Source organism: Atractosteus spatula, chromosome 7 (genome assembly GCF_055471065.1).
Source record: "Atractosteus spatula isolate fAtrSpa1 chromosome 7, fAtrSpa1.hap1, whole genome shotgun sequence".
Taxonomy (NCBI): domain Eukaryota; kingdom Metazoa; phylum Chordata; class Actinopteri; order Semionotiformes; family Lepisosteidae; genus Atractosteus; species Atractosteus spatula.
In genome coordinates this window covers 6,495,462-6,634,620 of record NC_142712.1, presented here as the reverse complement: position 1 = coordinate 6,634,620, position 139,159 = coordinate 6,495,462, and the positions used below count along the sequence as shown (strand labels likewise).

The 139,159-nt window shown below is 45.9% G+C and overlaps 8 protein-coding genes across 14 annotated transcripts in view; 5 read left to right on the top strand and 3 right to left on the bottom strand.

Annotated features, from left to right (window-relative positions):
- The window catches only part of LOC148830320 (uncharacterized), a 30,317-nt gene extending 9,467 nt beyond the window's left edge, over positions 1–20,850 (bottom strand). Inside the window, exons 1-21 of one of the 3 annotated variants that reach the window (XM_088920608.1) lie at positions 20,700–20,850; positions 15,066–18,128; positions 14,308–14,568; positions 13,920–14,032; positions 13,605–13,821; positions 13,002–13,139; positions 10,683–12,431; positions 9,389–9,649; positions 9,001–9,113; positions 8,686–8,902; positions 8,072–8,209; positions 6,347–7,747; positions 5,298–5,558; positions 4,910–5,022; positions 4,595–4,811; positions 3,970–4,107; positions 2,257–3,642; positions 1,211–1,471; positions 823–935; positions 508–724; positions 1–20 (exon numbers count right to left, since the gene is read on the bottom strand). The exon at positions 1–20 is cut by the window's left edge and continues 118 nt beyond it. In XM_088920608.1, the coding sequence (XP_088776734.1) occupies positions 1–20; positions 508–724; positions 823–935; positions 1,211–1,471; positions 2,257–3,642; positions 3,970–4,107; positions 4,595–4,811; positions 4,910–5,022; positions 5,298–5,558; positions 6,347–7,747; positions 8,072–8,209; positions 8,686–8,902; positions 9,001–9,113; positions 9,389–9,649; positions 10,683–12,431; positions 13,002–13,139; positions 13,605–13,821; positions 13,920–14,032; positions 14,308–14,568; positions 15,066–18,128; positions 20,700–20,748 (10,446 nt within the window). In that variant the 5' untranslated portion in view covers positions 20,749–20,850. The remainder of the gene's footprint in view (positions 21–507; positions 725–822; positions 936–1,210; positions 1,472–2,256; positions 3,643–3,969; positions 4,108–4,594; positions 4,812–4,909; positions 5,023–5,297; positions 5,559–6,346; positions 7,748–8,071; positions 8,210–8,685; positions 8,903–9,000; positions 9,114–9,388; positions 9,650–10,682; positions 12,432–13,001; positions 13,140–13,604; positions 13,822–13,919; positions 14,033–14,307; positions 14,569–15,065; positions 18,129–20,699) is intronic. The other 2 variants (XM_088920610.1, XM_088920609.1) reach the window with 2 other exon arrangements.
- Positions 20,851–24,712: 3,862 nt separating this feature from the next.
- umodl1 (uromodulin-like 1) lies at positions 24,713–48,119 on the bottom strand. The gene is made up of 19 exons (XM_088921801.1): positions 48,044–48,119; positions 47,191–47,433; positions 45,705–45,866; positions 44,858–44,970; positions 44,032–44,218; positions 41,947–42,087; positions 40,735–41,397; positions 39,760–40,020; positions 39,267–39,379; positions 37,804–38,023; positions 37,285–37,422; positions 36,248–36,385; positions 35,782–35,919; positions 31,168–31,481; positions 30,253–30,398; positions 28,884–29,120; positions 28,058–28,217; positions 26,498–26,582; positions 24,713–25,633 (listed from the first exon to the last, which is right to left on the bottom strand). The coding sequence occupies exons 1-19, from the start codon at positions 48,117–48,119 to the stop codon at positions 25,446–25,448; spliced, it is 3,723 nt and encodes a 1,240-aa protein (XP_088777927.1). The 3' UTR covers positions 24,713–25,445.
- A 4,640-nt stretch (positions 48,120–52,759) lies between these two features.
- zbtb21 (zinc finger and BTB domain containing 21) lies at positions 52,760–61,460 on the top strand. 2 transcript variants are annotated; one of them, XM_088922212.1, is made up of 2 exons: positions 52,760–52,846; positions 57,313–61,460. In XM_088922212.1, the coding sequence occupies exons 1-2, from the start codon at positions 52,811–52,813 to the stop codon at positions 60,427–60,429; spliced, it is 3,153 nt and encodes a 1,050-aa protein (XP_088778338.1). In that variant the 5' UTR covers positions 52,760–52,810; the 3' UTR covers positions 60,430–61,460. The 2 variants fall into 2 exon arrangements, with proteins under 2 accessions (XP_088778338.1, XP_088778339.1); XM_088922213.1 differs by lacking the exon at positions 52,760–52,846 and adding an exon at positions 52,906–52,947 and having other exon boundaries at positions 57,125–61,460.
- Positions 61,461–65,068: 3,608 nt separating this feature from the next.
- Positions 65,069–69,862, bottom strand: atg101 (autophagy related 101). Its single transcript, XM_088921073.1, has 2 exons — positions 68,478–69,862; positions 65,069–67,969 (listed from the first exon to the last, which is right to left on the bottom strand). Exons 1-2 carry the CDS (start codon positions 68,727–68,729, stop codon positions 67,565–67,567), a joined length of 657 nt encoding a protein of 218 aa, XP_088777199.1. The 5' UTR covers positions 68,730–69,862; the 3' UTR covers positions 65,069–67,564.
- A 265-nt stretch (positions 69,863–70,127) lies between these two features.
- On the top strand, positions 70,128–92,501 carry c2cd2 (C2 calcium dependent domain containing 2). Of its 2 annotated transcripts, XM_088921071.1 has the most exons (15): positions 70,128–70,354; positions 70,707–71,011; positions 72,316–72,411; positions 74,340–74,459; positions 77,998–78,099; positions 79,600–79,719; positions 80,153–80,276; positions 81,577–81,685; positions 82,084–82,148; positions 82,280–82,395; positions 83,359–83,527; positions 83,958–84,068; positions 85,075–85,202; positions 86,587–86,869; positions 88,387–92,501. In XM_088921071.1, exons 2-15 carry the CDS (start codon positions 70,736–70,738, stop codon positions 88,605–88,607), a joined length of 2,040 nt encoding a protein of 679 aa, XP_088777197.1. In that variant the 5' UTR covers positions 70,128–70,354; positions 70,707–70,735; the 3' UTR covers positions 88,608–92,501. The 2 variants fall into 2 exon arrangements, with proteins under 2 accessions (XP_088777197.1, XP_088777198.1); XM_088921072.1 differs by lacking the exon at positions 74,340–74,459 and having other exon boundaries at positions 70,142–70,354.
- A 1,033-nt stretch (positions 92,502–93,534) lies between these two features.
- Positions 93,535–113,054, top strand: prdm15 (PR domain containing 15). Of its 2 annotated transcripts, XM_088922389.1 has the most exons (26): positions 93,535–93,582; positions 94,624–94,670; positions 94,972–95,065; positions 96,870–97,023; positions 97,351–97,503; positions 97,780–97,882; positions 98,543–98,650; positions 99,076–99,168; positions 99,646–99,867; positions 100,059–100,227; positions 100,634–100,755; positions 101,384–101,478; positions 101,716–101,803; positions 102,301–102,468; positions 102,631–102,725; positions 103,297–103,428; positions 103,880–104,023; positions 104,194–104,357; positions 104,737–104,816; positions 105,741–105,860; positions 106,473–106,604; positions 107,531–107,614; positions 108,567–108,742; positions 109,034–109,114; positions 109,318–109,521; positions 110,463–113,054. In XM_088922389.1, the coding sequence occupies exons 2-26, from the start codon at positions 94,640–94,642 to the stop codon at positions 110,979–110,981; spliced, it is 3,531 nt and encodes a 1,176-aa protein (XP_088778515.1). In that variant the 5' UTR covers positions 93,535–93,582; positions 94,624–94,639; the 3' UTR covers positions 110,982–113,054. The 2 variants fall into 2 exon arrangements, with proteins under 2 accessions (XP_088778515.1, XP_088778516.1); XM_088922390.1 differs by lacking the exon at positions 99,076–99,168.
- A 1,195-nt stretch (positions 113,055–114,249) lies between these two features.
- On the top strand, positions 114,250–122,977 carry LOC148830314 (histone H4 transcription factor). Of its 2 annotated transcripts, none has more exons than XM_088922292.1 (10): positions 114,250–114,362; positions 115,679–115,842; positions 116,471–116,697; positions 116,804–116,915; positions 117,304–117,456; positions 117,914–117,988; positions 118,538–118,658; positions 119,270–119,408; positions 120,448–120,572; positions 121,243–122,977. In XM_088922292.1, exons 2-10 carry the CDS (start codon positions 115,692–115,694, stop codon positions 121,613–121,615), a joined length of 1,476 nt encoding a protein of 491 aa, XP_088778418.1. In that variant the 5' UTR covers positions 114,250–114,362; positions 115,679–115,691; the 3' UTR covers positions 121,616–122,977. The 2 variants fall into 2 exon arrangements, with proteins under 2 accessions (XP_088778418.1, XP_088778419.1); XM_088922293.1 differs by lacking the exon at positions 114,250–114,362 and adding an exon at positions 114,627–114,774.
- Positions 122,978–125,236: 2,259 nt separating this feature from the next.
- ripk4 (receptor-interacting serine-threonine kinase 4) overlaps positions 125,237–139,159 on the top strand; it is a 15,375-nt gene continuing 1,452 nt past the window's right edge. Inside the window, exons 1-8 of the mRNA XM_088920122.1 lie at positions 125,237–125,560; positions 129,931–130,222; positions 131,583–131,731; positions 133,584–133,633; positions 135,648–135,806; positions 136,456–136,565; positions 136,916–137,150; positions 137,777–139,159. The exon at positions 137,777–139,159 is cut by the window's right edge and continues 1,452 nt beyond it. Coding sequence (XP_088776248.1) covers positions 125,373–125,560; positions 129,931–130,222; positions 131,583–131,731; positions 133,584–133,633; positions 135,648–135,806; positions 136,456–136,565; positions 136,916–137,150; positions 137,777–139,038 — 2,445 coding nt within the window. The 5' untranslated portion in view covers positions 125,237–125,372 and the 3' untranslated portion in view covers positions 139,039–139,159. The remainder of the gene's footprint in view (positions 125,561–129,930; positions 130,223–131,582; positions 131,732–133,583; positions 133,634–135,647; positions 135,807–136,455; positions 136,566–136,915; positions 137,151–137,776) is intronic.

Genomic DNA, 139,159 nt, shown 5'->3' with positions numbered 1-139,159 from the left:
ATCCTTACAAGCATCCGCCTCTGAAATATAGTAGGAGCCAATCATGAACAGATAAAACAATTACTTCATACAGCAGCATCAGATCACAGTCTTTATTCTGCTTTTCTTCTGTGTTCTGTTACTACACAATCCATCAACTGACTGTTCCCATCAAATGTCAAGTAAGAGAACAAACCTGCCATAGAGAACAGAATGAAATAAAGTGCAATAGCCATGTTTCCACAGACTTAGATGGCTACATTTGTGAATTATTTCATTGCCGTGGCTATCTTATGGTATTCATTGCAGCAAAATGTCAATGAGTCATTGAATAGTTTCCTGTATCTCTCTTAAATATCTTTATGCATCCTTGCGTTAAAGATCAGTAACTTCAGTTACTGTTTCTAATTAACGTATTATTTTTCTCCTGTTCTTTGCTCATTAAAACATGCCTTGCAAATAGTACATTGTAGGACTGAATGAGTAACTAACTTCTCAGTTACCGATTGTTATTGAAGGCAGACATACCTGTCACAGATGTTTGGTTAAGATCAACTCCAAGTGCCGAACTGTTAAGAGCTTCGATGAAAGTTTTCTGAATGACGGTGGCGTCCAGTGAGACATTGGAGTTTGTAACAATGTCAAAATCAACAATCACACTCCCTTGGCGAATGCTCTTTATCACCACCATCATTTGTTTTGACTCAATGAGACTCTGGAAGTTTGCTGGAAGATTCTTTTCAATCTAGAAAGAGTGGAAGAAAGATTGGGAATAAGTCTTGCTCAGTGGACTTCACAGAGTTATACACTGCATAGTTGGAATGTATGAGACGAATTGCTTACCTCTTGTGTGAAGTTTGCAGCAAATTCTATATATTGTGGACTAGAAGTGTTCTTATATGCAGACACAAAGTTAACAGTTGTAATCCGGGTCACTGCAGTGTAAACTTTTGCAGCTACATGGAGAAAAACAACAAATTCTTTGATTACAAAATGGTATAGGAGAATGCAATGATTTTACTGTATAGAGCAAAGTACAATACTTCTATGGACCAATGTGCTTTTCTGTATGAATTGTGAGTAAATCTTAATCAGTATGTAAACTGCAATATAAAAATTAAGCATTAAAATTAAAATGAATTAAATTATTTCATACTAAAGTTAAACGTAAATATATCTAAGGAGGTCTAATTTCTTTAAAAAACTGAATATACATAATTATGATACTTACCAGTTGTAATTATTTTTAAAAGCACTTTCGTCTCATGGCATGAAGTCATTTCTATGACTACAGTGTACTTCACTCCAGGATTCAGATTTGTAAATTCTGTGCTGGTTATATTCACGTTTCTTTCAATGATATTGTGGCCATTTTCTGATTTCAGCTTCACTTTGTATGACATCTGGGCAATGAGATTTATTCCACTCCAGCTCACTCTTATTGTGGTGCTGGTGACTTCCTCAAGCTTGATGAAAGTCACTTCACTACTTTCTACAACACAACAAACAACATGTGAATGAACAAAAGATCAAAGAAAGAAACTATACACAATAAGTTATGTGGATACAATATAAATGCAGTGTGTAGTTGGGATGCTGTATTTTTTAAGATATTGCCATAAAGGGAAGAGTAGCTATGACATACATGAAAATTTTGCACGAACACAGTACAAAATTTTCAATTTATCTTCTAATTAAAATAAATCTTAAACATCAAACAGTTTTCAAATAACAAATATAAGTAAAAAGACAGAAAGATTGCTTTGACTAAGCACATTTTATTCATTTTATAAGTCTGATATGAGAGAGGAACAGTGGTGCAGTGGTTAGCATTAATTGCAGCCCTGGGGCCCCAGGTTCAATTCCGGACCTGGGGCTTCTATCTGTGTGGAGTTTGTATGTTCTCCCTGTGTTTGTGAGGGGTTCCTCCAGGTGCTCAGGTTTGTGCTCGGCCATAGGTGTGAATGTGTTCATGTCTGTGTTTGTGTCTGTGTGTGCCCATCCAGGGCTATCCTGCCTTGTGCCTGTTGCATGCTGGGATAGGCTTTAGCTCCCCCCCCCATCTATGAAATGGAAGAAGTGGTTAGAAAATGGATGGATGTATTTTATGATTGCAATGGACACAGCACATCCTTTAACTGCATTGAATCAAGCTGTCTAAATGTTCTTGTGATTCTCCAATCATACACAACCTTTGGTAGAAGGCAAAGGCCTCAGCCCTTTACTGTAGATGCTTAGTATGAATACTATGATGCTTCTTCAATGAGACTTACTTACCACAGGTGGTAGTAGGAGCAGCAGTACGAGGAGAAGTCAAGGTACTTGTTGAGGTTGGAGACAACACGCTGCTTATTAGGACTGAAGTTTTCCCGGTTGTACTGGAGGATGATGACATTCCTGTTGTGTTAAAGGAGGTACTTGCCGGTTGTGACAGTGTTGCTCCAGTTGTGGAGGCTGAGGAAAATGTTGCGGGCCCAGGTGACATTGAAACAGGCACTTTGGTAGTCACTCCAATATTTGTTGATGCTGTAACTCCAGTTGTACCTGAATAAGCTGATGACGAAATCACTGCTGTTATGTTTTCAACTGTAGATGCTTCTGGTGAACTTGAAGTTGTGCTGCTTTGTGCAGAAGACAGACTTGAAGTTGATGTGCCTGTTACCATTGTTGTTTTTGCTGTTGCAGGGGATGTCGGAGAATCTGTAGCTGGTGATGGAGTGGTGGTTGGTGTTGATGTTGTTGATGACATTTGTATTATTGTACCACTCGGCATGGAACCACTGAGAGTAGCTGACGTTCCACTTGCTGGTGAGGAGGATCTACTTGTTGCCTCTGATGCAGATGATGATGCTTCAATTTTTGTTGTTGCTGGTCCTGCTGATGTGGGCATTATGAGTGATGTTGAGGTTGATACAAATGAGCTTTCTGGTGTGCCAGGACCTGGAGATTTTGAAGACTCTGTAGTTAATGATACACTGGTGGCTGGAGTTGTCAGAGATTGTGCCATTGTACCTGATGCTGATGTAACTGTTACAGGAGCAAAGCTCACCTCAGTTGTCATCGTCTCTAGTGTGGTGGTGGAGGAGGACATTTGTAAAGTTGTGGCACCTGCAGTAGGAGCAGTGGATGATGTTCTAGGTCCAGTTGTAGGTAAAGATGAGGTGCTGGTTCTTGCTGCAGTGTGGGATGGAGTCATACTTTCAGCTGTGTAAAGTCCTGTTGATGTGGCTGATGTCACTGGTTCTGATGTTGTGGATGTTGTTGATGTCCCTGGGGTGATTCTGGATGCCACTGAAACAGTGGTGGTTGACTGGGGGAGAGTTGTACTCTCATCTACTAAGGGAGAAGAAGAGGCTGAGGCACTTGTTGAGGCTGAAGATGACACATTGCTGGTTTGGTTTGAGAACGTGTCTGTTGTACTGGAGGATGATGTCATTCCTGTTGTACCAATGGCAGTGGTCTCTGATGTTGGCAGTTCTATTCCAGGTGTGGAGGCAGAGGAATGTGATGTGACTCCAGATGATGTGGAAACAGGAGTAGTGATAACTTCATTAGCTGGTGATGTTGTACTTGAATAGGTTGTTGAAGGCACTGACATTTCTGGTGAAGCTGTATTTCCTGTCGTAGATGTTTGTGGTGTACCTGCAGGAGTCTCACAACAAGCTATAAAAAAGGGGATTGATTTTATAAGAACTGCAACATATAAATAACACTTTATTCATATAATTAATTTAAAACAATAATTATTTTCCTTCTCTCAAGGTATGGAGATGTTCTAAAACACAACAGTTATAGAATATTTTTTTTGACAATTAAGGTTGTCAAAATAACAACCCTAAATGATGCTGCCTCTGTCAAACAGATTTATATTCATGAATTGCTGCTCTGAGTATAAGATTGTTTGTTGACAGCGACCACAGTAAACTGCTGTTAATCCATTAGTCAGTTATAAGGCTGCCATTATGAACAGTTCTAGAAGCACTTTCTTACCTTTACAGTCCCTCCCAGCAACACTGGGGCTGAGGTCTGTAAATCCTGACTTGCAAGCACAGGTATAGGTGCCATTGTATGCAGTGCAGGTGGCGTTCTCTGAGCAGGAACTGCTGCCATCCTTACAAGCATCCGCCTCTGAAATATAGTAGGAGCCAATCATGAACAGATAAAACAATTACTTCATGCAGCAGCATCAGATCACAGTCTTTATTCTGCTTTTCTTCTGTGTTCTGTTACAACACAATCCATCAACTGACTGTTCCCATCAAATGTCAAGTAAGAGAACAAACCTGCCATAGAGAACAGAATGAAATAAAGTGAAATAGCCATGTTTCCACAGACTTAGATGGCTACATTTGTGAATTATTTCATTGCCGTGGCTATCTTATGGTATTCATTGCAGCAAAATGTCAATGAGTCATTGAATAGTTTCCTGTATCTCTCTTAAATATCTTTATGCATCCTTGCGTTAAAGATCAGTAACTTCAGTTACTGTTTCTAATTAACATATTATTTTTCTCCTGTTCTTTGCTCATTAAAACATGCCTTGCAAATAGTACATTGTAGGACTGAATGAGTAACTAACTTCTCAGTTACCGATTGTTATTGAAGGCAGACATACCTGTCACAGATGTTTGGTTAAGATCAACTCCAAGTGCCGAACTGTTAAGAGCTTCGATGAAAGTTTGCTGAATGACGGTGGCGTCCAGTGAGACATTGGAGTTTGTAACAATGTCAAAATCAACAATCACGCTCCCTTGGCGAATGCTCTTTATCACCACCATCATTTGTTTTGACTCAATGAGACTCTGGAAGTTTGCTGGAAGATTCTTTTCAATCTAGAAAGAGTGGAAGAAAGATTGGGAATAAGTCTTGCTCAGTGGACTTCACAGAGTTATACACTGCATAGTTGGAATGTATGAGACGAATTGCTTACCTCTCGTGTGAAGTTTGCAGCAAATTCTATATATTGTGGACTAGAAGTGTTCTTATATGCAGACACAAAGTTAACAGTTGTAATCCGGGTCACTGCAGTGTAAACATTTGCAGCTACATGGAGAAAAACAACAAATTCTTTGATTACAAAATGGTATAGGAGAATGCAATGATTTTACTGTATAGAGCAAAGTACAATACTTCTATGGACCAATGTGCTTTTCTGTGTGAACTGTGAGTAAATCTTAATCAGTATGTAAACTGCAATATACAAATTAAGCATTAAGATTTAAATTAATTAAATTATTTCAAACTAAAGATAAACGTAAATGTATCTAACGGGGTATAATTTCTTTAAAAAACTGAATATACATAATTATGATACTTACCAGTCGTAATTATTTTTGAAAGCACTTTCTTCTCATGGCATGAAGTCATTTCTATGACTACAGTGTACTTCACTCCAGGATCCAGATTTGTAAATTCTGTGCTGGTTATATTCATGTTTCTTTCAATGTTATTGTCGCCATTTTCTGATTTCAGCTTCACTTTGTATGACATCTGGGCAATGAGATTAATTCCACTCCAGCTCACTCTTATTGTGGTGCTGGTGACTTCCTCAAGCTTGATGAAAGTCACTTCACTACTTTCTACAACACAACAAACAACATGTGAATGAACAAAAGATCAAAGAAAGAAACTATACACAATAAGTTATGTGGATACAATATAAATGCAGTGTGTAGTTGGGATGCTGTATTTTTTAAGATATTGCCATAAAGGGAAGAGTAGCTATGACATACATGAAAATTTTGCAAGAACACAGTACAAAATTTTACAATTTATCTTCTAATAAAAATAAATCTTAAACATCAAACATTTTTCAAAGAACTAATATAAGTAAAAAGACAGAAAGATTGCTTTGACTAAGCACATTTTATTCATTTTATAAGTCTGTTATGAGACAGGAACAGTGGCGCAGTGGTTAGCATTAATTGCAGCCCTGGGGCTCCAGGTTCAATTCCGGACCTGGGGCTTCTATCTGCTTGGAGTTTGTATGTTCTCCCTGTGTTTGTGAGGGGTTCCTCCAGGTGCTCAGGTTTGTGCTCAGCCCTAGGTGTGAGTGTGTTAATGTCTGTGTTCATGTCTGTGTGTGCCCATCCAGGGCTATCCTGCCTTGTGCCTGTTGCATGCTGGGATAGGCTTTAGCTCCCCCCCCCCCATCTATGAAATGGAAGAAGTGGTTAGAAAATGGATGGATGTATTTTATGATTGCAATGGACACAGCACATCCTTTAACTGCATTGAACCAAGCTGTCTAAATGTTCTTGTGATTCTCCAATCATACACAACCTTTGGTAGAAGGCAAAGGCCTCAGCCCTTTACTGTAAATGCTTAGTATGATTACTATGATGCTTCTTCAATGAGACTAACTTACCACAGGTGGTAGTATGAGCAGCAGTACGAGGAGAAGTCAAGGTACTTGTTGAGGTTGGAGACGACACGCTGCTTATTAGGACTGAAGTTTTCCCAGTTGTACTGGAGGTTGATGACATTCCTGTTGTGTTAAAGGAGGTACTTGCCGGTTGTGACAGTGTTGCTCCAGATGGGGAGGCTGAGGAAGATGTTGCGGGCCCAGGTGACATTGAAACGGGCACTTTGGTAGTCACTCCAATATTTGTTGATGTTGTAACTCCAGTTGTACCTGAATAAGCTGATGACGAAATCACTGCTGTTATGTTTTCAACTGTAGATGCTTCTGGTGAACTTGAAGTTGTGCTGCTTTGTGCAGAAGACAGACTTGAAGTTGATGTGCCTGTTACCATTGTTGTTTTTGCTGTTGCAGGGGATGTCGGAGAATCTGTAGCTGATGATGGAGTGGTGGTTGGTGTTGATGTTGTTGATGACATTTGTATTATTGTACCACTCGGCATGGAACCACTGAGAGTAGCTGATGTTCCACTTGCTGGTGAGGAGGATCTACTTGTTGCTTCTGATGCAGATGATGATGCTTCAATTTTTGTTGTTGCTGGTCCTGCTGACGTGGGCATTACAAGTGATGTTGAGGTTGATACAAAAGAGCTTTCTGGTGTGCCAGGACCTGGAGATTTTGAAGACTCTGTAGTTAATGATACACTGGTGGCTGGAGTTGTCAGAGATTGTGCCATTGTACCTGATGCTGATGTAACTGTTACAGGAGCAAAGCTCACCTCAGTTGTCATCGTCTCTAGTGTGGTGGTGGTGGAGGACATTTGTAAAGTTGTGGCACCTGCAGTAGGAGCAGTGGATGATGTTCTAGGTCCAGTTGTAGGTAAAGATGAGGTGCTGGTTCTTGCTGCAGTGTGGGATGGAGTCATACTTTCAGCTGTGTAAAGTCCTGTTGATGTGGCTGATGTCACTGGTTCTGATGTTGATACTGCTGACGTTCCGGATGTTGTTGATGTCCCTGGGGTGATTCTGGATGCCACTGAAACAGTGGTGGTTGACTGGGGGAGAGTTGTACTTTCATCTACTAAGGGAGAAGAAGAGGCTGAGGCACTTGTTGAGGCTGAAGATGACACATTGCTGGTTTGGTTTGAGAACGTGTCTGTTGTACTGGAGGATGATGTCATTCCTGTTGTACCAATGGCAGCGGTCTCTGATGTTGGCAGTACTGTTCCAGGTGTGGAGGAAGAGGAATGTAATGTGACTCCAGATGATGTGGAAACAGGAGTAGTGATAACTTCATTAGCTGGTGATGTTGTACTTGAATAGGTTGTTGAAGGCACTGACATTTCTGGTGAAGCTGTATTTCCTGTCGTAGATGTTTGTGGTGTACCTGCAGGAGTTTCACAACAAGCTATAAAAAAGGGGAATGATTTTATAATAACTGCAACATATAAATAACACTTTAATCATATAATTAATTAAAAAAATATATTTTCCTTCTCTCAAGGCATGGAAATATTCTAAAAGACAACAGTTATAGAATAGTTTTTTTAACAATTAAGGTTGTCAAAATAACAACCCTAAATGATGCTGTCTCTGTCAAACAGATTTATATTCATGAATTGCTGCTCTGAGTATAAGATTGTTTGTTGACAGCGACCACTGTGAACTGCTGTTAATCCATTAGTCAGTTGTAAGGCTGCCATTATGAACAGTTCTAGAAGCAATTTCTTACCTTTACAGTCCCTCCCAGGAACATTGAGGCTTAGGTCTGTAAATCCTGACTTGCAAGTACAGGTATAGGTGCCATTGTATGCAGTGCAGGTGGCGTTCTCTGAGCAGGAACTGCTCCCATCCTTACAAGCATCCACCTCTGAAATATAGTAGGTGCCATTCATCAATAGATGGTTGATAAAACAAATACTTCACACAACAGCATCAGGTCACATCAGCATCAGTCTGCGTTGTGCCTTTCTTCTGTTTTCAGTGAATGTAAATCCTATATATCTGACTCAAATGTTCACAAGAGATCAAAACAATCATAAAGAACAGTATGTCTAACTGAAAAAGCCATATGTCCTCAGACTGACAGTGATGCATTTGTGAATCGTTCCATTGCTATGTCTCCATTTGGTGAGGAACACAGCAATTGGTCATTGAATTGAGCTCTATCTCTGTGTTTAGTATTCTAATACGTCCTTATTTTTAAGCTTAGTTACTTTTTGTTTGTAAATGTTACTCTTCTCCTGTTCCTTGTCCATTGTAACATATCTTACAAATTATGCATTGAAAGACTGAATTAGTCACATCTAATTCTCAGGTACCTATTGTTAATGAAGGCAGACATACCTGTCACAGATGTTTGGTTAAGATCAACTCCAAGTGCCGAACTGTTAAGAGCTTCGATGAAAGTTTGCTGAATGACGGTGGTGTCCAGTGAGACATTGGAGTTTGTAACAATGTCAAAATCAACAATCACGCTCCCTTGGCGAATGCTCTTTATCACCACCATCATTTGTTTTGACTCAATGAGACTCTGGAAGTTTGCTGGAAGATTCTTTTCAATCTAGAAAGAGTGGAAGAAAGATTGGGAATAAGTCTTGCTCAGTGGACTTCACAGAGTTATACACTGCATAGTTGGAATGTATGAGACAAATTGCTTACCTCTCGTGTGAAGTTTGCAGCAAATTCTATATATTGTGGACTAGAAGTGTTCTTATATGCAGACACAAAGTTAACAGTTGTAATCCGGGTCACTGCAGTGTAAACTTTTGCAGCTACATGGAGAAAAACAACAAATTCTTTGATTACAAAATGGTATAGGAGAATGCAATGATTTTACTGTATAGAGCAAAGTACAATACTTCTATGGACCAATGTGCTTTTCTGTGTGAACTGTGAGTAAATCTTAATCAGTATGTAAACTGCAATATAAAAATTAAGCATTAAAATTAAAATGAATTAAATTATTTCATACTAAAGATAAATGTAAATATATCTAAGGAGGTCTAATTTCTTTAAAAAACTGAATATGCATTATTATGATACTTACCAGTCGTAATTATTTTTGAAAGCAATTTATTCTCATGGCATGAAGTCATTTCTATGACTACAGTGTACTTCACTCCAGGATTCAGATTTGTAAATTCTGTGCTGGTTATATTCACGTTTCTTTCAATGATATTGTGGCCATTTTCTGATTTCAGCTTCACACTGTATGAGATCTGGGCAATGAGATTAATTCCACTCCAGCTCACTCTTATTGTGGTGCTGGTGACTTCCTCAAGCTTGATGAAAGTCACTTCACTACTTTCTACAACACAACAAACAACAATGAAAATAGGAACAGGTTGAACGCAATGAATCGTGTAAGCAAGATAAAAACACAAAGGGCAGTTTGGATATTGTCATTTTCTGTGACATTGTCATTTAGAGACTTTTTGGAAATGTTTATGATGCTGTGGAATTTCTGAATTTCCTGTCATAGGAAAAAAAACATTAAACCAATATCTTAAACTGATATCCCTTTAAATAGCTTTCATGCAGAAAAATACTATATATGTTTTTGGACAAAACACATTTTATTAAATGCATATTGTAACAGTGCAGGAGTGGGAGGAGCTGCGGTGGACACCGGTAAATTTGACTCCCTGACTGAGGGGGCACAGGCACCAGTGCGAGGTTAGCGAAAGCCGAAAAAAAAAGGAAAAAAGGAACATGTGCCGCTTCCCACAGCGGCGTCCAGGCTGGACTGTCCCTATTTAACAGGGCCCAGCCTGGGAACAAGAACCGCTTGAGGCCGCGGTCCACCGGACTGGACTTTCCCGAACTAACAGGGTCCGGTCTGGGGGGAAGGAGCGCGAGGCCAAAAATAAAAAGAACAAACCCTGACCCGGTGGAGATACGGTACACAGCGGGACAGGAGAAAAACGGCAGCCTCACGCTCTCGTCACAGGCCCCTCCGGATTGTGGTGGAAGGTGCTCCCCTTGAGGGGGTACTGCTCGGCCCCCTGGGAGGTGTGCAGTGTGTTTTTAAAGAGCCCTGACGGCTGCAGCTCCTCCTTAATCAGCCAGGGCAGCTGTGGTTGCTAAGGCAACGCGTTGCCCTTTATCCAGGGCTCTGCCTCCACACTGAACACGCTCCCGCGTAATGGCCACAATTTATCTTTTAGGACTGCAATGACCATGGTACAGCAGATAGTTTAACTGCATTGAATCAAGCTGTCTAAACATTCCTTTCCTTCTCAAATGACATACATGTTCTGGTGGAAGGGAAGTGCTTTGGCTCATTTTTTTATAAATGTTTAGTTTGATTACTTGATGCTTCTTTAGTGAGACTTACTTACCACAGGTGGTAGTAGGAGCAGCAGTACGAGGAGAAGTCAAGGTACTTGTTGAGGTTGGAGACGACACGCTGCTTATTAGGACCGAAGTTTTCCCGGTTGTACTGGAGGATGATGACATTCCTGTTGTGTTAAAGGAGGTACCTGCCGGTTGTGACAGTGTTGTTTCAGATGTGGAGGCTGAGGAAAATGTTGTGGGCCCAGGTGACGTTGAAACAGGCACTTTGGTAGTCACTCCAATATTTGTTGATGTTGTAACTCCAGTTGTACCTGATGTACCTGATACTGATGCTGACGCAAAGCTCACCTCAGTTGTAATCGTCTCCAGTGTGGTGGAGGAGGAGGACATTTGTAAAGTTGTGGCACCTGCAGTAGGAGCAGTGGATGATGTTCTAGGTCCAGTTGTTGGTAAAGATGAGGTGCTGGTTCCTTCTGCAGTGTGGGATGGAGTCATACTTTCGGCTGTGTAAAGTCCTGTTGATGTGGCTGATGTCACTGGTTCTGATGTTGATACTGCTGAGCTTGCGGATGTTGTTGATGTCCCTGGGGTGGTATCTGGTACTGTGCTTCTGGGTGGTGCCAACACAGTGGAGGCTGATTCTGGGAAAGGTGAACTTTCAGCTGAGGCAGACGAAGGAGCTGTGGTAACTATTGAGGCTGGGAATGACACACTGCTTGCTAAGTCTGAGGTCAGGCCTGCTGTGCTAGAAAATGATACTATTCCTGCTGTATTGAAGTGAGTGGTTTCAGACACTTGTAATGTTGTTCCACTTGTGGAGACTGAGTTATGTATTGTGGGCCCAGGTGATGTTGAAACAGGCTCATTTGTTTTGAATACTCCATTTACCGATGTTGTTACTCTTGTTGTACCTGAAAAGGCTGTTGAAGGCAAAGATGTTTCCACTGCAGTTATACTTCTACCTGTAGATGCTGCTGGTGCACTTGTAGTAATGCTAGTTAATGCACAGAACAGAACTGGAGTCGTTGTGCCTGATGTGGTTGTTGTCTTTGCTGTTACACTTCTTGTCATAGAAGTCATCAATGATGCTGAGGTCGATACTGATGGGCTTTCTGATGTTAATGGAGATTTTTTGGTTGTTCCGGTCGCCGATGTAATAGTTACAGGAGCAAAGCTTACCTCTGTTGTTATTGTCTCTAGTGTGGCAGAGGAAGAAGACATTTGTAAAGTTGTGGCACCTGCAATAGGGGCTCTGGATAGTGTTGCATTTCCAGTTGTATATAAAGATAGGAAACTGGTTCCTGCTGCAGTGTGGGATAGAGTCATACTTTCAGCTGTGTAAAGTCCTGTTGATGTGGCTGATGTCACTGGTTCTGATGTTGCGGATGTTGTTGATGTCCCTGGGGTGATTCTGGATGCCACTGAAACAGTGGTGGTTGACTGGGGGAGAGCTGTACTTTCATCTACTAAGGGAGAAGAAGAGGCTGAGGCACTTGTTGAGGCTGAAGATGACACATTGCTGGTTTGGTTTGAGAACGTGTCTGTTGTACTGGAGGATGATGTCATTCCTGTTGTACCAATGGCAGCGGTCTCTGATGTTGGCAGTACTGGTCCAGGTGTGGAGGAAGAGGAATGTAATGTGACTCCAGATGATGTGGAAACAGGAGTAGTGATAACTTCATTAGCTGGTGATGTTGTACTTGAATAGGTTGTTGAAGGCACTGACATTTCTGGTGAAGCTGTATTTCCTGTCGTAGATGTTTGTGGTGTACCTGCAGGAGTTTCACAACAAGCTATAAAAAGGGGAATGATTTTATAATAACTGCAACATATAAATAACACTTTAATCATATACTTAATTAAAAAAATATATTTTCCTTCTCTCAAGGCATGGAAATATTCTAAAAGACAACAGTTATAGAATAGTTTTTTTTGACAATTTCTGACATTTCTGGTGAAGCTCTATTTTCTCTTGTAGATGTATGTGATGTACTTGCAGGAGTTTCACAACAAGCTATATTAAAGGGGATTGAGTTTATAATAACCACAACAATTAAAAAACATGTTAATCAGATAATAAATTGATTAAATACATTATTTCCTTTTCTTAATGTATGAAAATATCTCAAAAGATAACTCATTTGAGATTTAATTGCAACATTATTTAATTGAGAAGGTTATCAAACCAACAATGCCAAACAATGCTGTCTCTGTCAAACAGATTTGTATTCATGCGGTCGTGTGTTGAGTATAAGAGTTTTTTCATATTTGGAAATGTTGACAGTGACCACTGTGAACATCTGTTCATCCATTAGCATAAGCATAAGGCTGCCATTATGACAGTTCTAGAAGCACTTTCTTACCTTTACAGTCCCTCCCAGGAACACTGGGGCTTAGGTCTGTAAATCCTGACTTGCAAGCACAGGTATAGGTGCCATTGTATGCAGTGCAGGTGGCGTTCTCTGAGCAGGAACTGCTGCCATCCTTACAAGCATCTGCCTCTGAAATATAGTAGGAGCCAATCATGAACAGATAAAACAATTACTTCATGCAGCAGCATCAGGTCACAGTCTTTATTCTGCTTTTCTTCTGTGTTCTGTTACTGTACAATCCAATATATCTGACTCAAGAGATCAAAACAATCATAAAGAACAGTATGTACTGTATAACTGAAAAAGCCATATGTCCTCAGACTGACAGTGATGCATTTGTGAATTTTTGCATTGCTATGTCTGCATTTGGTCTTTATTGCAGGAACACAGCAATAAGTCATTAAATTGAGATCTATATCTGTGTTATTCTTATATATCCTTGTTTTAAAGCTCATTTACTTTTTGTTTGTAATTAATATGTTACTTTTCTCCTGCTCTTTGTCCGTTGTAACACGCCTTGCAAATTTTGCATTAAAGCACTAAATTAATCACATCCAATTCTCAGTTACTGTTTGTTAATGAAGGCAGACATACCTGTCACATTTATATCATTAGGGTCAACTCCAAGTGCCGAACTGTTAAGAGCTTTGATGAAAGTTTTCTGAATGACGGTGGTGTCCAGTGAGACGTTGGAGTTTGTAACAATGTCAAAATCAACAATCACACTCCCTTTGCGAATGCTCTTTACCACCACCATCATTCGTTTTGACGTAATGAGACTCTGGAAGTCTTCTGGAAGATTCTTTTCAATCTAGAAACAGTGGAAGAAAGATTGGGAATAAGTCTTGCTCAGTGGACTTCACAGAGTTATACACTGCATAGTTGGAATGTATGAGACAAATTGCTTACCTCTCGTGTGAAGTTTGCAGCAAATTCTATATATTGTGGACTAGAAGTGTTCTTATATGCAGACACAAAGTCAACAGTTTTAATCCGGGTCACTGCAGTATAACCTTTTGCAGCTACATGGAGAAAAACAACAAATTATTTGATTACAAAATGGTATAGGAGAATGCAATGATTTTACTGTATAGAGCAAAGTACAATACTTCTATGGACCAATGTGCTTTTCTGTGTGAACTGTGAGTAAATCTTAATCAGTATGTAAACTGCAATACAAAAAATAAGCATTAAAATTAAAATGAATTAAATTATTTCATACTAAAGATAAATGTAAATATATCTAAGGAGGTCTAATTTCTTTAAAAAACTGAATATGCATTATTATAATACTTACCAGTCGTAATTATTTTTGAAAGCACTTTATTCCCATGGCATGAAGTCATTTCTATGACTACAGTGTACTTCACTCCAGGATCCAGATTTGTAAATTCTGTGCTGGTTATATTCACGTTTCTTTCAATGATATTGTGGCCATTTTCTGATTTCAGCTTCACACTGTATGAGATCTGGGCAATGAGATTAATTCCACTCCAGCTCACTCTTATTGTGGTGCTGGTGACTTCCTCAAGCTTGATGAAAGTCACTTCACTACTTTCTACAACACAACAAACAACATGTGAATGAACAAGGAACAGAGAAGCAGGCTGAACACAATGAATCATGTAATCATCAGATTATCAGTAAGTGAAATACAAATACAAAAAGCAATTGTCATTTTCTGTCTTTAAGAGAGATATAGCTATGGCACAGTTTAGCACTATGTTACAATCAAATATTTTCTTGCAATTTTTATACTGCAAAACAAATTCTGTATTAAACCAATATCAAGATACTCTCATATCCCTTTAAATTCCTTCCATTTATAACAAAAAATGAATACCATTTGACACATTGTATTGAATTATTTAAATTATTATTGCATTTATTTCTGATGATTGCAATAACCATGGTATGGATATAGTGTAACTGCATTGAAACATTCCTTTCTTTCTCAAATCATATACAGATTCTGGTGGAAGGGAAGTGCCTTGATCCGTTTGTAAAAAGTGTTTAGAATGATTACTTGATGCTTCTTCAATGAGACTAACTTACCACAAGTGGTACTAGGAGCTGCAGTACGAGGAGTAGACAATGTCGAGGCACTTGTTGAGGTTGGGGACATCACACTGGTTAGGATGTCTGAAGTTGTACCAATTGTGCTGGAGGATAATGACATTACTGCTGTGTTAAAGGAAGTGGTCTCAGATCCTGACAGTGGTTTTCCACTTGTGGAGGCTGAGGAAGGTGCTGTGGGCACTGGTGATGTTGAAACAGGCACATTTGTCCTCCCTGTCCCATTTGTCGATATTGTACCTCCCGTGGCTGCTGAAGTGGATGCGTTGGGCACATCTACCAAAGTTGATCCACTGGCAGAGGTGGCAGAATGTGTTGTGGGCCCAGTCGATGCTAAAACAGGTTGACTTGTAGCCATTTCTCCATTCGGTGATCTTGGACCTGAAGAGGTTGTTGAAGGCACGTTCGTTTCCATTGCAGAGGATGTTGACTCTGTTGTGTAAGTACTTGACAAATGATCTGTTGTGAATGGTTCTGATGTTGTTGCTGCTGAGATTCCTGATGTTTCTGGGTCTTGTGATGTAGGAGACTCTGTAGATACTAGTAGAATAGTGGTGAGTGCTAGTGTAGGAGTTCCCTCTGTTGATGATGCTGTATCTGTTGTTGGCCCAGCTGTGACCCCTGTTGTCATTGTGTCTGGTGTGGTAGATGTGGATGAGGTATCTTGTGTGGAGCCAGACATTTTAGAGTCTGTTGTGTAAGTACTTGACAAATGATCTGCTGTGAGTGGTTCTGATGTTGTTGCTGCTGAGATTCCTGATGTTTCTGGGTCTTGTGATGTAGGAGACTCTGTAGATACTAGTAGAATAGTGGTGAGTGCTAGTGTAGGAGTTCCCTCTGTTGATGATGCTGTATCTGTTGTTGGCCCAGCTGTGACCCCTGTTGTCATTGTGTCTGGTGTGGTAGATGTGGATGAGGTATCTTGTGTGGGGCCAGACATTGTAGAGTCTGTTGTGTAAATACTTGACAAATAATCTGTTGTGAGTGGTTCTGATGTTGTTGCTGCTGAGATTTCTGATGTTCCTGGGTCTTGTGATGTAGGAGAATCTGTAGATACTAGTAGAATAGTGGTGAGTGCTAGTGTAGGAGTTCCCTCTGTTGATGATGCTGTATCTGTTGTTGGCCCAGCTGTGACCCCTGTTGTCATTGTGTCTGGTGTGGTAGATATGGATGAGGTATCTTGTGTGGAGCCAGACATTTTAGAGTCTGTTGTGTAAGTACTTGACAAATGATCTGCTGTGAGTGGTTCTGATGTTGTTGCTGCTGAGATTCCTGATGTTTCTGGGTCTTGTGATGTAAGAGACTCTGTAGACAGTGGTACAATGGTGGTGGGTGCTAGTCTAGGAGTTTCCTCTGTTGATGATGCTGTATCTGTTGTTGGCCCAGCTGTGACCCCTGTTGTCATTGTGTCTGGTGTGGTAGATGTGGATGAAGTATCTTGTGTGGAGCCAGACATTGTAGAGTCTGTTGTGTAAGTACTTGACAAATGATCTGTTGTGGGTGGTTCTGATGTTGCTGCTGCTGAGGTTCCTGATGTTTCTGGGTCTTGTGATGTAGGAGACTCTGTAGACAGTGGTACAATGGTGGTGGGTGCTAGTGTAGGAGTTTCCTCTGTTGATGATGCTGTATCTGTTGTTGGCCCAGCTGTGACCCCTGTTGTCATTGTGTCTGGTGTGGTAGATATGGATGAGATATCTTGTGTGGAGCCAGACATTGTAGAGTCTGTTGTGTAAGTACTTGACAAATGATCTGTTCTGGGTGGTTCTGATGTTGCTGCTGCTGAGGTTCCTGATGTTTCTGGGTCTTGTGATGTAGGAGACTCTGTAGACAGTGGTACAATGGTGGTGAGTGCTAGTGTAGGAGTTTCCTCTGTTGATGATGCTGTATCTGTTGTTGGCCCAGCTGTGACCCCTGTTGTCATTGTGTCTGGTGTGGTAGATATGGATGAGGTATCTTGTGTGGAGCCAGACATTGTAGAGTCTGTTGTGTAAGTACTTGACAAATGATCTGTTGTGGGTGGTTCTGATGTTGCTGCTGCTGAGGTTCCTGATGTTTCTGGGTCTTGTGATGTAGGAGACTCTGTAGACAGTGGTACAATGGTGGTGGGTGCTAGTGTAGGAGTTTTCTCTGTTGATGATGCTGTATCTGTTGTTGGCCCAGCTGTGACCCCTGTTGTCATTGTGTCTGGTGTGGTAGATGTGGATGAGGTATCTTGTGTGGAGCCAGACATTGTAGAGTCTGTTGTGTAAGTACTTGACAAATGATCTGTTGTGGGTGGTTCTGATGTTGCTGCTGCTGAGGTTCCTGATGTTTCTGGGTCTTGTGATGTAGGAGATTCTGTAGACAGTGGTACAATGGTGGTGGGTGCTAGTGTAGGAGTTTCCTCTGTTGATGATGCTGTATCTGTTGTTGGCCCAGCTGTGACCCCTGTTGGCATTGTGTCTGGTGTGGTAGATATGGATGAGGTATCTTGTGTGGAGCCAGACATTGTAGAGTCTGTTGTGTAAGTACTTGACAAATGATCTGTTGTGGGTGGTTCTGATGTTGCTGCTGCTGAGGTTCCTGATGTTTCTGGGTCTTGTGATGTAGGAGACTCTGTAGACAGTGGTACAATGGTGGTGGGTGCTAGTGTAGGAGTTCCCTCTGTTGATGATGCTGGTGTCGTTTCATTTGTGCAAGTACTACAAAATGTTGTCATTGCCGTGGTTGCTGTATTAGAGGGACTGGGTACATCTGTTGGGATTTCGGCTGTGGAAGTATTTGCTAATGGCATGCCAGTTGTTGTTGAAACGGGTGCACTGGTAATCCCTTCTTCATTTGATGAAGTTGTGCCTAAAGCTGTTGTTGAAGGCACAGATGTTTGCATTGCAACTGTGCTCCAGCTAGTCTCTGTTGTTCTTGAAGATGATGCATCTGTTTGAGATATCGGCACTATTGTTGTTGTTTCAGAAGTTAAGTTCATAGCCGTCGTATTTTCAGAGGAGGAATTATTTGTTGTTTGTGATCTTACTCCATTCGAATGTGACAGGAGGATAATCATTACTGTAAGCCAAAAAAAAATGTAATATATGTTAGTTATATTACATACATAAATATATTTTATATCTCCCTTATAGCAAAATGAACTAGATTTGATCATGTTTTTTCTGTTCCATATGTGGTATGTTTGGTTCCCACTACTTTGACTGAAATGATCTGTTTCCTCTTTCTATGCTTTTAAAATAACTATTGGCATTTTCTCCTTCTCGTTTTGTTCATTTTTGTATTTTGCAAAACTGTTGTTTATTAAACCTTCACTTCTGCCCCCTGTATTCTCAAATAGTTTTTTGTTCTTGAAATAAGGAAAGCTTATTTACTACCCAGCCAACAATTATTGATTCAAAGAACTGATACAGTATGAAGTTTTCGTTTATCAAAGACACAAGATTTTAGAGGATTGATCTTACATTCCTCATATTTCAAACTGATTCAGCTATATAAAACATTGGATGTGAATGTTCCAGTTGGTTTTTTTTTTTAAAAAGAGGCTGAAGTATCTTAATTTCTAAGAAATTAACCTTATTGGTTCTCTGGGCTTTCTTTCTTTTTTGGCTTTTCACTTAATAACTAAACAAATCTACAGTATAAGCGTGAAAGCTTGGGTTTTAATGAAAGTGATGAGATTCACATATAACAGAAAATGAGTGTTTGTTATGCCGGAGAAAGGGCATACAGTAGATTCATATAACCAAGACAGCGACAAAACAAGGCTGGTAGATCTTATACCATAGAGGCCTTTTCTCTGCCTTACAAAAAAGGAAATGATATAGACTCAAACAACAAGGACATTCTATGCATGTAAAGTAAAAATAGTGTAGCCAAATTAAACAGAACAAACTAGCTACAGTACCTGCTATAATTAACTACCTGCAATAATCATCAATATGTTGCTTCTGTGTGGTATTAAATGTGTATTTGGTTTATATATAGAATCCCTATGCCCATAGTTTTTAACCACATAGCCTGACTTCACTTAAGTCTCCACATTAAACGACAATAAAACAATCAACCAGTTATCCTCATACATCATACAACTCATACAATGTGTACAATATACTGTCTATAACCCGTTACCTCCAGATTTCAATCATGTGACAAAATCGGTAGAGGTCGCGAACAAAATAAAATAATACTATGTAATAAAATATAATCATATATTCAATCATATATATATATATCAGCTAATAAAATAATTATTAAAAGAATACTTCTTTTTTGCCTAAATGCGCACACAAGTACAGAAAAAACTGACCGACGTGATTCGCGCAACCTGGATCAAAGCGACGGCGACAAGACGCGGCTTTTAAAACCGTCCTCATAAATAACACCAGGAGGAGACAAAGCATCAGCTTCCAAAACTACCAAAAACTGCCTACTTGAATATGACGCACTTCTCACCGCTTGGCAGAATTTGCTCGACTACAGGAATACATTACGATTACACCTGTAGGACAGATGTAATTAAATAACAACATACATTATTACTGTTAAATTGTATTAACTTAGTTTGTACATTCATCGCACAGAACTATTCATTTTTCACTTTTCAACTCGTTCTTCCTTCGATTCCAATGAAAGACACGCGTCTCTTACTTTAATTAATAACCAGTAAATACAATTTACTGAAATTTAGGAAAAGTTATTTATTATTGCGTGGTAAATCAAGCCTGCTGTAAGGTTAAAAACACCATGACTGGAAATAAGGCTTTTACATAATTATAGTAATCAAGACTTTTACTCATAATCGATTGTTCTCTATCATCCCCTTGGGCGAAGTTCCCACACAATGGTCAATGGCAGGTGACCTAAACTTCGTCAAGTATTTCTCTTTGTGATCTGTGAGACAAGCAGGGTAATTATAGGTAGTTTATAAAAATATCGTTGAACGTCGCAAACCACTTTTAAGACGGGTGTCATTTATCCAGTCCCATCAGCAATAGTTGTTGTCGTTCTTTCTGGTTGTGAGATATAAAACGCTATTAATCGCATTGGATTATGATGTTTCGTTCTTGAAGGGAACCCTGAAAGTCACATTCTGTAGAAATTATTCGGTTAATATCTTCTAAATGTTTTTGGAACGATGTTTTAGTCATAAATCGTGTATTGTTTTTTTTTTAGATAGCCTTCTCGTGAAAAAATGAAATAAGACAATAAAGCATCTTTTTTTCCAATAATTAATTCAACTCTTCTCCAAAACAGCTCTAATAATCATATTTTGGTTGTTCCATATTTTTCTGATGTTGACTCACCGAAATCACATTTCATACAAACCCGATTAATAAGTTGTATGTAAAATTGGTTTCGCATCATCATTGGCATCGCATCAACATCAGCAGCTACATTCCGTTGCCTTTCTGATCAAAAGAAATTAAGCGCTTTGACAATAAATACTCAGTGTTAAAAAACGTCTTTTCTCAAATATATGTGTGCGTGTATTTAAAATCTCATCATTAATTGAAGCGCTTTTCAGAAATTCTGATAATGAAATATCGCCACAGGCTGCTCCTTGAACTCCTTCAGAGTCTCTCCGGACGCAATTTCCAGTTAAAATATTAAGTGAAAGCGATGACTTACACAAAATTGGAAAGGCGCTATAAATCCAACCGCGGTCTCCAGTCTTCATGGTTGATGTGGACTCGATCGCCTATCTAGACGCATTGCAGTCTGAATTCCGAGCAGAAGCACGCTCCGTTACATCCCCGTTGAAGAAGAGTTCCCGTTTGGGCCGTAAGGTGAGTCACACCTGAGAGCAGGTTTTGTGAAAGCAGACCCACCCTCATTCAGACAGGTGAGAATACGGACTCCTGCTGCGTCACAGCAAAATCACTGGGTATTGAAAACTGTATGACGGTACACAGCGAATAACTACATTTTTCCGAAGAGCATTTCCAACTACATTAGAAACACGCATCTTTTTTTTCTGTCACAGGTTAATATGTTACTATGTAAAGTATAATATTTAATAATAATAATAATAATATCCCAACAGAACAAATACTGGGTAATTTATTCAGAGGAAGTTCAATTTCCTCGATTTCTAAATTTATCTTAGTGTCCACAGTGCCAATGTTTGCAATTGGACAAAAGTGAAAAGAGATCCCTTTCATGCGCTGTGGGAAACCTACCGTTTTCCCGACGCGTTTTGTACTTTTGTACTTTTTTTTCCTGTTGTAGTGTCGCTGTCGCGTTCGCCAGTGTCCACCTGCTGCTGTTGTCATAGTTCTATTGCTATGAAAGAGAATTCAGATGAGAAAAGGCCGTCCAAAGCACTGAGCTATTTCTCTGGTTCTTCTATAGCCAGTACTGGTTGTACTGGGAACACATCTCATTAAAGAAATCCCCGACAAACGCTGTCGAAAGGGACAGTTAAGAACAACCCACCAGCCTTGACCTGAGTGTATTTGAAAGGTACTGTATTAATGTGCCTCAGGAACCATTTTTTCTGATTAGTGAAGGACCTTAAGCATCCACTTGCCAAGCTCCCCAAGCTGGAATCTAAAAAGAATCTGACGACAAGACGACAAGATATATAATTAGTTATTTTGATTTTAAAAGATTCTAGACTTGGGTGATATTGAAGTGCTTGAATATTCAGGTGCAAATAATAATAATAATAATAATTGCTTACACTTATATAGCGCTTTTCTGGACACTCCATTCAAAGCGCTCAACAACACTCAAATGTTGTCTCTGACTTAATGTCGAACACATAAAAGAATATTCAAGGGGATAATTCGATTTGTCCTCTGGTGCATTCAGTTACAGTATACATTTCAGCTGAATGACCTTTTTATTTTATTTTTACAAGCTGACATAAAATGCATAACCTTGAATATCTGAATACTGTTTGTTTCAGGGGAAACGTCACAATACTACGAACATATGTAAAACAAAGTATACTTGCTGTATATTTTTTTAATTTGTTCTTTTGTGAAGAAAGGTAACTTGTTAGGTTTTGGATACACATTATAAAGCTTCAGGATAATGGTTACCACTTAAACGTGACACCAGTTGATCAGGTGACAGACAGTGGTGGGTTTCTCCCCACAAACTTCTGGGGAATGTAGTTTAGACAAGGATCTCCATCTTGTCTGAATCTGCTGTCTGTACACAGGAAGCAAAAGGCATTCAGCAAATAATATTATTTTTTTCTCAGATTTTATGTTGACTAATCAATCGAAAAAGGGGTGTGAGCCCATTTCTGATTGGTTTCAGATTCTCCACTTCACTTATGCCCTTTAATTTAAGTATTAGACCAAACAAAGAACAGTAAGTCTATAATGTCCTCCCCAAATAAACAAAGGCTTTTAGCCAAAGCCTGAAGAACTGATCTGATCAGCTGGTTGGAAAGAAGATGCAGGAGATATGAGGTTCTTCTGGATTCTATTGCTGTTTGTCAAAAATTGTTGTCTTCATTTCCATTCTTTTGAAATTTTGAAAAGGCTGCTCGCGGTTTTCCTTTGCTTTGATTTTTGTATCATCTGCAAACACGATAGCGAGCATCTGACATGCCTGGAACTGCACTGCGTCACAAACTGGCCTCCTCTAACCCAGCAGTCTCCATCGCCAGTCCTGGGGAGCCCCAGACCGGTTAGTCCTATAGTTTAGAGCCTCCTGTTTTTTAAAGATTGGCAACACCTCTAAGCTATTGAGGACTCAAGCAAGTAATCTGTTCGATTAAGACAACTCCAATCCTTCAAGGATGATCAGATTTTAATCCTAAATTACTCATTTTAACAGATCACCTAATTTAGTTGATTAATTTAATTGATCACAATGGAACTGTTCTATATCTTTGGAAATTGGTGATTTAACCTATAAGATGGGGGCTTTCCAGGACTAAGACTGAAGATCCCCGATCTAACCTCTTCAGTACTGTGCCAAACAGGTAGACTGCAACCATAGAGTCAAACATGTGGCATTTTTCTTGTACTGAGTCCAACAATTCCAATAACATAATGCAATCCAATCAGATGCAATGTTATGAATATTACCGCAAAAGGCCCAGGAAAATGGCCGGCACTCCTCCTTCATGCATATGGTCGTGACTCACTTTTTTGCTCTTGGTTTTTCCAAAACAAGTCTTTGTCTTTGGAAACCAGTTTCAGTTTACTAATTGTCACATGCAAGCAGGTCAAACAATGCTGTTTCCAATACAGGACACTGTTTGTCATACGCACATTGTCTTCACTTGCTGCAGAGGAGTTCCTTGCTGGGGTTATTCTGTTGCATTTCTGATGACACAGGTACATGTCGTCTAAGAGAAGCTCGATTGGTTTGTCACTTGGGTCAGCTGGCTGGCCTTCACCATGGATACAACTGTCATAGCTACTGATTATAGGATTGTTAAATTCTTCAGGGGCCTTCCACCCATCCCATTTCCTGTATCCCTTTCTAAAAACAGTCACAGATAATGATAACATAATGTGCACAGCACAGGAGGGCTTAGTGTGAGACTCTTGCTGATGCTAGTTTTGAGGCTGAGTTTCTAAACTGGTATGTTTAGGTCATTCTCACCTTAGAGACAGCCAGCGGTTAACAATACATGTGTGCAATGGGTTGCTAGTGATTTTTATTATTGTAACAGCTCCTGACCGCTCCTAATGTAGCTTATTTTGAGAAGAAACAGAGGTGGTTATTTAATAATCTTTCATTCATATTGAACAGAACCTTCAAAACCTTCATTGTGTTTTTCACCACAATCTCTAGGATAATGAAGTGTTGTAGTAGCCATTAACCAATTAGATCGAACAAATTCAGAGCAAAATTTGTTACAGATTTGGCTGTTGCCGTTGTTGTTGTTCGAGCAATGGACTGCTGTCCCTTTCTTAATTGTCAGCACAAAAGAGATTGCAGTCCTTACACCTTTAAACAAAAACAGCGTGTTCTCTTTTCTTTTCAATGTAACCAAGATTCACGTATCCGTCTTTTCGTTTAGATTCTCTGAAGTGAAAAAAGAGTAACTATCGAAACATCCTGTTATAAAAAATGTTTGAATTTAAAATTACTATGGCTGTGAGGTATATTTATTTAATTTTATATTGAAGTATAGGATACATTGTTTTAAAAGTGCTACAGTTCAGGCTCTTAGGATTTCCATTTGCTATACAGTGTATTGAAGCTCTTTTTTTTCAGATTTTTTTCTCCAGTACAGCAGAAAAGAGCATCTTCTTTTCTGCGAATCTTTTATTCTTGGTTTTTATGGATTAACAATAATTTCCATGTCTAAGACGTCCGTTGTCAGAAATCAGAAAACAACAGAAAACAACATTTCATTTCTAAATTGTTTCTTTATAAACAAGTGAGTTGGTCCTAATAAATCATTTTTATAAATAAAAATGGTACCCAAGAATTAAATGTATATGAGGATGTTTATTGGGTATTTAGATATAGTGATTTGATTTAACAAGCTTGGCTGAGGGCCACCTGGCCACAGGACAAGGAGACTGAGACTTCTCTTACTTGTCTTTCTTGTATTTTGTATGTAAAATGATTCTGATATATATTCATTCATAACGAATTTGTTGGCAGGCAAAGAGACACATTGCAGATGTACAGATCCCATCATAATAATCAACACTATCTGGTTCTAGATCAATATATCATTTATTTTTGATAGACGATTATACACAAAACCTTTCAATCTTTACAATTAGAATTTTTACACCTACACCAATCAGCACGTTTATCAAATTACAAAGTCGGTAAACTGTATTTTAATAACTGAGCTTACTAAATCACAAGACTAGTTTTCTTATTATTTCACAAATATTCAGAAAAGGCTGGTGAATCAGCCTTATTGTATCATTTGATTTTGAATGTTTATAGAAAAAATAAAGAAAATGTATCTTGGTCTACATATAAATTAAGAATATTTAGACAATTTTAAATTTGATATTAAAAATATGTTTAATTAGCCTTTTAGGCACAAAATAATAATTAACAATGGACAGTAAAGTAATTTACAAAGCTGAGGTCTAAGTTTCATAATGATCAAAATATAAACAGAAGTGGATTAAAATTCCTTCGACTGTTTTGTAAATATACCTCTTTGACTTTAAAGGAGGTCTCCTAAGTCACTTCACAGTTTTATTCTAAAACTACGTTGTTTATAATGTGACTACAACTATCTAAAGAGAATCACAACCTTCAAAAACAATCATCGGCTTCAACATACCTAATTAAACTTCATAATGCAGAATATCAGTTTGGTAATTTGTTGATAGTTTGGTACCAAATGCATGACGTACTGAAGTTAAAACCCTTAGCTATGTCCAGATACTCATGCTGGAATGAATGCTGGAGTTGCAGACAGGTAGGTTAAGTATCAAAGACATGATAGGTGAAGTTCTCCTGATTGGGTTTGAAGCTGAAGTTGTAGTGGCCGATCCGCTTCCTGTAAAATAAGGCCACCACTGTCAGGGTCACAAGGAGCAGAAGACACAGGAGGACCCCCAGGACAATGAATCCTGTCTCCCGGTGGGAGTTCAGCGTCTCCTTGGTCACCGCTTTGGGAAATGAAACAGAAAGATAACTGGTGAGAACAATGCCAGAATCATCTGAGGTAATCACATTCTGTACAGGAACATCAAGGGCTAGGACCCTACACCAATGGGAACACCCGAGATTCATTCATATCAGTTCAGAGTAGCTGCCAATTTTGAAGGTAGTAGTAGTTTTGTTAGGGCTCTTTAGTAAAGCGTGTGACATTACTTGTGAAGCTTGCGTGAGGAGAAGAAAAATTATGATTAGTGGTTGAAGAGACAAGTGAGACACCTGGGAAGTGGAAGGGATAATGAGATTATTTTTGTATTTTTGCAAACTATGCAGTCTAGTGGCTTGAAGTTGGCTTTGTGCTCAAATATATAAATGTACTGCCTGTGTGCCCAGAACATATGAAAGGAACTAACTTTTGTCTAGTCTGCAACTTACATATGATTAATAATCATATATGGATGCGTTGTTGTCTTATCATTCGTTCAGGACATGCCGTAGTAACTTGTTTGTTTTAAGGTATAAAAGATTAATTCTTGTATTGTTCAGGGATTTCGGTGGTTGCAAGCTGTTCTCCCATATGCATATGAAATAAAGAGACTTCTACTACACAGACACCTGGACTTTGTCATTTGTATGACACAACATGGTAGTGCCTCTGTCTGCTCAATTCATTTAAACCAATTCAAATGAAAATCTTTATTCAAATACATTGCCAAAATTCCCAAATTAAAGAGGGATGGGAGAAATAAGGATGAAATGGGTTAGTATGAACCCAAGGCCTTTTTGAGTCATTAACGTTTTTGTCACAAAAAAGTAAAAAAACAACTTGCATTGATCTACACAAGAGCTGGATGGGTTCTTTTAGACCTACTTACCATGTGAAGACCTGTAGATGGGTCCCCAGGAGGCTTGGCCAATTTCAACAGCTTTAATAGACCTCTCTGACCGCTGTTCACAATGCTAAACAGAATTGGTTTAAAATGGATTCGCATTTTATTATTTCATAAAGAAAAGGTTGGATCGTTTACAAAGTTCAGAATCTCTTTCACATTCTACAGAGCTGGTTTCATGCAAATTGTGAGGTCTCGGCCGCAGAGGGGATTAAAAAAATGCATAAAACTAAATATGTGTTCGAGATTGTTCTGTCTTCTGTGGCCTAATCATAATCACCTGCTCACTGTTTAGAAGACAGACTGCTCATCTAGGAAACTAACGATCCTTGACAACCTGTATATATGTATGTATACTAAACATTCCAGTGACAATATTGAAAAGTTGTGCCATGAGTCATCTATCACCTTATATAACTGAACGTACTGGGGTGTCAAATATTCCTGGATTTATGATTCCTCCCAAGGCTTTTGCCAGCACCCGCATCTCAAGACTCTGTTACCCACAGTGGACACAGAAATCTGAATGGATACGCAGTGAAACATCTGAAAATGTGGAATTTAATACTTTGCCAATAATATAATGAATTAAGTAATTGACACCCAGTGACACTATACTGTAAACAAGCGCCGTCTTTCGGATGAGATGTAAAACCGAGGTCCTGACTCTCTGTGGTTATTAAAAATCCCAGGGTGTTTCTCGAAAAGAGTAGGGGTGTAACCCCGGCGTCCTGGCCAAATTTCCCATGCCTCCTAATAATCCCCCTCTATGAATTGGCTACATTACTTTGTTCTCCTCCCCCTCTCCGATGGCAGGCGGAGCGACGCACCGGTTGGAGTATTCTCGGTCGCATTTAATGGCAATGTCAGCTCAAAGATTTGGTTCAAACCACCTAATGGAGACAAGCGGACCCTGCTGATGCGGGATTAACGCTAGGATGAGAGAGAAGTAATTGACACCCAGTGTGTCTATTTACAAGCAATGGAGGTTCTATGTGGCCTATAGGGGCAGGTGACTCTCTTCTCAAAGGCCAGCCTGTCACATTGCCCTCTCCCAGCCTGCGCCTCGTAGCCATTGCCCATTGAAGCGAAGTTCAGACACCTCTAACAAAACCACGAGCCACTCCCCACACTCACTTCCTGTTTCTTCTATGATTGCCTTAAATGCAAACCACAGACTAAAGATCGCCTCAAGGAAACAGCCACTGCCATCAAAGCCCTCACCAACATTTAATTCAAGACGGACACACTGCCTGGCAATAACGTCATCTACATCCAGTACAGTAGTGACCCCTGAACATACCGGGGTACCTCGACATGTCAGAAGCTACAGTATTCATCTTGTGTTGATGCTACAGAACCCGAAATCACGGGCTGCAAGGCGTTTGCTCTAGAGTTGATAAACAAGATCTGTTCAAATCTGGGCAGGCTGTCACGGGAGCCTGGGGTCATTAAAACATATTTTTGAACAACAGTTCCAGAGATGCGCCGCCCCAACTTTTCTTTTAAAATTTCTTAACACTGTCAAAGCAAGCGACTGCTCACCGGTTTGCAGGAGGTTCCTGCAGTCTCGATACAGATCTGGACTTGACAGTGCAGGTAGATGACGCTGTGGTCGACGAAGGAGAATATGCGCAGAGACAGACGGGCTTTAGTGGAATTCCCATTCTCTATTACTGTGGTGTAAGTGTTGGGAATGGGACAGCTGAAAGGAGGAGATAAAGGGATCAATCTTCATTCACTTTCCCTGTTTGTTTCAGATCGTTCTCTAGGATAACACCACTCCAGTCGGGATTCTGAATGGGTGTTTGTTGTTGTGCTAGAAAGTGTGTTACAGTGGCATAATACACAGTTAGAACCCACCATACATCAATTTATGCCCATCCCAGTGGCTTCGTGTTTGATAATAAAAAATCTAAAAGCAAAGGCATTTTGAAACAGCAACAGTCCAGCTTGTCAACTTGAGATGCAATGTCAAAATTTTAAAACTAAACTCACTATTTAATTCAACTTGCTTGTCCGTTAACTGGTTTAGCCTGATTTAGCCAAAGTAGACAGGGACAGAAGGAGTCATCCGTATTGTAGGTTGTACACATTTACTTGTGCCATGCCTTGTGGTCACCCTATATGACTGAATGTACTGGGGTGTCAAACACTGTAAACAGGATCTTATTGGAAGTGGAAGGTAAAACTGCAGTGAACGTTAGTTTTTGGAGCTGTTTTGCTTCTGTGGTAGGTGAGTTGGTACTGCATCTTGCAGCAGCATGGCCTGCAGACTCAAGGTGAATCCCGCCTAGTTTTGCCACCATCAGTGAATGGGTGATCATTTGTGACAGCCTTCCAAAGTCAGACAAAGGAAGAGGAGGCCTACCTGTTTTTCATGAACATGTGAGTTGTAGGGTCAGAGGGGCTGCTGGTGGGGGTAGCCCAGCACTCGTTGAGGATGAGCTTGACCTGGGTCATCGTCAAATTGATTCCCACTTCAATGAAGACTTCATCGTCTGGAGACAGGGAGTAATTTTTGGGGAGCGGAGAAGTTCCATTCAGCAGTTGGATGGTAGCCAAGAAGATCCCTGATCCTTCAATGATATCCTTTATCATGTCAACCCTTTAAGAATAATACATGAAGGAAAACCACAAGTGGCAGGTGCAATCAAACGGTTATTGTAAGAGAAATCTCCTTTCTGTAATGGGGCTCTAAGGCTGCAGTTAAATAAAAAACACATATTGCTCACTACTTGGATAGTTCTGGAAAACGTTAACTGTATTATATATGCAGGATCTGAAAGAGAAGAAATGGTAGTACAAAACTGACATTCGTACTCTACTGAATTATACATTTCTAAAGTTAAAGTATCTGCTGTTTTTTAATTAATATTGTAAATATCAGCATAGCAAAAGTGTTGTAAACAAGTGTAATGTCTTAAAATGATCAAAAAGTCAATAAAGTCTTGAATTTGAACTTTCACAAATAATGAATCCTATCAGCTCTGGGTATGTAACAATGGGACCTTTTTTACAAATAATTGTACAACAGACAATATAGAGCTTATCAGAGCACAGCTGTTTACAGAAATCTAAAAGGGGAATTAAGAGATCTTGTTACACCACCACAAGATCACATCCTAAAAGTGTTCAGATTCCTTACTTTGACATCAGTTTTCAGAATGTCCTGGAGTCTGTCCAAGACGTTAAAAGAAACATAGAAGCCCCAAAATTATAGAGCACAGGGTTTTTTAGTTTTCTCTCCACCTTGACCTCCAGTGACTTAAATTACCTCAATAATTTCTTTAATTGTGTGAAATATAACATTTTGTACCAGCTTCTAGTTCAAGGATAAATGTTTCCTGATCCCAAAAGCCATCGGTATTTTGGGGATCAGGATTAGTGAGGTGATTTGCTGGAGTTTTATCACATACAGTGGATACTCCTTTTCCAGATCTACTGTAGATCATTTTTGTAACTAGAGGCACAGCGTATAGTGTTTTTTTTCCTTGCTAACCATCTCACATAAGTTGGTCACATGACAACAATAATGATAGCTGGCAGGACTTCAGTCACAAAGAACATGATTGTTCTTCACATGAAGGACATGACACAAGATGAACTTGAGCTTCGTTGTATTACTACAGGACGAAGTACATCCTGGACCAGTGGTGCCAATATGTCACCTCATGCTCCTTGGCTGTGAAGGCAGCTTTTTAAGGAAAGTGCCCGGTGGCTGACAGCAGGACTCTTACCCTGTGGGGGTGTAGCCGGTGGAGATGAGCAAACTGTTGCTGTAGGTGCACTTGACTGGGATTTCGATGTAAACCCTGGGGGCAATGGATGAATCCACAGTGCGATTGTTGAGCAGCGTTGTCCAGGCCGTAGTGTGGGTCCGATTCTGAAAGGCAACACGCAATGACATAATTACCTCTCCTGATTACATTCCGTAATGGTGGAGGTCACCGTCATTTGAAACCAGCAGTGAGAACATGTGCTGAAAAAGGTGATGTTCAGTAAGTAATCAGAAAGGGAAGAACAACAAGTAAGAGGCAACAGTTTCTTGCTGCTACGGGTTTGTGCTAATACTTTTATTTCTGAATGAAGGGGTCTCATAATATTTTTACTCATTTATTTTCATTGCAAACCTGTTGTTGGTCAGATATTTTATTTTCGATCAGCATTTTTCATTACATGACCGCTATTTTCCAATATTGTTCACATTAACCACTTTTAATTCTTCTGCTGTTTCTGAGGATGATGCAACAAGGTAGCTGGTGTGTCCATTATGCTGTAGGTCTAGATTACAATAGAGCAACCCTAATGTCATTTTGCTCTAGCCTTGTATAACATGTCTGCATTTTACAACTCAATGCTCCCAAAACAACTTGTGTTTCCATTTCATCGTTCAGTAATCACAATGTGTCATTTTATGTGCTGCATTTTAAATAATTTAAGACTACACTAAGACTGATTTTTATAAGACACTTCTGTCAGATTTTAATGGTATCTACAGTAAATACAGCATTGAATTGATATAATTACCCTACAGAGCCAATCAGGACATTAACACTCCAAACAAGCAGAAATGAGCCTTAATGTACTAGATTTTTTTCCACTTTGTAGAGGAATGCTCATACAAAAGACAAAGAGCTCTCCTGAGCGCTTACATGCAGAAGCTTCGTGTCACAATTATCCCACATGGCTGTGAGCTTCACATGAGTTTCGTTGGTGCTGCTCAGGCCACACTCCGTCACTCCCAAGAACAGGGAGCTCTCGGCGATGGACTTCCAGGCGAGAAAGGCCTTTGCAACCGTGACTGAGATTTCATACAGCCGGCAATCAACAGTGATGGCATTATCCACATCCACCAGAGCCCAGGACGTAGGGTTTGTGTGTGGGAGAGGGGGCGCAGCTGCTGTGGGGGTCTTCGAGGTCTCCGAAATGGAGATGCTGGACGTCACAGTTTTCTCAGTCGCCACAGCTGTGAAGGGACACATGAGGACAATGTAATTTTACAAACATTGCACTGAAGGTTACAATCGGGGCTGCAGAGCTACAGTCCTGCTGGGTTGCTGTGCCAATCAGGTTTAAGTGCAGTTCAGCTTCTTAATGAGACAGGCTGATGTACAGTACATATTGGCTAACTGCAGCAGTTTAACAGCTTTTCCTGGCTCTCAAGGTGTGGCTGATTTGAGGAGACCAACCAAACCTGCTGAACGGCTGCCCTCTGGGACTGGAGCTGAGCACCCCCACTGACCAAATTTAGTTTCATTCTGTCACTAGATTTCATATTGTTTATACTGTAAACCTGTTCACATTAACACTGACGCACGGAAGAACCTGTCCAAATAATATTGTAAACTAAAACATGAAGGAATTAGAATAATAAACATTCTTATGAAAGGAGATAAAACTTCAACCATTCGACACCATGGGCTTGTAGTTCAGTTTTAATGAGTAACAATGTTGTTAATTAAAAAAAAACTATATGTAGTATATCATGTAAACTCTATTCTGTGCACCTATTTCCATTCAACTACTCACACATTACTAAAAATCCCTTTAGGCATGTATGCTGTTTGTCATGTATGTAGATCAGAAGCTATTGTCTAGAAAGAGAAGCAATTATAGACTGCAAAGAGAAGATGTGTTGTGTTTTATCAAAAGCACTATTATATGCAGAATGCAGTCAGCTACAGTATGTCTTTAGACTTAAAATAGCAGAACAGAAAATAAAACCAGTACAATAAAACCACGGTCTTTATGGGCCATCTAATGCTTTTTATTCCCAAAAATAACAAGGCTTAAGATGGGTGAAATATAGGTTCAAATTACTCAGATTACTAAAATCACTTAGCTATCAATCAACCGAATGAGAAAGGTGGGCCTCATCTTGTCTTCCACATTTCTTTAGTTCAGATCTAGAGCAAAACATGAAGGCTGGGCTTGAGGTAAACATGGAATTCTTATTTATACAAAACAAGGCTGCCTGGATATTTTCTGATCAAGACAAAGCTGCTTTTATTCATGCCTGTCTGAGCCGCAATTACTTCCAAAGTACAGCCAGCTTTTGAAGTGATCCTGATTACCTGGGGTTCACTCAGATAATGCCTTTGAATAGGACTCTTTTTAAGACAAGGAAATAAAAGCACAAATGAGGTTCACAAGAAAGTTAATTGTAAACAGGTGTATGTGTGTGTGTACAGTTCCGTATTTGCCATCGATCAAATATGTTAGTTTATTCCACAGGTCGGTCAATTGTCTGGAAACATAATCGTCAAGAAACACATTTTTCCTTATTTACTTTCTCTTTCCAAGTCACTGACACAGTAAAAGTGTAATATACACCTTCCAAACATAAGGTGTGGAATCTGTTCAGAAGGCTCATGGCCTTTTAATGACAGAAATTCTCTCTGGTTGTTACATTTATCCAGCAAGTAATTGAGTAATAAATTGCTATAGTAATGCGAGGTTACAGTGGTATGGACATATCATGAGGAGGGACGTTGAGGAAGTAACAAAGAGGGTAATGGAATTTGAGGTGGAAGGTAACAGGGGAAGAGGCAGGCCTAGAAAGAGATCGATAGATTGTGTGAGAAAAGATATGGAGGTATGTGAAGTGAATGAGGAAGATGTGCTCGACAGAGACAAGTGGAAAAGAGCAACCAAAGCAGCTGACCCCAGGACAGTCTAAGACTAAGGCTGTGAAAAAGAAGAAGAAGAAGAAGAAGAAGAGCTTAGTTAATTTTTTCTACCACCCCCATTGCTCAGTGAAGCAAAAGAAAAAAGGCTTTGCTGTGCTTGTGTTGATATTAGAAATAAAAAAACTGAAAAACAGTTCACGGAATGGGGGCAATTCTGTTTCACTTTCTTCTAGAGTGATAAAAACGCAAGATAATATTCTAAGGACTGAAAATGTCTTATTTAAGAATTGCATAGTTCAGTGAGTAAGAACAGGAATGACCAGTCTTTGCAATCTAACTTTCTTCTTTGCAAAAGTCAACTGCATACAGTATATACCATAACAGCAGTAAAGGCCTCGCACAGTGAAGTTCGACAGCACAAACCCATGCAAGGAAGACAGATGGAAGTATGTGCATGCCAGTGAATGCATCATTATTAGGGGAATGGTTGCTTTAAAGCTATAGCAGTCACGTCTGACACTGGAGAGCTTAAGGATGTGACAGAAACATGATTAGCGAGATAGTATCAAACCCCTAAATCATATAGTCAAAGCATTTAAACAATGTTTAACCAACCACGATGAAAATGTTGCTTTGTCTTTTCTCTCCGTGCTTCGAACGGACTGTGTATTCAGATGCTGATCAGCTTAGTTAGACTGTAATCACAGTATGGATGTTCTGTACAGATGGGAGCTACAATCCTGCAACCAGCTTTACAAGCATTCGCCATCACTTACATATCAGGGGACTGAGGTCTAAAATGAGGCATTAGCTTAGCCCCCAAGTCCTCAATGTGGAACAACATACCACATTTCTAGGCAAATTGAAAAGGCAGAAGACCAGATTTTTAGCCAAGGAGTCTCAAATGAAGGCAGTGCAGTGCTGCTTCCTTTATGGGTAGCCAGCTGTAGGGTGGGAGAATGGAACGAAAGATTGATTTTTGCATGGACACTCCTGCTCGGGCTAACTCAACACAGGTGGCTCAGGCTCATGAGTTGCAGCTGCAGCCGCTGTTGTCATTGGTTTTGCAAGAGGAGGTCATTTTCCACCATATAAGGAAAAATCAGGGCCATGATGCCCTTTTACCCATGGAAAATCAGGGAAGTTTCCTTCCATTACTGTGGCCCTCCTGCAAATGTGTGATAAAAATAATGTAGATTCCGTAACAAGATCTCCAATAGACCAGGGATCTATAAACGGGAAAATGACAAAAACAAGAAGCCTTAAGTGCAGTTTCAGATTACCAAGAAAATAAAAAGGGGGGTGAAGGAGACCGACACAGACTCAGTGGGACAGGTCACAGAAACATTCCACACCAGGAAGCCTGTTTTGTTACCGTGAGATGTTGGCAGGTGGGGTAGCCCCTGCCACTCATGGTTTTCTAAATGGATTACAAACAACAGACACAGGAAGGAACAGGAGCAGAATAACTGAATAGGTCAAAGAGAGTAAATCAAAAAGGAAGGTGTACGGTTTCAGGAAAGTAGACAGTTTTGAGAAGTGGAATATTATGGGAATCTGTTGAGAATATCACAGATATTCTGCATAAAGAATGCAGGCAGAAGAATAAAATGTAAGCAAAACTCTATAGCAATAGCATGCTGATTTAAAAAAACATCCTTAAATTGAAGGAAAAATAGGGTAACAAGAAAAAATATATATATGACAGTATGACAGACATAGTCTTATCAGTAAAAAAGCATCTGGGTGATACAGTCTGGGTATACATTTATGGTTCTACAAGAGATGTTGTTACGGAATACTCAGCTCAGCTTCATCCATTTCAACTCTCTGTTTCTCCCGAAGGCACAAAGTTAAATCACATTCAAAACAAAACACAGTTGTTTTTTTACCAATATTCAAGGTTATGATGGTACTTAGAAAAGTTGACAAAACAACATTCAGAAAGTCCTGCACTGCCCTGGGTGTTTAGGTTCTGCATTGCATTATTCTATGAAGAAGCAACTTTCTTGTTTCACATGCTAACAAAGAATAGTTACGTCTATGATCAAAGGCTGCAGTAGTACTTCTTAGAAAAATATCGAGGCAAATTGCCTTGTAACAATATCATAGAATTTCAAAGAAATCATTCGATTGTTCATATAAAATATGCAGCTGTTCTTTAAAAGTGTTTTAATGTATTGAGACATTGAAAAGGTGAGAAAATAATTTCGCATGTAACCACGGCTAGAAATTCAGGAATTTGTTTATAAAAATGATGATCACATGATGAATCAATTTGTCGATGAACAACTGATAAAAGAAATGTCTGCAGTCTGTATACGAGGGCTATCAAATCCTAAATGGCTGAGAGTCTTCTAACCCCTGTTTACACAACTGGTGCAATTATTTAATGTGCTGTAGAACTGTAATACTTCTAACTACAGGAGGCTTCGCTGTTAATAAACTGTGTGTGTTGAGTGTTCAACTGCACAGGACCTTAAGAAAAATCTTACATATTCCTACATGCAAAAGCGATTAGATCAGCCACTTAATGGACTACTCGGGCTGCAATAAAGCCAGGAGGCAATATCCCCCAGGAAGACGAGACCGAGAGCCCGCGTGCGTGTTGTCACGACCTGGTGGTCGGTGCGGTACCTGCACAGAGCCTGCCAGGCTGGCTCGGGTCTGCGTCAGCGAAGCCGGGTCTGCAGGCGCAGCTGTAGCCCCCCACAGTGTTCTGACAGGCGGCGCTTTGGTGGCACATGTTGTTGCCCGATTCACATTCGTTTACGTCTGTAAGTGTAAGTGGAAATACATTTTATAGGTTAGTCAGTCAAAGCATGCTGGTTGATCACGTGATCGAGGGATCTGAGTACTTCGAGACTCCATCACTACGCGGCACACACAGTTCTCCCATTTCCAACAAGAGAAGCTGCAGCCCCTTCAACTAACAGCCTGCACAGCAGCAGTGGTGGGTGGTTCCAGATTTACATTCCAGTCATTTCCGAGAGCGATTAAACAATGAAGCATCGTGAGAGAACTGCCCTGACCGACTGACGGAGTGCAAAGATAGCAGGTGTGTGCAGAACACATGCGGTGTTTCTAGGATACTGTACAGCACCTGCACAGTGCCGGCCCGGCTGACTGGGGTCTGTGTCGTTGAATCCGGGCTGACAGGAACAGCTGTATCCCCCAACGGTGTTCTGGCAAATTGCATGAGGGCTGCAGGTGTTGCTGCCACTTTCACACTCATTGACATCTAAAAAGACGGATATAACACATTGTTATCGAAACGAATTGTTATCGTTATAGACATTACCTATCTGCCTAGATTATGCATCCTTACTTCCAAGACAGTACCTGCGTGAAGAGCCCGATGAGAAAGTTCTACTTCCTGCACTGCATGCTCAGAGGGCATACCAGCCAATCAACCTATTTCTTAGAGCAGGGGTACTGAGTCTGCAGCCCTTCCAGTCTGATCCAACTCAGTACTTTCAGACAACCAGCTCCTAGGTTGCTGCATTTATCCTGCTAATCGCTAATGGACAAATTAATGAGATGATCACAAAGCGCTGTAATTCAGTGGATTTGGAATAGTCACAGACTGATTCCAGTTCCAAAACTGATGATGCTTTTAGTTACAAAAAGTGTAACTAAACAACTCTGGCACCAAACGCCACCATAACGCCCTACAGGTTGGAAAAAAACATTTACTATTCAGACTGCATTCTTAGTCAAATATCATGAAACCAAAAATAAGTAGAGGAGGCCCTGCTTGCTTTTATCATACAGCAGACAAGCCTCTAGGGACTAAAGGATTGGGCAGCAAATCTGTGCTCTTTCCTGAACGTCCCTGAATTTGTACAGTAAGTGGATTTTTGTTAGAGGAGGAAACCCTGACCTGCACACTCCTGCACTTTGCAAGACTGTGTACTGTATATTATGGTCTACAGTAAATCAGACATTTCCTTAGGACCTGCAACAGTATCTTCTGTTGTCAAACCAGCTGAGCCATCTGTTACGTAACCATATTAATTTGTCAGACAGAATTTTAGGCTAAGATAAGGTGAGCTCCCTTATCACCTGGAAAAAAATGTGAACCCAGCTTGTTTTCTTTTGCTTGTGGCGGGGGGCATGCGTGCCTTCAGGCCAGCCTACCTTCACAGCTGCGCCCAGGCCTCGCAGGGTCGGTATCTGTGAAGGCGCTCCTGCAGGCACAGCTGAAGGACCCCCAGGTGTTCTCACACACGGCGTGAGGAGAGCAGTCCTCGTCCCCTGCCGCACACTCGTCGAAATCTGCCCAGACGCAAACAGCCCGCGTCACACAGGTGGCACAGAGACCGGCCCACCTCTGCTCGGAGGGGGCCGCGGGCAAGCGGCTCACTGCCCCTGAGTTCTCCCTGGCGCTGAGTGCTCCCGTGGAACACCGAGACCCCCGTGTTCCAGGGCATACGCAAAGAATTCCACCCTAGCCTCGTCTATCCCAGCATTCATCCTCGTAAGGTGACGTTACGCATGGAAAAAATCCAAGTTCAAAACTTTTTTTTTTTAATCATAACGAAATAACACCTCTTGGCGACTTAACTTTCTTAAACGCGCAATGTTTAATTTCACGTTGCGCTTTGTCCCGCAAGAAAGACGAGAGGCGGCGTGCAGCCCCGGACTGGTGTAACGTACCCTCGAGGCCCGTGCTGTTGCTGTCGACGTCGTATCGCGAGCTGCTCTTCAGGGAATCCAGGATAGCTGTGGACACGGCGGTCATGTTCTGGGCTAGGTCTGGCGAGAAGAGCACGAGGAAGTCCACCATCACGCTCCCGCTGCTCAGGCGGGTGATGAGAATCCTCACGGCTCCAGACTCCACCAGGGCTTGGATGTCTGGCGGGAGAGACTTACGGATCTGATGGAGGAAAAGGACCGTGAGTGAGCTCTTTCCAGCTGTGGGGCCCAGTACAGTAGAGACCGCACTGTACAACAAGCATTTCCTTAGCTCCAGTGCTGTATAAATGTGCAGCTCTGTTGGTCTTGAGGGTTATGCATTTGAAAAGGAAGGCTTCATCATAATGCGGACAATACAGTGGAGCCTCTTTCTTCACTTCACCTTTCCCAGATTGAGATTTCCAAATTTCTTCATCCATCATTCTCTTCCATTGTCTCAGACCAGGGGGTTCCCAGCCTTTTTTGTCAGCTGAACCCCTTCAACCTTTATTATTCGCCTCAAGTAACCCCCCCCCCCCCGAGATTTTAACTAAATCAAACCTTTCAATAAATGTAGATAGATGCTACAGCAACCCTCTTAACATGTTTGTTTTCACTTTTTCAAATATTGATATTACTACTGTTGTTTTTCTGATTCTTATTATTACATTGTTCTTTTTTAATTGGACTATTTAATTTGACGCTGACGTTTCCATCACAATCTCACTGGTTGGGAACCTTAGACTAATACCTGCTTGTGATATTCTGCTTCGTTTACACTTTAGGCCATGTAAGTTGTACACACACATATACATGCGCCCTAGCCTGAACAGTACAGTACAAACTGGTAGATCTGATATCAGGAAAACCTTTCTTGGCATTTATTACTTTCATTATAGTATAAATACCAAGAGAGTTTAGCGCTGATTCAGCAATGTTCTGTTCAAGGTTAACTGGTTGAACGAATAAGCACTCCTTAAAATAAATTAAACATCTTAATCATATACAAATTAGTGAAAGGAGAAATAGAGGGGCGGCAGGAATTTTCCTGTAATGTTTTTAGACGTGTTAAAAGTGTGCACATTGGGGCACTGCTCCCGTTTTTATCTCTTTGATCAGCTTTTTTCTGTTCATTTAGTCGATGACATCCTAGGGAAAAAAAAGAAGCTGTGGCAGATTCAGGGAACATTTACATGCAGAAGCAATTCCTAGTCTGCATGTAAAATGAACCTAAAAAGAGTCTGAGCTTGGTCAGCGGCTCACCAGCTCTTTAATAAAATATGCAAGAAGTCTAAATGTATGGCCCGACTCCACAAGCCACTGTAATCGAGCTTTCGAAAGGACCTTGATCTCACAGTTTTTTGACAGCCTCCACAAGTACATCATGGGAAGCATACTGTTTAAAGTAAATATTGCGGCATGCAAAACTGCTCGACTACACCCACCTCCATCCAAATATCCCGCGTCAGATTGAAATACTCTCCACTGCTGCTGTTTCGTAAGGCCTCTGTAAACTGCACGTTCGTCAGCCGGGATCTTCCTCTGAGCGCTTTTCCCTCTGTGGACGACCAAAAGTACCACCTGTCATGTCGAAGGCTGCAGATGCATGCGAGTTTAACAAGAAGAACGTCTGCAATATGCGTGCAACACGCAAAAAAGCAGTCCAAGTCCAAGTACGGGCTAACTGTCTGAAAGTCCAGAGAGGTTATAGGAGAGATCAACAGATCAGGACATTTTGAAACACAATTTAAACGCACCGCGACTCATGAAGCAGTGGGCGCAACTTGAAACTATGTGGAAGAGCATTTTTAAAACCAAGAACAGGAGGCGCGTCTTTGCCCAAAGAGTTGTGGGAGTGTTGAACGAGCCACCCAGCCATGTTGTTGAAGCCAAAATCTGGATTGTTTGAAGAAATGGCTGGATTTCAATTTGCCTCACCTGTCTTGACGTCCTGAGAGGTGGCATTGCCTTCCTGTCCGCAGGCCCTGGAGGTGACCCTGACAGTGTAGAGCACGCCAGGATCCAGTCTTGTGGCCTCCCAGCTGAGAAGCTCAGTCTCAGCTCTGCTCAGGCTCTGCGTGCCTCTGAACAGCTGAACCACATAGGCCTGCCTGCCCACGGGAGAATCCACAGACCACCGCGTGTAGAAACTGGAGCCCGTGACATTGAGGACCACCAGGTTTTTAATGAGGGCTGGGTCTGTGGAGGAGAGCAGGAGTAATAGTCAGTCAGGGTGCGTGCCAGTCTCGGCTACCACTCATGCAAAAGTGGACCTAACTTATTCGCAATGTTTCAGCCTTTTTCTTTGAAAGGGTACTTTGTGAAAGAAGATATCCAAGATATCTTATTGGATGTGTTTTTTTAAGGGATTTGATCAATAATTTTGAAATGATTTTACTAGTTTATCAAATTTGCTCACTGATTCGTTTGGAGACCATTTGAATGGGGTGATCTACAGTCACACTTCCTCATGCAGTGATGCAGGAAGATGGCCAAGAAACCTGAGTGACTGAACCCTGTGTGTATCACGCAGAGGGCTGGTATTATCCAGAGTTAGGGGGAATTATCCAACACCGGTGTTTTGATCTCAAGTCAAAAACCCCAAATGCTGGATTGTACATCTTCATGATGGTGAACTGGGCAGACCTCCGGGCAGGGAGAGAGTCGGCGCAGAGTCTGCGCAGACCAGGGCAGTCCTCCAGGGAGTCAGCCCTGCAAGCAGGCACGCTCACACAAGAAGCACATAGCATGCTGCATCCTGATCTCGTCCCGGTTGAGAACATTAGGTAGAAGATCAATGTCACACCAGGACAGTGGGCTTCTTGCAAAGCATTTTCAGTGGGAATGGTGTGGATTTGTGACCAGAGGTCTCGGCAGTAAGGGGTAAGGGCTCGCTGTCCAGAAAGTACTCACGGCAATTGGGGGCCAATGCTGTCTGGGAATCCGTGGTGAGAGGCGCAGTGGTGCTGGGGTACGATGCAGTTGTGGGGTGCTGTAAATGGTATGAGGCCTGCGGAGTAGTTGTGCTCCAGGGTGGCTCCGTTAATGATGTGGAATGAATGACCAAAGACCTGGCACTTGGAGAAATGGTACTTTTCACAGAGTCTGCTTGCGTGCTGGTCGTCAGCAGGGCCTCGGCAGACTTGCCTGAGCCGCCCCCTGCGGCTGTGGAGGTGGGAACCACGGCAGAGCTCAGACTGATGCCTCCAGGGGGTGAAGAAGCAGTGAAGGGGCTGGGTCTGTCTGGAGTCTCTGTGACGTTCCAGAGAGAGTCGGTGCTGCTGGACCGCGACTCCGAGACCGCGGTCAGGTTGGTCCAGGGGCTCTGTGTCGGAAGCACGGGTCTTGAAGTGACCAGCAGCACCGTGGCCCAGTCGCCCTCCAGCTTCTGTTGCGATGTCGCTGGGGATGGTGGATCTGTACTGCTATTATAGTGTGTCTCACTCACAGTGCTGTTTTTTAACAGGGTATCTGTAGCCGAAGCATCAGAAGAATAGTTGTGTGTCCATGACATCGTTGTACTACTTGTGAAGGACGGCGTTGTTTCTTCTGTGGGATCCGCACTATAAGATGGACCTTAACAAACAACACAACACTTCCCTGCATTAGAACATTTTTGCCGCAGATTTAAGATCTACACTGCCTGTAAAGTAAATGTAGCTTGTGCTAAATATTTAATTCTGCATGCAACACAAGCAAAGCAGAACTCTTAGTAAACTGTGCAACCGATCAAGGGGCATTTCCCTGCTTTACAAAAGCTATATGAAATCCAGACCTTGTTTTTTCTATATCAAGCTTCCTATAAAAAAGATTTAATTACAACAATTCTCGTATATCTAGCAGTCAGCTCAGAAGACAGCAACTACAATTTTACATAATTGATTAAATGCAATACCTTCTGTGACAAGAAATTAAATGTAATTCCTTTAAACTCTACCTGCATCTAAATATATTGGGTTCATGTTTTTCTACCAGCTTTGGTCTAATCTTTTTTTATGTGAGATCTTCACAGAATTTGATAACCACACGCACGGAGATGAATCACTGCAAAATTCCAAGCTGTACCCAACATGTCTTAAAGTCAGAATCAGCAAAGCACCAGACACCCCAATGTCCCCCACTTACCTAAGCAAGCTGTGACTGTTCCGTTGGGGCTTGAATCTGTAAGTCCTTCGTGACATGAACAGTTATAGGATCCCTCAGTGTTGAGGCAATATGCAGCTGGGGGACAGCTATAGAGTTCTTCATGGGCACATTCATCTACATCTGTAGGCAGAGACAGCATTTTAGACATGTTTTTTAGTCTAGAGATAATGCAGAGTGCCTTAACAATACTTGGAGTAGGTCTTTCTCTCCTTGCAAACATTCTAAACAAGAAAACCATTTACTTGATCATCTGTATGTTTTGTAGAAGACTACCTTTAACTTGGCAGGCAGGGTAAAAATTGCCCAGCAGGTGAGTACTGCTCGTTTAGTTTTAAGAGAGGAACATGCACCCCACTGTGGAACCCAAAACCGACCTTTCATAGGGAAGACAGTGAAATGGGATTTTCAATCTGATGCATGAGACCAAATATCTGATCTAATACCAAATCTACGAACACTTCACTTCCTCTTCCCACTGGGAAGAATCCCTTTGTCCATTTCCTGAATCCAAATTTTTAGTCCACTGTAAATTTGTATTCAAGCCAGGCCTATTTATCACAGAAAACAGTCCTCCCAACTAAATGAATGATTTAGTTCAATAAACAGTACATTTAATGAATATAACATTTCTTCTGAACAACTCAAGCAGAGAAGGTCAAGATCTCTTACACAGTTTACAAGAAGGGAAGTCTGGTAAAAGCTTCGTTTCCACCTTTTCTTTCAAGGTACTAATTAGCTATTGTGCTGTTGATATTAATAGCAAAAAGCAGACAATAGGTTTTGTTGGTGTCACAGAGACACTGACACGAACTGGATTATCTGGTTAAAATCTGGACTAGCAACCTCACATAATAGAACAATTTGACTTTCCGTTTTGTTTTTTTAAGAAATGGCATCTTTATGTGGATGTGAGGGTCTGAAGAGTTTGAAACCGGCTGTCTGCCCCTGACGGAGCCCCCAGCTGATGGCTTGAGAAAGTGGGCTCTGCGCAGCAGAAGTGCCGTGTCACTGCTTCAGCTCAGGTGATTCTGTTTTTGTATTGTTTACACAATAGTGCTTCTGACATGCAAGCGAATAGTTCCCTGATTTTCCCCGTAAACTGAGACAGTGATGAAAAAGGGGAAATCTGCAGTTCAGAAAGGCAAACGCAAAAACTGAGTGTTTATGTAGTTTCTTCTATGTCGTCAAATTGGGGAAGCAAGAAAAAGGCAAACAGAATAATTTAGGGTATATAGCCAAAGAGGTGGAATTTAAATCAAGGGCAGTCACATTTACAGTTATTTTATGCTTCAATAAAGTTTACAACACATAAGACCCCACTTACAATTGTGTTTGGTTTTTGTCACCATACCACAAAAAATATATTATAACCTTAGAAAGGCCTTAAAGAAGAGAAACAAAAACTCTCTTCATTCTGCGTCTTGGGGAATTGCCATATACAGGCAGGCTAAGTGAGCTAAAGGTCTTCATTCCAGAAACAAAGAGACAGAGTGCATTTAATTCGCATATAAGGGGGTACAGACAGGGACAACCCAGAGAACAGTTTCACATTCAGCAAGGAAACAAGGACAAAAGGTCACAACTGGAAACTGAAAGGGAATTTAACTGGGACAGAGAATAGAACACAGGTCTCTACACAGAGACTTGTGTGTGTCTGGAGCAGGCTGCCCACGTTCTGCACTCTTGAAACACCTGGGTGAAACTTTTGATTCACTTAGCAGATACGCTCCCAGACTGACGCCATACAGGCCCAATGACGTCCCTCTTGGCGACGACTGTGACGGAATGCTACACCCACACACACTTTGCAGGCCAGTGCGCGGCTAGAGATGGCAGCGGAGCAGGAGTGCATCGTGGGTATTACGACGTACTGTACAGCGGTGAGCTCAGCTGATGCGGATATTGACAGAGCGTCTGCAGCTGAGAGGAGCCAGCTGGCCTCTCTGGCTCGTTTGACACGATGGAGCTGAAGGCCTATGTGCTCCCCTTTCAGGATCCTGCTGATGTTGACCGAAAGTTGGCGAAACAGCACCCCCCACTGTCCCATCAGCCCGCGCTCTTCACCTCGCACGTCCACGGCGGACACCTCCTCGATGCGCTGGACGATGAGCTGCAGCCGGGCGGCGAGGTCGCGCACCGAGATGGGCCCGCCTGCTCCGACCAGCAGCTGGGAGGCGGTCAGGAAGGGGCTGGGAGAGTACGAGTGAACATGGTGCACGGAGAGAGCTGGAGATTCCACAGCCCCAGTCACCTGGGGGCAGAAGGAGAAGATCCCAGTCAGGCCCTGACTTGGTTCTCAGGTTCTTTGGCTCTGGGGAGATTGGTGGAGGGGATCACTGCACACTTCGTCAAAAGGCTGAATGACGACCTTTCATCCGTAGATGTTTATGAGCTCCTATACAGACAGGAGAGGCAGGTACCGTATGCACTATAGACCGCAAACCCAATGATTGGGACTCAATGACAGCTCCTTGTGCGATCATAAGGGGTTTAGGTTAATTTGTATTTTGCAAAAAAAAAAACCAAAACCTAAGAAGGTTTAAAGAGGCCAGATCTAGTCCACATTACAGACATTACAGTCCTCACCTAAAAATGCAAGAATGAACTTGCAAGGTGCTGTGACTGGAGCTGAACACCGAGGCATTAACTAGGCCTGGACCTTCATACACAGTCAGGACACTTGCGATACTGAGAGCTGTGAAATGCACTACGATGAGAGGTCGGAAAAACAGTTGGATTTTTTGGGTTCCAAACCTCTTTGGCGAAGTGCAATTCTGTAAAGGCACAACAGTCCTTCCCAACTGCTAGAGCAATGAGGAAGCAAAGACTACCTCACACAGAGTATTGTAGATAAGTAATAACATGGACTTCATTGGCTAGAAAAACTTACTACTGAGTGCAAGAGCCGCGTGTGGTTCAGGAGTCCTCTCTCCTGGCTGTGAAGCTCCTGGTAGTCCATCTTCACTGTGATAGTCACATTCACATACCAGCCTCTTTCTCCAGCTAGAAACAGAACCCTGGCATTATTCTGCACTTTCATTTACAATGCAAGCAGTCAAACAGGACAGTGACCAGCTTAGTTGTCTGATTCGGCCTCTGACCGATGATTTGAAAGTGAAGGGATTAAGAAATGAAGTAGAATTACTCATGAGAAGGACTATAAGACTCCCTGCGTGATCTGGACAGGTGTGTAAGAATCCGAATAGATGGCAAAACAAAAACTGTCTCTGGACTCGAAGACAGACACAGTTTATATTCGCTAGATCTCAAAGTACAGGATAATGTGGAGCTGCAGTTCTGTGTGGAATTTGTTACTTACAGTCAATGCTGGTAAAAAATAATACCAGTAGTACAGAACTGTACAATAAAAAATAGGAATAGTAATGCTTTCAATTTAGTTCCCACAGTCCGGAGAGTTTAATTTCTATCATGTTTTAATCTAATGAATTAATAAATAAAATCATAATACTGATCACTAGCAAATATGTAGTAATATCCCTACGAAGTTAAAACATGTATTTTATGCACAGAAGTTAATGACAATATATGAGTAGTTTAAAATAATATCTATTGTTCCTCTGTACGTACAGCTATTGCAAAACTTTCCAAACACTCTGTGTTGCCCTGGGTAAAACAAACTAATGATAATTGTAGCAGTAGTATAATAGCCCCCTCACACTGCCTGTGTCAGGCCGTCAATACACACTGTGAGTCCAGAAAGGAGCCAGGCCTCTCACCTGCAGCCAGAGGGCTTCTGCACTGTGAGCCACTGTCCGCTGGGCAGCACCTCTGCAAGCCCGGACAGTCAGTGTCCCACTCACAACTCAGGATGGACCCTCCTTCATCCTCCTCAGGGCAGAGGCCTGGTTTTGAGGTGAATTCCTCACTTCTGTTTAAAGCTGTAGGGGCAGATGACAGGGGCGTGAAAAAAAACCAAACGATTTCACTTGTTAACTAACGCCCTGAATGGTTCAACTGACTTAGTCTCCGGGCTGGGTTTTGTTGTTCAACAGCGCCACCTTGTGTTTGTGTTTAGTATTCCAGTTCACTTCTGGTTAACTAATGATGTGGCGCTGGAGCCATTTCTTAAAAGTCTGGAAGCTCTCCCTCCTCAGTACGTTAGGGCTGATTAAAAAACTTACCTTATCCTCTTCCTAGGAACAGAAGCAAAATTAGAAATATTCTCAATATGAGATCAAGAAAAAGCTCTGGTTCATACAAATTTTGTATGTTCTGGTTTGGTCTATTACTCTCTGGTCTACCTTTAAAAACTGCAGTCGGTTTATAATGCACATATATTAACGGGGGTATTGTATTTTACCGGATTGCATTCACCTAGTTCAGCATGAGGGCAATTACCCTGGTAGAATCGATTACATGGACTTTTAGCACTTGTCTACAGAAGAAAATGAATGATTTTTTAATTAAAATAACTATCTGGCCCTGCAGTTAGAGAAAAAGACATCTCTGAAAAACATGCATAAAGCCGAGGATTGTCCACTATTGATCTTTCCCAAGACACTTTCTTTAGAGCCATCGATCTATTTTCTAACCACTTCTTCCGATTCATAGCCGGAGCCTATCCCAGCAAGCACCTGGCACAAGACAGAATATCCCCTGGACAGGAAACTGCTTACTGGGAAGTAACGCTTCCTGGGAGGTAACACTGGGAAATACAATTTTCCTAGAAGTCAATTGACATACCAGTATGGTCTGGGATCCTGGGAGAGAGCTGGAACACCTAGAGGGGACCCACACAGATTGCACCCCAGATCCAAAAGCGCCAACCACTGCACCACCAAAATAATCATTCAAAACAACACTTTCAAGTAACAAAAACAAATGATAAAACCTAAAGTACTATAGATGGTGAGAGAATGGAGCTGATAAGCTAAAAAATGTAGCCAGACAAGTTAACTAGGACCCCTCTATAAAACATTATTATTATTGTTGTAGTTGTTGTTGTTATACAAAACAATAATTTAAAATAATTTTAGTTTAGTTTAGATTTAAAGCATTCTCAGACACTGACCCTAAGTTAAAGAAAGTTGTAGTAGGAAAATGCATAGTAGGTTGTCTGATCCCACACACTGAAACCTATGGAAAGCTCAAAATAGCTTGTGCTGGAATGGAAAATATGGAGCAGAAATACTGCACTGTTACAGAGGTGAATTGAGTAGCTGCTCTTGGGCCAAACAAAACTGTATCCTGTCCAAAACTTACGTAAAGCACAGTAGCTGCCAACTTGCTCGTATCCATCACAGCAGCTGGGGATCTCTTTGGTGACCTTGAGCTGCACAGTGTGATACGCTGTCTTATACCGCGTCTTCTGACATATCCTCCAGGGCAGCCAGCCTCCGCACGACACCCTCTCAGAATAGGAGGCTGAGTAAGCTACTGCTTGACTGGTGCTTTCCGTCACTCTTTGGGAGCACAAGTGATAGCCCGATAAGGACAGATCATACCCTGTAACAAGACGAAGACGTGCTCTGAAACCTTTTTACCAAGCAAGTTACCACCACCGTTTCAAACAAAAAGACACAGAGGCATAACATTGTCCGATTTCACGATATTGCACAGCAATTTACAAGCGGAAAGAGTTGCACATGCTGTGAGGGTGTAGTTCCTGTTTATCAGTAAACTGCTCCCGTCTATTTCAGAACAGGGGCTGTAACAAAGGTGCTAAGAACTTGTACGTGTCCAAAATCTACTGGGTAGTACCAGGTGCATAAAATTACACTGTCAAAGAGCATGCAGCACCCTGAGGGTGATGCTGCAAACGTTCACGACAAGGCGCCATAAATATGAGAAGGAAATACGTTTAAATGGTTTGACTTTCTCAAAATCTTTTTTCATCACACAATACCATAAATAAAGATAAGATAAACACAAAAATATTTGCCCAGTTGAAAACACAGATTGCAAGACCTTTCCCGAACGTCTTCGCCAAACGTTTATTTTGAAAACCGAATTGAATACCCCAAATAAATAGGATGATGATGAACAACTCTGCTCTTCCTGTAGGAAAGCAGGAGCCAAAGCTGTGTTTGAAATTGTGATCGCATCTTTCACCTACCTCCAGAAAAGGTGTTGTGTCCCAGAGTGTTTCCCAAGAAAAGAAAGACGACCCATACAGGTGAGGTTCTGCTCATTGTGATTCATTAGAAGATTAGATTTTGCAGATCACTTGTTTTACGTCAAGAAGGTGCAGGTACTTTTCCCCCTTTCGGTTATCTTTGCCAGATGCTGCCGTGTGTCGGGTGTGTCTGTGTGCTGTGATCCTTCTCTCTGATTCTCTCTGATTCCCCTGAGTCTTCTTCTCTCGTGCTCTTAATATTCCATTGTGTTCCTGCTTTGACTTGGCCACCCCTGAGACACATGCTCTCCAGACTGTGTTTGCCTGCTGGTACAGTAATACGCCTTTCATTTGTCCACGTACCAAGAGGACAGTAGCTTTCAGCAGAGGGTTTGCCTTAAAAGTTTGAACTGATTGGAAGGATAAAACCAAGGTGTAGTCATTTCTGTGCTTTTGCTTGACTGTCTGCTGTCTAGCTGTGAACAGAAGATCCCATTTTCTTTCCTCAAGAATAGGTGAAAATGTGTTTTTCAATAACAAGACATCTGCTAGTTTGTCAGTAAATAAGGTCTCCCTGTCTTAATCACTCTAACTCCTTTTTAATGGTGTTCATGTGTTAGCTAAAATATAAGACTTTTCGGTACAATATTAGGCTGATTTTGTGAAATATGAAATGCACACTCATGTGTAATTATTTATAAATTAATTATAAAGCCTATACATCCTCCCAGGTAGGAAAGGATGTTACATTTTTATCCTTATGACATTACAGAATTAATTTCCTTTAGACCCTACAATCCAACATGTCATGATCTCATATTTTGTCTTCATCAGAATTGGAATGATTAGGCCAGCATGACTCTGAGAATTAGGAAATAGACGATCAGATTACTCAGTACTTGGAATGGCAGGCATCCAGCAGCAATTTCTTAATACTGAAGACTCGTTTCAAACTTTATAACACACTGCTGCTCTCAGCTCCCCAGAAAACTCAAATAATATCAGCCTCGGAATCTGCAAGGCATCAGGGGATCTGTGCTCCTGAGCCGAGCACTCCCTGTAGTTTATCTGTATCTCTTCATCTGCTCACAGCGCCTTGTCAGCAACGCAGATTTATTTCACACCCAGATCCCAAGACATAATGTCACTCAAAACACAAAAACACAAGCAACTATCCAATGCAACATACCTAAGCAATATTGTCCTTCTCTTGTGCTGATGCGTAAAACTTACTCCTTCCTCCAAATCAACCATGATTTGCCAGTTGAATTGAAGGTGAGCTTTATGGAGGCCGGTGGGTGCAAGCCCAGAGTGGAATTAAGACAGGACTCTGGTGTTTATGTCCCAACTCTATCAAAAGTGCTGTGGGGTCTTTAATGTTCTTGTACTTAGATCCTTAGTTTAATGACGTATCTGAAGGACAGCACCTCCTACAGTCAGTGGGGTTATTGGTTTGAAATCGAGGGGGGGGAACAGTGGTTAGCATTCCTGCCTCGCTGTGCTAGGGCTCTGGGTTCAATTCCTGGGTGCTGTCTGTGTGAAGATTGTATGTTCTCCCTGTGTTCGTGTGTGTTTCCTCCAGGTTCTCCAGCTTCCTCCCGCAGTCCGAAGACAAGTTAATTGGCTTCAGGGAAAATTGTCCCTAGGTGTGTGTGTGTGCCCTGTGATGGACTGATGTCCAGTCTGGGTCCAGGGTGCATCCTGCTTTATGCCTGTTGCTTCCTGGGATAGGCTCTGGCTCTCAAGCAACACTGAACTGGAAAAAGTAGTTAGAAAATGGATGGATGGTCTGGAACCTTTGGTCAATAGGGAAGAGCGCCGCCTACTGGCGCTCACCGATAACAGCTATAGCAGCAACCTTTTTGTCTTGGATCTCTTCAATGCCTGATTGACCTGATCCAGGCTTGCCTAACTGCTGAGATCTGACAAGAGCAGGTCTCCAATAGTAACTGCCATGAAGTCTGTACAGTATGTGCTCTGAAAGCACCTGTTTTTTCTGGGAGCAGTGAATTTCGCCAGCAGATGCAGCGCCAAGGTTGTGTTCCTGTTATCTGTAACTGTTACCCATCTTCTATGAAAGGCCTCATTACAGATGTCAGCTGCTGCTTCAAAATTAAATGAGACTTTTCTTTACTCAGTCTACATCGACCCGCAAACCGTGCGCAGGGATAGGAGAAAATGAGATCTGAAAGGAAAAACAAGCAGGGAGAGTTGCCGATTCTCCCAGCTAGGATACGGTAACCATGGATGTGTTTGTTTAGGGCTTTTCAGCGGCAGGCTCCAGCAGTTCCTGCGATTTTGTGAAAGCTGTGGATCTGGCGGGTTCGGTTATCTCGGTTGAATCAGACCCGAAATTCTCCACCAGAATCAGGACCCAGTTGGAGCCAGTGATAAATGCCTTTTGCCCCAACTGTAGTAATATGAAAGCTCAGACTTCAAACTGTTTCTTTCTGTTCGTGATTTGTCTGCTTCTGCTTTGGTAATTTGGCGTCGCAAAAGCAGCACAGAGTCCCTACGGTGCGCCGGGGGCGCTCTCCCGAGGTTTCCCTCGGAGCTAACGAAGCGCCTCACGTGACCGACCCGGCTGGGCCGCACGATCCGTGCTCGCGCGCGTCCTCCGAGGTGCAGGGAGGGGAGACGTTTGCTCTTCGCATCTTTGCAACCCCACTGCAAATAAAGCAAAAGCAGAATTGACCAAAAAAAAAAAAAGAAAAGGGTCTGAGATAAAGTAACTCGGAGAAACGTGTAGCTGTTTTTTTTTAAAAGTGCGCTTCTAAAATAATACTTTCTTCAGGAAATTAAAACAGTCGAGCAGTTCCAGTACCCGCGGAGACGCAGTGTAAGCGTGCCCAGAGGGGGTGGGCAGCCAGTTGACCTTGGACCCCTAGCGGGGTTTTTTTCTCCTTACAGAGGAGTTTTTGGTTCCTCTCCTCCATTGTCTTCTGGCCTTTTCTCTTTCTGGATTGTACTGTCATGCACTGCCACACAGCTCTGTTAAGTGCCCTGGGGTAAGCTTCTTGTGAAAGGCACTATAAAACAATCAATCGAATGAGACGGCACCGTACCCCGTGGATGGATCGCTAGATCCATCGCCCGCCCACGCGTGGTGGAACTGCCAGTGAAGCCAGACACTACAGCTGTGAGCTAGGAAACTGGAGCTCACGGTAAAAGAACGCTAGCAGAACATACAGACTCCACACAGAAGGAGCCCCAGCTCAGACACGACCTCGGGGACCCAGACCTGAAAGGCAGCTGGGCTCACCGCCGTGCCGCACAGAACTGAGGTTGACGTTCCGAATACGGTTTTGTGCCATCGGGCATGTCTGTTTTACTATCTCTGCTAATGTGAGACGCATCTTATTGGGGTTACCAGGACTTCACCCGCGTGTGGAAAACCAGGATGATCCTCAGGCAGCAGCCCCTCGAGGTTTCCACACCGTTAATCTGGGCGCTGTGGTAGAAGCGTTTAGCGTTTAAAAGGGCCCAGATCGCAGATCGTATACAGAATGAGCTCTCCGCCAATGTGCATGGCGTGCAGAACAGCAGTTAGGATTGCCCAATTACTCCAGCCCATCAACAGCACCCTGACAGATGACGCAGCATTACGAAAACCCAGCTGCTCTGTCAACAGCTACACATGGAGACCGTACATGATCTGCGGCTGAGATGCAAACCGTGCTCGTTGGGAGCCGCTCTCTCTCTCTCTCTCTCCTCCCTCCCTCGCTCAGCCCCGGAGGGCCCGCGCGCCCTCGGCGGCGCCATGGTAACGGCCCCTCGGGGTCGCGCGGGCAGGCCTGCAGCGGCTCGCAGCCGCCGCGACAGTTTCTTTGACGTCTCAGCCGCGCTTAGCTTTTTAAAATTAAAATTAATTAATTAATTAATTAATTCCATTAACGTTTTTTTTTTTAAGGAAAAGAAATGAGGACTGCTTAAGGATAGCTGCTGATATATATACACACACATAGATAAATGTAAACCCTGTACTTTGAGGTAAACCCCGTCGTTTACCGTGACCCTAAGCAAAAGTGCCGTAGCGTGACACTATAAAATTAAAAGTAGAAATGCTTTAACGACGAGATGAACTCAAATGCAATTTTAAAAGTTCACATACGCAACAGCAGCATATATTTCAAGTGCTGTCCTATGCTATTTGGATTACCATTGTGTTCCCAGGAGAATTCTACTTTAAAATAAAAACATTTTGCCTTTCGCCTCGTGTTCTGGCGAAAGGCGAAAACAGTCTTCGTCTGCTTTGCCTGAAAATCTGACCCCCCCCCAACCTGCAGAGCGACTGCCACATTTACAAGATGAATCAACGGCGTCAGAAAACTGGCCCGCTTTGCATGTTAAAGCAAAGTCCTACCTTCCAGCCATTCGGTAAAATATCAGAGAAAAAAAAACAGAAACGGGACGTTTTTAATTTACAGTTTCTACGCGAGACTGTAATGCAAGTGTGGCTGTATGGGTTGTCATTTTCAGTTATTAATTAAAACGCTCTTTCCTCCCCCCCAGCCGCAGCTCGGTATAAACTGCACACTGCGCCTTTAAACGGGGGCGGGCGAGCGCGCTCAGCTCAGGCTGTCATAGCCCTGCCGATGAGCTCGCGGGGGCCCGCCCGCCCGCCTCGCGGAGCCTATCAGCGCGCGGCGCACGTGACGAGCGCTCTTCGCGATGACCTCATCCCTGGTGTGGGATGACGTCAAATTCAAGATGGATGGAATCACGACAGCCGCACGCTCGGCGGAATTCTGAGAGAAAGTCTGGTTTATGGACGGCGCGGGGGGCTTGAAACGCGCCGAAAAGGTGAGCTGAAGTCGGAAACGACCCGGCTCCCGGGCCGCAGACGCGGTCGCCCCGTCAGTTTCGGTTTGAGAGGAGCGTCCTTTTCCTGACGTAACTCTGAGGTGATTTCTTTCTCTTTCTCCTCTCAGCGGCAGCTGCAGTCTCCGAGCTGGGAGCGGCGCCTGCGCGCTGGCGGCCCCGGCTGGCAGGAGCCGCTGGCTCGTGCGCCCGCCCGCCCGCACGCACGCACGCGCGCTCGCTCGCTCGCTCTCCGCCTGCCGCCCCCCGGCTCCCAGCGCCCGCACCGAGCGCGCGTTAGCTGGAGCTAAAATAATCTTAAAATAATGCGCGGTTGCATATAACGCAAAGTCTTAAGTAGGCTTAAAAATAGACCAAAAAAAAAACCAGGAAAAAATGCACTTGAGTTTTCGCGACATGTGCGGCGGACTGTACCCGCAAGTTTAACTGGGTGACTAGAAATCGCTGAGTTGATAGCAAGTTCTAACGTCGCTAACAGTTGTGGGGATCCGACGTAGTGTTTTAATTTATGTCTTTTTTTTTAATTCCGTCTTACTGGTTATTACTAACTCTTAATGTTTGCAATGCATTCGCAGTTTATGAAACCTACCACACGTTAAATGTTTCGAACAGTACTCGCTCGGGTGTTTATATTTCCTTACTGCGTGGACTTCAAAAGGGTATTAAGTATTTGAAAACGAAGTATTGCGTTTATTAACTCTGATTTAAATGTCTGTATATTTATGCAAGGTACCGACTTTACAACTTAGACGGTATTTCTCGAGAACAAAAAGTCGGTACTTTCTGGTGAAAACCGTTTCATTTATCGGGCATATGTACTTAACAAAACTGGTAGTTCCGTTATCGTAAAACAAACTGACCTTTAGTCCAACTAATTTCGGTCACATATTCAACCACAAGAAAGTGCAAACTAAAACTACACAGTACAATAGTTTTGCATAGTGTTAAGACACTATAATGATGATGCGCTCCTGTGCAAATGTCTTCAAATGAATTAAATGTTCATGAGTGAACGTGCTTACTGCGTTGCTTACCCTAGTGTGCAGTCTAGTCCGGGCTCTTAGCATTACCCAGTGTTGGGGGTTTGTTGCACAGTTTACTCAGTCCACACTGTGTGCGTGTTCTGCAGTGCGTGTGGATGTGTTCTTCCTTGATATACTGTCATTTGTACTGCTCGTATAAAAGTGCTTCTGTAATGTTCTTTATGTACTGATGTGCGAAAGAATCACAACACTCGGGTCTGATTGGCATAAGCAAATACTTTTAAATATTTATCAGCCAAAATGCACATCAAAGAACGTTTTGATGCATACGTTTTTCAGTATGGCACATGGCACACTCACAAGGAAAGCAGTATAAATAATTTAGCATTGGGTATGATGTCCCTTCAGTGGGCTGCCAGTTGTGAGTTGCAGCCATATCACCCTGCAGTTCACAACTGGCAGCCCACTGGAGCTCAGCAGGCATGAGCCTGGTCAGTACTTGGATGGGAGACCTCCTGGGAAAAACTAAGGTTGCTGCTGGAAGAGGTGTTAGTGAGGCCAGCAGGGGGTGCTCACCCTGTGGTCTGTGTGGGTCCTAATGCCCCAGTATAGTGATGGGGACGTTATACTGTAAAAAGGCGCCGTCCTTCAGATGAGATGTAAAACAGGTCCTGACTCTCTGTGGTCATTCAAAATCCCAGGGCGTTTTTCTCAAAAAGAGGAGGGGTGTAACCCGGGCGTTCCATTAGCCTTTAACAAGCATGGCCTACTAATAATCCCCACCTCTGAACTGGCTTCATCACATCACTGGTGGTGGTGGAGGGGAGTCCCCATTACCTGTAAAGCGCTTTGAGTGGAGTGTCTGGAAAAGCGCTACATAAATGTAAGCAATTATTATTATTCTGTTCCTGTTGAACGCGGCCCTTCCTTCCCGTGGTGACACACGGACCTGACCTGCCTCTGGGCAGACCGCTGTGGGACGTCCCACGCTGCGTCCCTCTTCCTGCGAAGCCTGGGCAGTCGGTACGACACCTGTCGCCGGGCCTGTGACCCGTTGTCAAGGCCAGAATGGTGTTGGCTGGCAAATAACACGCTCCACCACTCTCTCTGTCCTCGGGAGACGATGCTTTCTCAGCTGTTGATACTGGCCCAGGCATCCACCCAGTTTCTAACTGCTTTATCCAGTATAGGGTCATGGGGGGGGGGGGGGAAGTCAGAGTCTATCCCAGCAAGTGACGGGGGCAGGGTACGCCCTGGGTGGGACGCCAGTCCGTCACAGGGCACGCACGCACGCACGCACGCACACACACACACACCAGGACCAGAGTACCCCAGCTGCGTGTTTTTGGACTGGGGGTGGAAACTTGAGCAGCTGGAAGAGACCCAGGTGGAAACGGGGAGAGCGTGTGAACCAGGCCCTAGGCTAGGACTGTTAGCCCTTCATTTGCTCCTCTATGGACAGCATGTTTACTCCATTGTACTTTTTGGACAATCAGTCTGTATAAACCTATGCACATTTTGCACATATTTTTTTGTTTTTACAGCGACTATGATCAGCACATCTTGCACACACCTATGTATTTATTTATTTTTATTTGTTTTGTTTGTCTTTTGTTTTATAACTATTCTGATGTCTGTTTTGCTTGTCTTGGGCTGGACTGCTGTAACACATCAATTTCCCTACAGGATTAATAAAAGTATTATCTATCTAACTCCTGGCCGATGGCACCCCAGGAGTGGAGTTGAACCCAGGGCCCCAGCGCTGTGAGGCAGCAATGCTGACCACTGCGCCGCCGTTCCTCCCTGCCCTGGTTGTGCAAATCATTTTCGTGATCTGATTCTCTCAGACAGGCGGCCTTCGATCACACCGATCATACATTTTGAGCAGCTGTTTCAGCAGTTTCTAAACCGATGTAACTTAATAACATTTAACTCTGCACTCAGTGAGCCTCAAACTACTAACCATCCGGAGTTTTTATGAACTTACGATTTTATGCCACAGAGGAACAACAATAACCATAAACTTTATTTTACATAGCGCCTTTTAAAAGTAACCTCTCAAAGCGCTTTACAGGAAAAGTAAAAAAAAAAAAGTTACAAGAAAATTAACAAAGTCTGGAGAGAACAAAATTTGAGTCTGGATTTGAATGCACAGATCAGCGATATCCCTGGGGAAAGAATTCCAGAGCTTTGGGGTGCAGCAGGAGAAGGCCCTGTCACCCCTAGAGTGTAGGCGAATTTGGGGGATAAACAGGAGACCATGATCAGACGAACAAAGGTTGCAAGGTGGGGGATAGGAAGGTAGTGAGACAGGTGCTGAGGTGCCTAGCCACGCAGAGCTTTATAGGTGAGCATGGGGATTTTGAAGTCGACACAGAACCTGATAGGAAAATACTACACATACAACCAACAAAAATATCTGCTCACTGTTTAAACATGGCATTATATGCCCATTGAGCTATCAATTTAAAACCGAGACTGTTTTGTTCTTATTGTGCATCAGTCTATACATGATAAAACATACACTATTAAAGAAATGAAAGGTCTGTAAAGTCACATCATTACTTGAGACAATGATGTGCATGTGTCAATGTGATTTACTAGCATATTAGAAGTAAATAAGACATTTTTGAAAGCGACGAAAGGCAGTGATGCAGGGTTGCAGGTTTTTTAATCCTCCTTAAACCAAAATTAAAATTTAACAGAAAAAATACAGATTTATAGATGTCACACCCCTACCGCAGAGACTCCAGTCTTGCAGAATTTCACATCCTCTGGTCTTCATTTCAGCTGAGCTTAATTACCTTTTCGAAGCCATAATTCGGCTAAATTGTTCTAATGGTTTTTCTACTCATAAGATTGGGATTGTATTTTATTTATAAAATGCAACAATTCAAAGTCCAACGTTTAGTAGATGAGAAAAGGTCTAAATGTTTCAACTGAGTTCTATTATTAATTATTATTCAATTGAATTAACCTTTATGGGCCCCTATGGAAAATTGTCTTGCATATCAAGAGCTTATAAGCGTATAACACAAGAAACAATAATACAAATACAGCTACAGTACAATACCATGATACAAAACAACGTTTGACAACATCGCTCAATCAGAACTCTTCCTGTATCATGAGATTAGAAAAAAAACAGACCGCTTGTAAAGAGTCTAAAAACAACAATAACATTAAGATCCCCTACCTGCAGGCAATGTATTGATTATTCAGCTATTGAATGCTTTTACGTATAAAGAAAGTAAGTTCTCTCTTTGTCTTCATACAGGAGATCTGGACCTCCCCAGGGTAGGAGAGTATATTCTAAAGAGAGTGGATGATTCGTATTATTAAGGGTTCAGCTCAGACCTGGGCTGGAACGATATCCAGCACGTGTGTGGGCCTCCAGGACCGGGACTGGGAACACCAGCTCTAGTGCCTCTCCTCAACTTCCTGTCTCTCACTTCCCCTTTCCAGGAGCACGGGATGGAGGGTTTGCTCCATTACATTAACCCTGCCCATGCCATCTCGCTGCTGAGCCACCTCAACGAGCAGCGCCTGAAAGGGCACCTCTGCGACGTCGTCCTGATTGTGGGGGACCAGAAGTTCCGGGCGCACAAGAGCGTCCTGGCCGCGAGCAGTGAGTATTTCCAGACCCTGTTTACGCGGAAAGACAGCGAGGCCCGGGGGGCCGTCCAGCTGGATTTCTGCGAGCCGGATGCCTTCGAGAACGTGCTGAATTACATCTACTCCTCTTCCCTCTTCGTGGAGAGGGATGGCTTGGCAGCCGTTCAGGAGCTGGGCTACAGTCTGGGGATCCCCTTCCTGACCAACATTCTGTCCAAGAAGCCCCATGTCTCCTACTCCGGCACCAGGAAAAGGGCGTCCTTCTGCGAGGAGGATGACAACGGGAGCCAGCAAAGAAGTGTCATTGTGTGCCAGAGCCGCGGTGATAAACCCGGCCCCAGTGCCTCCCAAGACAAGGGGCCGAATCCGGCATCGCAGGCTGCTTCCAATCCCTTCCCTCCTGTCAAGCCTAAAGAGGTTTCACCGGGTCAGCCCGCCGGGGGGTCCAGTCAGCCGTGGTCAAAAGACCGCGGCAGTTCCGTAACTTATGAGAAGCCAAGCGACACCTCGAGAAACACGCCATCCACTCTCAGGAAATCCACAGACGCAGCCGAAGGCCCCGACCGCAGGCCCAGCCGGTCAGGCGCCCTCGTTCAGGGAAGGTCGCCGACGAGACCGCAGCTGACCGCTTCTCTTTCCTTCAACGATTCGTGCTTGCAGCAGGGCGGGGAGGCGGGCGGGGACGTCGCTCAGGCGCAGGACCGGGCTCCCACGTGTCTTGCAAAGCAGGGACTCCGCGCGTTACCAGGCAGGGCGGGACAGGAGAGGCAAGGTGTCGACAGAAGCGGCCCGCTGATAAAGAGCCTTCTGCGCAGGTCGTTGTCCATGGACAGCCCCGTGCCCGTCTGTTCCCCAGCGTTCGATCTGAAATCCGCGCACAGCCGAGAGGAAGCTGTTACGAAGCCGGGGTCCGGGACGGCCGCCGCAGCGGAGTCTGTAGAAGGCAAGCGTTTTAAAGACAAGTCCAACGTCGTCCCGCCGCTCAGTCTCCGTTCCGGGATCCTCAGCAGATACAGGGAAGCGGAGGTGGACAAGTCAGAGGTCCGTGTCAAAACGGAGCCCAGCAGCCCGCTCGCCGACCCGTCCGAGATCATCCGGGTCACCGTCGGGGACAACCTGCCGGTGAACTTCAGGGATTTCCACCCCCATGCAAATGACGAGGCACCCAGGGGATTTTCCAAGCATTCTGTCAAGAGGAAATCCCGGCTGGACAGCAGAAGGAATCAGTTTAAAAAGTCCAGGTGCGTGGAGGATCGCGATTTTGGATCGGAGCTCAGCCGCTGCGGCGCGACGCCCCACAATTCAGACACCGACGAGGATGCGGTACCCGCCGAGTCGAGGCAGAACAGAATGTTTAAGTGCTGGAGCTGTTTGAAGATATTTCGCTCCAACACCGGCCTGTACCGCCACGTGAACATGTATCACAACCCCGAGAAGCCCTACTCTTGCGACATTTGCCACAAGCGGTTCCACACGAACTTCAAGGTCTGGACCCACTGTCAGACCCAGCACGGGGTGGTGAAGAACCCGGCTCCCGTTTCCAGCTCCTACTCGGTGCTGGACGAGAAGTTTCAGAGGAAGCTGATCGACATCGTGCGGGAAAGGGAGATAAAGAAAGCCCTGATGGTGAAGCTCAGGCGAAATAAGCCGGGACTCGGAGGTCTGCAGTCCCAGCCGTTCGGCAAGAGGAGCCTCCGGGCCCGGTCCAAGAGCTACGCGTGTGGCTACTGCGGCAAGGTGTTCTGGTTCCAGTCGCAGTACAAGCAGCACTTCAAGACGCACGCTGGGGCGAAACCCGACTCCGAAGGAGGGGAGGGCTTCTCCAGAAAGCAGGACGAGGGGGCTAGCCTGAAGGAGAGCCAAGGCAGGGAGTCGTTCCCCTGCAGGCTCTGCAGCGAGAAGCTCCCCTCCCCGGCGGAACAGGGGGAGCACGAGCGGGAGTGCCGGCACGCTACGGTGTGCTCCTACTGCAGCCTCCGGTTCTCCACGCTGGCGCTCAAGAAGGAGCACGAAGATCACTGCGAGTACAAGAAGCTCACCTGCCTGGAGTGCATGCGTACCTTCAAGTCTTCCTTCAGCATATGGCGGCACCAGGTGGAGGTGCACAACCAGAACACGATGACCATCAAGGAGCAGCTGTCCCTCAGCCTGCAGGAGCACAATGGGGAGGCGCCCGATCCGCTGAGACCCTCGGCCCCGGGATCCGAGCCCAAGAGCGCCGGGAGCTCCAAGGAGGAGGCGGTCTTCAGCGACTCCTCCGAGCCCCCGCAGTTCGACTCGGAGGACTCCTCCTTCCTGCCGGAGGACCTGAGCGTCCCCCAGCGCCTGGAAGAGGTCCGGGTGAAGGAGGAGCCGCCCGAGGAGGCCGCGGTGGACGAGGCGCCCCGGCCCCCCGCCGAGGCCGGCCCCGAGGAGTCCTGCGTGTGGCCCTGCGAGAAGTGCGGCAAGCTCTTCACCGCGCGCAAGCAGCTGGAGCGCCACCAGGAGCTGCTGTGCCACGTCAAGCCCTTCATCTGCCACATCTGCAACAAGGCCTTCCGGACAAATTTCCGCCTCTGGAGCCACTTCCAGTCCCACGTGTCCACCTCGGAGGAGCCGGGAGCCAAGGATCGTAAGCGCCGCCCCCCCTGCGCCTCCCCCTCTCCCCCGCCCGCTACGTCTGCCGCCGGGCCGCCGCCGCCGCCGCCGCCGTCGCCTCCCCCCCCGCCGCGGGCGCCCTCGCCGGCGTCCGCCCCGGGGCCCAGGCCAAAGAGGGCGGAGGGGGAGAGATCCACCCGGGCCCGCTCTTCCAAGGCGGAGACGGCCGAGGAGCCCCTCACCCCTCAGGAATCGGACACCCTCTTTTACCACGCCCCCACGCTCTCCGCCCTCACTTTCAAAAGGCAGTACATGTGCAAGCTCTGCCACCGGACCTTCAAGACCGCTTTCAGCCTCTGGAGCCACGAGCAGAGCCACACAAGCACGTAGCCAGCGGGGGCGCCGAGGCCGTGGAAGTAGCTCGTCCGGCCTTTCCCCCCCGACGGGGAAACTCCAGCAGACGATGTGGGAAGCGTGGGTTTGGTTTTGGCTGTTTGCTGAAATGGCTGGAGTATTGCTGTATCTTGTGTGGCGACAGTTTGCAGAAGTTTTTCAGGAATCCTCCCTGTCGAAACCAGAAAAGGTTGATGCTGCCTGGTAGTCTGTACATTTTGCTACTGCGTATTTTGTTTGGGGGGGGGAACGACAATAAAAGCTCAGATTAAGAGTTTAGAATTTCATCCTTTATAGCAATAAGTGCAAATTTACAACCTCATTTTGGTAAGTTTACAACAGATTTCGCAGGTGTGGGAAGTGCCAGAAGCTGCTTGTAAAAGGTTGCTGAGCTCGCTCAACAGCAGTGCCGCTCCAGCAAGACCATGGTGGGGAAAAGGCACTTGGTCTGGCTTTCTGCACTACATCACAACCTCCGCAGCTGATCTGTTGTAACCTGCCGAAACAGTAACGATGTGCGCGTGTTTATGGATGTACTGCGTCAGAGAAGTAACTACACAACATTCACCGGTGCTGAATGAAACTGCACAGATGAACTGTTCAGCTGCGTCAGATATTGATTTGACAGCCTCTCCCCCAGAAAAAAAAAAATTGTGCTGACCTCTTTTATAATTTAGTGATTTTTTTTTTTAATTGCTGCAGTTTAACTCACACTAAAATCTACCCTCCTCGGATTGTTATAAGGAAACGTGTACCTTCCGTGACCTTCAGCGCACAAGTTGTGTGGAAAGGGTATGGGTGTGCTGTGTTGTGCACAGTCAGGGAGGGATTTGTCTTTTTGGTTTTACACTCGCGTATTGCACAATCTGTTCACACACACGTACACACGCATATATACACATGTACTAGGGGTGCACTGATAAAGGTTTTCTCAGTTGATGTCAGCATAATCCCAATATTAAATAGCACAAGTTTTTAAAGTACTGAAAGAAAGTAAAACTGAGCTTTTGACCAAAATTATAAAAAAACACCAATTGCTTGTACATATTGCATTAGTTTAAGATCATCAAGAAAAAAATGTGACTAAGATGTAATCTGATTAGTCACCAGTGTACATGTGGTTACACACAAATACACTTGGATTATTGGTGACAGGTACATTTTGTGTCACAATGACAGGCACGTAAGATATCGCCATCACTTTATAAAATATTGACAGTACAATATATTATTATGCAGATAAGATGCATTTTGTTTTTATTTCCTGTATTTCTGACTCCTTTTAAAAACAAACATAGTTTGTATACATGTAGTGAAATACTGTGTGTTGTAATTATGACTTTCATTTATAAATTTAAATGGGAAATATGTTCACTGCAACAGGAGAAAAACGAAATACTCGCGCCATTTTTTCTTTAACAAAAAATGCATCCACAAGCAGCGCACTGCAGATCAAAATGACAATTCCAATACATTCTGCAATGATGCACTTTCTTCTGTAAAACATAAAAGCACCGACATTAGGAAGCGGGTGGCTCCTAGCCTGTCTGTATCCAGTAGCGTTCTGTTAAATCTGACTGGGAGCAGGTGAGGGTGGCACAGTGGTGAGCACTGCTGCCTTGCAGAGCAGGGGCCCTGGGTTCAGGTCTGGACCTGGGTAGATGCTGTCTGTGTAGTTTGGATGTTCTTCCCGGGTTCCTCCCACAGTCCAAAACATTCTGGTCCTGGCTGTACCCTGCCTTGTACACATTGCTTGTGGTTAGAAGAGAGATGGAAGCACGTGAGCCCTTCAGATAACTGTTAGTGACAGCTTCTCCTGGTAATTCAGCTGGTGAATAGAAATAAGAAATGATGCCAAGGGCCTCTCCTCAGTCAGAACTGGAAAGCCGGTCTTTTTTTCTAGTCTTGTTGAAGTCTTGATGATTTTCAAGTGTGTGTATGCCGCCATGTTCAGTGGCTGCAAAATGTCTCTTGATGCTGCTCTTTTGGGCCGTGTCTCCGACAACTATAGCCCCATGTACGCCACACCGTAGGCAGTTATTGTCTTCTGTACCGCAGTACGTGCACCAAGCTGAAAATCAAATTACAGTATGCGCAAGGTAAGAAGAGGTATAGCTATCAGCATGCTGTGTATTTTCACCATATAAAATGGTGCTTGTCGCTTGTGTCCATCATGCTGATACATCAGTGCACCCCTGATATGTGTATACATACTTATACATATATTAATGTGTAAAACATTTTTCTTTAATTATCTCTGCTTCTGTGAACGGGAGGCTATCATGTCGGTTGCGTCAACACACTTTGCTAGAGCTGCGTAAAAAAGTATGCGTTGAGAGGATGGTAACGAATGTATCTTGTCGTAGCGGTTCGCCGAGTTTTTTTCCCCGTCTCCCTTCACTCCTTACCTTGCCTTGTTATTTTGCCATTTCAAGCGCCTGTTTTTTTTTCTTTGTCTCTTTAAAATACATTCGCAACACGTGCGAGGATGGGGGGAAAAAAGTAGCATTTGTATTTCCTAGCTGTAAATTGAAGTGCTCTTGTAAAACACAAGTACACGTTGTGTGCAGTTGTGTGAGGAAGCGGTTTTACTTGGCTTATTGAGGCTAAGCAGCCTGAGGCAGTACTGTTTTAGACACGGCGGGCTTTTGGGTGTAGCTAGAGCCATGCTTCTATGATAAAAGAGAACAAATTTTTTAAAGTTCTATTCAGTGGTTCTCTTCTCCTCTAATGTAGGATTATGGGATTTCAAGACTGAGTTCTCTAGCAAATCAGGTTTCTGCAGCTGGAGTACTTTGTATGAGCCTTTATTGTGTAACTCTAATTTTTGCCTGCCCTACAGAAACAGAAATGCCTTTTTAGATGCCAAATAGCCGATACGTTTCTGTCGATAGAGAATTGTTTAAGATGAAAACACATCTAGCCTTTTCATAATGTTTTTCCATAAGCTTTTACTCTAATGAGATTAGGCAGCCTGCCATAGCTCAACCATTATATTTGAACTCAACCCTAAAATCTGCTGTGTATATTTTTTATTAAAAAATGACTTCTTTTTTAAAAAATGGATCCTTAATAGTCGAAGGTTTTCAGGCAGATGTTGCAATAGTTTTGTGTTGTCATTATAATCTCTGCCGAAGTTTGATAAAAATGTATGGTTGGAGTTTTTTTAAACTTGGCTTCTGAAAGTAAATAAGTTTTCTTCAGTTTAACACACGGATTGGGAAATTCACTTTAAGACTAGTAGGCAGTATGGAGAGAATAAAGGATGTGTAAACAGAGGTAGGATGCACTTGTACTTTGTGATGTTTAAACATTTAATCTAATTTCTGTTGGTCTGTTGTTACAGCCTTCCTTCTGAACAGGAATATGGAAGAAAATGTATTTTTTATGAATTTATACAAAAGTATTGCACAAAGGAGATTATACTCTCTTACGGATGTGAAACAGAGGTTGGTGTAATGGGTTATGTTAAGCCTTAGAAAAGGGGTACTGCATCAGTACTCAGGCATACTGTATCAGTATCAGCCTGCCAAGTCCCTCAAGCAACTGAAGCAGTTTTACCACAATAGGGTTTGTGTTTATCAGAAAAAGACTGACCACACTGAGACACGGGGGTCTCAGTCCTTTCTCAAAATTAATTTATTCATCCATCTCATTTGGATTTGAACATCAAGGCAGTCACCTAGATCCACTTTCTGTCTGGATGTGATTCTAATAAACTATGGAAAGTAGAGAACTGCTTCGAAGACACTCTTTTTTTGATTTGTGGTTCATTGCATGCCTGCTGAAAAAAGAAGCGTATGTCCTGCGCGACCAAACTCGTTTGTTTTGCAGGGACCACCAGTGTTCTTGGTATTCATGTACGCAGGTTTCAAGGATTTGACTTTAATTTAATAAGTTAATACTTTAAAAAAAGTTTTTTTTTTTAAAATAAAGGTTTTCTTATGTTTTGTCCTCTGCAACTCGTGTTCAGGAAGAGTGTAAGACATTAAATGCAAACTTCAGTTGTGTTAACAGTGGACTTTTGTTGTATTTTGTAATATATTTTACCATGTTTCTAAAACCAAAACAAAAAAAATGTATTTGGTATTACAGTGGTATCATTGCAATAACTCTGTTGAGTTTTGTAACATGAATCCCAGTTTTGTGGCTTCAGAAACTGCAGCATTTCGTGTTCGTGGTTTTTCTACTGCTTCATACCTTTGGTTTTTGGCTACTGAAATAAAAAGTAAAAATTAAAAAAAACTTGGAAGTGTCTTTTGTTACGTAATTCCATCCACTGAACTTCAGGAAATAAATGTCTGGAAACTCATGTGCATGGAAACATATTCTGCACTGTATTGTGTAAACCATTTAGCATCACAATGAACTGGTATTAACAGCCTATAATGGATGACTGCACACTACATAAACACACCTTTTCAAGCTCAGCACTGTAACATTCCACAGCTCAGTCACATGAACAAAAAATAAAAAACATCTAACTGAAATGCAGTCATCATTTGTTCTAAAAAAAAATCCAGTGTTACTTTATTTCAAAGGCTCCTTTATTTTACCGGGCTTAGTTTTTCCTAAAGAACTTTACAATTTTCACCGACTTATTCAAGGACATGATATTGACAGAGGATAAAATAGAAAAGGTGCATAAAGAGAGTTTATTTAACAGATTCTTCTACAGTACAGGGTGACCCTATTCATTGCCTCTTAGCATTTTAAGACTGATCATGCAACGGAACTTTGTAATTCTTTACAAGAGTCACACTGGCCTGTTACAAAGGGCACTGTGTAAACCAGATGACACAAGCCTTTCAGACTGCAGTGGTCCAGAAAGATCCTAGTGCACGTGTGCAGCTGTCTGGACCAAACAGACACATCTTTTGTTTCGGTACATCGCTGTTGCAACGTTATTTTCCAAGTGAAGCATAGAGCTACTGCTGCTTTTTAAAATATCTACACACAAACTTCACAGTAGCTTGCCGTTGGTGCAAAGTTCTTTTTCTATGACGATTGTAACTTTAAAAATAAATTCATAAACTGTTGCCATTATTGCTGGTCGTCTTACGGCTTGGATACGGAAAATACTGCATTATCTTTCGCCAGATAACCAATTAGAATATATAATTAACTGCCAAGCCGGGTCCCCCTACGTCTCTCTCTAGATTCATGGTAGGACAATGCTTTCAGAAGCATTTCACTTGGCCACCGTGTGCATGTGATGAAATGGAAAGGCTGGATTTTGCCAGCTCTCTCCTAACCCTGCAACAGACACAGCAGAAGGAAAGCTGCAGACTAACATAAAAGCAGTTTTCTGTTCAGACATGCTTATGAAAGAGCCCATGTCGGCCCACATAACCATTTTTCTGAGGATCCGCCCATCCTTGCTTAATTATTGCTTTGTCTTGCGTGTATGATGCAATACAACAGGGTTGAAACTAGCCACTGATCTTCAGACCCCGAGTTCCTCCAGGATGCAGTGCAGTACTGCCATCTGCAGGCAACATTCTCCCTACCGAGGTTCAGTGTTTGCATTAAAAAAAGGGACCTTCAGCTTGTGGACAAAAAAGAAAAAGAACCACCGAGTATATTGAAAGAAAAGGCTTCAACACAGATGTGGCTCATGCATTAATTAAGCAAACAGCATCCCAGCACACAGGGTTGGGTATTAAATGCTGAACAGGATTGGTTGTCTAATTATGGCTAGCTGTCAGCTAGAGGAGACCTCACTGATTTCCCTTTACCAGGAGATTCAGTGACCAAAATTGTGATGTCAGCATGGACCCTCCGAGGGAGAGACATCATCAGCACAGGGCCAACAGAAGCACAATTACAAGACTGCGATATATCAGCACATTGATTTAACATCCAATTAAATGGTATAATTCGTGGGTCAGGGGCTTCTCGGTTCCTAGATCTGAACCCCATCAAGTTTTATTCTGGAACGACGCCTGAACTGGCACCTTCCACCTCCAGCAGTCAGGTGTGAATTGACGGACCTTCTCCTGCAAGAATGGTGCTGCATGCCTCCTGCAGAATTCCCAACGCCGGGAGACTTTGTGCTGTCCTGGTGGCCCAATGCCCTATTAAGCGACTTGACGTTAGCGTTTTCATTGTGTTGTCCACTACCTGTACATAAAACTCAACTCCTTTTGACAGATGTGTTTTTTTTTTGTAACTACTTTCACAACTTGCACAGAAATGACTAAATTTCTGGCCAAGATTCAGGAAACGGATGTCGGAATGCTGTCTGCTCCGATCTGGCTCCCGGGGCGGCTGAGGGAATGGAAATCATGAGCTTTCCATTAGACCTCAAGGTTACAGGGGGAGTGTTTTCACAGATTCGTGGACTGCCACAGCCTTCTCTGAGAAAAACCTCACATAAAGTCTCTAGTTACAGGATACAGTATTAGGATTACAGGAATTTTATTGTTCCATTACAGGACCATTAAAGGTCTAGTGATAAAAACCACAAGCCCAACAACAGATAGGTCTCAAAGTTTAAGGGACTACCCGATAACATTCACACAACCATGACCTTATAAATCTCTGTGCTGACTTCAGACTGAAACCGAAACCTGTAGCAAGTCCAACCTGAAACATTCTGAGCTAATTACTGTGCTGAGTACAGAGTCCACAGTTGTTTAGGATTAAAATATATAATCAAATGTAATAAATCTTAAATATAACACAACACCTAACATCTGGGAATAGCCCGAGGTCGATTACAGCACCTCTGCTACACTCTATATAGTTCACACAATTGCTGGTCATCAAACCGCAGTTCTTTTTCCCCATCCAACTGGGATTCCGAAGATCCTGCTTCCCTGGAGATGGGCCGATATTTTATTTTTCCTCTACTACACACAAACATCACGGCAGACCTGCAGCAACAGGTATTATCGCCTCACTCACACAAGGTTCGGTCTTGACCAGCAGGCTGCTTAAAACACTGCAGCAGGAAAAGGCGCCACCCCCCCCCAAAAAAAAAGCATCCAGTCCAATGGGAAAAAGAACAGGCGTGGCATTCAGGGAGACAGTTTGTGTTGGCGTCACTCTTTGCCAGTTTCGGAGCAGGAGTGCGTAAACGGGGGGGGTATCTTCCGCGAGCTGCCACCCCCCGCGACCCCAGCGCCGGTCACAGCGCCAGCGTGTCCTTAATGAGCCGCCTCATGGTGGTGCTGACCGACGCCCCCAGCGTGTCGGTGATCTGGTAGGTGATCTTGTACAGGTAGGGCTGCACGTCCCTCAGGCTGGTGTCGAACACGTTGTCCACCTCGGACTGCGTGGGCATCTTGGGCAGGTACTCGTGCCGGTTGATCACCTCCACGATGTTGACGACCTTCTCGCCCAGCTTCTCGCCCACCTTCTCGCGGCAGATCTGCCGCTCCTGCTCGCTGGCCAGGCTGACCACGTTGACCTTGACGCTCCACACCTCCCAGGGGATGCACTCGTCCGAGAAGGGCCAGCGCGACTTCTTCTTCTGGTAGAACTCCAGCGAGATCTGGCCCACGCCGTCGCCGCCGGAGTTGCGCAAAGCCTCCTGTTTATCGGCGCAAAAAACAAAAACAATAAGAAAATGAAACAGATCACACTTCGTTGCCAGATGAAACCCTACTCGAAACGGGCGAAACTTGGTCAGCTGCCGATGTGAACGACGAGTTTATGGGGTTTTTTTTTTATATATTTCAATATTTAACTTCATATAGAATTTTTAGACTCTGCACCACAAATCTCTGAACAACAGTACAAGCCACAACGCAGCAAACATGACACTGTCCATGCGTTGTTTTGAACTCCAGTAATCTACAGGATTAGTGTTCCCCTGTCTCTCTCTCAAAAAAAAATATACTCTCACATATACTTTTCCTCGTTCTTAGAGGTAAAAAGACGCTTTTGTCCGATTGGTCACAGTTTTCGTGTGAGATGTCTTGTGCCGGCGGGCTTTGCAGCACTTAAATTGCCTTTAAATCCCACGTGTTCGCTTTATTTTTCGCGGGCAGGTGTGCTTACCGACACCAGGAGTGGACCGAGCCCCCCCTCCACCGTACCTTGAACTCGCCCACCGCCTTCCGGATAGCCCGGTCCAGCTCCTCGGAGGACACCCGCACGAAGGTGAAGTCTATGAAGTCGCAGTCGATGTCCTGGGTGCCCACGGTGCCGATGGAGTAGGTGCCCTCCTTCTTGTAGTGGAACTTGCCGGTGCTGCGGTGCAGGAGGATGGTGTGCAACAGAGCCAGCATGGCCTCCTCCACCTGTCTGCCCTCCACTGACACCTCCAGGACCTCCGAGCGGCAGTTCATGGCGGGGCGGGGCGCTCCTTCGGGGGGAAACGAGCCTCTGGGAGGGAGGGGGGGGAGCCGCTTCGGTTCCGTCCACTTCAGCCCCGCCGGGACGTCACCTTTGTTTCACACCAACACGACAGCCAGCGCTCACCGGTCTCGCTGAAGTCGACTCACCCTTCGCTTACCTTTCAAACGTGGCCTCCTCCTCTGTTGTTGTTTTTTTTTTTTAAGGGTTTGAAGCCGCTGTCGGGTTAAAAGAGCGACAGGCGACGCGATTATCCGCAAGAACCCGACGGCTTCCGCTAACAGAAACGTCGAAGTGTCCCCCCACCACCACCAGTTTTGACGAATTGTAACGCAGCAGCCTCTCTGGAGCAAGAGCAGGGACCTGTAAACAAACAGCGGCCGCGGACGGAAAGCGGAGAGGGTCAAACGTCGTTCCGTGCCTTTGCTCACATAGCGTTTGGGATTCGAGCACACGGTGGGTCCCGGGTCAACATTACTAGGAGGACAGCGAGTGTTAAAATGCACACTTCGCGAAAAACAAAACGGCACTTGTTAAGTCTCCTTTCTGGTGGGGGAAAAAATACAAAGCTTTATCAGTGCCGTGACGAATGACGGTACAGAACAGAAAATGATGAATGCATATTCATCCAACACCACAATAGCGCTTTAAGAAGCCACCTTTAAAGGCGCTATATAAAACAAAGTTTATTATTATTATTATTATTATTATATGCGTGATTTGTTGATGAACGAAGAGAATAGATAACGTTTTTTGTTATCTATTTTTGTTTGTTTTTTTTCCAGCTGAAACTAGCATGTTCAAACTCCCTGTGCTGCGAGACTTATGCCCGTCAGTCATGTCGACCAACTAGTCTCCAGTACAACCAGTGTATTTGCTCGCCACCCGCAGTAGGGGACATTCTCGCCGAAAGGAGACTACGCTCCAAGTTCAGGCTCGGGGCGCTGGCCGCTACACCCATCCCCGATTCTTCCCTCCATCTGTTATTTACAGACACGGAAAGGCAGAAGTTACAGGTCAGTCACAATATTTTATTTTATTTTATTTTATTTTTTTGCGGCCCGGATTCCAATTCCATGTTTTGTGCACGAAACGCGCCTCGCGCTACCCACCTCCCCCCCCCCCGGTGGAACGCGAGCGCAGTCGGCCTTTAAGAAGTCGCGGTGCGCGCCGGGAATGACAGCCCGTGCTCGCTCGCTCGCTCGCTCCCTGGAGCTGCCCGACCTGGATCCCCCCCCCCACCACCACCACCACCACCACCGGGAGCGCCCATTCATGAGAGTCTGAGCTGAGCCTGCGGGGTGGCGGAGCCGGGGAGGGCAGGAGGAAGAGGAGGAGGCGGAGGCGATGCTTGCGGGCCGGTTTTAACATCTTGCGTTTTAGTTTTCGCCGCCTGTCGGAGGAGGAGGTGGAGGTGGTGCAGTCGCCGCAGTCGCCGGTTCGGGACACTGTGCACACTGTGCAGGACGACAGGAGTGGAGCGAGTCGTGTTGCAGCCTGTCTCCGTGTGGTGCGGCGCCCGTCAGGTCTTCTGCGGGATGTAGTTAGTGAGTCGCTGGGCGAAGTGTAGCAGGCCGGAGCGGTGCTCCCCGCGCAGGGCGTCGGAGACGTTTGCAAGGTAGCCCCGTATGCGTGGGCTAATCCTTCTTCTTTTTTTTTAGATGCAGTTCGCCATTGAGCCAAATATATTTGAACGTACTGTAAACTTCAGCTTCCTAAACCGAGCGGGGACGCGCAGGATATTGACAGCTGAAACTTTTCTGTCTTTTTTTTTTCACCCCCGCCGCCGCCGCCGCCACCCGATTGTACGTTTGACTCTCTTCTTTTTAAAAACTAAGAAAAGTCATTTGGTGGTTTCGTGTGTGGTGGGGTAGGAGGGGGGGGGGGGGGGTTGGCGCTTCGGTCTTTTCGCTTCTCAACCGGAATAACGCAGTGAACGACGTGTTGTTGTTGTTTTTTTAACGTTTCAGCGGGGCGCTGCGCTGTATTATGTGGGAAGATGTCGGTGCTGGACGGAGTTCGGGAGCGCCTCTCCCCGGGGGACCTGCAGTGGCTGAGCCTGCTCACGCTGTTCGTCGCCTCGCTGGTGACGGTGCTCGTGTACCTGGTCCAGTACGGCCGGGGCGCCCTGCGGGGCCGGGCCCCGGCCGAGGTTCGGCCCGGCTGCTCGGCCGAAGCGGACCGCCTGCTGCGCTGGGCGCTGGCGCTGCGGGGCTGGAGGTGCGAGTGGCGGAGAGCCTGGACTGAAGCCCTCAACCAAGAGGCTCGGAAGTCCGTGAGTAGCGGGGGAGACTTCTGAGCATGAAACTCTGGGTGGACGGATGGGTACAGAGATGTATTCTCAGACATTCTCGCACCACTTTAGTGATCGGCGGTTCGATAACCGCTCATCATAAATCGTGATCGGCGATGGTCGAAATGCGTTACGGATCTATCCCCCCCCCCCCGGTTTAAGCACCGTGATTTCCTGGATTCTGTTCAGCGCTGTGTTTACTTCTCGATTTGCATAGGGAAAATCTCGTCCACAACCATCCCGATAGGTTTTAAATCAATTTCGGTAGACCGAGAATTGTGTGGGTTTTTTTTTTTTTTTGAACTTCTCGATCTGAACCCCGCTGCAGTCAAAAAGAAAGTCACGGGGATAAAATACTACGTGCTGTGCCCGGCACAATTTCATCAAGGTCATAGAGCAGAAAGAGAAAGTAGAGTTATCAGACTGTGCGGCAGGACGGAGGCGGTGATGTGAAAAACACTGTAATATCGCCACAACCTCAGCTACACCCTGGCGAGTCTGAAGTCTTGTTTTTGTGTGTGTGTGTGTGCGCGGTTCATAATTTCATTTGAACAGTGCACCAGGGCACTTTGTACAGTATGCAAAGGCAGAGAATACTCTTGCAGTGTTACCTGGCTCCTCCTCTTAAGAGTTTATGCATTTAATCCGGCGAAGGACGCGGCCAGGTAACTCACGTCACTTGTGCCTGGGACCTCGTGTCGTGTCGTGTCGTGTCGTGTTGTTGCTGAAATTCAAAGCGTCATTTTACACGTTTGTTGTTGATGCATTTAGTACTCTTGTGCAGTGCATCTGCTGGATAATAGGGCGGGGGGGTATCGCTGTTAAGGCTAGCACCCGGAGAAAATGGTTTGTAGACTAGAAATCGACGCAAAGTCTGTTATGTGACAGTCGAAAGTATTGGAAAATACTATACGGGTCGCTTATTTTAACTCGTCACATCCACTGAGGAACTGTCCGCACCAAATACAAAGGAAGATTTCCCAAGGCCCTCTTACAGTTCTCTAGTATGTACTTCATCATTCATCGTGGTGAAAAGGTGTCCTTTGACCTAGTGGTGACAGTCATGTCATCTAGGGTGTCTTTTGTCGTTGGGCTTGGTAATGCCACATGCCTTTGAACTTCACGTGCTGTTTTGTATTTGTGTTTTGAGCTACAGTATGTTGTAATAGTTTAATAATGAATTTGCTTGCAAGAAATACACTCTGTCGCCTTTTTGTGACAAGTTACAGTTTTGCTCTGTCACGTGACCAAGTGTGTTGGTTTTTTTTTTTACTTTTATGATTCAGGGTCCTTTGCACCTAACATTTGAAGAAGATGGACTTCAGTCCTCAGAGCTGGCAGTCGGCCATGTTTCCAGTTATAAGAAGTCTGGCGAGCACCAGGTAAGACTGTTTAAGACTCTGCGGCATCGCTTGAGGGTTTACAGCCCTTTTGATGTGTTGGCTGAGCTGTTGGGTTCAGTTGGGTGGCAGCCCCTGTGATAAACTGGAGTCACACAGCTTGAAAGATACTATCTCCAGTACGAAGTCTTTACACTCTTAATTTTGGAGGCGGTCATGCAAATGTATTTTCAAAGATTTTACTGTAATAACGTTATGCTGTAAGATTTTATGGTGTTTGCCTTCTCTGTCAGTGGAGTTTTGTCTTAAGTGAAGTATAACAAAACGTGGATGGATTAAGAACTGTGTAGCACTGCTGCTGATTAATGAATTCTGATTGTTTTCGTTTCCCGTTAACAGAGTCTGATGGGTTCTGTAAGCCCTGGTGCTTGCAAACCCCTTTGCTCCTCGCATCCTATTGGAGCACGGCTCACTTTCTAGCAGATCATAGCTCATAGTCAGATGCAGAAACCGTGTCAATGTGGGTGATCCACTCGTAAATCAGGCTTCTGAGGACAAAAGATATTTACAGCCAGTTTTCCTCTGCGTAACTGTTAGCACTGTAATCGGGTAACTGATATTGTTTCGTTTTGTGTTCATCGAAGCAACGTTCTGGCGAGATGTTCCTTTCGGCCATTTAAAAAAAAAAAATAGATCATGCCGACAGTCTCCCTTTTCATGTCATTTTAATTACAGTTGTGCTAGGGTTTCATTTTCCTCTATTTTTGTTATAGCAGTGCGGCACCCCGTTTCTGGGCCATCTGATAAAAGCTATTAGTAGTCTAGATGGCACTTGTGGAAGTTATCTCTCGGCAGCGGAGTATCGCACTGCGTCCAGAGCACATCAGAGCTGCCAGTACAGTCGGCATATCTTATCGATTGCTGTATAAGATTTCTGAACTTTTACATTGCTGGGGTGCGTCAAGCGTTTAGGTTCAGTGGGTCTGTGATGGCATCCTTCTACATGTACCTGCCCTGTTTGGAGCTACTGCAAAATAGGCTCCAATGTGTGCAGGCTAGGCCCGTTTGCAGATCTCATTTTAAAAAAAATAGGACATTTCATATTGATTTTTTTTTTTTGGCCTGGTGACTTAATTGCTTAATAGACCTCCACCACTGGTGGAGGTCCACGACCCATCCCCTTTGCTGTCAAGTGATCTAAATGCTCCACAACATGAAAACATGTGCTTAGTTTCTGCTGGAGATGGGACGTGTAAGGGGATTATGTTATAGCCCCTTGAATTGGCACGCATCAGCAAAAGGAGTAGCAGGAAGTGCTGACTGGGGCTGAAAGCACAGAGCAGATGGCCAGCTGTGCTTCAGTTTTAATGATGGAAACATCATTTTATATAATGCCTTTGAAAGCAGCAATCTCAAAGCAGTTTAAATGATAGTGCATTTCGGGTTTTTTGTGCACGGCCTTGGCAATAGGTTGTCCCCTGCGTGTTTGTGCAGATGAAGTGCAATAAGAGTGAATGTTTTTTTCCTACAGAGCTGTCAGTTCCAGGAAGGAAACTGCTTTTGTTTTTTGTGCTATGTTGTGAACAGGGTTTATATTTACCCGGTGGTGGGTGTTGGTAGCTCCAGTGCAGTACTTACTTGAAAGGTGAAAGTAAAATGACAAGTCGGGCTGAATCTGCTGTATTACTTTGACTGCTCGCACTGCGTTTACTTAAATCACCACCTTTAGAATTGTTCAGTAATTTTATTAATTGAACTAAAGGTAGAGCGTTTTACAGTGTGGCCCACCAGGCAGATCAGGTGCCGGAAGCTTTTCCCAGTGTGCTGGAGCGGGGTGCATCTCTGAGCTCCGTGTGGCCTGGAGACAGGAGGGTCTCGCTTTGGTCTGTGGCTCCGGCGCAGCTGTTGTCTTGCTCTCGACGTGAATTGTTTGCTCAGGGCAGGGAGTGACCCGTGTGCTGCTTCTGCAGAGTGTGCGCTGTGAGCTGCTGGGGGACAGCCTGCAGTTTTCCCTTGGCGTGGCAAAGAGGACAGCTCCACCCTCAGATCCGCAGAACTACAGTGTTAACATCTCCCCCCTCCGACTGCAGGTAAACCCGCTCGCTTGATCTGTGCCTTTACCTTTGAATGCCAGAACTGATCAGCCAGTTAGAGAATGCTGTGCCAGGAGGGCTTGAAAAGCGGCAAACGTTTTTTGTTTCAGTGTACCCCGCTGCAGTTCATAGTGGTTGATAACCCTAGCACGTTTTGTTTAAAATTAATGTTGTTTTTTTTCCAATCCAACTCTTGCATGACTCTCTTTCATGTTTTGGGTTTATAGGAGAGTCCGACCCACAATCCTTGTGAACGTCTGTATTAATAACGCGCTGAAAAACTATTCTCGATCTTCCTCACAGAAAGCTTCTGGAAACAAAAAAGGGTTGTTTTCCCTGAAACATTTCTTAGCTTTAGTCAAGTCTACCATTTGGCACACTTTTGTGTTGTTCCTTGTAATGTTTTTCTACTTCTGCAAAAAAAGAAACACGCTATCTAAGAAGACATCACAAAAGTGAATAATATGGGCTAATAAGAAGACAGAAAGCAGGCATAGTGTGTAGCTAAATTTGAGCTATGCTTTCAGCAAGGGAAATTTCTTTTGAGTGCATATTTGCAAACAAAATACAGTTAAAATTATTTCAGTATGTTAAAGGACATTTCCTTGAAGGCACTGGGGAACGTGTCAGTCAGGTTTCTGTATAAGGACATGTGGAGGGGTCATTCTGAGCCCTTTCAAGATCTGTGCTGGGGTTTTGTGTTGTGTGAGGCCGCCTGTCAGATAATATTACTGCCTCTTAAACATCTCAAACTCCGTACTTAAGGAACGTCACATTCAAACGCGTGTTAACCAATCGAGTTTACAGTTCCAGCAGAAGAGTGGTGAAGACGTGCTGCCTTCCAGCCTGTCGGTTCAATTTATGAACCACAAAAACTAATTGGGGGGGAAGGGGGTTTGCATGTCAGTGAGGAAGCCTTTTAAACAGGAAAACATGAATACTTGGGATTCGCTTACAAGGTCCCCACACAACACCAGAAAGTCCTTCTGGGTACTGAAATTCAATGAAAGGTCAGTGTGGTTTGTGTAGTCTGTCCAACACTATTATTTTCTGTTTTGTTTATGTCAGGATTAGATCCTGATTAAATAAAATTGTCAGTCTAACCACTAGTCATCTGATTGCTGGAAAGCAGCCTTTTGTGTGCAGAGACTGCAGCCCAGTGAAGAGCCAAGGTATACCGTGCATGGACAGCAACAGCCTATGTTTCAGAAAACTGCCGAAGTCCAGAGCGCATAGAACAGTTCTTCGTGACCCACTACAGCAGGCGCGTCCAGCCCTGGTCTGGGAGAGTCACAGTCCAGCAGCGTCCTGTGGGTCACCCTATGGTCATGGGTTTCTGAAACATTAGCCACTCGTTCTTCCCGGTCACTCCAGCCCGTGACTTGCACAAGAATTTTAGATTTTCCTTTGAAATGAAAAATGCCACCAACCTTAAAATTTCAGTGACTCGGAGCCACTGACCCGCTGGAATTAATTAATTTACTTACTTGATCAAAACTCTCCCGTTGCAACCCTTTTGAGACCTTTACAGGCAGACTGGCCGAGTAAAGAGATGGGATTTATGTAGACGCGATAAGCCAGTCCATCTCCGCACTTTTACCGAAGGTAGAGGTGATTTATTGAGTGTGACATGCTTCCATACTCGGTTTGTAGCTGCTAGAGAAATTGGATTAAAAGCTCGGGTCCCTCGTGGAGGAAATGGCCTGGCGCATTATTTAAATCAACCTCAGCTGTGCAGAAATGCCGTCTAACTCTGGGAGGAACAAATTCCTGTGTCTGACGACAGCCTGGCTAGGAGGCCGGCTCTGTTGCTGCACAGAAGACCAGGAGGCGAAGAGAGCAGTCGATGAAGTAGCTCAGTACAGCTGGGCGGGGCCGTGACAACAAGTGCACATGTCCCTCTGGAAAGGCTTTGGAAAGATCGAAATGTTTACCAGAAGAACTTTAAAACATTTTTTTTTTTAAATTTTCGTAGGCAAGTGTGTCCCGGTAAACCTTTGATTTGAACGTCGGTCAGTTCACAGAAACGCTGTACTTGCATGAAGATTGGGGTGTCCTGGGGCCCCGTGCCCTGCTCTAGGCGAACGCGCCGCTCTGGCGATTGAGTCAGAAGGCAGCGCTCGGGGGGGAAGACCAGCAACACAAGGGACTCCCGCACGTCATGTTGCAAAGGTGACGCGCAGGCGGGGGTTGGCAGTGCGCAGGATAGACGAGCGCAGCCAGGGGGGGGCGCTCTGACGCAGGTCTCGAGTGGGTGTTCCACGCCGACTTCCACGCAGGCCGGCGTGTGAGCTCGAGCCAGTCCTTCTTTCCCGGCGGGTTTGCAGCGCTCCTCTTGGTGCGAGGAAGTAGGCGACCGGCCCCCTTCCTCTGATTCTGTTGCTTCCGTGTAGTGTGAACTCGCAGCAGCCTGAGATCACAGGGTTGTCTGGACGACAGTGTGAGCCCAGGTCGGCTGTTCAGAGCCCACGCCTGACCTCCCTGCCTTAGATGGAGTCCCTCTTTTTCTGGATGGCAAGATTGCAGAGGCCTGCGGGATATAAAGACCCGTCCGCACGCGTGTGTATCTGGTCAAGTTATTTCGAGGTATGATGCATCAGACCTGGTGGTTAAGTCTGGTTTAAAGCAGTAAATGATTTTTGTGTGTGTGTTCTTTCAGAAGAGCCTGGCTTCATTCCTCGGGCAGTTGTATTGGTGTGTGAGTGTGTGCATGAGCGCGCAGGAGTGCATTCCTGTGGGTGTGTTTGTTTTAAAAGCTCTTTGCCAATGTAACCGCCTGGCCGCTAGGCTGGACTAGATCCTGCTGAACTCCATGGGAAAAGACTCCAGTGTCACTGGTAAAGACTTCTGGAATGTCCGGAAGTAATTGCATGACGTTCCTCCCCTAACATCCATGGGGTTACTCTGAAATCACTCTTTTGTGCAGTTTCTCGTTCCCGGGAGAATGCGTTCTACCAATTGTTGGGTGTATAATAAGAGATAGAAGCATCAATGTTCAGTTTTTTCAGCTAGCCATATGATTTTTATTAAATCAAGATTATTTTTGTGCAAAAAAAAAAGCGCATCAACATTAACAAAAATGACATTTGAGATTGCTGAGGTTATTCCACATCTTCACGGCAGTGTTAATGCCCTTGGGCATGTTGTCAGGAGTTAAGTGGTAGACATTTTCACATTACAGTGTTTAAAGGTTTTTTGATACCCGTGTTTAGCCAGGTCCAGTTAGTGCGAAAGTGCAGTGCGAAATATGTATAAAAAACAATTTTCATTTTATGTGCAGTATATCTTTCTTAATTATTTTTAAAGGTATGTTTACATATGGTATATTTCTTCTGAATGTAAATAAGAATTCTTTTAAAAAATAATGTAAGAAACTGAACATAGTGCATGGATCTCTGTCTGGAAGTCGGAATTCTCTTCCTGAAATTCCTTCACCACCCATCCTGGGCTTTGCTGGGATAATCATGGGAGCAGGGTGGGCTCTGGTGGAGTGTGTGTGTGTGTGTGATCGGTGTGTGTGTTTGTGCCCCACCAGCTGGAGCTGCAGGTACGGGAGGTTGCCGGGAGTCTGCGAGTCACCTGGGCGCTGTCACACCTGGAGGACTGGGACCTGCAGGTCACTCCCAGCAGCAGACAGGTCTGTCCGTAAGTCACAGAGCGGGTCGCTTGCGGGACAGCAACAGAGCTTGGCCAGGAGCCTTTTCAGAAGCCAAATGAATACCCAGGCCTTTTATACAGCTGCAGACGAGATACGATAAACCTCTATTGTCCCCTGGGGGAGGGTTTTTATGGACACGAAACGCATCTAAATACAGTACATCACAAAACATTACCCATCACATCTATTGCATGTGCATAATTTGTCATAATAGTCATGACATTGCACGTGCTGTACATAGTTTATTACAGTGTAGTCTGTTTCTACTGGCACAGTTGCATTTATCCTTGCCAAATATTTGCTGTTGTCAGTTCTCCTTTTTGCTCAGCTGACGATTGCAGCAGCAACTGCACTAGTTGGTCCCTCTCGGAACAGATATTAAGTGTAGTTTTTGATGTATTAATGCACACTGTCTGAGTATGTATAACTGAGTAGCAAGTGGACGTTGGATTGCTGCTCAAGTAATGATCATCGGCGTTTCGTACAATAACTGCTTCCATCTGAGCGAGTGATTACCACTCACAACATTCCCAGCAGTCCTTCGCTCGAAAAAGAGCCGACGTTTCTCTCGGACCGTCCTGGTGGTCCCACAGATCGTCGGCACAACACCAGTAAATCGAGGTGTTTGCTGGATTTGTAGTAAAAAAGTAAATGGCTGCATTTGATGAACTCTTTCTCAGCTGCTGGGGTGTAATGTTTAACAAGCAACATGCAGTGTCTGTATTTCAGCCACGCAAACCCACTGTGTGTGTGTGTAATGGTGGGCTGAGTTCAGTTGTCGAAGCACGGAGGAGAGCCGCTTGCTTCAGTAACAAAATGTGACACTTCTGACTCATTCAATTATTGAGGGAGGATGTGACTTTACTGCATGTAAAGCTATTCAAATAATATTTTTTTAATTTCTTTAATCAAGTTGCTCTATTTAATCTGTAGCTCACTGTGTCATTTTTTTGTTCCTATTTCACTGGGGATATGAATACACAAAGAGGGACTGTAATAGTTAAATATTTGATTTGGAACCTGTTTCTGGTCCAAACTACTGGAGTCATGTGTGTTGTGGTGTTTTATAATAAACTGGTCATCTCAATTTCCTGTCTTCCTAGCATTGCAGGCTGAAAATTCCCCCTTGACAGGATAATGTAATAGACCTATGGGATGAAAGTAACTCCTAAACATTACTTGAATTTTGTTGAATTTCGTTGAATTGTGTCCCCCTTCCATCTCAGTTTTTTCCTCAGCGTTACTTGACTTGTTTACTTATTCAATTATTTGTTTTAATTATTTGAATTGCTTGTTTGGTACTGCCGCAGAAAATCCTGGAGGCCTGTAATACCCCAGGAGCATGTTGCCATTTACAAGACGCTTCTGGTTGAGGATTTGCGAAGTTTAATTGCATGCAAAGCAAAAGGGTGGATTCAGTCATATTGAGACCAGCTCAACCAGAGTTAGAACCTGTCCGTGCCTGGCTCTCTTACATAGGTGGCTGAGGCGAATGATGCGAGTGTGGCGGCTCTCAGGAGCAGAGTCAGGGAGATCCTGTGTGCTGCCCGCCCCCTTGTGGTCGTGAGCAGCAGGCCTGCTCAGGGCAAAGTTGCACAGGTGAGTGTCTTCGCCTCCGTGTACTCATGACAGTCAGGCCTGCTCAGGCCAGAGGAGCGCCAGTACTGCCTCCAGATCGGAATTGGGCATCCCCGATGTATCTGGTTGAGCTGTGCTGATTGTACGTATTGCAGACGTAAGCTTGTGCACTCCCACAATGTGCCCGGCTTTGCTTGTTGGTGGTAGTAGTAGGATCTTATCAGTAATCGAGCATAAGTTTGAATAGTAAGAGCTATGCCAGTGCTCTAGTCGATGTTGAACTTTGTGTATTTTAGGATGGCAGTGATCTGGAAAATGCTCAGATGTTCTCAGTTCAGCAGTATAAAATTTAGATAGTCTGCAGTACAAATTAAAAAAAACTGGCAGTGAGTGATGGGAGCCCTCCGCGATGAGCGAGACTGTCTGACTTAGTGTTGGCTCTCTGTGTTCCCAGGAAGTGCAGAACAAGGGGGCTGTGACTCAGGTGACCTCTCCCCCGAAGCCTCCACGCGCTCATGACTGGAAACTGCTGGTGAAAAACATCAAAGCCACATGTGAAATGGAGAACAGTGCTGCAGGTCAGTGCTGACCCAGACATTTACACATGAGCCCATGCTTTTACAGTTTACACTGTCGTTTGGTTTTGTGGAGGCAAGCATGGCTGAGCACCATGCAACAAGGCACACCACAGTTAAATGAAACAGTAGTTTTAATTGCATCAGTGGGCTGAAATAATGTTCCTTGGGGGGTATGGTTCAAAAAACGGTCTCTGGGTCTGGGTTTTTGTCATATTTGGGTTGGCCATCCATTTAAATTTAATTTTAGGATTGCATTTAAATTAAGAATTTTTTGTTTATGTATGTGCAAAACGCATATAACAGATCTGCTGTGCTAGAAGAGCTAAGTGGAGGTTGTGGCAAATAGGAATGAATGAATTATTCTTCTGTGTCATTATTTCAGTTCCGTTTCACCTTTTAAATATTACCTTTCAGTCTGTTTAAAATGAACCTCAGTTTCAACAAAATCAGGATGTCGTTTATAATTTGTTTCAAAACTAGAACCATTCAAATGATCATGGATGCAGCAGGTTTCAAAGCCTCCTGTACCTTAAATGTTTTTCATCACTTCAACTTGGAAGTGAAGCATAGAGCCCCCAGGTGTACCTTCCTGTTGCTGAAGCTCTTCAGTCTTTGGTGCAATCGCTGTATTTTTTCAAAGTACCGTTAGTACTCCTGTAGACTGCCTGTTTTTCAGGAGGTTCCTAGAATAGGTAATTGTGAATCACTTTTATGTTGTTCGATAGTTCGGTGACGCACTAATTGCTTTTATGCGTTTATGTAAAGTTCATATTTAATGAGCGTCTTATTATTTCCAGTGATCTGAAGCTGAGAGTGCCCTTTTCATACCGTTTTATTCAAACTATTTTCGGGTGTTTTAACACTCGACTGTACCACTTCCATTGGTGTGTGTATAAAAGGTACTGCTGGTACATTGTTGGAAAAACAATGTTTTGCCGAGTTTCATGAAAAACAAACATGTTCAAATGTATTGTCCCACCATAGTCAGGATTTCCTGGTTCTCTTCATTGTTATACATCACTCAAAGAATTTTCCACATCGGCAAGCAGAAGACTGGACGAGCTGCAGTCTGTATGTCCCTCCACACAATCCTTGTTTTTATTGTTCTCGGATTTGATATATTAATCTGGATTACGTCTATTCTTTTCTGCCAAACGTTTAATCTGTATAATTTGTAAAAAAAAATGACTGCCTTCATGTGGAGACCAAAATGTGATTTTCAGATAAACATTATGAAAGATAGGACTCCATTCTGCACAATGTTATATTGTGTTATTGATTGTTTTTTTTCTTTTTGCAGGCAGCATTAATCCCTACTTTGTGCTGCAGTTGGATGATCCTCCACAGAAATTATCAAGCTCTGTCTTAAAAAGCACTTCCAGTCCCTCATGGGAACAGCCCTTCATCTTGTAAGTGTGGGACACCACAGTCTATCTCGCTGGAGCTGGGTCGCAGTCCTGCTCGTAGCCCTCTCCTGTCTCTTACCACTGCACTACAGCGCTGGGTCTCCTTGCTGGAGAAGTCCGGCCTTCCCATGATGTGTGTGATGTCATAGCACGATAGCACGTACATTCGCAATTCCAGGAGCAGGCAGCAATGAGACCTGTAGCAAGTTAACACAAATTGATGTGCCTGTTATTTCTGGCATGCTTGCTCTTGTCGATTCAGTGTTAGTATTTCCATTCTCTGTCGGAACACTTACTAATTGAGTGAGCTCTCAATCTGAGAGACGCATAGACCTCTGTTTTTATTGTTATGCTCGTGAAATTAGCAAATGGGTTAAGAGGTCTGTATCTTATTCTCGCAGTGAGCTCAGTGGAAGATCAAAAGAATTAAAGATGCAGCTCTTGGACGATGGGAAGCCTCAGGAGAGTAAGTACAGTGCCTTCACTGCTTCCATTCTTGAGCTACTTTCTGAATTTCAGATGAAGACCTTCTCTAAAATAGAAGCTCTGAAATTGTTGACCGCTTTTCAATTCCCTGTTTCTCTTTGTGTGTTGCAGCCTCCTCGCTGGGGCAGGTTTCAGTGCCTTTCGATCTTTTTGAGAAGCATCCTAACGGACAGCATACATTTGCACTTAAGACTCAAGACCGAGTTACCGGGTCACTTTCTGTAGAGGTAAAAAACATGATTATGTATTTGTAGACAACGTGGGTAAGCAATAAAAATGAATGACAGAATGTCAAGATACGTAGTTAGCAGTTCTACTCAAATAAGCCAACTATAGCTGTAAAATGATTAATGATATCATATTTATATTTTTCATTCTTCCATAATAGATCACTATCCAAGCGATCAGTTTGAACAATGTGCATACTGTTAACGTTTATTGCGCTAAAGAATCTTTTTTCTATTTCCTGAGAGCCATAATGAACAGCAACTACAAAACAAACAAAAATAAAACACTTTGAAAATGAGAGCACAAGCTTTCGCCGTGATCATAAACAAAGCACTGCTGTCTCACGGCGTCCTTAACCACAATGCCTATCGCCCGCGCAGAAACGGAACAACTGTTCCCTGGCGCTGAATTCAGATGTTCGCAGAAGGTTCTCGGCCAAAGTCGGTCACTTACGAACTTCCAAGTTTGTATTAGCGAAATTTCATTCTTATAGCGAAGGTACAAATTCTTCATGTTCAGATTATTGAAAATTTGTATACTGCACGTTCTTATACCAGGGTGTGAGTGTAGTTTTGTCCCCCCCCTCAAAGTCAGATTTGACTCCTTTAGGATGCTGACGAGACTGGGTTCCTTTTCCTTTTTGCATTAACCAGATACATTTTGTAAGTTGGGGAAAAAATGCTTTGCCCTTCTAGAGATGACAAGGCAGTTAAAAGATTTGTTGCGAGATTCCTTCTTATGGGCCAGTCGGGATTCTCTTGAGACTCTTCATCTTGTGTTTCACTTCAGCAACCACAGAATTGTGTCCAGCAAAAAAACGGATGTCTTGGAAGCCCTACAAGTCTTTTTCTCATAATGCTGTCAGGTTGTTTTTTTGTGCGTCAGTAAGCCAGATAATATTGATAGAGTAATAGATGAATTGAAGGTTTTGGTTTATTACATAGTGCTTCTCTGATCTCTAGTTCACTTACCTGGAGCCCAATGAAGTCCGAACTTGGCAGGCTCCCACCCCAGCCCCTACTAAGAAAGTAGAAATGGACCGGACTGTCATGCCCTGCGGAACGGTGGTCACTACCATCACTGCAGTGAAGAGCAAACCGGGGAGGTCACCTTCTTCTGTGCTCAACTCAGGTACAGGGCAGATGAGCGTGACCACATTTTCCACACAGCCTTAGTAGCATCACCGCTTCAGTTCCAGAATATCGCAGTCACCCAGTAGAACCAAAATTCATGCACCAACAGGGCGGTTAAATGTTTCTTTCCTGCAAGGTCATCATGGGCCATAAGAGGTCTGGACCAGGTCGTGCTCGGTAAACAGTTCTTTTTACGGACTGCTGGACAGCTGAAGGGTCAGGCTGTTTTCCCCCAGCTGCTTGATAAGACGATCTGATCGCACAGGACCTGAGCGTTTGGTATGAATGGGGATGAAAGACGTTTTGTGCAGTAAACTCTTGAGACTTCTGTGTTGCAGTCAGGCCCAGTTTGTTTGCAAGCAGGTCCGTATTCGGATTAACAGTGAACGGGGTTATGCAAGGTGTCCCTTTGCCTGCGTGTTTTTTAGAATCGCCCACGAAGGGACCGTCCAAAGTCAGACTGTCCGAGAGAAGGGTCTCGGAGCAGCCGTCTCTGTCCGGAGCTACGGTCAGCAAAGCTTTGTCCTCCTCGGATACAGGTGGGTTTTTATTTGGGGAGCGGGGTTGTTGTTGTTTTTGAGTTGGCCTTTTTTAAGATGAAAAGACCTACAGGGGGTTATTTTTTTTTTTAAGTACCGCAGTCTGAATTCCCAGCAGGGTGGCATTGCGTTTTATTAAATAGTAGATCAATCAAAGAATAATCAATGATTTAATCCAGCTCGCAACATTTTCCAGTGGTCATGGCCTATCCAGGGAAGGTGTATTTGCATGCAGATTTTCTTTCTCATTAAACTGGTATGGTACGTATTTTGCTTTAAGGAAGCTGAAGTAACGTGTACCATACAGCACTAATTCTGCAATGCAGTGCTTTGGACATGCATGCGAGACGGGGTTCAGTACAGTGAGCATTGCCACAGATGTGACGTTATCCCCTTGAAACCCAGCGGTGGACAATTTTTTGGGCAGAAGATCCATTGTTTTGCCACTGTCTAGGGAGCAGCGCGGCGATTGTGATCAAATCACAGCAGGAGCAGAGCAGAGCTCCGCATGTTTTTGAAAATCTCTCGGCCCCCATTGTCCCCAGTCTGCCAAATAATTGGTTTATTGTGCTATAAACCTAGCACAGCTAGACACAAGCTCACCATCCGGACATTGTTTTTTTCTGGATTTAGCAGTCCTCGTAAAGACTTTGTCCTCCTCCAGATGATGCTCTGCTGCTGCTGCTGACATGAATAGCTTCAGTCTTTACTTGCTATAGAAAAGGAGCCAAAACTGCACAAAGCAGCCTCTAGCAAAGATACCGCTTTCCCGCTCTGCGTACAACAAGCACTTTCACTTCAGGGCCTTGATCGTGTTTCATGTCTAAAACACTTTCAAGAGAGAGTTAGTTACCTGTGACGCTAATGACTTTTCCAAGCTGAGTTAGAGCCCCCTGCCGTAGCGCTGCAGGCGCAGTAAGTGTGCGATTGGCTTGTTCGCGGCCGCCGGTGCTGTCCGAAGAGGGAGAGCGAGGGTGGCCGACCTGTGACGCTCCTGTGCTTGCAGAGCTCCTGGTGCTGAACGGCACCGACCCGGTGGCAGAGGCCGCCATCCGCCAGCTGCACGACTCGGCCAAGCAGAAACTGAAGTCCCCGGTCAAGAAGAGCACGATCATCATCTCTGGGGTGGCGAAGGTATGGTGTGGTGCGGTGCGGTGCGGTGCTTCTCCGTCACTGCGCGGATGCAGTCATAGTTGTGGAGAAACCATTTCTTGGTTTTGGTTTTGTGCTCTGCCCCCAGTGACGTTCAAAGTTATATTTTTCCCCTTTTGTCTCGTACTTTGTATGTGCTATTCAAGAAGTCTTTATAACGTTCATCACTCTGAGCTTCCAAGCTGTTAATAATAATAAATAGTTCCTTACACTTACATAGCATTTTTGTGGACACTCCACTTAACGCACATTATTGGTAATGGGGAATCCCACTGCCACCACCACCACCGCCAGCAGCCATATCACCCTGCAACTCACAACTGGCAACCCACTGAAGTTAAGCAGGTGTGAGCCTGGTCAGTACCTGGATGGGAGACCTCCTGGGAAAAACTAAGGTTGCTGCTGGAAGAGGTGTTAGTGGTCCTCATGCCTCATGCTCACCCCGCGGTCCATGTGGATCCTAATGTCCCAGTATAGTGATGAGGACACTATACTGTAAATAGGCGCCGTCCTTCGGATGAGACGTAAAACCGAGGTCCTGACTCTCTGTGGTCATTAAAAAACCCAGGACGTTTCTCGAAAAGAGTAGGGGTGTAACCCCGGCGCCCTGGCCAAATTTCCCATTGGCCCTTACCAATCATGGCCTCCTAATAATCCCCATCTCTGAACTGGCTTCACCAATCTGCTCTCCTCCCCACTGAGAGCTGGTGTGTGGGGAGCGTTCTGGCGCACTATGGCTGCTGTCGCATCAACCAGGTGGGGCTGCACATTGGTGGTGGTGGAGGGGAGTCCCCATTACCTGTAAAGCGCTTTGAGTGGAGTGTCCAGAAAAGCGCTATATAAGTGTAAGCAATTATTATTATTATTATTATTACCACCAATGTGCAGCCCCACCTGGATGATGTGACGGCAGCCCCAGTGCACACACTCTCAGTGGGGAGAACAGAGTGATGAAGCCAGTTCATCGATGGGGGATTATTAGGAGGCCATGATTGGTAAAAGGCAGGGGGAAATTTGGCCAGGGTAACACTCCTACTCTTTTCGAGAAACACCCTGGGATTTTTAATGTCTACAGAAAGTCAGGACCTTTGTTTCTACATCTCGTCCGAAGGATGGCGCCTCTTTACAGTATAGTGTCCCCGTTACTATACTGGGGCATTAAGGCCCACACAGACCGCAGGGTGAGCGCCCCCTGCTGGCCTCACTACAACTGTTCTGTTTCAGTCGTGTGACAAACGCAGCCAGCGGGGGTCCGGACTTTACAAGGCATTTTTAATGTTCGTGCTGGCGGCTGGTGTTTTAATGGCGGAGCTGCTTCCCTGTGTGCAGACCCGCTTCTCACACGCCCACCCGCTCGTCCGCACAGGCCCCCCTGTCTCCGGACGACGAGCTGGCGCTCATGGCCGGGTACGCGGCCGCCATGGACGCCTCCATGACCCCGGGCCCCCGGGCCGAGGCGCCGCCGGCCCCCATGCCAGCACCTGCAGGGGGCGCCGTGGAGAAGGCGCAGCCAGACCCCCAGGAGGGCCCCAGCGGGACGCCGCTTCTGAGAGACTGGGAGGGCGAGCTGGCAGAGGACCCTGGCGAGGAGAAGATGTCCAAGATATCGGTCTGTGTGTCTGAGCCTGGCGGCACGAAGAAGGGGAAAGGTAAGGGCTGTGACACGACATTTCAGCTGAAATCCACCTGGGCAGCGCTGCCGGCTCCCACAATAATCGGATGACACTGGATGCATTTAACATGATTTAACGGCTTCACCAGTAGGCGTGAAGACCTGAAGCGCCCATAATCAGCAGTTTGCTTGCCCTGTCTCCAGTAAATAAGAAATTTCGGCTATCCAGAAGACTTTGAAGAGCGATTGTGATTAATGTTTTGTAATGGCCTTGTGCTAGATGCCGTTTTCAGGGCTCTTTAGTCAGCAAGGCAGTAACACCTTAGATGAATAAGGGGCCACCTCAGCCCATCTCATTTTTGAGCGCGACTGGAGAAGTTTCTGCTTCTGTACTGGGAGATTCCTTGCTGGGCGTATCTTTGTTTTCACTGGCTCTTTCATCCTGTCATGCCTGCCACTCTTCCTCCTGACCCCTTCTTACCTTTTTCCCTTTCATTCTTCTCTTTCTGCCATCTTGAGAGGAAACCACTGCTAGCCCGAATTAATTGCCCGGACAGTAAGTGATCAATGAAGCGATATACTGTGTGAGTGGGGGTGCATGGGTAACTATGAAATCTACAATATCAGACGTACGTGGCGTAGTGATATCTTTCTGAAGAAGAAATGTAATGCAGACAAAATAATGTGTTTATGGAAGAAACTGGTGTTTCTGTGAATGAATCTATAGTTATTGATGGTTTTCATCTTCAATTATATGAATGGATTACGGATTAGTTCAGAATGAGTCCCAAAATCCCTCTATACATCGACGCAAGCTGTCAGAACAGAGCTGACAGGTGCTGCTTAGCGGCGAGACTCGTATCCTGGAAACTACACATTCTGTCCCAGAATTATTCCTTATTTTAGCTCCTAAAACATTGATGGGACCCAGTGGTGATTGTACAGAAAGTTTCGGGTTTAAGAAGTCTAGATCATAGCTTTGATGAACTTTGATATTACCTCAAAGTTTGTCGTCATTCTTGTAAAATGAGTTCAGTAGTCTGTCTTCAATCACGGATGTCTTTTTCCGTGAACTAGATTGTTTAGCATACATGGAAGATTGAGAGTATATGGAGGCAGTCCTTTAAACCTTCTTATACAGTAAAGGTCTGATTCTATTTTATGCCCTTGCTCCCATTTTGTGGCAACATTTTGACGTCTCTGGCTTTAAATGCTGTTTTCCCTTGAATCATGTGACACTATAACAGGACGCCCCCCTAATGTATGATCACAATGCATGGATATCCCCAAGTCTGTGCGTGCAATCGCAGCAGTACTCTTGCTGGTAGGTGCACCAGTGAGGTTTTGAGACATGCCAAGTGGATTTATTTCCATCTGTCAGATGCGCTCGCTGACAGCGGTGATGTGTGGCGAGCAAGAGTTGACTATCCCGGACGAGAGAAAAATCGTTCACCAATGTGCGTGGCGTTCAAAAGAGCTCCTTTGGTCCACCGGTTTGTTCTAAAACCTCACTCTTCTTTCTCTTCCTCCTTCACCTTCCTGGCGGCCCCGCAGGTGGGTTCCTGCACAAAAGCGCCAAGCTGTTTTTCCGGCGCCGGCAGCAGCGGAAGGCGCCGGGGATGAGCCAGTCGCACAACGACCTGGTGTACCTGGAGCACCCCGTGGCCGTGGACAAGGAGCGGGGCACCCTGGGCCGCCTGCTCAACAAGAAGCTGCTCCCGAAGGCCCGGAGCAAGAGCCGGGCCAACGGCGCCGCCTTGGACCCGCAGGCGTGAGGGCCGGGCCCCTGGGGGCCTCCTGGGGCCTTGCTGACTGGTGTGCCCTTTCCCTCTGCCGCGGCCAGGGAGGGGAGACCGTTTTAAAATATGCCTTTCACGGAGCGACGGCGGATGCAAATCTAAAATGGACTTTGGATAGATGCAATATATATATATAATATTTCACTAACTATGGCAACAAAAAATGTTTCGCGACAATTTCCTCCTCCTCCTCCTCCCCCTTGTAAGTCTGCGGCCTTCTTGTCTCACTTCACGGAGTTAATGTTCTTCTTTTTTTTTTCTTTCTTCCTCCGTCACCGTTGCTCAGAATCTGTCCTTCCTCTGGCCGCGCCTGAGCCCTCGGGGTTGCTGCGGTTCGCACAGCAGTGCGTGTCCTCCAGGTGCAGCCGTGTTTAAGTACGGCTCCTGGTGAGCAGAGCTTCGCGCGCCTGCTGGTTTCTGTACCGACCGAGCTCCTCTCCTCGTCGAAGCCCAAATCCGTTCCACTGGCAAGCTGCTTGACCGGAGGCGAAGCTTTTAGAGGTTTGAGATTCCTTGTCACTCATGACACAATAGTTTGAAGGCCACGTTCTGCTGTTACAGGAACTGCACGCGTGTCCTAATTGAGCTCATACTAGGGTCAAGGCTTTGACTAAGTAACTGAGCGCTCGGCTGGAATGAGCACCCGCAGGTACAGAACCTGCAAGTCCAGCTCCAGGTGTGGGTTGTTGCACTGCAGGCCATGCGGAATACACTGGAGCCCCTAGCAGGTTCCACAGCACACAAGGGGTGTAAATGGGGAAACTGGTGAGAAGGGAAGTGGTGGTGGGTGTTCCTCTGTGTAGCTGGTTCAGTACAGGGTTTGCAAGCTGCCATTAAGCTGCACAAAGGTATCTTGCTGCATCAGATTTGCCCACACTTTGTGCCTTTTCATTCTGTGTGTTAGATCCCACTGGCACACGTTGACATTTTCATGACCTCTACCAAACAAACACACCTCTGCACCCCTTTTAACTCTCCAGATTTTATTTCTTTGCGTACGCCCGCCCCCCATATAGAGGCAGTAGGAATGCGCGCTCAATGTTTCGACTCAGGATGAACTTCTAATAAAGCATTAAGTGCTCAGAATGGCTTTGTGGTGATCACGGTCACTTTCTGTATACCCTGCTCCTAAAGCTGGTGCTTATTTCTTCTGTTACTGCGACGGACCTGAGCTGCCCAAAACCCAGTCTGAAACTGGGGTGGAGCCGCTGGTCTAATGCTCGGGTGTCCTCAAATTGTCATTCCTTTGTGGATTTTGGGAATTTATGTGCAAGACCTAGGTTTTCACTCGCATGGTAATGGTAAACGGCCCGTCGTGGAAAGTCCTCCCTTTAAAATAATAGCCTCTATATTGGTAAAGGATGCTATAAGGTTGCTAATGCTGGTAAAAGAATGTAAAATAATGATAGGTGACTCTAAATTCTGCTTTTCTGTTTCTGCTGCAAGACCCAAATGTATGTTCAGTTCTGATTCAGAAAAGACCCTGTTTACCAATTTGATTTATTATCAGGTATTAAATAGCTGTTAAGAGACTGTAAGATCACAATGTCTTGAAATTTACCATTGGAAGACTGCAGATCTAACAAAAAAAACGGGTCCTGTGATGTTGATTTTAAGTGGGAGCGAGCAGGTGGTGAGGGGGCGTTTCGGGACTGGGAAGTGGGGCGTTTCGGGACAGGGAAGTGATTTTCTCCGGTTACAGCTCTTTACACATTGGCTGTTTTCTCCTAAGCAGGTTGGACAGTTCGGGATCCTAGATATCCGGCCGTCGGGGCAGGGCTGTGCCGTTTTTAAAATCTGCGGTCTCTTGAAAAAGCGTATATTTTCAGGCTTATCCGCTGGGATCTATTAAGCTGGCTTAGGAAAGCAAACACTCGCGGGCCGTGCTAATCGTTATCGTCTTTGTCCTCAAGTTGGATAACGGAGGGCTGGCATCAACCCCCGTCCTCTAGCTCCAGGTTGGCACAGGACCTGATGGCCGGCCCTTTCGTTTGCTAGAGGCTTCCCAATTCGACCCAGTGGGTTTGAAGCCTTGGAAAGGCTTTGGGGGGAGTTTCAGTTTGATCTGCGGGTTCGGCTCACAGTAGTACCGAGTAAATGAGGCGGTCAGAGGATGCGAACATTCAATCTTAAGATTGTCTTCAAGGTGAGACTCCATGTGTGATTGAGCATATGACCTAAGACACACCTTTGGATCAGATGGGATGCTGGAAGCCCGTTGCAAGAGAGAAAGAGAGAGAGGGGCCTTGTTAGTACTTGGCCTTAAAGTCGTACTTTCAGTGGCTTTCTGTCTCATTGAAGCAAGATGCGACGATTTCACCTGCGCCAAAATTTAAAATATTAAAAAAATCAACTTTAAGGGTTACACAAAAAGGGAGAGAAGTGTTATTTGTTGCCATGCCAGTGATATGCATTTCTTTGTATCCATTCCTGAATTGCTAAATTGTCTCTTTCCCGTCTCGGTGTAACCAACACTACAGTAATTTGAAGGGGTTTGCGGTAAAGAAGCATTAGAAAATAACTTTGAGGGATGTAGTGGAGGTGTTAGCGTTATGAGTTTTCTGCCTTTGTGAATTAATTTCTGTTCGGGATTTTTTATACCCGTGTTCTGTTGTCTGCTGTGCAGTTTGTTTTCATGATAAATAACAAAGCTTTAACCAAATGGAGAGCCTAACTGGGAATTGTACAGCATGGGTAACCAGTACAAACATCATGATGCCATTTTTATTGTTTTTGCTACCAGCTGAATTATTTTCTTAGCAGCTAAGCATTATATAATGATTTGCATCTGTCAAAAGTATATTCATATCCCAGTTGCAGACTACTGTTCTTATTTGTCCTGAATGAGCCTGCTGAGAAAATACTAACAGTTTTAAGACTGAATGCACTGTCGCTCGAGAGGACTGGAGTCTGTCCTGGCTGGGATGGACCGTGCAGAGGTTGCACGCTGATGCCAAACGGAGCGGGCGCAGACTCTGCCTCAGTGGAGAAAGCTGACATTGATGCAAAAACCCTTTAACGGCTCGGCTTGTCCCCTTAGGATGAGAAAGACCCCAAGTGAATCGCTGGCTTTGCGTTCTCCTGCTGGCGGCCCGTTGCAGTTTTGTAGCCCTCCTCTCTTGTAATGGTGTTCAGTTTTCATGATGAGACTGCTGTAGCAATAAAGCCTGACACAGTTTTCATTGTTGGCGTTAAAATATTTATGTAAATGTACAGAATGCATAGGAATCCTTCCTGTTTAACATCACGTGCGCTGTCAGGTTGGGGGTGCAGGGTGTCGGGGGGGGAATTTCTATATACCCTGCCTTTGAGAGAACGGAAGCCAATTATGTTGTCTCTTTATTTACCACCTGAATGTCTCCAGGGCCAAAGAAAAAGTATTATTTAACACATATTATGGGTTAGATAATGCTGTTGTATACCAGACAAAAGACAACTGGGTGGCTCTTTGTATGGAGCCTCTCTGATCTGTATTTTTGTTCTGTGTGACACTAGCTCTCTTGTAAAATTGTCTCCGTTTCTGTAAATACATGGAATTCACTTTTCAGTTTCCAGCTGCAAGCTCACTCTTTTATGGCAATAAATTGAATTTATGAATTGGGAACAGGCACCCCCCCCCCCCCACCCCCTGAGTGAAGGTGAAGGCTGCTTTCACCAGCCAGACTCTTTCTGAGCCTAACACAAGACTACCTGGAAAAAGTAACTACATTTGCATATGTGATGTAAATAAAATCTGCTTAATGTTATTTTCTATTTTTAGCATTTATTCAATTTGTTATGAAGAGTAGAAAAAAATCAATATATGCTATGCAGGGATTATCACTAACATATCAGGATTATAATTTGGAGCAATAAATATTGACAAAGTAACCTGTGTGGAGATTTTTTTGTGTGTGTGCATTTTCTGGTTCCTGTGTGTGTGTTAAAATGCCAGGGAACAGTATGTAGAGGCGATATGTGATAAAGTGACTTCGGCTGTGTATGGGCTATTTTAAAAGGGTGGTTTAAGGAAGTAGTGGAGGCAAGTGTCCTTATATTGGAAAATGTCTTTTCAGTTATCTGAAATGTACTGGACAGTCTGAAAATATCCTCATCTTGAAAGCACCCTTTTTTGTTTATTTCCATTGTCTCCAGTGGTGTGAGCGCTGCATGTGTTTTGATATGTGGCACCTCTAGGATGGCTTTCAGGAATGTTGCGCCTTGTCCTGGGATATCGAGCAGCTGCCTGTTGTGTTCTTCCCATCAAAGGTGTGTAAGGGGATCGGAGGGAATTCAGTCAATCCAACAATGCAGACAAGATGGCTTCGCTTCGTGCCATGGAGTTTCTTTACAGGCATTTTGAAATAATTAAAGCGTGTTTGGTTCACAGTGTTAGGGCACAGGACAATACAGCCCCGTTTGCCCTTCTAGAAGGAAAACAAGGCAGTGCTGTCTCTTCTATTGCAGGACAAGTGCAGTAAGGACACAGGAAACGCCAAAAGATCACATTTCTCACTCTTAAGTGTGTTCCTTTCTGACTTAAGAGGTCAGAGGTGCATTATCTACCTCTCTTTCCAGTTTTCTACATAACAAATCGACATTTGCAAGGCTACTATAAGATTGTATTGTGTATCTCTTTCCATGTCCCCAATATTATGCAATAATAACTGCAGCACCTCTCCTGTCTAATGTTTCATGACAGTTTTTCGAATCTTAGCTGGTAGTACGAACCAGTCCGCATCAACCTGTTCTCTTGTTAAAAGCCTGTGCTGGTATTTTGTGTTGGTAATAACCCTAAACGCTAATATACAGTTCTAGTACAACGCAGTTGCAAGAAAAAGGGAACATGAAAAAAAAGACTACGATTCCCATAACACCCTTCAACTAGCTTGTTTCCGGTCCTGCGCGGTTTCTGGAGCGGATTGGAACCCGGAGTCAGGATTCGGGTAAATTGTGGTCGTTTGGCGAGCAGGTAATAGCTGTATTGCAGACTTGCGTTGTTTTCGCGTGGGATATTTAGGCTAGTCCGTGGCGGACGATGTTTGTAGTGCGCCGGCGGTATGAATTAACTGCCCAGATGGGACCGCCTTGGCCGTATTTGACATTCGTGCGCGCTAGCTCCCGATGCGATTTTCGTCTCCATTCCATCCGCCATGCCGACTGTTCTTTGTCACATTGGCTCTGCCGAGCTGGAGAGCGGGCGTGCTGAGATCAGAGTTAAAACCCGGCTGGAGTTGTGGAATCCGGTGAAATCCCGGATCCCGTCTCGGTCGGATCCTGTTATTTGTGTACATGCGGCGTGTTTGCATGTTCATAGGAGGCACCGTCCCTCCGAGCTTTCCAGTGAATTGGCACCGTCGTGTCAGACTGACCCCGCGCTGCAGCGCAAGATTTGCACGGTGCAGTTCGCTTCCACGGTCCACACGTTTTAGGACAGAGCATCTTTTCTAGCTCCTGTTTTTTTTTTCATCCATTGGTGTATCAAAGCCAAGTTTTTTGTTTTTGTTTTTTTTTTTGTCCCTGAACAATTTTAGGGTCTTTTAACCTTTTAATGTTTTCAAAGCGAACAGCTGCAAAGCTGTGCCAGTCTGTTGCATCAACAATTCAATAATTTTAATAAGGAATTACTGACTGCCCGTTGTACTCCTTATGCAATTAAACTGGTAGAATACAAAGGCATATGGTAAGGAGTTCCTGTGTTGTAGACGTGCGACATGACTTACAAAGAGCATTAGGCATAAGCAATTTCCCCCAGCTGATGCAAAACCACAGAATAGTTATATTAGTTATATAAGTTAATAGTTTTTTTAATGTCACTTTATCGCCTCATATCTGTCTGTGCAGATGTACTCAGAATGAAGTAGCAAGCTCGATCTTCCCAGTAGCTGGTGTCCTGCTTAAATGTAGGAGCCTGCAAGTATCAAACCTGGAATGGCTCAAATTGCTACACAGCTGGGGGGGTGATTTCCATCCCTGTAGTTTTGCATTGGCTAGATGATGTCTTTTCGCTTAGTTTGCAGGTCTGCAGAATGGCAGAGGAGCCGCCAGAGGAGTATGTCTGTAAGTACTGAAAAAATAAATACTTTTGTCCGTGCGCACAGCTAACCCAGCAAGCTTAGAAGAACTGTGTTTTATCTTTATTTTACTGGGTACTCCTTGGTGATTTTAAAACATTCTTTCCAGCCTCGTTTTCTTTCTCTCTATGCTTCGGCTTTTCCGACTTCTTTCTTCGGACTTCTGGCTAATGTCATCTCGGCCTTGGCTTGTCAGACACCCTGCTGTTCGCCTGCGGGCTGTACTGTCTGTCCTTTGAGTTGAAAGCAGTCGCTAGAATCCTGTTGCTTTCCCCGGCCTCTGTCAGGGTGCGATGACTGCGGACAGTACCACGACTCGGAGTGTCCTGAGCTGGGCCCTGTGGTGACCGTCAGGGACTCCTTTGTCTTGAGCCGAGCCAGGTGAGTAGAATTGCTCCTGAGGGTACTGGCCAGTACCGACCCTCTCTCTCGCTGTGCTCCTGAGGGTACTGGCCAGTACCGACCCTCTGTCTCGCTGTGCTCCTGAGGGTACTGCCCAGCCCTGACCCTCTCTCACACTGTCCTGAGAGTACTGCAGCTATATCACTCTACATCACTGGAGCTCAGCCTGGTCAATACCTGGATGGGAGACCTCCTGGGAAAGCTAAGGCTGCTGTTGGAAGAGGTTTCAGTGGGGCCAGTAGGGGGCGCTCACCCTGCAGGCTGTGTGGGTGCTTATGCCCCAGTACAGTGACGGGGACACCATACGGTTAAACAGGCACCGTCCTTCGGATGAGACATAAAGCCGAGGACCTGACTCTCTGTGGTCATAAAAAATCCCAGGGCGTTTCTTGAAAAGAGTAGGGGTCTAAAGAAATACTATAGGTTAATTGCCTGCTGGGAAAAAGTGTGTTTGTCTGCCCTGTGATGGACTTGCATCCCATCCAGGGTGTATCCTGCCTTAATCCCAGTGCTTATTTGGATAGGATCCGGCTCCCGCGCAATCCTGAGTTGGAAAGAGTTGTAAGAAAATGGATGGATGGATTCCTCTCACCACCTTCAGAGACTCTTGTGACCTGTTTGTGCCACAACATCGTGGCTGTAACTGCTGGCGTCACATGAGGGGGAGAGACATTATCAACCTCTCTTTTGTTTTTGCTGTTGTATTGAGGTTCAGGCATGTGATCAGCATCACTTGTATCTTAGGGTAGAACATGCATTCAAGCCAATAAACGAACACAGAGAGACGGGTTCATTCACTTCTTCATGCACACTGTTCAAGAGCGTAGGATGAGCACGGGGCTGAGAGACTTGCACCCGCCTGGGGGAGTGAGACAGTGTCGTTTTAACTTCGTTATGAATCGGGGTAAATACTCCCTTCGGGGAATCACTCTCGTCAGCACAGCTTAACGCGACACGAGGATGGTTTTGCTCATTAAAAATTTTACCTTTGCTACCGTTGGTAGCAAATTGTTTTTCCCTGCAGTCGCTGCCGTGCTCCCGAACTATTGATATGTGAAACGTACCGTGTGTGGCCTGATGGCTTTCCGACAGAGATCGCAGGAGGACCTCCTGAGGGACAGCGCCAGTTGAAAATAACCCGCTGCTTCTTCATGTCCTCCAGGGCCGTGCTGTTCCCCTGCTTTCTTGCTGTGGGACTCTGGCCTTCCCTCTCTTTCAACCTCCCTCCTGCTCCTCTGATTTGTAAACTGCAGGGCGCTGCACTGCATCTTCCTGTCTGCTTCTAATTAGACCCGACACCTGGCGCCGTTCCTCACAGGCAGCTCCAGACGAAGTGTGGGCCTTGTTGTGTGCGCACACGCTCTGCGTTCTTTCAGAAGAACCGCTCCTCTCTTTCCTCTCTTGTGAACCAGGCCCGTCGCGTTTATAGACATTTCATGAAGGATGAGCGTAGACGCTCATGTTGTATTTTCTTCAAGTTCTTTTTTTTTTTCTCAAGTCAGAACCGGCAGACAGCAGAGCAATTTTAAAACGTCCGGGTTAACCGAAAACCGGAAAGCTGGTGTTCAGATTGGCACAGGCCGTCACTTGTGTGCGGTTTAGACAATGTGTGATGTCACTGTCACCCTGTGCACAAAGGGGTATTATAAACTCAGCTATCTGAAACCAAATGGCTGGTCTTTATCAACGACTTATACCACATCAAAGCTCAGTGTCCTGAGGAAGCCTTTGGTTCCGTTTCTGCGGGGCCCAGAACGACTTGCTCTGTTCCCTGCGGCCCCAGGTCCTCCCTGCCGGACAGTCTGGAGATCAGGCAGGCCAGTGAAGGGCAGGAGGGGGTGTTCGCGCTGCAGCTGCTGGTGAAGAGGACGCGGTTTGGGCCCTTCGAGGCCAAGAGAGTGGCCCAGCTGGCCAAGGACGTGCCGTTCCCTCTCAAGGTGGGTCTGCGGCATCTGCACTTCACCTTCGAAAGACAGCAGCGTGCTCGGTGGGAGCGTCTCTGGCAGATTTAAGTGCGACTGCTGCTCTGGACTTGTGTTCCCCGCTATGTCCGTTTTGTATTTTAAGCTCCTGTATTAGATTATTTCTACCTGGACTTCCAACATTTTTCGTAGTGCCCTGTGCTGTGTGCGCACCCCATCTTGTTTCCTGTTGTTTTGGGCGTGTTTCTGGGAGGAAAGGAGAAATGGCCCGGAGGCTGTTTGAGCCCCCCGCTGGGCTCCACGTCCCGCCCCCTTCTCCTCCTAATCGCTGTGCGCCGGCAGGTCTTCCAAAAGGACGGCGCGGTGGCCTGCTTCGACACCGCCAACGAGGACGACTGTAACTGGATGATGCTGGTCCGGCCCGCCTCCGACTACAAGCAGCAGAACCTGAACGCTTACCAGCAGGACGATGAGGTCTACTTCAACACCTCCCAGGTACGGCGTCCCGTCCAGGCCGAGGGCTCGCAGGGAAGTGTCCCAGCCGCGGTCTCACTTGAGAGGAAGGGGGTGCACCGTGGTTCATCTGATGTGCGTGTACAGTAACATAGCAGGTGACAGCTGAGTTTGACTGCAGTGGACCCAGATCCTCTGCACGTCGGTTAGAGGTTTTGACTTAAAACACCCTTTTCCTTAAGGAAAAAAAGCAGCCCCTTCTGCTCCAGGAGGGACAGGAAAGCCTGACCTGTTGCCTGGCCTTGTTTCCCCTGGCAGGATGTTCAGCCTGGATCAGAGCTGAGGGTGTGGTATGGGGCCTTCTATGCCAAGAAGATGGAGAAGCCGGTCCTGAAGCCGCTGATCATATCATCTGCCACAGGTACCTGCGCAACACAGCTGTGTGGGAACGGGCGTGAACTCCCGGTATTCACCGCCTGGCAGCTCAACGCTGTGTGCGGTTTGGAAATTCGTGGCTTTGTTTTCACGCCCTCCCGCTCAGGGAAGTGGGCGCTGTGCAGCTGTGTTTTGTCACTGATGTTTATTTCACGAGGGTTCAAGAGGTCCATGAAGTTCAGCACGGGGGCATCACTGGACATTCAATATGTCCATCCATTTTCTGTCCACAATTCAGGGTCACAGGGGAGCTGGAGTCTATCCCAGCAAGCAACGGGCACAAGGCAGGGTGCACCCTGGACGGGACACCATGGACAGGGCAGACATAGACACGCACACATAATCCCAGAAACCAATTATCCTACCGGTATGTCTTTGGACTGTAGGAGGAAACGGTAGCACCCAGAAGAAACGCACGCAGACACGAGGAGAACATGCAAACTCCACGCAGACAGCACCGCAGGAATTGAAGCCAGGGCCCCAGTGCTGGGAGGCAGCACTGCTAACCCTTTGCCTCCATGCCTCTTGCGTTACATACATGGAACAAAACATGAACGTACTGTAGATAGCAGTGTCCACTGCTTTGATCCGTTTTTATTAAAAACAGAGTGTCCCCCACCTCACCTGCCCTATAATTTTCCTCCAGATGTTGCAACTTCACCCGCGAGGCTGGCTGGGGGTAGCGTGGTGAAGAGTGGGGCCACAGCGTCCCCACCCTGCGGAGAGACCGACCTCCAAGTCTCCCCAGACACAGGTGAGGCAGTGGGGAGGGGAGGCACAGGCGTCTTCTCTCAGCTGCTGTCGGAGAGGCAGCAGCTATTGGGAGCAAAGACGATGAGCTGTATTTTTGGCAGATCAGTTAAATGACAGCTTTTTGGATCATTTTATTATTAAAGGCAGTAAAACTTCCTCTCTCCATCACCTTCTCCTCCTGTGACTTTCTTAACAAATGTGTGGTCGTCGAAATTGTAATTAACGCGGGTTTGCACAGACAGCTGCCCTGTGTTTTTAATTTTCAGCAAGTACACGTTTTGACTTGACTGCAGAGCTTGCTTTACCGAGTGTCTGAAGCTGTTGGACAGAACGTGTTTCGTCTGCGGGGCTGATTCGCTGGGGCAAGGAGACGTGTCCTGCAGCGCAGTGACATGCTCATGCCTGATGCTCTGTTCGTTTCCTCAGCTGCCCAGGGCGGCTCCGCACAGCAGCTGGAGTGTAACCAGTGGACCTGCAAGCTGTGCTCGGCTGTGTTCCTGGAGCCGCATCTTCTCACAGGTGAAGGGCTCTCCAGAACAGTTCAAAGGCCCATCCCCAGAAAAGAACATTATCTTTATCCCAGTCAATTCACCAGTCAGAAATCACTGCACTTTTTACTGCAATTACTACCTCGCAGGTATTCTCAAAGCACATGGTTCTACATACAGGTGTATGCAGAATTCTTGGGCGGCTCCCCTGGTCAAACTGCATGTTTCACTGAGTGCCTAAGGGCAAAGAAGTTAAGGGTGCCCAAACGTTTGCACATGCCACTTTCACTGTTTTATTTCTTTTTCAATCTGTTAAATTCAACAAATAAATAGTCATTGTGTATTAAAATGTGCAGAAATGTCAGTAGGGACTGCTTTGAGACATCTATGCAGCGGTGAAGACCTTTTCATTTGGGCTCTTATCAGTGAACCAAGCTTCAAGGCAGAAATCGGCTCCGGCCTACTGCTCCATTTTTTTTTTCCCGTTTTGTTCTTCTCTTGGCTTCAGAGCATCTGCTGAGTCACCTGCAGGAGGTCAAAGTGGTGCCCCAGCCCTCGGGGGACCCCACTGTCCAGCAGGAAGAGAAAGGGGCGCCACCCGACCCCCTGCTGCTCCCCGAGGTCACCCCCGCCCCTTCGGACCCCAGGAAAAAGCAAGCACGCGTACGGAAGCCCAAAATGCCCAAAATAGGCCCCACGCCGCTCCAGTCGCAGGCGAACGTGAGCAGAGGTCAGTGGGTGAATTTTGTGACGTTGTTATGCGTGACTGCAAGTCGGCTTCAGGAAAAAAAAAATGGAATTTTTATTCTTTTCTTAATCCTGGGCAATAGCAGAGCTCCTTTATGTTTTGTCATCTCTATCATTTAATCGCGCCTTGACCTTTCAGAGGTGTAAGAGGTGTTGCTCTGTCTGTTTTCAAAGCCTGCGGCCTTGCAGCGGTCCCGCCGGCCGTCCCCATCGAGCAGGTCCTCAGTGCCATGCCTCCGGACGTCGGGCTGGCGCTCCTCCAGGCTCCGGACATCGTGATTGGCGAGGACGGCGTGCCCGGCAAGCTGCAGAGGATGACCCGCACCCTGCTGCCCACTGGGAAGTAAGAGCTCCCGAAGCCTCCGAGCCGCGGCCTTCCGGGTCAATGAGACAGGTCGTCCTGGGCGAGAGAGAGAATTCCCCTGTCTTCCACACCCCGCCACACTGCTGCAGCGTCAGGAAATCCAGACACAACGCAGGAAGTGACATCACTTGGTCCAGCGGTAGTCTATCCCTGCGGTGGTATCTCGCAGTCTGATCAGTCTCATCCACACGCGAGGGGCTTTCGGCTCATCCGGGCTGCATTGGCGCAAGCCATGAAAGTGTTTGCCTTCGTAGCGCTCCTTTTGATAAACAGAAAAGCCTGAATAAAAACTCCTATTTACCACGCGTCCCAGTTCTGCCTTGTACAGGATAGTAGGAACTCGCCTGCGAGAGGCAATCACCGAGTCTCTCTTCTCCTGACGCAGGCCTGGCATCCGGAAGAGATTCATGAGGCAAGGAGGGGACCACAAGCGAGTCTATCAGTGCAGCCTATGCAACAAGGTCTTCCAGAACAGCAGCAACCTCAACCGGCACATTCGTTCCCACGGTAACGCGGCCTACTCCACCCTGCCTCCTCCTCACTGCCACTTCCTTCAGACTCTTTTATGCCCGACTGCGACTCAAATATTTTGTAATTATATGTGGAGCCAGGGAACAGAATGAACAGGCTGGGGAACGGAGAGGTCAGGAGGGGTTACAGGAAGTGACAAGGGACTGGAGACAGACTGGGGGAGAGTATGGTAAATACAGCCTTAGGTAAGAACCAGTGTTTTGATATGCATCCGTGGAGCTACTTGGAACCAGTGGAGGGAAAAGCCCCAGTGTGTAGGCACCGTAGAGTGCTTTCTCTGAGCTTTGAAGATTTGAACAGGTAAATGGAGGATGTATTATTGTCTGATACATCATGTTATTGGTGTTACAGTTGCACGTTTTTCTTGGAACTAAATTACTCTGTAGGTTATTGACTGTGTATTGAAAAGGATTTGTTACCTAAACTGGGTACCTAATACAGCCAACAGCCATGTAGAGCTTTTGTGATGAACTTTTGTGATTTGCGATTCATCATCCAGCTGTTTGCGTTTTTGAGTATTACGTGTCGCTTGTCCTGGACACGGGTTTAACCCGGATACTGATGTGGACTGGCCGGTGTTTTCTTTTCTTTCCCTTCCTGCAAGGCGACAAACTTTTCAAATGTGACGAATGCGACAAGATGTTCAGCCGGAAAGAGAGCCTGAAGCAGCACATCTCCTACAAACACAGCAAGAACGAGGTAGGACTGCCACCGGAGAAGGTCGCCTCCGAGCCACTGCCTCTTTTTATTAATAACAACCTTGCGCACACAAACATCCCGGGAAGACTATCAGATATCCTCCCCTCGGGAATTTGAGCCCCACTTCTGCGGCGATGTGATCCGCACGAGATGAGAGACCTAGACCTTGTTGTTTGCTCACTGTGCCTTTCTGGTTTTCACACAACGGTCTGTTTTGTTGTGAACTCTCGCCCCCAGGCGGACCTGGAGTACAGGTACAAGTGTGCCACCTGTGAGAAGGCCTTCAGAGTGGAGAATGCCTTGAAGTTCCACAACTGCAGAACAGGTGTAGGAATCTGTGAAAGTTTGCATTTTTCTATTTCCCCCCTTTTTTTTTCCTTGGGACATTTCTGGATGTATCTGTTACATTATTATGTATCATGCAGTTGTACAAATATTGCATTTGTACTGTTTCCTGTGTGTCTTTTCCTGCATCATCACTGTGTTCCTTTCCATAGTAGACCCTGACTGTTTCTTGGCAATGCGTCAAGAAACTGGTGCCAGACCCGACACTAGAGGGTTCTGTAGAACTATCACAGTTGTCAGTAGTAGAAAGACGTTTTTTTTGTTTCCTATAAAGGAGGGACACCTTTGAGTAGCTGATAAGAACAAGATTTTGGTGCAAAATGCACAGAGCGATAACATCTTTCAGAGATGCAGGGGTTTAGGAGTGACCGGTGTGACCCTTTGGCACTGAAAAGGGAAGTGTTTTGCTCGTGAAGGCGTGGGGTTGGCTCAGCTCAGGATGGTCACCCCCCGGCTGCCCGGCTCCTCTCCCCCCAGACGACAAGACCTTCCAGTGTGAGATCTGCTCCCGCTTCTTCTCCACCAACAGCAACCTGTCCAAGCACAAGAAGAAGCACGGCGAGAAGCTGTACGCCTGCGAGATCTGCAACAAGATGTTCTACAGGAAAGACGTCATGCAGGACCATCAGAGGAGGCACATCGTGGGTGAGCCGGGAGAGGCCTCGGGGAGGCTGGGGGCAGATCCGTGCCTGCAGGGATGCGGGGTAGCTCTCTAGCCGCAGGTGCCCCACTGTCGCTGGGGTACGGGCAGGGCTGGCGGGAGGTTTACTGCAGATGTTCACAGCCGTCTCTGCGACTCCTCTCCAGGTCCCAAACACATGAAGCGGGAGGAGCTGGAAGCGAACGGTGAGGAGGGCACGAAGTACAGGAAGGAGCCCTCGGCGTGTCCCATCTGCGGAAAGGTGGGCCAACGCATTGCTAGCTTCGGCTCGGCACGGCACGGCGTCCACACTTTGCAGTGCCGTACATTTTGTTTTTGGTGCTCTGTAGTGTGACTGACGAGTGCAGACAAAATTACCAAATCTAGATAGACTGCAAAACCTTCTGATGTCCTTTCCCTTAACCCCCCCTTTTTTAAATTGCATTATTTCCCATTGATTTTGCTCGCTTCCGCAGCTGGCGATATAGTTGGGGTACATTTTTTATTTCAGTCCACTAGGTGGCAACATTACTCAGAGAGAGGAACACGCATAGCTGTTGCAGCAGAGCAGCGCTGAACAGTGCTTGAAGTCACCTCTTTTTCTGCGGTATTGCTACCCATGAGTTGGAGTCGGGGTCAACACTTTCTTAGCTTTGTTCACCTAAAGAAGAAGATTGCTGGAAAATTGTTTGCAGCCTGATTCCACGCTTTTCAATTGATTGTCCTCTTTACTGGCGCCGCACGCGCGTACAAGTCCACCGGGGGCTTGTAGCAGGCTGCAGCCGCGCCTTGCCGTGTCATGACCCACTCTGCTCTGCCGCTGTGGCTGCCAGGTCTTCTCCTGCAGGAGCAACATGAACAAGCACCTGCTGACCCACGGCGATAAGAAGTACACCTGTGAGATCTGCGGCCGCAAGTTCTTCCGCGTCGATGTCCTCCGGGACCACATTCACGTGCACTTCAAGGTAGGAGCCCAGGAGAGGCTTTCTGTGAGACTCGCATCTCGTGCAGCGACTTGCAGAGCTCAACGCCAGTTTTCAGGAGCTTGATTCTCCCCTACAAAGGCATGAGGGAACCCTGTCTGAACCAATAATCGTCTTTCATGGATTCCTTGAGTTGTTGTACCGCAGCTTTGCCTCAGGGGGTGGGAATTTTGTGTTTCCTGTTTTTTATTAGTATTTTTAACAAGAGTGGCAGTATCTTTCTTCAGACGTCTGCATTTGTAGGCCTCTCTGTGGTGTTAAGATAGTGTGGAAGAGCTTCAGTGAAGAGCCGGATGAACATGCAGGAGCGCTTGCAGCTGGAAGTGTCTCGCGTTGTTCCTGGGGGTGGGGGGGGGGAACAGGCTGTGTGGGACCCTGGTGGTGTTGGCGTGACCCGCCCTTCCCTCCCTCCCTCCCTCCCTCCCTCCTGCAGGACATCGCCCTGATGGACGAGCAGCAGAGGGAGCAGTTCATCAGGAAGATCGGCATCTCGGTGGACGACAGCGACGGCAACTCGGACGAGGAGGAAGTGGAGGACGACCCCGACCTCCACAAGTACAGCTGCAAGAAGTGTCAGGTGAGCCGAACCCCCAGATATCAGAAAAGGGGGATCCCGGGACCAGCGTGTCCTCTGCAGACCCCACTAAGGAAAGGCCACGTCCTGTAAGAGGGGAATAAAACAAGCGGCCTGCGGTCCCATCCCGGTGAGAGATGGCGTGACGTGCGTCTTGTCTCCTGCGTCCCTAGGTGACCTTTGCAAAGGGCAGGGACTACCTGCGGCACATCATGGACCTGCACAAGGAGAGGGGCTACGGCTGCATCATCTGCAACCGCCGCTTCGCCCTCAAGGCCACCTACAACGCGCATCTCGTCATCCATCGCGAGCAGCTGCCCGACCCAGCGGTGCAGCGGTGAGGGGGGCAGAGGGAGGCCAGACGTCATGCCTGGTTTCAGTCAGTGGGTGTGTGTGGGGGCTGCTTTTATAAGACTGTCGGCATGTGTGAATGGTTTGCTTCTCCCAGTCTCCCGAACTCTTATCCTGGTCTTCACCACCTGAAGTAGTGTGAGAAGCCTTAGACTGCTGTTCATTGTTGTTATTGAAGCAGCCTTAGTCTGAAGTCATCGGGATCCTCTGTATGCTTTATGGATCTGAGCATCCCAGTGTATCACACCCACGGCTACCTTCATAATGATTTGGATTTACGGAAGCCCTCAGGGTCATCATCGGTGCCTGATGATCAAAGAAGCAAAAGCGAATCTCAGCTGAGCTTCGTCGTCTTGCCCTTTCAGGTACATCCATCCATGCGAGATCTGCGGACGGATTTTTAACAGCGTTGGCAACCTGGAAAGACACAAGATCATCCACACAGGTGGGCTGTCGGTGGTGGGTGGTGGTAGCGTGGTAGTTTGTGTGATCGCACACAGGGCTCCAGTCCGCAATGTACTGGACCGATGACAGCTGCTTGTGAATCACTGTTTGAATTAACTATGGAACGAAAGAACTGTCCTGTGTTGCTGATCTCCTTAGCTTGTATCCCCTGTAGGTCTGAGACCTTAGCTCATCCAAGTGAAAAGAGATTTGTGGTTTCCTTTCGGTTGGGAAAGATCGAAAAGCTGCATCGAAATGTTAAATACTGCTAAAAAATTATCCTGTGCTTGTGAAGAGGAACTTTCTAAACATGGTTAAGCTCTGTGCATGCTGAAGACGTGAGACACACCCGTTGTGTGGAGAATTCACAAGAGTGACAGTGTGGCATTACAGAAGGCGAGACCAATCTCTCAAAAATCACATTATATTACATATTAGTAAGGTGATTCTGATATTAGCTATAAATACATATGCAGGAGTCTCTCCCCCCTCTCTCTCTTAAACACTTAATTGATAGTAATTTAGGGGGATGTTCTGAGGTATAAAAACTGCTTGGAATATGATTTTGGTGTGGCTGTTATTGTCCCCAAAACAGCGGGGCCATTTTCTTATGAAATATACGCATTTTGAATCTTTGATTAACTGCACTGTGACTTGCCGACATTACAGTACAAGAGACAAAGCAGAAATCGCTCCTGTGATTACATGTTCGTGTAGCATCTGGATGAAAGAGCTGCATCCTGTCTGATGTGTCTGAGGACCCGAAAGTAAAGCATTGTGACTCTGCTACAAAGATAATCTCATAGACTCTTCTGCTGAAGCTTTGTGGTGAAGTGTTTTGCCGCCACACTCGGGTTTAAAGTGCTCTGCCCGGCCCTGCAGCAGCCCTGAGCCTCACCCTTGCTCCCCGTCTGTCTCCCCGCAGGAGTGAAGAGTCACAGCTGTGATCAGTGCGGGAAGTCGTTTGCCAGGAAGGACATGCTGAAGGAGCACCTGAGGGTCCACGACAACATCCGGGACTACCTGTGTGCTGAGTGCGGCAAAGGTACTGCCCCTTCCAAACCCTTCTGCTGCCCCACGCCACACAGCGCGATGAGGAGGACTGAGCAGCAACTGCAGAGAAACTCTCAGTGCTGCTGCAGGTCATGAGAGGAGGACAGATGAAGCTAACAGGTTTACCTCGTCTCTCTCTCACTTTTCTGAGGACAGCAGCAGGCTTTTATGCTTGAAGATGGGCAAAATTTCCCATACAGAAACAGGCATTTTTATGAATGGTCAGTTACAGCTTGTTACCATATATGGTGTAGACAAGATCAGAAGGTTAGGCAGTCAGGCCAGCCTTGGTTAATTAACCAAGACCCCTAATTAGCTAAGACCCCTGTTCCCTTTCATGTTGCTGAGTCAAGTGTAGGATGCATGGGTTCCACCTCCACACAACAGACCTTGGAGACATGTATGCCAGCTGGGAGTGTACAAAACAGTATAACAGTTCTTGAGGGCTTAATTGTTAACTCCTGACAGGCATAGGTTCCTTCATATCCAGATCACTTTGAGATTCTTTCAGTGCCACAGCACATGAGAGCTTGAGAGGAAACCTGCCAGGGTGGTGTTGCCTTAAGACTTCAGCCTGCAGCTCTCTCCCTGTTCCTGTGGCTAGGAATGAAGACCAAGCATGCCCTGCGTCATCACATGAAGCTGCACAAGGGCATAAAGGAGTACGAGTGCAAGGAGTGCAACCGCAAGTTTGCACAGAAGGTCAACATGCTGAAACACTACAAACGACACACTGGTGAGCCTAAACCTGAGCCAGCTGATACACACTGTCTCACACCCCCAGCGCAGCTACAGACTCCAGCTCTGCAGGGACAGTGGCTTTGTGCAAGAGCGAGGCTGTCTGAATGATTTTTAAAGCACGAAGTCGTGTTCTTGACATGCATTGTAAGGACCAGGACCTCCTGTGAACGTCAGCTGTTTCTGAAGGAGGCATTGAAGGGCCTCTGACTTCTGTGATAGAGTGTGTCACGAGAGGGTCCTGTGATGATCTTATGTGTTTGTGAGCCAGGCCCAGCCTGCGAGACAGTCGCCTGCTTCTTCTCGCAAGTAGATATCAGCGGTGCTCCATATTCCTGGAGAATTCCCTGTGCTTGGAAAGCCTGCGATCTAGTCTTCCAGTAACACAGCAGGCCATAGTAGTCTCCCAACAGCTGACATTATAGGACCTTACAAAATTGTTTAGCATAACCATTGGAACACTCTTCCGCTTTCACAAGCCTTCCAATCACTTGTTTCCTTTCCAGCTCCTTGTTTCCATCACAGGCTGCTTGTAAAGCATAAGAATGGTTGCAGATGAGAGGAGGCCATCAGAATCTCCTCCAGCTGCTTCCTGAAAGAAGTCAAGGTTGCAGCTTGAGCAGCATGGTGGATAGCTTGTTCCATACTTCTGCCACCTTTAGGATGATGGAGTGCCTCCTGTTCTGTTTGAAATGTACTTCCATGTAGTTTCCACCTGTGCCCTGTGTTTCACTGTTTGTTCTGTAGACGCACTCTAGGCTGACACTGTCAAGTCCTTTGAGGATTTGGAAAAACAGGTTTCATGTACCCTCGTAGTCTTGACTGTTGGAGACTAAAAAGGTTCCATTCCTTGGCCATGGTAGTGCTGTGTGTCAGATGTGTCAAATGTGAAAATAATAATGAAAGTATTCTCCCTCTTTGCAGGAGTAAAGGACTTTATGTGCGAGCTGTGTGGCAAGACATTTAGTGAGAGAAACACCATGGAAACACACAAGCTGATCCACACTGGTATGTTACTTGCATGACATTTCATTGGATGTCTTTGAGTGGAAATCTCCCAAAAAGCTAAATAATAATCTTCTGCTAAAAACTTGTCTCAGCTACACCCTACCAACACTTAGTGTCAGGAATATCAATACTGTACCTCATTAAGGAGGAGAGCCATTATTGATAATACTCAGCTTCCTAAACTTTATAAATGTTAGGGGTTTGAAATGACAGCATTTATGCAGAAATGAATAACATAACAGCAATTATACAAGGGCCTTAGAGAAAAGAGACAGAGTAAGGTTTGTATACTGAGCAACAAAAGTATCTTGTTGCTCTGTTCATACATGAATGTTTTTAGAAAAATAAAGCATACAGGTTTTTTTTATCAAGTGCTTTTGGTGTCTTTTCGGTCAAACACTCATTACTGAGAAACACTAATGACTTTGCTACATCATTGCGAGAGTGCGACGGTATTGATCAATTTGAAATGGAGTAAGAATCGAGGAAGAAACAGGCGGAAAGATTCGATTATTATGTTGGTGTACAGAAGATTGTGAATATGTAGATTCAGTCTAAAGGACCACCGTCTGCTGTGAAGACCGGAATAAAAGGCCTTCATGCACCAGGGTGTTGGAGGCTGGATTATGTCCGTGCACTGTTGCTGCCTGTGTAGGGGGTTCACCTTTTAAAGTGTCTATTAATAATAATACTTCGTAATTCTTTTTCTTCTTTTCTGTCTTTCCTATGTTTAAAGACATGACGTGTTTTTTTTACATGAGCACTTCAGTTTTGCAGTTTTGCTACGTTTTTTGTGCAGTATCGTTATGTGGATTGCATGGATTGCACACAACTTGTAAAACCCGGGGGGTGTTTTATGTATCGCACTGGCCAGAGGAGAATCTGCACAGCGTGCGGGCGGTCAGGCAGGTTCTGGCCCTGACTCTTTCTGTGGCTTTGTCGCGGTCCGCAGTGGGGAAGACCTGGTCGTGCCTGGTGTGCGACAAGAAGTACGTGACGGAGTACATGCTGCAGAAGCACGTCCAGCTGACCCACGACAAGGTGGAGGCGCAGAGCTGCCACCTGTGTGGGACCAAGGTGTCCACTAGAGCCTCCATGAACCGCCACATGCGCCGCAAGCACCCGGAGGTGAGCCAGAGGTCCACCGTCTGCAGCCAGGCAGGACTCGGCAGGGGGCCTCAAGCTGCAGGCTCACGGGCGCGGGTTCGCCGTGGGGCCCCTGTCTTTTGGGAATCCGGGACAAGCAGCCCCACCACGCCACGTTGCTTGAAGCTGCTTCGATAACTCGTTCCAGCTGCCACAGCCCTGTGGGTGATGGGCCAGGTTCTGCTCCTTCGTAATGGAGAAAGAAGTAGGCTTTTTCAGCTGAACACACCCTTTAAAACCGGCGTCTCAGAGCTGTTTCTCTTCTAAATCTAGGTCGTAACCGTGAGAATTGACGATTTGGAACAGTTTCAGGATGCTACGACCATCGATGCCTCCACCATCAGTATTGTACAGGTTAGTGGTGCCGGCTGTGAGATCCTTGCACGCAGCAGACACCAGCTTGGCTGTTCTCTTGATCCATGTGTCAGTGTGCTTGTACGATATCCATATCCCTCAGTGGGAGCGTGGCTAGGGCGATTCTGCGCCGGCTACAGGAATGCTCATATCTGTTCCCAGCCGGTTGTTCTGACCCAGCTCGTCCTCTTGTCCTTCCGCAGCCCCCGCTGGCTCTGGACAAGGAGCAGCTGCCGGGGGAGAAGCCGCCCAGGCCCCCCAGGCCACCCAAGAAGAAAGTGAAGCACGTGGAGGAGGCGGAGCTGCCCGACTCGGATGACCCCGCCTACGGCGAGTTCACCGGCAAAGGGACGTTCACCGCCGCCGGGGGCGACGAGACCAGCTCCGCAGTGCAGAGCATCCAGCAGGTCAGGCTTACTCCGTGACCCTGACAAGGCCAGACCCCACTGTCTAACCCCCTGCTAACATTAGGCACTGTAGCCAAATGGCTGAGTTTCCTGAATCATTAAAGGCCAGCAGCCATATCACTTTGCAACTCACAACTGGCACCCACTGAAGCTCAGCAGGTGTGAGCCTGGTCAGTACCTGGATGGGAGACCTCCTGGGAAAAACTAAGGTTGCTGCTGGAAGAGATGTTAGTGGGGCCAGCAGGGGGCGCTCACCCTGCAGTCCATGTGGGTTCTAATGCCCCAGTATAGTGACAGGGACACTATACTGTTAACGGGCGCCTTTCTCAACCTTTGGATCAGACTAAAACCGAGGTCCTGACTCTCTGTGATCATTAAAAATCCCAGGGCGTTTTTCGAAAAGAGTAGGGGTGTAACCCGGGCGTCCTGGCCAAATTTCCCATTGGCCCTTACCAGTCATGGCCTCCTAATAATCCCCTATGAATTGGCTACATTATACTCTGCTCTCCTCCCCACTGAGAGCTGGTGTTTGGTGAGTATACTGGTGCACTATGGCTTCCGTCGCATCATCCAGGTGGGGCTGCACATTGGTGGTGGTGGAGGGGAACCCCCATTACCTGTAAAGCGCTTTGAGTGGAGTGTCCAGAAAAGTGCTTTATAAGTGTAAGCAATTATTAAGGCACAAGCAACTGGATGAGCAAAGCTAGTCAAAAGGCCTCCTTTATCTGTAGGCTTTCTTATCTTATCCCCGTTTCCACTGTTTGCTGCTGTGTCTAACTCCCCAGAGAGCTGGCCACCTGGCTGAATCAGAAAAGTGACCTATCGTCTTTAGGAAACTGAGGCTCCGCGCTGTTTCCTCCGGCCCTCTGTCAGGAATACCTTCAGTTCTCAGTGTTTGTGCTGCTATCACAGCCTTGATTCTCCCTAATGTTCTTGTTTAGGTGGTGGTTCTGGCGGACCCTAGCGTGACCACCTCGTCCCCTCCCTCCAGCTCGGTGGGGCTGACCAACATCACCGTCACGCCCATCACGACCCAGGCTGCGGCCCAGTTCACCAGCCTGCAGCCCGTGGCGGTCAGCCACCTGGCCCCCACCGACCGCCCGCTCACCTTGGACAGCTCCATCCTCACCGTGACCTTCGACGCGGTCAGCGGCTCCGCCATGCTGCACAACCGGCCCGCCGAGCTCCCCGCCGACGCGGGGGCCTCCGGCCAGTCGGTGGCGCACTTCATCAACCTCACCACCTTCGTCAACCCCATCGCGCACCCGCTGGAGCAGCCCGCGCTCGCCTGGAGGTCGGTCGCGCCCGCCGAGGGGAGCCCTGGCGCCCCGGCCACTGAAGCGCCCCAGGACGCCCCCTCACAGTCCGACACCCCCCAGCAACAGGCTGAGCAGCAGCCTCAGACCCAGGATCAGGCGCAACCGCAGACCCCAGCTCAGCAGCAGATGTACAGCTACTAGCCTCTTGCACCAGGTGGGGGGGATCCGTGGCCCGGCCATCGCCGCCAGCCTGGCCCGAGGACCGAAACTGGAGATGAAGATGCTTGTCAAATCCAGCCAGAGGAAAATCAGGCCGTTCGGTGGCGTTTGTGCCATCACCTGGTACAATCAGTGCACAGGGGAGGTGCCATCACTTAATAGCAATTTGCAACACTGTGATTACCCAAGACTTAAATCGATTTCCGTTTCCACCTTCGAGGCTCGGAAAGAAATAAGTGAGGTGTCACCTGCAGCTGAAGACTCCTGGTGTGGGTCGCTTTAAGGGCAGCTTGGGTGCACAGTGTGCTGTTTAAACTGGAAACTGTAGAACTGTAAAGTCTTGTTCTTTTACATGCATGCCTTCCTTTAAAGGAAACCGAGGGCGTTATGTGCTCCAGGACAGTCCAGGGCAGATCCAGAGGGAGGGATCAGTGAAGGGAATGTTTCTCTATGGGATAGGGAAGCAAGCCGTAATCGTGCTCTTCAGAACCCCCAGTTCCGATGGGAACCGTTGTCTTCGGCAGCGTCTCAAACAAGTCATTGAAATTCCAAAGCACCTTATCGAAAGCAGCAAACAGGATGCCTGACCTTGGTAAGGCACTTCTTTAGCTTTCATACTAGATTTACATTCCAGAAGCCCAGCTTGATCAGCCTGGCAGTGGCTCAGACTGCTCGTTCCTGTAGATTACATGTGCAGAAGCCCAAGCCCCCCCCCCCCCCCCCACGCAAAATGCTAAATGGTTTAGAATGAAATATTCGACATACGTGTCCCTTTGGAGCACACGCAACCCTAGCTGATCTGCACGCAGAAACGATGCGGTAACAAAGGTAGAGTAGCACAAGTAAGTTTCTTTTCCCATCTGCCTTCATTTTCCTGAACGCTGTTCCATGCTCCCCTGATGCATAATCCCAGATGCTGTAGAGGCACATGGAAATGTGGGGTGATTAGAAAAAAAAAAGACTTTGTTGTATTGTCGTTGCTAGGAGCATATCTATATGTTAGCACCCTCGGCAATAGGATGACATATGAGCCAAGGAGAGTACCCAAATGAAATTGTATGTAAAACAAAAAGTCATTTCAGTGTGTCTTTATCCAACCGTTAATGGCATGGCAAAGGAAGAAAGGATATACGCTAGTTGTTACAAAACCAAGGAATTTGTGGGTTCAGTAGTGCCCCTTGCCTGGGTAAATTGTTGTACATCATTTTTACCTCCACAGCTTCGTCCTGTTCTTAAAACTGCCCCCCCCCCCCCCCAGGGCCGGGAAGGGTGTGGTGAACGTTTTGTGCTTTGCGGGATATTCTCACAAGAAGAGAAGAAGACTGTGTGAGGTTCCACCAATTCCTTAATTCCTCCCGAGTGTATGGTTAGCCACGAATTCAGAGTCCGTTTAACTGGGGGGGGGGGGGAAATAGAATTTCTTCATCAGCTTTAATTGTACTGAACTCTGTCGAATGAATGTGAAAACATTGTGAGCTGCTATCTGTTTTTCTAAAGGAGGATCTGATGGAAGTGTGAGGGAAACGCGTTTTAATAGCGAAGTCCATAAATGTGGAACAGTACATAGTTATGACAATGTGGCTGTATGGGACTGAGCAGAGTTCTTGTCAATGAAGCAGAATTCAAATGTATATGAATATTTAGACATTTTTTTACAAGTGGACTTTGGTATGAATTTTATTTTTCTTTTAGACCCTTAATATGTATTCAGTTTAACCAGTTTATAAAAAAAACAGCCCCTTTTCTGTGTTCTGTAATATTTTCCTTTGAATCTATAATATCTATAATGCAATATTATGAAAGGTTTCTTATTCCTACATTAATAGCTTAGTGAAGGGGTAAAATCAATCATAATCATCAGAAATACAACTGTTTTTAGTATATTTTATGTCACACAGAAGTAACACGTATATACCTAATGTTTTGTAGAATGTGGGGTAATACGATCAGCAGGTTCCAACAATAAATTAGATGGTTTAAACTTCTCACTCTCTTAATTTGAGAATAATACATGATTACAGTTACCTTCAATAAAAGGCTTTTGGATACTTTAAAGACTTGGTATGGATTCCATTATTTTAAAAAAAAACGCAATGGCGACTTCTATCATGAAAGAGTTTTTGTTTGTTTTTTTCATCCATGCCCAGGGATTTAAATTCCAAGTCATCTCAACAACCTGAACCATTTCATTATTGACTTACTGGGACCACAGCTGCCCCCAACCTCTTCCAGTGCTGAAGACCTGTAGACACAGTGCCCCCGTCTGGACCAGGGTTGGAAGCCCCTGCTCCAAGCTCTAATTGAAATGGCAAAAATTAGCCAAGAGCCCATTTGTACATTGACTGTTGCTTGAAGAGATTAAGGCTTATCCTGCTGTTTGCTAGGTCTTGTTACAGGCCAAACCCTTGAACAGACAGGAGAAATTGTCGACTTGATTCTATCAAGGCAGTAATCTAAGAATTGGGTCATTAAGAGTGGAGTTAGAATGAAAACCAGCAGACGTACAGTACTGGAAAGGTACAGTAAGTGGAAAGGTGAAACGACTGACCTGCAAACTGAATGAATGCACACTGAAAACTTTTATTTTGTAAAAAATTGACAAGTTAAAGCCATACTACAACCTCACTTCTTGGTGGGGAAAAATCAACATTTTTAAGAACTGTCATGATTATTTCTACGTATTGCACTTTATAATGGAATGCCTCACATTGAAAGACCGTATCAAATAAAACATTTCAGGTTTTTTTTTTGCCATCACTATGTGTCCAACTGCAGTGAGCAACTATGACGCAATAAAAACATTAAAAACTTTGTTAAAACGGTTCTTATTTCTCTGATACATTGCCTACAGGATTTGAATGATAAGACCTTCATTTGATTATTTTTTTTTATGGGTTACATCTGTTCATCGAGTTTCCGACTGTCTCGTATTGTTTCCAACAGTAACCTTAATAATACAACTCTCCAAAGGATTATCATCTTTCTATATATACTTAAACTTGCTACTTTTTATTGTATGTCATTGAACCTGGTGTGCTGCATTACAATAGGCTGTCTTAAACCGTCTGCCATTACTAGAACTTTCTCCAAATAATTCAGCGATCAGACTCGGTGTTTTATTAAAAACCTTCACCGGATTTTAACAATCTTTCCTCACGGGCAATATACAGCAGGTACCTGTTGATGGAGCTGTTCTGAAACAATGTCAGTTATTAGTCTTCGTATTTACATTTAAGAAGTATTTCACTCCCCTATACGTTGTAACTGGGAAAAGAGTAGTGTGGGGGAAGAGTGTCACCGAATAATGAACGTTTCTCGTCGACATTAAAACCATCTTAAACGGCGCCAACTTAAAAAGAAAAGGTGTTTTTTTTTAAACTTGTTTTGTGTTTTTTGTGACTTGTGACGACCAAGAGAGGGGAAAGAGTTTGGAAGGCTTCAGTCCTCGTGTTTTTGGGGGGTTTATTTTTCGGGGGCAGGCAAAAGGTCGGTTAAACATGAATGACGGTTCGATCGCGAATCAAAACGAGGGGTTTCGTCTCTAGGCGGTATCCCGTGTAAAAATGTAATTTACGCGGTAAATGTGAGTGATTTGCCGTACGGACAATAGCAGGAAGTGAACGAAAATAACAGGAAAGGGACAGAGGCGTGCATCGACAAAATGCTTACCTAACAGGCTCCGGGAAACGTAGCTGTGCGCTGTTTTTAACCCCCTCTGCTTATATATACTTTTTTTTTTTTACTTGATCGATCGCTTTTAAGCAGTGCGTTGAAGGTAAAATAAAACTAGGCTTTTGAAACAGCCTTTATATAGGGGATTCTTAAAAATACGCGGTGTGCTGGCAACAAACACAAACTAAAGATTCGAGTAAATGCCTTGCATGATTAAATCCTTTTTCTACAGAGCCAGAAATATAGTCCTTTGTGTAATTTGTCATGTGTCTTAAAGGCACTGAATCGCAGAAAAAAATATATATTAATCGTGGATCCGAGCAACTCTTGAGATATCTGATCATCTGGAACCCTGACGCGGGGTGGATTAAAACGGTACCGTTTAAACCAAGGAAACGTTTCAAAATGGTTACCAACCTGTGAAAATGTGTCGTTTTTCACGGGGATCAGTTTGCTTGATGTTCAACAAATGGGTTTGTAAAAGCGTTCGACGTCAGCATAATTACTACACAACGCGTGTCCGAGTTGTGAGTGAAAAACCTTTTGATGCATGTCGATATTTGTCAGTAAACGCCGTGTATCGACACAATCTGTTCTGTTTACGAAAAGTTGTGCTAGAAGGACTCTGTGTTTTGTTGCCAGTCGTATGTCTAAAATCGGATTAATGTGATCATGCAAGCACTGGACTTTGTCGCCATTTATTTATCTTTCGCAAATTATCTGCTGGTCTAAACGTTGCAGCTTCAGCTTGTTCTGTGCTCTTTCAGAAGCAGTTATAAATACCTAGGTGGCTTTAGCGTAGAAAGATCCAGAAATCATAAAGCTGTAAGACACTGAAGTTGGCAGTTCTCAACCCCTTTTTGCAGTCGTTTCCTTCCTTTGCAGTTTTTGAATGTAAAAAGGGTTTTTTTCCTTTAGTGTTGTGTTTCAGCGTGCCTTGCTGGGGCTAGAGGTGGTCTGTCCTGATTTCCAGTGTTGCTGTGGTAACGGGCCTGTCCCCTGTCTAGGCTGGCGAAGACCATGGTGAAGAAGAGGTGTCTGTCCGACTTCTTGGTGGCGTGTGAGTGGGCATCCTGCTCCTTCAAGGGCCGGAGCATGGAGGAGCTGAGCGACCACATGTCCCTTCACATGAAGGAGCACCTGGGAGACGGAGACGCCATCGAAGAGCTCGGTGAGGACAAGGACACACACACACGCACACGCTTCGCAGTCGGTCCAGAGCACCTCTCTCCAAACGCCACACGATGTCTTTGAATCCACGCTGCAAGGGGTGACTGAGTCTTGGGGGCTCCTGTTCTTGAGTGTGTTGAGATCACACTTTCGTCTGTCCTGTAGGTGATTTTACTCAGCGGGTTTCAGTGTGGAACTATAACTGCTCTCGTAATGGTGTCTGACGCACTCTGTACAGGAATTGTACTGGCGCTTGACAGCACTCTAAATGCTGTTCCTCTGCAGACAGTTTTTGTGAAGGAATGAGGATAAAATAATACTGCACCACTGAAGCAACTAGTCAGCTCTCTGTTGTGTCAGGATCTCGCAGTGTGTTTCCCAGCTGGTGCTCTCAGTGGCTTGGATGTGTGTGTGTTTTCTGTCCATTTTAAAAGCTAATGAATTCAAATGTGCACTTGGCTTAAGGTGCATATAAAAACCAAACACTCTGAGGCTTGGAGACAAGTTAATGAAATAATTCGGTTTAGTGAACGGCACCCTTCAGATGTGCTGGCGTCGGTGCTACAGGGAGAAGGAATGGGCAGAGCTCACCGCCAGTGTGCCGCCTGCTGTGGCCTGTTCTCTTCCAGACGAATATGCCTGCCTGTGGCATGGCTGCGAGTTCCTGGCCATGGGCAGCCCCAGCGAGCTGGTGGTGCACGCCCACTTCCACACCTTCCACGCCAAGCTCAAGTTCATCGGCACGCAGCTGCTGCAGTCACACCCGGAGCTGCGCAGCTGCCGGCAGGATCTCCACGGCAACAACCTGGTGCCGGAGCTGGCAGAGGGATTCGTGTGCCAGTGGGAGCACTGCGACGTGAGTCTCCTAAGGCCTTTTTGTGCGCCCCTTTTGGGCTTTTCTTTGGAACGCTCGGCCTCGTGTTCGTTAGCCTGTGATCGTGACGAGCTTGTCTCTGGCCCAGAGCACTTTCAACAACCCCGAGTGGTTCTACCGCCACGTGGACATGCACGCTCACTGCACCAAGAGCCAGACCCTGCCGGACCAGCACCAGGTTCTGTTCTGCAGCTGGAAAGGTAAGTCCGAGCATCAGAAATGGTGCGAACGTGGCCCCTGCACCCCCTGCAGCCTGCCTGGTAGTTAGTCTCAAACAACCGTTTCTTGAAAGAATCCACATGGGTTTCAACCACATGCCTGGGGGAGCTTGTTCCACCCTCCCGCCACCCTTTGCGTATGTGTGTCTGACTCCCGCCTCCTGAGGGTGGAGAGGGAGGCAGCAGGCAGGAAAGCTGGCAGGGGGCTTACTTGAATCCTAGTGGCGCACTCATTACAAGGACTCTGAGGCCCAGGTGAGAGCTGAGCCGGGTGAACAGCAGGTTGCTTTGAAAGGGCCTTGTGGGAAGCAGAAGGGAGGGGTGCTGGGAGCGCAGAGTGGCTGACTGCCTGGCCCTCGCTGTCCCGCAGGCTGCGATGCCTTCTTCAAGATCAAGTACCGCCTGCGGGAGCACCTGCGCAGCCACACGCAGGAGCGCGTGGTGGCCTGCCCCACCTGCGGCTGCATGTTCGCCAGCAACACCAAGTTCTTTGATCACATCCAGAGACAGGCAGTGACAGAAGGTGAGTCCTCCACCAGGGGGCAGCCTCGCTCCTGGTACTCATGTATCCCCTGACTGTAGTGGGCGATGGCAGCTTTTCTGCATGAAAATGAAAGTTAAAAAAATACAGATGTCTGTTAGGTCCTGTGAAATCCTGTATTTAAGTAACGTAATGCATTTGACCTAATTTATGGGTAATTTTATACTGTGCTACATCTGTCATTTCTCCTCGTATCCCACAAGTACATGTAATATTTGTAATTTTCTTTAAGCAGTGATTGTTTAACATTGTGACAGTGCTCTAAATAAATGGGCAGTATTTGCTCCCCCTTATCATTTCTTGGGCTTGGTATGTACTGCCATATTGGGCAAAGATAACATTGGGGAAAAATTAAAGACGTTTTCCGTTGAGGGATGCTCTTGGTTTTAGTGAAATGCTACCGACTTGTAATCGCCTTCTCCTTGTTGCCCTGCTGCAGAGTCCTTTGTGTGCGAGCACTGCGACAAGCCGTTTGCCAACGAGAGGTTGCTGAGAGACCATGTTCGTCAGCACGGTGAGTCCTGAATACTGAACACCCCACCTCTTCCCGATTCCCCCCTCTCACCAAAACCAGTCTCGAAACCAGTGCAGGATAGGTCACTGTTTAATCATTTATGTGACTGAGGTGTTTATCCAAACCAGCTTATCTTAGCACCTGTCTACACAGCTAGGTATTTCGCTAGATTAATTCAGGTGAAGTACTTGGCTTAAGGGTACAAGAGCTGTCTCTCACCTGGGATTTGAACCCACAACCTTGCCGTCACGAGTCCTAGAACCCAGACCGCTGCTCCACAGTGCTGCCCGCTGGTGACTCCTCTGGGCAAATATTACTTTCAAGTGGGGAGCTGCGTCAGCATGCGTAGGCTGCAGAGGAACAAGCCAAGGTTTACTCCACGCTGAAAAGAGGAGAAAAGAAACACACCCGAAGAAGGCTCCACAGCCGAAACGTTGTGTTTCTTTTCTTCTCTTTTCAGTAGGGAGTAAAGCTTTGTTACAGCTTGTAAAACCGTCTTGCCCGTGCCTCAGAAGAGCTAACTGGCGCGCACACCTCCTCTTCCTCCAGTGAACCACATCAAGTGCCCGCTGTGTGACATGACCTGCACTACGCTGGCCTCCCTGAAGACGCACATCAAGTTCCGCCACTGTGACGAGCGTCCCTTCCCCTGTGACTTCTGCGAGAGCAGGTGGGCAACCGTGGGGGACTCGGAGTCACCCCTCAGGCAGTCGAAGCGTTTAAGTGTTGTTTAAGTGTTTGTCGTCTTGCTTCAGGCTCTTGGCGGGTAAGAGTGGCACCTCGGGCTCTGGTTCCCTGCATATCTGAACATCCTCAGACTGCTTCGCTGTGTGTGGGTCTGGCGGTTGAAGCAATTGTGCTGTAAACTGGAACTGGACAAAAAATCGGGTTAATATTGTGAGCAGCATGGTGGCACAGTGGTGACCATTGCTGCCTCGCAGCGCCGGGCTCAGGGTGCAATTCTGGACCTGGGTGCTGTCTGTGTGGAGTTTGTATGTTCTTCCTGGTGCTCCCGTTTCCTCCCGCAGTCCCAAGGCATGCTGGGAGGTGAATTGGCTGGAGGGAGACTTGGCCCTGTTGTGAGTGTGTGTGCATGTGTGTCTGTGCGTCTGTCCTGCGGTGAACAGGCGTCCCGTCCAGGGTGTACCCCGCCTTGTGCCCATTGCTTGCCAGGTTGGGCTCCAGCTCCCCCGGCGCTCCTGTACCGGAGCGGACAAGCGGTTTGAAGATGGGTGAAATTTGTAACAGCGGTTCTAACTGGTCTGTTTTGTTTCCCTGCAGTTTTAAAAATTCCCACGACCTGCGCAAGCACATGGAGACTCACAACGAGGGAGCTGCCTTCCACTGCAGTGTGGAGGGCTGCAAGTACTCCTCCCGCATGGCGCACACCATGAGCCAGCACTACAAGAGGGTGCATGAGGTCGGTCAGCCAGCAGGGGACAGTACAACAGGGCCCGCTTACTCTGTTTAAAGGCATGGTCCCTTGCTTTAAGGGGAACTGCAAGGCCATATTTCAGAGTTAGAAAGAATCAGCATTGATGAGTGCATTTCTAACCAAAACATAAAAACCAAACCTAAAAAACATGAAAGTAAAGTGTACACAGTTACCTGTAAAGCCTCCAATTTACATCTCAAAATTGACTCAATTTCCAGGTGTGTGCAGCACCATATTCTGCAATTCAGAATGAGGCAATAAAGCTGCCGGTGACGTGAAGTGGTCCTATTACATTGCAAACAGGCAGTGTTGGAAGACATCTCTTTTAATCCAGTAGAATTATTGCTCTCGACTTTGAGACAGTTTTGCCAATAAATGGAACTAACTTGTTAACTCATGTAGATCATGTTGGAAACTTTCTGAGGTGAAATGTCTGCTGCACAACCTGCACTTATTCACTTATTCACATCACCTCACATCAGTCATTACAGTGACTAGTGAGCAGGAAGGGCCGCATCACGTCGCAATTCCTGGTATCGCCTGTGGTGAGATCAGAGGTTTGCAACAACATGGCGAAGAACTTTCCAAAGTTCACGGTTTTGGGCTTACTTCAGAATTGGTCAAATTTCTCTATCCCATCAAAGGATTTATTTTGTTACAGAGATTTGATAACCGGTCTGTGAAACTGGGACTGCGGTGGCCCTTTAAGACCCTTATGAGATCCGTGCAAACAAGCAGACATCAAACCTTCTGTTTATTTTGCTTCTGAAATGCATTTGAGTAAAACCCTTATCTAAAACTTTGGTTTATGCTGACAAAAAGCCTTGTTCAGTGTGTCAGAAGGTTAAAAGGGTAAAGGGATCAACCCACTGTTATGGAGAATCCCTATTCGCTGAAAGGTGATGAGCATGCTTCCCTATGTGCAGAATGGCAGCTGTAGGATTTGTTGGCTGAGGGCTCTGTCTCTGGCATGTCTCTGGCTTCCTCTTCTCGTTAGAGATCCTAGCTGTGCTCTCTTATGCAGGGGGACAGGGTGTCCAGGTACAAGTGCCACCTCTGTGACAAAACCTTCTCCTGGTGCTACACGCTCACCCTTCATCTGAGGAAGAAGCATGAGCTCAAGTGGCCTTCTGGGCACTCGCGGTTCAGGTATGAAAGTGTGGAAACAGACTTAATGTCGTGTAGTGTAGTGTAGCACCCTGTGAAAATTGCCATTTATCTTCCAATGTGCTGAGTATGTATTGTGTATTGCGAGTGTCATGTGGCTTCTGCTACCTTGCAGTGGGGAAGCTTAAGAAGCAAGACAGCTTAAAAAAAAAAGGAAATAAGAATTTGAATTTGTGGTCTTAATGGACTTTGAGAGAGACCCGTTGCATAGCCCTGTGTGGGCCCCAGTACAGTGATGGGGACACTATATTGTAAAAAAGGCACCATCCTTCAGATAAGACATAAAACCAAGGTCCTGACTTTCCGTGGTCATTAAAAATCCCAGGGCGTTTCTTGAAAAGAGTAGGGGTGTTACCTCGGTGTCATGGCCAAATTTCCCCCCCTGCCCTTTACCATGGCCTCCTAATAATCCCCATCTATGAACTAGCTTCATCACTCTGTTCTCCACCCCAGTATTAGCTGGTGTGTGATGGGTGTACTGGCGCACTTTGGCTGCCATCGCCTCAGCCAGGTGGGGCTGCACACTGGTGGTGACAGTGGGATTCCCTATTCCCTGTAAAGTGCTCTGAGTGCAGTGTCCAGAAGAGCGCTATATAAGTGTAAGGAATTATTATTGAAGCCTCTGTCCCGCTGTGCCGTTTCTCCCGCGCAGGTACAAGGAGGACGAGGACGGGTACCTGCGCCTCAACATGGTGCGCTACGAGACCGTGGAGGTCACGGAGGAGATCATGAAGAACATGGCGAGGAAGCGGACGCCACGCAAGGCGCCGGGCTCGGCCGGCCCATCCAGGCGCGCCGCCCTCCCCGCTGCCAGTTCACCTTCCTCCTCCTCCTCCTCCTCCTCCTCCTCGCCAGGCAGCGTTACCATGGTGTCGGAGGACAGTGCCCAGCCCGTGTACTGCGTCCTGAGCAACGTCACGGAGCTGACCCCCATGCCGGAGCCCCCCTCGCTGCAGGCGGGCTCCTCCCGGGCCGAGGCCGCGCTGACGGCAGTGGCCAGGGGGCTGGGGATAGAGGTTGTCTGACCCTCTGCTCGGGCTCTGCCAGTCCGTCTTCCTTGTAGAGAGGGCCGTCAGACTCCTCCGGCTTTGTTTTGTACACCCGTCCCGATCTCGGGTTCGCCGTCGGTGGGGACTCTGGGCTGTCCGGCTGTGAACACGTGACCTCGCGCGCGGGGGGGAATGAGGAGGCGTTGGAGTGCTCCTCGGACTCGCCCGCCCTCCAGCCCGTTCCATGTGCCTTTCAGCACATCACGGGCGGCACCTCCGCCCCAGACAGGATGGTCGGCGCTGGCTGGAGGTGCCTGCAGGGGCGTCTGTGCTCGCCAGGGGGCAGAAGAGCCCAGGCTGGCTGTTCCCTGCCCCCCACCCCTCGCCCTGGCGCCACTGCCCGGGCAGTCAGTCACAGTCGGCTAGTGACGTGGCCCAGACTCCAACCCCTGATCGATCGCGGGGCTCCGGCAGTGGACCTGGCTGCCTGGGAAGCCCCCCCCGGCCGTCTTTTTAATCCAATCGGCTCGTCCGCGGTACCGACACAGCGCCCCCTCGTGGCCGCGCCCAGGTTTCATTCCTGACGGGGTTTTGTCTTTGGAAACGGGCAAGAAACATGAGGGCTTTTATCACACCGCATCAAGGATCTTTCTGATCTTTAGTCTCACAAAAGGTTATAGCAGATTTTTAATCCAGTTGTAACAGGACTGCGGGATGTTTTTATGAAAGTCAGTTTTTAGATGGTTTTGTATTTGATTTTTGAGGGACTTGTAACGGGCAAGATTTCTGTGTGATCTCCAGTGACTCCTCTGTTCCCTCCAGGCGCGAGATTCCTGAGGCGCGAGCTGTCCCTCTTGAGGAAGCCTGGACTGCTGAGTTTAGCCTACACTGCAGCACAGTGAGATATCGCAGAGATAACAGCCACATTTACCCCAAGGGAATTCTTCCAGATAGTGAGGTTACAGAAAAAGATATTGACAAGAATAGCTGATAACCTCTAGCTGGTTATTCCCCCTTTAGAAAGCAGAAAGAAAAAAAAGATTTTTCTTATTGCTTTTCTTTTCAGTGTGGGGTGAACCTCCGTCTGTCTGTGTACAGCTCTCTGCCCGCACTAACACTAGTGTTTGTGATGTCCTACCATTAAAAATCTGACTCTTCGCCACTGCTTTTTCTCAGCTGGAGCTGAGCTCGGCCATCTTTTGCAACATGGAGGGCCATTGGAAGAACGATCCAGAAGGGTTTTTTTAAATAATGGTATTGTCCCCATGGGTATTGTTTTTATCTGCCGGTACTCCCAAGTTTGTAGTCCTTTACAATGGAATGTATTCATCTCAGGATCATGATGATGATGTTGTGCTTGCACTAAATGGATAAAAAGCTCATGTAATCATCACGTTACAAGTTGTGTTTTGGTTATTTATAATACATATCATTATCGCTGTGCTGCTATTTAAGAAACTAAGGCTCCAAATGAGAGACCTTTCTGCACATCAAGCTCATTTCATTGCTTAGTGGTCTCGGATGATTAAAGGTTTGTGAGTTTTCCTCTCCATCATCTGTTTCTTCAAACAGCTGTCGCAGGAGAAGAAAGCTCCCCCATCAGGGCACAGCCAGCCTGGGCCGTGTGTCTCCGTCGGGTGTGACATCCGCGTTGCAGTGGAAGACTTCCTCCGGCGATGTCCCAGCTAGCCGGAGAGAGGCAGCGAACCTGGGGGGCTCTTCAGCCACCTCCTGGTGGTGTCTGCTGCAGGGCTGGCCTTGGTCTGTAGGCTCTGTGCTAGCAGCTGCTCATTGGAATTCAGGCACCGATAAATGTCGGGTTTTCTGGCTCCATGGCTGCAGCCTATTTCAAAATGGGGACACGTCACCGAAACAGTGCACTTCTCACTAGATATGTGAGGGGGTGGCGGTCCTGTTTAAAAAGAACAAATCGGGCTCATTCTGCACAGAATTGTGGTCTGCACTAAGCCCAGGCTGTTCCTATACCTGTGTGAGGAAGCCATGCTACAGGACGCAGTAGGAATTCACTCTGCAGCTGGCCATCTGCCTGCCTGCAGCACAGAGGCTGTGGTGCAAAGTGTGTGTCATTAGCATAAAGGCGCTTAAGGAAAAAACGACAAGACAAGGTTTTACCGTCTCTAGTTTGTACCGTCATTTCTCAGCTGTGGTTTAATCTGCACAATAGAATGTGCAAAAAATATACAATAACAATGAATATGGTTCTGCTAAAGGATAAAGCATATTTTACATCAGACCACAAAGGAGGTTAATGGATGTATTCAGAGACGCACAGCAGTGTTGCCAGCACCAGCCAGTGTGCTGAATAAGGTGAGAAATTAGATGAATGTCCTGTACGCAGCACTGATGCAATGGGGGAACTGGTGTGATTATCATCTTGCTGGATGTTGTGCTACTTTTCTGAGCCTCTTGCAAAGGCAGATGCTGAGTATTCCTGACCTCCAAAAACCAGAGAAGTCAGAATATTTTTTTCTGTGGTAGTTTCAGGACAGGGGTCGGGGAGTCAAATTTTCATCTTGGGTTTGCCTCAGCGATCATAATCTGGGACAACGCAGTGACCTCTAGAAACCCCTCAGTCAGGTGTTGCTGTGTGAAACTTCTATGATGCTAAAGTCAACATCAGAGCAAACATGCATTTCTTTGTTTTTGTCAGAACGTAACATCAGGATGAGGTCTTTTAGAGTCTTAAGATCACAGACCTGCATTGCCCAACGTCTCACTCTATGAAGAGCTTTCAGCTTGATCTAGAGTTACTTGAGAGCAGCATTGCTACCAAAGCAAAGGTCCTGGTTAACAGACCTCTAAGAAAAACTGCCTTGCTACTGTAAGGGGTGCTGATGGGCCAGCAGGTGGCGCTCTTTCCCTTGGACAGGATTTCCAAACCACTGTCCCACCAAGGTGCCTGGGGACACTGTGCAGTGGGAGGTGCCATCTGTTGGATGAGATGTTCCCTCAAGGCCCTGGATACTTAGTCATTACGGAACCGACGGTATTTTGTATAAATTAGGGGTGTCAAACGTGACGTCTTGGCTAAATTGTACCATGATTTTGCACAATTTAACCTCCCTAACGTTTTCCCTGTAATCAATTGGGTAAGCAATTGCTCAATTTCCCCCCTGATCTGCTGTGTCAAGGTAAGGGCAGCATTTCAGCAGTGGAAGAAGTGGATCCCTTCCTGTATGTAAAGAGCTCTGGGATCCTTTGGGCTGAAAAGCATGATGTGAACCTGGTAATATTCTAATAGTAATGGCGATTTCAATTAACTAACAAGTAACCAACTTCTGACTGTTCTCGACCAAAGGATTTAATCTAGCCATAATATTAGTACAGATAATGTAGACTTTTTATATATTGTAAATTACCCTGTTCTGTCCTGCCTGGCCAATCTCACGTGTGGTCTCCAGTCCTGCTGAGCTAATGCTCCAGAAGATTATAAAAATTACATAAGACAATGGGAATGGGATTACTAGCTAAACTATCCCAAGGGAACTCTAAAAATATTTTCAGTGGGCAAAGGCACACCTTCCTCTACGCCTCAGCCTTCCCAGTGGTGTATTATTGACAGGGAGCCGAGTGGAGGCAGGAAGTGATGTCACAGGTGAGCAGTGGAAGGTCTGAGGCCACTCCCTGTTCACCTGGGGAGGGGATAGAAAGGGTTAGACAGCAGGGGAAACAAGGAAGAGCTGTGAGGGAGAGAAGGAACAGGAGTACCCAAGGAGAGAGAGAGAGAGAAGGGAGATTTTCGCTTTGGAATAAACACGTTTTGATTCAGGACATGGAGAGGCCGGAGAGCTCCCCTGGCCCTGGGATAATGGGACTGCTGAAGACCTTTGACTCCTCGGAGTTTGGGAGCTGGGAAAAAATTGGCTCTGGAGGGTTCGGGCAAGTCTACAAAGTGCGACATGTCCAGTGGAAAACATGGCTGGCAATTAAGTGCCCTCCAAGTCTTCACGTTGACGAGAAGTAAGTGTTTCATGAAGTTAAAAACAAGGTGCTGGCTGGGTTTTCATGACCTCTTGCCTTCGTGCTAAAAACAACACATTGCTTGTTGAATCTGCTCGTTAATCTAAGATAAGGGCCATGGTGTGTAACTGCTGTTTGGCAAGGTGTCTGAGGTTGTTGGGTTTTGAAATTAAATGAAGGTAGATTTTGAGCTGTTCAGTCTTCACCAGAAGTTAGGCCTAAACTCTGTGAATGATTCATGAGTAGTGATCTGTGTTTGTCCCTAGACTAAATAGAATGGCCGTGTTTTTCTCAATGCTGGAAACAGAGCTCTGGGGCCATTCAGCTACAGAGTACATGTCTGAACAATTTTCTCATACTTTTTGAGGTGTTTGATGGTCTGCTGTCCACAGTTCTGTAGAGGATTTGTATGTTTTCCACTTTGCCTCAGTAAGAGAGATGTTTGTAGGTACTGAATTATTATAGACTGAACAAATATTGGCTGATTTTACCATTAAGTGGACTTTAAATTTGAAGTCTTTGTAATCTACAGGATGTACTTAAATTGCAGCAAGTGTTTTTTACATCTTGTGTTTAATTTTCCTTTTAAATATGGTTGTGCCCAGACCAGCTGCACATGACGGGTTAGGTTCAGGTTCTCGGGACCTGAGAGTAATGAGGAGGCGTGCGAATTCACAGGCAGGGGAATGTTTTTGCTTCTCTACGCTCCTTTTCCAGGGGGGTTCCTCTCAGTGGAGGATTATGAAGCTCTTTAATGCCCTTGAGCGAGGAAGGGGCCCGGGCTGTGAGTTTTCAGTGCAGCCCCCTCGTATTTGTCGTGCACAGGAGAAAAGATCGCCGTGTTTTCATTTAAAAAGCGCCTCCTGTATATCCCTGAGACTAGACAGCACCTGCCTGGCTCAGGGTGGTTTCATAGTGTGTTGTCAGGAAAGAGCGCAGGAGCCTAAAAATCGAGGACTTGAACAGCACAGCCTGCTTGCGATAAGGAACAAACGACGCGCGCGCGCCTGTGTAGTGGGCCGTGTCCATGAGCTTGTCTTGTCATGCTTCAGATTCAACCCGTGACTATTCAAGCAGTCCCTTACCTGGAGGGCAGGCAGGGGCCTTCAGGGTCTGACCACATGTCCAGGGGCCTGGAGCTGGGGGTCTTATGGCCTTCGAGGGTCCTCTCACCTGCAGGCACACGTTGTTGTCCCTTGCCCTGCAGATCAGTCTGGGACCGTCAGGGACACACCACCTGATTGAGAAAGGCTTAGGAGAGCAGTCTTTTCGCCATCATTTCGACAGTCGCGTGGTGTCTTAGTAACACATGGCAGGTCCACCTGCCTGAATTCTGGAGCAGGACGTCGTTAGAAGCAGCGCAGTTGCAGGTTGCTGTTATAGTAGGCGGACGGGAGACACTTCAGTATCAGTGCCTCCATGGTCAGATCAATCAATGCAGGTAAAATATATTGCAGCTGGATTTGTTTTGGTTTGACCATACTTTAAAATATTTTGTTTGATGATTTCCAGTAGAGTATTGTATTGTTCGCGTGCCCGTGCTGACTGATGGAGGGGGTTTTTGTGATGCACACAAGTCTGCAGGTTTTTTTTTTCCCAATCATTATACAATTCACAGCATCTTCAGGTTATCAGATATATAATAACAAAGTGATTTCCTTTGTGATACACGGTGTTTGTAGGCTTCAGTTCCCCTTCACTCCACACTGGTGAAGCTGTATAACTGGCGTGACAGCTGGTTGAAAGCCTGGCTGATGATCTGAAATCTTAATGGACTCCACAGTGTACCTGGTGGCTGATTTCTGCTGGCTCCCGACTTCTATTACCCTGGGAAGGCACCTGTGATGTTGGTGAACAGACACGGGCAGTACAGAGGCATTGAACACTGGCCCCGTCCTTTCAATGTGCGTTTCGTGTGGGTGACCCCAGCCAGCTGGGAAATGGAGAAATAGAACCAACAGGCTTGCGTGTCTCCTGTAGGTGTGTTCCAGCACCTGAGGAAGATACAGCTGAGCTAGAAATGTAACTTCTTACAGAGGAAATGAGGAAATAATTTCTTCGTCTTGTTTCCATTGTGCCTTCCCTTTAAGAAGCTCACCAGATTGCACAACACTACGTCTGTCGTATTACAGAGTGTAGTGCTACCCTGCCCGTTTTTGAGTTTTTTTTGGCTTGTGCATGTTCAGACTGAGAACCTGTGATGTGATTGTGAAAACAAGGATTTGGTTCAGGTTGTTTTTTTTTGTTGTTGTTGGTTCTTTCTGTAATCTCCTTCCTTACCAGCACAAAAATAGACCTGTGGCTTGACTTCGTGATGCTCGATATGCCCACAAGCCAGGAATCTCCTTAAGTAACTTACTGTGGCCCACGGGGCATTAAACAAACCATGAGTATTATCTGCACTTCACTGTCATTTCCTTTCCTGCTTATTCCATCTCCTGTGATCTCGGCTCTGCCATGTTGTTATTCTTCTGTGATCGTTCCTGATAACTGACTGTTCCGTTTCAAGCAGTTTCTGAAAAGGCTGCGCTAAGTGGTTGAGCAGGAATGGTAAAGATGAGGTAATACATGTCTTCACACAGTGATGGGGTTAACAAAGATCCTGACCTGGCGCCCAGTGAACCCAAACCAGAGGCATATCACTTTTGAACATCTACCCTAGACCTCGGCTCCATAAACTGCGAGTTCTGCTAGAATCTGTTCACAGGTGCTCTTTGTTCGACGAACTTCTACCTAACCAGTGTTTATGGAGACAATGAGCAATGTTGCCAAACCAGTCCTGCTGGCCTACAGGTAAAAGAAGACATTGTCTTTTTTCTGAAGAGTGCAAAAAAAAAGTGCTTTTAGTCAAGAGATTAGCCAGCAGGCACTCTCTCTCAGATCTTCACTTAAATGGATGTTTCCTTCGGCAAGTCAGTGTTCCAGAATTTGAAAACACTTCGCAAAACTCGGCCTGAGAGCGAACGCGGGAAGAGGTGGCTCTGTGTGCCTTTGCTCTTCTGTAGCTAAAGGCCAGTAATTCTCACTTCTATGTCTCTGTCTGTCATGAGTGGTCACACCGTTATTAGCTGTTAGTTAGCTAACGAAGATTCTGAAGCAGGGTCTTATTATCACCCAAATTCCATTTTTTAATTAAAAAAACAGAGCGGCGATTTGATGATAAGCTTAAGTGCCTTTGAATCATTAAAGTGCAAGCTTTTAGTTTTATTTTTTGCCACTTATTTTTTGCTTATTAAGCTCGCAATCGACTGTTCTATCCCGGAGAGCTCACTGGTCTGAGCTTGATGTTTTAGAATGGAGCTTATACTTATGATGAGAAGAATGGAGTTAAAAAGGCTTTTTGCACATAGATATAGGCGCCATTAATTCCAGTAGCTAGGTTTTGCATTTGTTAATTTTCAATAGTCTTTTAGCTGCTGTCTCTTCAGTGTTGTCTATGACATTGGGGCTTTAGGACGGGTTAATGAGTGCCGACAGTAAGAGTTTGGAGACAACCAGACTATTAACTTTCATTGCCTGGCATGGTTTACTTAGGAAGGCACCCTGAGGAACGCCATTAAGGCATTAAACCTGTCATTCAGATACTCGCCATTGATTTATAGTCCTACATATCAACAAGAGACTGCAGAAGCTGGGACAGTGGTCTCATGTAGCCAGCTGTATGTACAGATGTCTTCTTGTAAAGGGTGCTTTGGGGGGCTTTTCATTTTAAGTCAATGGCATTTGTGGGAATTTGTATTAAACAGATTTCTTGGAATATTTTCTCATGCACGGGCCAGGAATGGGCATCAGGTGAGCTTTATTTTTGCAGAAGGAGGCCTGTGGTGAGCAACAGATGGCTTATTGCTTCCTTCCTTCCTTCTGAGCCAAATGTGCTCCAGAGCCCAGCACGACATCAAAGAAAAAGACCATTACTTCAAATCGGGGCACTTTGTACTGCTACTGAACAATTAGACTTGCAAGGAAGCATTTAACCCAAATGCAGGCATATCAGTTATCACCTTTGCTCCTTGTTTATGTTGGAATGAGCTGTGTCAGTGATTTGGGTAAACTCTGCTTTGCATATGTAAGGCAGAGGGGTTGTTGATTTTATTAATTTGAGGCGTTTTGTCAAATCAGATTTTGTTTTGGCATTGTCAGCAGGTCTCAGTCTTAATTCTTGGCTCACATTCTTTTTTCCACATTTAGCCACGCACTTATGCCAGAAAACCATAAACGCCTTTCTCCGTATAGGCTGAGTGGCCAGATCCCCAGTGAAGGAGACTGAGCTCATTTTCCCAGGCCGCTCCGCTTGGCCTTGATTTGAGTTGGCAAAACCGCTCCTCTTCCTGCCTTGCTGTTTCAATGCTCTGCTCCTGCCGTGTCCCCAGGGAGCGCTCCGAGCTGCTGGAGGAGGCCAGAAAGATGGAGGTGGCCAAGTTCAGGTACGTCCTGCCGGTGTACGGGATCTGCAGCGACCCCGTGGGGCTGGTGATGGAGTACATGGAGACCGGCTCCCTGGAGACCCTGCTGGCCTCGGAGCCGCTGCCCTGGGAGCTGCGCTTCCGCATCATCCACGAGACGGCCGTGGGCATGAACTTCCTGCACTGCATGAGCCCCCCGCTCCTGCACCTGGACCTCAAGCCCGCCAACATCCTGCTGGACGCCCACTACCACGTCAAGGTGAGAGTCGGAGGGGCTCGCCCAGAGGGGAGACATCCCGGGCACCCGCTGGTCCTGCTTGGCCGGGGGGGTTACAAGGAAAACAAAAAACATTCGCTTTTTTTTTTTTTACACAAAGGGTGGTGGGAGTGTGGAACAAGCTACCCAGCCATGTTGTTGAAACGGACTCCCTGGCTGCTTGCAAGGGACAGAGAGAAACAATCCCCAGATCAATTAACTACTAACTAATAAGCAGGTCAGGAGGGCCTGATGGCCTCCTCTGATTTGTAACTGTCCTGACGTTCAATTGAAATAGCGGCACCTTGCCTTTTCTTCGGGGAAATCGAGGTTTCATGGGAGCAGCGGCTTGTAATTTTCTGTGAAAAGGGACATCGAGCTCGTCTCACTGGCGCAGAAGTTAGGCTTTTCCTCTGGCAGGTGTTTAAGTTTTCACATTCTTGTTTGTTTTGCTGGGGAAGCCGTGGGAGGGTGGTGTGTGAGGCCTTTTTTTTTTCTCAAACAAAACAGAATTCATTTCTCTTGAGGCTTAAGACTCCGGCAGTGAAGGCCTTTGAGGTGTGTTCCATACGAAGCTGCTTTTTTTTTCCATCTGGCTGATTTACCCTCAATTAGAGACGCAAAATCTACCATTGCAGTGTTTCTGTGTTTTATGCAACTTTTGTTTTTGAGAGCGAGGGATAAAAGTAGCCCGTGCAGCTCAGCCCCGGCCCTGATCCCCGCCTCTCCCCGCAGCTGGCTGATTAATGCGAGGGGCCTGGATGGGTGGACCTTTCAGCCTCCCACCGCGCTCCTACAACTCCCGCGTGTAAACACGGAGCGCGGGCCAGTCCCGACAGGAATAATCCCAGCTCCGGCAACACGAGGCTCGCCCACGCACAGCGCTCGGAAAGGCGAAGGAGAGGAGTGGCAGTGAGGGGGGGGAATAACAGCACACGAGATGGCCCACAGAGAAATATAATCCACCCCAGGTTAAGAACGAAAACACAGCTCCTGCTCCGGGGTTACCCTCAGCGAACCGCAGAAACGCCGTCACAATCGCCTAGGTAGAGAGGAAAGGGAGAAGTCCCATATCAGAGCTGCAGTGGCTGATGGGGCCTGAGCTCTTCCCGGTTCATTAGTTTTAAGCGGACGGGATGGGCCTGGTCCCCACTCGTACAGCTGGGTGGGCTCTGTCAAGGTACAGCAGGAGAGTCTGCAGCAGGGACTGCACCCCACAACCCAGCGACTCGCGAGGCCACAGGCTCACCCACTGTGCGGGGTACTCCCCAGCGTCGCGGGGCTTCGTCCTTTTAACAGTAAAATCTGAGGGAAACGCACGCCGGACGGGGCCCCCAACCCTTGCCTTTTGGTTTTCCTTCAGATTTCGGATTTCGGCCTGGCGCGGTGGAATGGTCTCTCCAGGGCCGACGACATCAGCCGGGACGGCTTCTGCGGCACCATCGCCTACCTGCCCCCCGAGAGGATCATGGAGAAGGACAGGGACTCGGACACCAAGCACGACGTGTACAGGTCAGTCCGCCGACGGGCCCGGCTCTGTCCCCCCGCCGAATTCGCACGTGGGAGCCGCCACAGCAGGGGCACGCAGACTCTCCAGGGATAGCAGTTCTTCCAGTCACCTCACAGACGTGGACTTTTCCAGGGAGCTAAAAGTGGGATTAAATAATGACTATCTTGGATCCTCCAGCGAATCCAAGCTGCGTGTAACCCATTGCCCAGCCCCGGCTGTGCTGAATCTCGCTGGAGATCTTCATCACCAGCTCCCAGGCCCTGTCTTACCTGGCAATGTGATGCCGACAATTTCAGGCTCATTTTTTCTGTATTCCCTGCATTTCCCATTGAGCCACTGAGAGGAAGTGTTCCTCACAAGGAATTTTGACATTTTAAATCACGCTTACTGAATTAGTTCCTGGCATTTGCTTTTTCATTCTCACTGTAGGGCTCAGACCGGAACATTGCTTGTTCCGTGAAATCCCTGTTATTACCTTTGATACGTTTTGTTTTTTAAAAGTGAGGTAAATTGTGAAGCCGCTCAGAGCCTCGTGAAGCTGGCACTGGGGAGAGGCGAGATGGAGGTGGAGTGTTACTGCTAAGTTTGTGTCAGCCTCACATGTGCTGTGTTGTCTGGAGCACGCAGAGTCCTCCAGGATTTTGTCCGTCCACCCCTTGTGTGATCATCACCGCCCAGGGCTGCTGTACTTGGCCCTATGTCCCTGACACACCCTGTCGATGATGTAATGTGTCCCAGCACCTGTTAGTCCTCAGCTGTGAGCCTTTGTGTTCGTCTGCTACACAAAGCCATGCAGCACAGCCTGATGGATGCATGCATGCAGTGTGCTGGCTGATCCTGTTCCCTGTGGATAGGTAGCAGTGCGGGAAATTTGAAACCCAAATAAGTCTGACAGTCCCGATCCCTCTTCGCACGCCAAAATGCCTGGATTCTCCAGAGTTCTTTTAAACTTGTGTTGAACTCCAGTGGCTGGAGAAACATTAAAGTCAACAAGTAAACCTGCCAAGAGTTGGTGAGATAGGAAAATGTGCCAAAAGGCCTTTTCATGTCTGTACCCTCTCTTCTGTCTTATATTGCTTGTTCACCCAGACAGGAAGAAAGACTCCCACACACGTCAAATTCATACTGTCCAGTTCCCTGCATGTCTCTGCTCTTCTTTCTTCAGGCTTCGTAAGCATTAGGATCCACTGCAAACACTCTGGATCTAGTGGTTCTCAATTCTAGTTCTCAGGAACCACCATCCAGCCAAGAGCTTAATTGCAGGCAAATTAATTTCAATTTTCTATTTGAGGTGCAGTTTTTTTTTTCTCAGCTCTCACACTGTTGTAGGGCATTCGTGGTTGGTTTCAACCCTATGCCAATTCCTAAGTTTCAGAAATGCCCTCGTTAACTATAGGTATGCTAGCTGAAATCTAACAAATGTGATTTAAGCAGGATAAAAATGCACACACTCACTCTGGGAGTGGCTGGTCATTGCCGTTCCCTCCTTTACCTGTTCATCATAGGCCGACTGCCTGTTATGAACTTTTTAAAGAAATAAAGGAACAAAGTCCTCACTTACAAGTTGATGATAAACTGCATAGAATGCCGAGGTTGTTTGAAATAATGCAATGTATTTTTTTCAACCGTTTTCTTTGATCACGGGGAAAAAAAAGCTATAAACCAACAGGCAGATCAATTACAGGCATTAATTAGCACTGGTAATTAAAGGCCCAGTGGAATAAAAACCAGTTCTTACACATGCTGCCCCAGGATAAGGGTTGAGACGCAGTGGTCTGGACAGAACTGCAAGTTTAAAAAAATTCCACCGTCTTGCTTCTCATGAGGTAATTGTTGTTTTTTTCCACCTTGCAGTTTCTCAATCGTCATCTGGGGAATACTCACGCAGAAGAAGCCATATGCAGGTACGGTGTTTGTCGTGGTGTGGACTTCTGTCAAAAAGAATTTTTCTAAATGTCCGCGTACTTGAAAATGACATGCTGTCTGGCGCGCTTTGTATCTTGACGAATAGAATTGAACAGTTTTAGAAGTTGCAATTATTTTAAGGCTTGTATCCATAAGATTAGCACAGTGCGGGTTCCTGACTGTGGATGCCTGCGTGTGGAACGTAGAACACGCTTGTGAAAGGTCTTTTGAGCCATCACATGTTTTCAGGAAATAGCCGACATAGATTGAACAGTGCAGCCTTTAGTGATGACATGCTGCTAACTCTGTAGCATCTATACCCACATGAAGAGTGATCCCGTGAAAACATACCACACACACCTCGCTCTGCACCCTGCTGTTATTAACACGCATGCTCCTGTATGCGATCAGCACGGAGAAGCCAGAGGGCATTTTTAAAGCGAATTCAGGACGTTCCTGGTGTTTACAGGTAGTGTCATTCCGCTTAGAGCAATCGTGTGTCTGAGTGATCTCTGCACGCCCTAGCTGTGGGAAGATGTTTAAAAGACAAGCACACTTGTGTACCGCATTAAATATCCCCCTCAAACTGTTTTGAGTCCATGCGAGACGCTGGCAGTGAATTCCTGGAAAAGAGAGCAGCCAAGTCCGAGTCATTAACCGTCTGTTTTGAGTCTCATTTCAGCAAAGGGCGTAGTCAGGCCCTTTCTGTGTTGTTTCAGATTCATCACCCCCCCAGTCTAGCTGAATGTTTACTCTTCACATTCCAGTGCTTGGTGACGGCTGCAGAATCACTTTTTCCCAGAGTTAAAGTCAAACCTTTTCTTCACGCGCTGACTGGTATGCGAACATGAGCAGCTCTGACCATAACATAACATCACTTTATTAGCCCTATACAATTTCTTGCATTAGGAATTCATCTTTTCGCATACCCCAGCTTGCTCTCCATGAGACACACAGACAGGGAGAGAAGCTTGGGGTCAGAGCGCAGGGTCAGCCATTGTGCAGTGCCCCTGGAGCAGTTGGGGTTAAGGGCCTTGCTCAGGGGCCCAGCAGAGTTCTCTGCCAGCTGCGGGATTTGAACCTCCCAGCCACAGGCGCAGATCCTCAGCCACAGAGCCAACGCTCCGCCCCAGCATCTGTGCGGTCATTAGAAGAAAGAGTGGCGCTCAGGGTCTGAGTATGAACGGCCTCAGGAGACTTTGTGACTCCAATTTTACCGGCCATTTAATACAGTACCCTCTCAAAGATGGTCAGAAAACCTCATCAAACCTTCTTTTTTTATTTGGCGTATTTCAATCTGTCAGGTGTCTGGCAGCTCCCCAAGAAAACACCAGTGATGGTAACTGTCAGGGTAGTTCCTGGGGTTGGTACTCCTACACCCTGTGAAATTTCTTTGTTGTCTCATTTAGGCGTTTCGATTCTGTTGCTGTTTTAAACTCTTACCCAGTTCCCGAAACAGAAGAAATAAGTGCTGATACCCCCCTTCCCACAGTCTGGAATAAAAAAATGATGGCAACAGGCCTATTAGGTATAAAAAACACAAACAAGAAGTCCTGATTTTGGCTACCCAATACAAAGACACACCTTTGCCTCACTTCCTCATGGATTTGGCCTTATGAAGTGATCCCTGTTCTCAAAAGCGGTTTTGGGGACGTCAGAATATTCAAAAAGGAAACGAGCTCGAGAATGTTTTTTTTTGTTTTTATCATCTCAACTCAAGGCAAGAGTGTTTGGAATTAAAAAGCACACCCATACTGAAGTGTTCAATGTCACAGATTATAATGTAAATGGAGGGGGGTAGGGGATTTAGTTAGTTACCACTGAAAAGTGCCGGTGCCCAAAAAATAAAAAAAAATGAGCTGTACCGGTCCATTTCAAGCACTGCCTGGGGAGTTAAATGACCAAAAAAAAATGAGATCAGTGACTCTCACACTCGGGGGGCAGGATTCTTTCCACGTTTCACTCTTTGTGACTGAAAGAGAAAAAGCGACTAACTGTGTGTGGGTCCCACAGAGGAGAACAACATCCTGCACATCATGGTGAAGGTGGTGAAGGGCACGCGGCCCGAGCTGACAGCCGTGCCCCGCTCCCGGCCCCCTGCCTGCGCCGGCTTCATGGCTCTGATGCAGAGGTGCTGGCAGGAGTCTCCCAGGGCCAGGCCCAGCTTCGAGGGTGAGTGGCGAAGCCGCTGTGAGAATCTGAAATCGGCCGCGGCGTTCGTGTGAAGACGTGAAAAGCAGAAGCTCTTCCTGGTACCTCAGGAACAGCTCACGTTGCATCAGGTGATGTTTCCTGGAGATGCGCAGGGAGCTAAACACTGAGTCGGGTCACACACACACAGAAAGAGAGTAGTTCTCGCATTGAGACGTTTTAAACTCTCGTCTGCTCGGTTGTTGCCTGTTTGTAGCACCCAGCTGTAAGGGAGGACGTCGAAATGGTCCTTCTCTTCCATTTTGCTTCTTGTTTCTGAGAGTGGGACAGTCTGTCGTTTCCCTTGCAATACGAAAACCACTGATAAAAATAACGACCGTACCCGACGTTTACCTCTGGAGATCATGAGACATCGGCCTTAGACCAAAAAAAAAAGAAACAGTGGCTGTGAAATAGGATGTTATCCAGCTGTAGGTCACGGTATTGTGAAAATAAAAGTAGAAATTAAAGTCTGCGTGCTTTTCCACACTCTCAGAACGGGCTGTTGAATCAGATTTTTTTTGTAAATACCAAATCTAAAGCTTCAGTGCACCGCAGAAGTTCCCACACAAAAATGAAGATGTCTGTCTTGTGATTCAAGAGGCGTGGTCTGTTGTTTTTTTTGTTAAAGAAATTACTTCGGAGGCCGAAGAGCTGTGCACCAAACCCCAGGAGGAGACTAAAGACCTAGTGCCTGAAGCAGAAGCCAGTCCAAACCACAGGCAGGACTATATCCAGCAGGTACAGATCCCTGTGCATGCCAGCACAGCTCTTCACAGCTACACGGAACACTTCTGTGCCCCTAGTGACTAACATCAGTCTTTATTATGGTATCTGCCTGAACTGGTTTTTCGGCCTGCTTCTTGACAAAATGTGTCTGACTTTGGGGGGTGCTATTCTTCCTTGCACACTGTTACGGGCCAAAGCCTTTCACACCAGTCTCCAGCAAGCATCGACAATCGCTTTGTCGGCTAAGAGCTTCGCGGTGTTCCCCTTCCAAAGCACCGATGTCTTGGTAATGTTTGGCTCTGATTTGGGATTCCCATCGCGTGTCGTTTTTGTCTTTTGTTTGTCTCTTTTCTCCCCCCAAGGTGCAGCAGAGCAGGCCGAAGTCCACCGCCCTGACCGAGAAGGACTACAGCCTGTCGGAACTGCTGAGTCAGATCGACTCGGGGATTTCGCAGAGCTTCGACCGGGTCAAGGAGGACTGCGGCCATTCCAAAGAGAACACCAGCAAGAGGTTGTCGGGGATCTCGTCGGTCGACTCGGCCTTCTCCTCCCAGGGCTCCATCTCCCTGTCCTTCGAAAAGGAAAATGCTGCCGGAGGTAAGAATGCAGCCTGATCGCGTCGGAACGTAATCGAGGTTGCATCTTCAGGCCACCTTGCTCGTTTGGTAGTACAGCAGCACAGTAAAGAAATGGCCGGACAGACCTTGTAGATTTAACGAGGGATGTTGGCCAAAACTGAAACTGGTATTCTAAATGAGCTCTTACTAGAGCGTTGTAAGCTTGAGCATAACTTGTCTGATTCAGTTTTATACTTGTCTACACGTTCAAGATGTCCGCTTTTTCATTTCTTTAACACAATGACATGAAGTGGACAAAGAAGAATCTACCTAAAACACTCTGAAACCTTGTGTGTGTGTGTATCTCACTCTGTGATGGTAACTGGTGATAAAATATTCTAAAGTCTTTCAGATCTTATACTGTTATAGAAATCTCTGTATGAGCATCATATCCATAAAGCCCTTTTGCTTTTGTTATCCTTGGGTCTTAAGTGTTTTTGTATGTTCTGACTGCATCAGAAAAACCCAATAGCAAAAGCAATTAAAATATGAGTGAAATTCCGGCTGGAAGCCTGCAATCAGATGTTAGTCCGTCTGTAATACCAGGAAGAACACAGATGTGCAGCTGCTTTGAGTATCTCATGATTCTCCTCCTTCTGCCTGAAGACTCGGGCACCCTGGACGTGCAGAAGAAGAAGCTGTGCGAGGCCATCAGGACAGAGGACATCGCCAAGCTGATGAAGATCCTGCAGCCGCAGGACGTGGATCTGCTGCTGGAGGGGGGCTCCAGCCTCCTGCACTATGCGGTTCTGCTCTCCAACGAAGAGGCTGTCAAGTTCCTGCTGCTCAACAACGCCAACCCCAACCTGGCCAACAAGAGGGGCTCCACGCCGCTGCACCTGGCGGTGGAGAAGAAGCTGAAGAACATCTCCGAGCTGCTCCTGGGCCGGAAGACCAACGTCAACGCCAAGGACGAGGACCAGTACACCCCGCTGCACTTCGCCGCGCAGAACGGGGACGAGACCATCGCGAGGCAGCTGCTGGACAAGAACGCCTCCATCAACGAGGTCGACTTCGAGGGCAGGACGCCCTCCCACATCGCCTGCCAGCACGGCCAGGAGAACGTGGTGCGGGTGCTGCTGAGCCGGGGGGCCGACGTCCACGTGCGGGGGAAGGACAACTGGACGCCGCTGCACTTCGCCGCCTGGCAGGGCCACCTGTCCATCGTCAAGCTGCTGGTGAAGCAGGCTGGCGCCAACGTGGACAGCCAGACCTCCGACGGCAGGACCCCCCTGCACCTGGCCTCGCAGAGGGGCCAGTACAGGGTGGCGCGCATTCTCATCGAGCTGGGGGCCAACGTCCACGTGACCTCGGCCTCCCTGCACACGCCGCTGCACGTGGCGGCCGAGACCGGGCACACCAGCACCTCCAGGCTCCTCATCAAGCACAAGGCCGACATCGAAGCCAGGACCGCGGCTGGCTGCACGGCCCTGCACTTGGCCTCCCTGTTCGGGCATCTGCCCACCGTCAAAATGCTGATCGAGGCGAAAGCCGACCCCTGCTGCACGGACCACGCCCAGCAGTCCCCCTGCCACCTGGCGGCGGGAAAGGGCCATTGTGACGTCATAAACGAACTCCTCCTCCACTGCCCAGGAAGCGCCAACCTGGCTGACGGGCAGGGCTCCACCCCCTTGCACCTGGCAGCTCGGGAGGGCCACGCCCCCGTCGTCAGCGCCCTGCTCTCCCACGGGGCGTCCGACAGCTGCCAGGACGCCATGTCCCAGACCCCCCTGCAGCTGGCCAAGGAGAACGGGAAAGCCGGCGTGGTGAAGCTCCTGCAGAAAAAGATTGTGATCCTGAAGCTCACGGAGCAGGAGGACAGTGACTCCGCGGACTCCAGCGGTTCTCTTTGTGAGCAGGCAAGCTAAGGATTCCCAGGGCCAGGCCGCTGGGGGTTGTACAGAGCTGTCTTGCGATTTCTGACTGCGTTTTGCTTTCAGCCTGACTGCCGTGTAATCAGTCATTTAAGCATTAGGAGCAAAAAGGAAG

Coding starts and splice junctions, on each gene's coding strand:
- zbtb21 (XM_088922212.1), top strand. CDS start 52,811: ATGGACGGCGCGGGGGGCTTGAAACGCGCCGAAAAG. Junction 52,847..57,312: donor GCTTGAAACGCGCCGAAAAG/GTGAGCTGAAGT, acceptor TCCCCTTTCCAG/GAGCACGGGATGGAGGGTTT.
- umodl1 (XM_088921801.1), bottom strand. CDS start 48,119: ATGAGCAGAACCTCACCTGTATGGGTCGTCTTTCTTTTCTTGGGAAAC. Junction 39,380..39,759: donor CTCTCAGGACGTCAAGACAG/GTGAGGCAAATT, acceptor GGTCGTCCACAG/AGGGAAAAGCGCTCAGAGGA. Junction 35,920..36,247: donor GCCGGGCCGGCACTGTGCAG/GTGCTGTACAGT, acceptor TTACACTTACAG/ACGTAAACGAATGTGAATCG.
- prdm15 (XM_088922389.1), top strand. CDS start 94,640: ATGGCAGAGGAGCCGCCAGAGGAGTATGTCT. Junction 94,671..94,971: donor GCCGCCAGAGGAGTATGTCT/GTAAGTACTGAA, acceptor GGCCTCTGTCAG/GGTGCGATGACTGCGGACAG. Junction 97,883..98,542: donor GATCATATCATCTGCCACAG/GTACCTGCGCAA, acceptor ATTTTCCTCCAG/ATGTTGCAACTTCACCCGCG.
- c2cd2 (XM_088921071.1), top strand. CDS start 70,736: ATGTCGGTGCTGGACGGAGTTCGGGAGCGCCTCTCCCCGGGGGACCTG. Junction 85,203..86,586: donor TCATCTCTGGGGTGGCGAAG/GTATGGTGTGGT, acceptor TCGTCCGCACAG/GCCCCCCTGTCTCCGGACGA. Junction 86,870..88,386: donor CGGCACGAAGAAGGGGAAAG/GTAAGGGCTGTG, acceptor GCGGCCCCGCAG/GTGGGTTCCTGCACAAAAGC.
- LOC148830314 (XM_088922292.1), top strand. CDS start 115,692: ATGGTGAAGAAGAGGTGTCTGTCCGACTTCTTGGTGGCGTGTGAGTGG. Junction 116,698..116,803: donor GCCAGTGGGAGCACTGCGAC/GTGAGTCTCCTA, acceptor TCTCTGGCCCAG/AGCACTTTCAACAACCCCGA. Junction 117,989..118,537: donor AGACCATGTTCGTCAGCACG/GTGAGTCCTGAA, acceptor CTCTTCCTCCAG/TGAACCACATCAAGTGCCCG.
- atg101 (XM_088921073.1), bottom strand. CDS start 68,729: ATGAACTGCCGCTCGGAGGTCCTGGAGGTGTCAGTGGAGGGCAGACAG. Junction 67,970..68,477: donor AGGCGGTGGGCGAGTTCAAG/GTACGGTGGAGG, acceptor GCCGATAAACAG/GAGGCTTTGCGCAACTCCGG.